This window comes from Nelumbo lutea, chromosome 8 (genome assembly GCF_056320005.1).
Source record: "Nelumbo lutea isolate HS-2025 chromosome 8, American lotus-T2T, whole genome shotgun sequence".
Lineage (NCBI taxonomy): Eukaryota > Viridiplantae > Streptophyta > Magnoliopsida > Proteales > Nelumbonaceae > Nelumbo > Nelumbo lutea.
This window is the reverse complement of record NC_142691.1, coordinates 50,050,815-50,194,993: the sequence shown is the minus strand read 5'-3', so window position 1 is coordinate 50,194,993 and position 144,179 is coordinate 50,050,815. Positions and strand designations below refer to the sequence as shown.

Sequence of the window (144,179 nt, the reverse complement as noted above, 5' to 3'; positions counted from 1 at the left end):
GATGAGATAATCGAGTCATATTCATGTCACTGAGATCAACTAGTGTTTTTGAGAAGGTTTTTGCAATTTTTTCGAGTTGTGGATATCAGAGTTTGGTGTTCTAGGCATTGGAGTTTGCTGTTTAGCATTTTCTTGTGTTGGTGTGATTGGGTTTTTGGTGGATTTACTGGAAAACATATCAAAATTATTTTCTGCATTATGGCATTGTTGAGAAGTTTTCTAGACTCCCTCTATTTGGTGATTTGAAGAGGGACTGTTTGTAGATGTTACGGGTTAGTTTCTTGTATTCTTGATTTTTCTAGTGGATAATCACGCTTGGGTGTTGTGGTCTGATGAGATAATCGAGTCATATTCATGTCACTGAGATCAACTAGTGTTTTTGAGAAGGTTTTTGCAATTTTTTCGAGTTGTGGATATCAGAGTTTGGTGTTCTAGGCATTGGAGTTTGCTGTTTAGCATTTTCTTGTGTTGGTGTGATTGGGTTTTTGGTGGATTTACTGGAAAACATATCAAAATTATTTTCTGCATTATGGCATTGTTGAGAAGAGAAGTTGGTCTAGTGTGGTGATACAACCAGATTTTATGGCTGTCTAGATGACCTCAATTAAGCTTAATGGTGCGAATTACATAATTTGGGCAAAACCTGTAAATCTGACTACCAGGGGTAAATTGAAATGCACTTAGCCAGTCCTAATCAACACGCTCTTCACTTTTCCTGCTTCGATTGTACCTTGGATTTGGTTTATCTAGACTGGTAGGATAGGAGACAAGTCTCAGTGCCCATGCGTAAGCCTTCTCAGAACTCTTTATCTCCTTTGAAATAGTCTTCACTGGCTGCGACTTAAATGCTCTTAAATTTAATCATACTTGGGATCCCAGTCCTCTCCTTCTTGGGAAGAAGGCAGTAGGTTGTTAGTGGGTTTACATAGTGATGGTAGTGTGGAAAGGTATAAGGCATGGTTGGTAGCAAATGGATATACCCAAACATATGACATTGATTAAATTGATACTTTCTCTTCCTTCACTAAATTGGGGTATGTGTTATTATTTCTTTCGTTGCCCACTTTGATTGCCCTTTGTTTTACCTAAATGTGAAGAATGTCTTCTTCCATGGTGATATTTAGGAGGAAGTGTATATGGAGCAGCCTCTTGAGTATGTTGCTTGTAGAGAACATTGATGTGGGCCCCACAGCTGTGGTCCCACTCTGTCCATAGGGTAGAATGTATCTAGTCACAGCTGTGGTCGATTTATGATTCTGTTATTCTAGTTGTTATTTACTTTTCAGTTTTATATTGTTATGTGTTATGATGTAAACACCAAGGGCAGATGTGTCCTTTCATGTAACTAGCATAACATATAAATATTAAATTAAAGTGGCGGTGGCAAAATATTGAGATTCTGTTCTTCTCCTCAAAACCGTGTTCTATTGCTCTCTCACCACTCTTTCTCCTTCTTCTTCTTCTTCACTTTCTCTTCTCTTCGAACCTGAAGTTTCTTAGTGATCAAGACTGATAGCAGTCTTGAACAACTACATGGTATCAAAGCCAAGTTAGGGTTTCTCATGTGAGTCTAATACCAGTCGACTACATGAGAATCTCCTAGGACTAGGAGCTGAAAAGGAGGAGTTCGCAGACTGATTCTTGGAGATCGCCAGAAGTGCTAGCAGCTGTTGGAAACTTGTTAGGGTTGCGGAGTGTTGATGGTCAGGAAGGATCAGAGAAGACTAGGGTTCGGGTAACCCTAGAAGGCAGCGAACAAATTTTCCTTGTAAGTTATTTACTTTCTAAGAGAAGTTAGATAAGAGAAGATAGATTGGACCTATCTAGAGGGGAAGGCCGAACCATCCTAGGGTTTTCTCTCTGCGATTCACTAGGGTTTTACGGCAAACCCTAGGCCGAACTATCTCAACTGTGTTTCTCTCTACTCTAGGGTTTGAAAGTAATCTTGCGGCAAGCCCTAGTGTTTGACTGAACCTTGAGATTTATATATACAGATTCTAGGCTTTCTTATTAACCCTACTGCAAGTCTATATATACAGTACTGAGTGGATTGTGCAATTGAATTGTTCACTTTAAAGACTGATTAAAACCCTAACTCTCCCAAGCATATCAGACCTCTTTTAAGCTGTTTTTCAGAGTCCTAAGGGGTTAGAGCTCTACGGATAGCTATTGTTGTGTTGGCTAGTTGGTTTCAGATCAGAATTATCCCAGTTTTGTGCACAATCACTGTGAAGACAGATCAGGCCCATACTGTTTTTTTTATTGTGATTGATAGTCCAAGTGCTGTTTTGAGACTCGACAGAAATGGTGTTTAAAAATCAGGTAGAAAGCAGCCTTGGGAACATCAGTTATGGTAATGTTTATGAGATGGGTGGTCAGATTACGACTGTAAAGTTTGATGGATCAAATTATTTGGAATGGGCCCAATCAGCCATGATGGCTATTGGTGGAAGAGGTAAATTAGGGTACCTCTTGGGAGATATGAAGGAACCTCCCAAGGGAGACCCGACATATACCAAGTGGATTCAAGAAAACTACTTGGTTATGACATGGTTGTGTAATTCTATGCAGCCTCATATTAGCCGGAATTATTTGTGGGCAAAGATAGCTAAGGAGATATGGGATGTTGTGAAAGAAACTTATTCCCAACCCCTTAATGTTGCCAGAGCATATGAATTGAAATGTGAAGTGAAGTATCTTAAACAATGAGAGAGACCGGTTTCAGTATATTTCTCTACCTTGCAATCCCTGTGGCATGGGATTGATCACTTAGAGACTCTTGAGTGGGAGAGTCCCAAAGATGCACATATATATAGAAAGCAGGTTGAGACAAACTGGGTATTTGAGTTTCTGGCGGGCCTAAATTCAGAGTATGATATTGTACGGCAACAGATTTTGACTAGAGACAGTGTGACTCTCTCTCAGGCATACTCGTTTGTACATAGTGAAGAGACCAGAAGGAAGGTTATGATGCAACCTCAGTCCCCCACACCAGCCTTTGTAGCGGTCACACCCAAATCAGGGGGTGATTCAGAGAAGGACAGGAGGAAGGAAGATAAGAAGGATGTGGTATGTGAACATTGTAAGAAGCCCAAACATACAAAAGAGACATGCTGGAAACTGCACCCTCACTTGGTTCCTGCGAAGTTGAGAAGCAAGAAGGGCACTGCTCATGTAGCCGTGAACACTGATTCAACATCCTCATCTGGCACAAAAGGAACATCTTTAGAGACCTTAGCAACAGTTCGGGCAGCCCTAATACAGTTAGAAAAAGAAGTTGGAAATTCAGCTCAGCCACCGCAGTCTTCATTAGCACCTGCCACATCTGCCTTCGCACATTCAGGTACTCGAGCTTCAACCTATCATGCCTCAGCTCCAGGTACTACTGAACTTTGTTGGGTAATAGACTCAGGTACATCTGATCACATGACTAGCTTGCCTTCACTGTTTACTACTTACCATTTGTCTTCTGGTAGGGATAAAGTATCTATTGCTGATGGATCCCTAGTTCCTATTTCTAGAAAGGGTGACATCAAGTTATCAGATACTATCTCCCTGTCATCTGTCTTGCATGTTCCTAAGATTGATACTAATCTTCTTTCAATCAGTAGTATTACCAAGCATATGAATTGCCCAGTAACCTTCTTTTCTGACTGATGTGTTTTTCAGGACTCGGAGACGAAAAAGGTGATTGGGACTGGCCGTGAGATGAATGGGATCTATATGCTCGGGGAGAGATTCCATCAGGGAGAGTCGGTTGAGAAGATGTCTTTTTTTTCTCAGAGTGTGAGTTCGGTTATGCTGTGGCATAACCGATTAGGTCATTTGTCTTTTCGGTCTTTACAGAGTCTGTTTCCTGCTTTATTTGAGTCTATCGAGTTGTCTCAGTTACAGTGTGAAAGTTGTGAGTTTGCTAAGCATTGTAGAAAGCCTTATTTATTGAGTAATAAAAGGAGTGATAATTCTTTTGATATTGTGCATACTGACGTTTGGGGGCCTTATCATATCCCTTCCATGGATGGGTACAGATATTTCTTGTTATTTGTTGATGATCATACCCATTTTTCTTGGGTTTATCTCATGCGTTCATGAGATGAGGACCCTGACCCAAAATTTTCACCAAATGATCCTAACCCAGTTCGATGCCAAGATCAAAGTTCTCAGATCTAATAACACAAATGAATACTTTGCTAAATCGTTGACATCTTATCTTCATCATCATGGGGTTATCCACCAGAGCTCTTGCCCTCATACACCTCAGCAGAACGGAGTTGCCGAAAGGAAGAATAGGCACATTTTGGAAGTGGCTAGAAGTCTCATGTTTACTTCCAATGTTCCTATCCGTTTTTGAGGTGATGCTATCCTCACGGCGGTATACCTTATTAATCGGGTTCCTTCTAGGGTCCTTGATATGAGATCTTCTTTTTCCCTTCTACACCCACATGAGGACTTGTTTTCTATTCCCCTTAAGACATTCGGTTGTACATGCTTTGTTCAGCTTCTCGGACCCCATCATTCCAAGTTCGAACCCAAAGCCTCCAAATGCATCTTCCTTGGTTATGCACAAACTCAAAAGGGTTATTGCTGTTATGATCCTGTTTCAGGGAGGAAGTTTGTCTCCATGGATGTCACTTTCTTTGAGGGGACACCCTATTATCCTCGGGTTTCCCCTCAGGGGGAGAGCAATGAGAGTGGTTTGAGTCATTGTCTTCAGGGGGAGAGCAGTGAGAGTGGGGCAGTTCCTTTACCTATTCCATTGGGTGATGAGAGCTGCAATGGTGAGGGTAGTCAGAGGGATCAGGAGTTGAGGGAGAGCTGCAATGGTGAGGGTGGTCAGAGGGATCAGGAGTTGAGGGTCTATCACAGGCGGTGCAGGCAAGTTGATTCTGATCATCAGCAGTCCAGGCCAGCTCCAATCTCACCTCCAGCTCCAGGTCTAGATACTACAGTCCCAGCCATTTCACCTCCTACAGATGATCTTAACCTTCCGATTGTAGTCCGTAAAGGGAAACGACATTGTACCACATCTACAACCCACTGTATTACCCATTTTTTATCCTATGATTGCCTATCTCCTACCTATAGGTCCTACCTTAGTTCCATTTCCAATGTCCCTATTCCAAGAACAGTGCAAGAAGCCCTATCCGTCTCGGAATGGAAAGATGCAATGCAAGCTAAGATGGATGCCCTGTTGAAAAACAACACTTGTGAGGTAGTTGATCTGCCCAAAGGAAAGAAACCAGTTGGATGCAGATGGGTATTTACGGTGAAGCATAATGCAGATTGATCTATTGAGAGGTATAAAGCTCGGTTAGTTGCAAGAGGGTTTACACAAACTTGTGGCATAGATTACTTGGAGACCTTTGCACCGGTAGCCAAAATGACCACTATTCGAGTGCTATTATCCCTTGCATCAAGTCACACTTGGCCTTTATACCAAATGGACGTGAAAAATGCCTTTCTGAATGGAGATCTGTAGGATGAAATTTACATGCGTTTGCCTCCTGGATTCCATGATGCAGAGATAGGTAAGAAGGTCTGCCGGCTCAACAAGGCTTTGTATGGTTTGAAACAGTCACCTAGGGCTTGGTTCGATATATTCATACTAGCCCTTGTGAAGTTTGGTTATGTACAGGCCCAGTCAGATCATACCCTATTCATCAAGAGGGTGGAGTCCTCCTTGACACTACTGGCAGTATATGTTGATGATATTGTGGTCACAGGGAATGATAGCCATGAGATTGAATCCCTTAAACAACTCCTTCATCAAGAATTTGAGGTGAAAGACCTTGGTACACTCTGGTATTTTTTGGTTATTGAGGTTGTTAGATCCAAACAGGGGATCTTTATCTCTCAGAGGAAATATGTCCTAGACTTGTTGGCAGAAACTAGAAAGTTAGGTGTCAAGCCTGCAGATACACCAATTGAACAGAACCACAAGATTAGTGCCGAGAGTGGGGAGCTTCTTGAAGACAAAAGTTATGTTCCAGTAATTGGTAGGAAAGCTCCTATATCTCTGTCTCACTCGGCCAGATATTACTTATGTGTTAGTGTTGTCAGCCAGTACATGCATTCTCCTAGAACCACACATCTTCTTGTAGCAGAAAGAATCTTAGCCTACTTGAAGAGATGCCTGGGTAGGGGTATACTGTTCAAGAACAACAACCACATGAAGGTGGAGGTCTATACAGATGCTGATTGAGCTGGGAGTGTTGATGACAGAAAGTCTACCTTAGGATATTGTGCCCTTGTGGGAGGAAACCTTGTTTCTTGGAGAAGTAAGAAACGAAGTGTTGTCTCCCGGTCAAGTGCTGAAGCAGAATACAGGTCCATGGCCAACGGAGTGGCTGAAATCCTATGGCTAAAATCTCTACTTGAGGAGTTGGGCATTGAGTATGAGAAGCCCTTGATGCTATATTGTGATAATCAAGCAACCATTAATATAGCACATAATCCAGTGCAGCATGACAGAACTAAACACATTGAAGTTGACCGGCATTTTGTACGAGAGAGGGTCTCATCTCAAGAAGTATGTCTCCCTTACATCACATCCAGTATACAACTAGCGGACATCCTCACTAAAGTCGTATCAAGAAAGAAGCTAGAAGTAGATCTATCCAAGTTGGGAATGATAAACATCTACTCCCAACTTGAGGGGGAGTGTAGGGAACATTGATGTGGGCCCCACAACTGTGGTCCCACTCTGTCCGTAGGGTAGAATGTATCTAGTCACAGTTGTGGTCGATTTATGATTCTGTTATTCTAGTTGTTATTTACTTTTCAGTTTTATATTGTTATGTGTTATGATGTAAACACCAAGGGCATATATGTCCTTTCATGTAACTAGCATAACATATAAATATTAAATTAAAGTGGCGGCGGCAGAATATTGAGATTCTGTTATTCTCCTCAAAACTGTGTTCTACTGCTCTCTCACCACCCTTTCTCCTTCTTCACTTTCTCTTCTCTTCAAACCTGAAGTTTCTTAGTGATCAAGACTGATAGCAGTCTTGAACAACTACATTGCTCAAGGGAAGGTAGGGAAGCAATGCAAGTAAAAGACAGTGGTAGAGAAAATGAATCTTGTGCTCCCAAAGGAGATTGGTATGACCTCAGAGGATGAGAGGATGGTACCATGAGAGAGATCTACATAAATTCGAGCAAAGGTGCTTTAGAGAAGGTGCACTGGTTAGAGAAGTGCTTGGTAGGGTGATTTGTTAATGTTGAACCCGATGAAGGGGAAGTCTTGAGATGGGTCAAATCGGAGTGGAGTTCAAAAGGAGACATCCAGGTGAGAAAGTTAAATGTAGGTTTCTTTCTCTTCTTCTTCCGTAGCAAGGAGGCATATGAGCTTTTGAGTAGAGAAACATCAAAGTTCAGGTCACCAGAGCTTAGGTTGGGTAGATGGAATCCGCTAGTGGGGGCAATTAGAGAAGTGGGTAGCAAGATTCTTATCTGGATTAATGTCCTAGGGATTCCGCTCCATAGAACATACATCTTATCCCCCTGAGTATGGCGTTAAACTTTAATGGAGAGTGGTACGATTTGAGGTTGGTTATTGAAGGTTGCATCTAGTTTCATTGGATTCAAGAGGATTCAATGGCCTTGCCTGATTGAATCCAGGAGTTAGATTACCCTGCAAAGGATATTAGGATGCTGGTTGAACTTGAGAACGCAAGTTGGGAGGAGGAAGACAATGGAAAGAAAAAGGTTGGGGAGTTGGAAGGACAAGAGGAAGAGAGAGGGGAGATGCCGGAAAAGCGGGGGTGGTAAAAGGTAGTTTTGCAGTTGGGAACTGAAGGGTCCTTTTTTGCAAAGGAACACACAGTGGGAGTCTTTGAACAGGGGGTCATTTCCGAGAAAGCTTTTAGCTCCTCAAGAAAGGACCTTGGAGGAGATGCACCCTCCACGTAGAGTTTTTCTCGGAAAAGGGACACTTGGAGGTTGATGGGCTCGAATTAGTAGGAAGAGATTGTTTTAAAAGGGGGTGGGGGCGATTAGAAGGGGAACGGAATTGTCACCAGCCGGTGGCAGGAGCGAGGCGTAAAAAGAGTTTATCGCTGAAATAGGATAGCGGTAAACTTTAAAAGAGGGGTGAGAATCAAGAGAAGGGCTAACAAGAGGGGTAAAATCGAAAGAACATTCTCTTTGAAGAAAACCAGTTCGACTGCTTGAATTCTAGGAAACAAGTATGCAGGGGGGATAAGGAAGGAGTAAAAAGAAATTGGATTTGGGTGGTGACAAAATATAAGAATGGAAGAAAGATTAAGATCTTGGGAGGAGAGAAAGACAAAAGAATAGTGATAAGCTCGACAACGGAAGGAGATTTGCATAGAACTGACATAGAAGAGAAGATCTTGGATGGAGAGAGAAATAAAGAAGCAGAAGCCTGGAAAATTCGAAAAAGATAGTTCCAACAAGCTGAAAGAAGGGGATTCTAACTCTAACTCGAAGACAAAAAGCAATAAAGATGAATTCTCTCAAGAAGCCGACGAAGAAGAGTTGGGCTCTTGGGGGAGGTTGTATGTTCAGAAAGGAAACAAGTCTTTGGTCAACCAAGTTTTAAGCTCTACAAAGAATATAGTAGAGGCAAAGAAGGAAGAAAAGAAAGAATATTTGCGCGATCTGATCCAAGCAACATGGTGTCTTCACACGAACTTGAGGAGGCGAGTTGGTCTGGCTCACAGAGCATTCTGATGCTGGAAACTCCAAACAATGGTGTAGGGGAAGAAGGAAAAGGTATAGAAGAAGAGATAGGAGAGAAAATAACATAAAAGGGAAGACTAAGAGAGGAGGGAGGGGGTGGAGTATGGAATAGGGTTTCCAATAGAAAAAGAAGGCTTATAGGCACTACTCAACATAGTTTTCAAGGCGCCAAGGTGAGGCTAGGCGACAAGGGGGTGCGCTGTCGCCTAGTCGCCTAGACGGGCGTCTAGGCGTCGCCTAGGCGATGGATTTTTTCAAGTAAAAATATGTATCCTAGGGTAGTTCCCTAGGTTCCATAATAATTTTCATGAGAAAAGTATAAACTTCATGTTAAAGTATAGAAAATCAACATATTCCAACATTTTCATGAGAGAAAAAAAGAAGAAAGAAAAGAAATTTCAAAAAATATAAGGGCTGAACCCCTATTTCTGTTATAGGAAAAGAAGAAAAGAAAAGGTGGAAGAAGAAAATTGGCATATAGTATAGACACACAAAATTAGTAAAGAAAAAGAAGTAAATGTGTTGGTTAGACAACATTTTAAATTCTTCCTTACTTATTGGTTCAGGTTTTGAAGTCTTTCAATGTTCAATACAGCATTTAGCAATGTTCGTGTTGATTAAACCTTAACAAATAAGAAAATAATAAAAAGAAATTAGTATATAAACACACAAAATGAATATTTTAGTTTAAAATGTCTATTTTAAAATTATAACCTCAAAAATTAAGAATATAAAAGTTTTGTATAATACACTATAGAAAACTGTTTGGCGATTAGGCAAGGTGAGCGTTCAAGGCACCTTGTTGCCTAGGCGTTGCCTTGACAACTATGCTACTCAGAATTCAGAAGAAGAGAAACAAGGGGAAGGAGGGAGAAGGTTCAGAGACTGGGAATAGGGATAGAGAGAGAGAGGGAGGGAGGGAGGCAGCAGAACATACACAAAAAGACCAAGAAGTCAAGGAAATAGTTCAAAATGGGGAAATAAATATTAATAAATTGGTGGAGAGGGAGGTGGAGGTTGGAAAGTCTCTTGGCCTAGTTTTTTGGGGAGAGGAAGGTTTTGCGAAAATAGCATTTGAGAAGTTTTAAAATAAGAAAAGAGAAGAGAAAAAGAAGAGGGAAGAGTACTTGGGAAAAGTAAAGGGGTGGGATGAGGAGGGGCTGGATGAGATTGAGTGATTTGGGGGGAGGGGGAAGGCAGGGAATGGGGGAGGAAGATGAGGATTCTTAGTTGAACTGTAAGGGGTATAAGGAATGGAAGGAGGAAGTTAGTGAAGAAATTGCTTTGAAGTATCAAACCAGAGGTGGTTCTTCTCCAAGAAATTAATTCTTGTAATTTCTGTTTTGAAGTTGGTTTGTCAACTAGGCAAAACCAGCATTTTGAGATGTACTGCGTATTTTCAGTTTAATTAAACTTCCTTTTATCCTTCAAAAAAAAAAAAATTATGGGCTGAGACAATGTCACGAGCCCAGTTTGGTATCACTCTGTTTTTAGTAGAGATCTATTTTTTGGTAAGAATGTCCTAGCTGTGTATGCTGATGATATTATTATTACGTGTGATACATAGGGAATCAAGGAGTTGAAATCATTCTTGCAACTGTAGTTTCAGACCAAGGACTTGGGGCACTTGATGTATTTTCTAGGTATTGAGGTAGCAAGGTTGTAGTGGGGAATCTCGCTATGATAGAGGAAATGTGTGCTTGATTTATTAGAGACAAGACAACTAGTGATGTGGACAGAAAAATAAAGTACATGCAGTACTTCAAGTATACATCAATAAGCACAAGAAATACCAAAGTGAGAACAACAAAACGAGTTGTATGTTCAGGGATTTCAGACTTGAAACCGAAGTAAAACTCTTCCGGAACAGTTCCGCTATAGTAACAATGGAAGCAAGCTCTAAAGCAAAAAAAAACGATGGCAGCATGCTGGCCTCCCATGCGGACATGTAGTGATAAAGGGATTGGAAGGTGTCAAAATGGGTCGACTCCTCAAAACCCAAGTTCCCAATACTTGAAAACCCTAGCTGGGGCTGAGCTACAGCTCAAACAAGAGAGAAAAAAACAAAAAGACCCCTACAGAAACAGCCCCCTTCTCTTTTATATGACCCAATGGCTTGTTGGAGAAGCCAATTAAAATTATTTACAAATGAGCTCCTGGAATGTTTCCCTTTCATAAACAACTCCTTAAGAACAAAACAAACCCCCAAAAGATAACTTTTGTTACAGAAAGACCCAAGAGATCCAAACCCAACAGCTATGCACCCAACTGCCCCTGACCAGATTTTGAATTATATAATAACGAAAATACCCCTGGTCCCAAACTGTCAACAAAACTACCCAAAAACAACAATTTGGGGTCCTACTACAATGACATGCAAAATGGAATACATTCACTTTTTTTCCTTTTTTTTCTTTCTTTTGGCCTCATCAACTAGAAGCAAAACCAATGGACATTATTGGTTCAAATATCAAGATTTTTGATAGTGAGGGGGAGTTCCTGGATGATCCTAGGAGATATAGAAGACTGGTGGGAAAACTCGTCTATCTCACCATCATGAGGCCATATATTTCTTTTAGTGTGGGAGCATTGATCTAGTTTATGTAGAATCCAAGCACAGATCATTGGAAATGGTATTATTAGGGTTTTTCGCTACTTGAAGTGTGCTCTAGATCAAGAGCTGTCTAAGGGAAAGGGGGAAAACTATCTTTGGAAGGGTATACAGATGTAGACTGGGCAGGATTGGTGACTAGCAGAAAGTCCACAATTGGATGTTACACCTTTCTTGGAGGAAACTTAATTACTTGGAAAAGCAAAAGGTAGTGTGTGGTTGCAAGTAGTGCTGAAGCTGAATATATAGGGCCATGGCAAATACAACATGTGAGTTGGTTTCGCAAAAGTTGAATATAGGGTCACTCCTATTAGATTGTTTTGTGACAACCAAGCAGCAATCCACATTTCCTCTAATCCAATGTTTCATGAAACAACCAGTGGATTGCCACTTTGTAAGGGAGAAGGTCACAAGTGGAGAAATTGTTATAGTATATGTGAAGTCAGAAGATCAACTAGCTGATTTCTTCACCAAAGACTTAAGTTGTGCACGGATGGATCACATTTGTAACAAGTTGGAGCTTTATGACATTTGTTACCTAAGAAGGGCTAATATTGAAAATTTACTTTTTATTATAATCTTAGTAAATGAGTGTGACAGTTGAGATAAATTGAATTTGATCTCTCTGCTCTTCAGCCATAGTTTCTTCTCTCCTATTCCAGCTTAGTTTGAACTATTTTACTTTATTTTCCTCATTGTCTAATATTGTTTTTAGGTATGATCACAGGCTTTATTAAGACCTATGTATAAAGCCTGTGATCACAGGCTTTATTTTCCTCATTGCCCTATTCTTTTATCTCTAGATTGTTTTGTTTTGTTTTGTTTTTTTTTGAGAAAAGGTAATGTAAATTTTATTCATGATGAAGATAATCATACAAGAAAGGGGGGAAGACCAAGAATCATTCACCCCCTAAGGATCTGATCATAGATCCCAAAGATTGACAGAATTAAGCATCACAAACAAGTTCTGATTACAAAACACAAGGATGGTAGAAAGCCAAGAGGCAAGTCTCGCTACAATGCACTGGATCAGCACCTCTGGCTCTTTCTTCTCTTTTCTAAATATTCTGTCATTTCTCTCAGACCATATAGTGCCGATTAACTGCATCTGGAATGGCACTCCAAATGTACTATCCTTTCTTTGATAAGCTCGGCAGGTACCAGCACTTAAGCAGATTCTTCACTGTACCCGGCATAACCCAACTAATACCAACAGTATTAAGGAAGGGAGACCAGATTCTCCGAGCAATTTTGCAATGCATGCACAGAGGTGGTCAATGGATTCCTCTTCAAGACCACGGATTGCACAGCTAAGATCATCTAAACTAAGACCACTTTTTGCCAGATTGCTTTTTGTTAATTTCCCTAGTGCAGAAGCGCACAGCAAGAATTTGATTTTGGACGGAGGTTGAGGGTTCCAGATTTGTTTATATGGGAAGCCAGTTGCCCTTCTAACAGTCATACTCTCAGCAAAAGATCTGACTGTGAACTTTCCATCATCTGTCCAAATCCAGATCCACTTGTCAGCTGAAAGAGGCTGAAAGGAAAATGCATCAAGGCAGCTCAGCAGATTTACAACATCCTCCACTTCCCAGTCATGGAAATCTCTAGATTGTTTTGTCGGTGACCTAACTTCCTTCATATTTGAGAACATGCAGCTCACTTACACAAAACTTTATTAGGATGGTAAAATCTTGGTGGGGAGGAGGATGCAAATGGGGCTTGATGAAGGGTTTTGGCTTTTGAGAAGAGAGAACAAAGGTTGTCTTTTGAGAAGAGAGAACAAAGGTTGAAATTGATGAATAATTTGCATTTACTGATTTAATACATTGAAGGAAGAAATCGATAGAGACAAAAATTGATAAGCAGATGAATCAAGGAAGGTGATAGAAAAATTAAATATAAATAATTTCACTCCCTAGCTGACAGTAGGAAATGGAAGAATTTTGTCCCCAAACTAGAAATTGATGGGAAACCCATCCTGAAGCAAAGCAACTACTTATCAAAGGATTAGTGGCCAACCTCGGATGGGTGCCAGCTGTTGAGTTGGAGAGGTCATACTTTTGCCTAGGCAATACCTATGTTACAAGGCACACCCTTGGAAGGTTACCTTGTTTAAGCACTTAGCTGTTCTGTACATGGTGCTATGAAATATTTTATTATTTTTTGTGATTACAATAAAATAGACATTATTAAACTAAATTATTCATTTTTGGGGTTTATGTATTAGTTTATTATTATTTTCTTAATTGTTAGGTTTCGATCAACACACTTGTTGGTGCATGCTGTCTTGAAACCCTTGAAGACTTCAAAACCTGAACCGATAAAAAAGGAAGAACTTGGAATTTTGTCCTTCCAACCTTTCTTTATATTTCCTTTTTGGGACAAAAACAGGCTTGGCCCCTACATTACTAGTGAATTTTCTGTTCTTTCTTCTTCTCATGAATATGTTGATTTTCTATGTTTTAATATGAAGCTTATACTTTTAAACAAGATCTATAGATGGTTACTAGTAAAATATGGTTGCTTATTACTATGGAACTGTTAGAGAATATCAACCTACTCAAGGACCTTACCTAACAGCTGAAGCTTTTAGGTTGAATGGTTCCTTTAGATGGTACCAGAGCCATTTTGATCAAGTGGTCTAGTGTTCGATCCTCGTTACCCCCATTATAATTAAATAAGTTTCAACACAAGGTATGGGTGGGCCTGTGCTTGTTCACGCTTCAAGCCCAATGGACTTTTGTGTGAGGGGGCATGTTAGAGAATATCAACCTATTCAAGGACCTTAACTAACAGCTTAAGCTTTTAGGTTGAATGGTTCTTTAAGAGGAACATAGGGAATTGCCAAGGATTCATGATTTTTATTTATAAAAAAATAGGAACTTGCTTAAGGGTAAAGGCACCTCTTGTTGCTAGCCTCGCCTTTGTGCCTTGAAAGCTATGAGATCCTTTGACGAGGAAATGGGGAAGTAGTGTTTTTAATGGAGCAATCTAAAACCTCAGGACTAGATGGATTTCTATGGCTTTTTTTCAATAATATCGGTATCTTGAAATAAGATTTGATGGAGATATTTAGAGATCCTCATGAGAGGAATAGTAAACCTAGGGGCTAATGCTACCTTCCATTTCCTTAATCCCCAAAAATTTTGAGGATAAGCACTTTAGTGGCTTTAAGCTTACTAGTTTAATAGGTAGCTTGTACAAAATAATTGTGAAGGTGCTATTTTTAAGACTCAGGGAAATGCTACCTGCTCTAATTTCAAAACAGTAAAGAGCCTTTGTTTAGGGAAGACAAATAGTAGACAAATATCTAATTTCCAATGAATGCCTTGAATTGAAAATGTTAGATTAAACAGGATGAGTATGAAAATTGGAGTTAGAGAAAGCCTATGATATGGTGGATTGGTCTTTTATAGGAGAAACAAGTGTAGAGAACTGGGAAATTAGCCGCATGGCTATTTTTGTACTTTTCTTGTAGTGAAGTCCTTCCCTTTTGGTTTTGTTGCCAGGAAGACAGTATCAATGTTGGATTCCTTTCTTCCTGTTAGAATGCTCGAGTCAGGGGTGTTTTGGTCATTCTGGTGTATCTTATTGAAAGTGAAATGTCTATTGTATCTGAGTTTAAGTTGTGTCCCATCTTCTATGAGGGACAAAATTGTCTTTCTTGTAACTCAAGTTTTTCATGAATAAAAGTTAAGTGGGTCGTCTAGGAGAGGTACTTTTGTACATCCTGTTTTCTAGTCTGGTCGAACACTCTTCTCCTCTCCTTCTTCTTCTTCTTTCTCTTTTCTTTCTTCTTTCGTCTTCTCTACTTTGACCTAGAAACAACTAGGGTTTATTCACATGGTATCAGAGCATTAAGGTCTGGTGTTCGTTTTCTTGCTGCTGTCTTCTTCCTGGGTTCGCCGCCAGCTTCACAGTAGGTTTCATCATCCTACAACTGATCTGATTGAAGACTCGATAAAGGGATGAAAAGGAGTTGTCGTTTTGAGGGCCTGGAGGTGAGAATGCCTCTGACCGGTGCTGTGGTGGTCGTTGAAGTGGTATACTAGACCCTCTATTCAGTGTACGAAGAGGGCTGGTCGTATACAGGTATGGACACTGCTGTCGTGTGTTCAGAAATGGACTGTGAATGCTGATTTTTTTTTTGTGTGCTTCGAAAGTTAGTTGTTGTGGTGCTAGGTGAAACTGATACACATATCAGTCGTTTTTTTTTGTGTGTTTTCTTGCTCACATGTGTGTTGAAAGAAGAGTGGTAGACTGTTGATGTCCACGACAGCAGTGGTGTGGTGTTGATTGTGTTGTGGTGGCTGACATATCTATGTTTTTAAATGCTGAAAAGTGAACCCCTAGACCTTGTGTGTAATCAGTTTTGCAAAGTGTTCGATGAAATGACTGAGTAATTTCAGTAGTGGTGTGTGTAGTCCAAGTGTTTGATGTGTTGACTAAATGATTTCAGCTTTAGAGTGTAGTGTGTAATGTGCAGTTGAAGAAAGTGGGTTGGTGGTATTGTAAGTGAGATAAGTCTTGTGACAAGAGTGAGATTGTGGTGTATATTCAGAGGAGACATAATTGAGATGGCTTCAACTATAGTTGGGAATGACAACAAAACAGGCATCATGCTCTCCTCAGATTATCTAAGTGTTCAAATGACATCCATCAAGTTGAATGGGGAGGACTATGTACCATGGGCAAAATCTGTGGAGGTGTTCTTCAAGGCCAAGAGGAAAGTAAAACATGTGAGGGAGGAGAAACCTTCCTCTGATTCTCCTGGGTTCAGTGATTGGGAACAAGATGATGTACAGATAATGACATGGCTTTGGAATAGCATGGAACCAAAGATTAGTGTGAACTTCATGTTCCTAGATACAGCCAAAGAGATCTAGGATCATGCTAAAAAGTTGTACTCTAGACAAGACAATACAACTAGGGTATATCAGTTATACCAAGAGTACTTCAATTTGAAGCAAGGAAGTCAAAGCTTAGAAGTGTATTATGCAAGTTTGAGAAACATCCGCAATGAGCTAAATGTGTATCACCCTCTCACATCAGATGTCTAGATCCAACAACAGCAACATGAACAGCTTGATGTGACTAGGTTTCTTGTGGGCTTGAAGGCTGAGTATGAGCATGTCAGAGCACAGATATTGGGGGGGTCAGCTCTCCCCTCACTTGAAGAAGTTTTTGCCCGTCTTAAGAGGACATCCATTGAGCCAGTGGAACATTCTTCCTTCTCTGATAGATCTGGTTTGGTAGTGACTAAAGGGAGTAGTCGTGGAAGTAGAAGTGGTGGTGGCAGCAGTGACCCTCAAAGCAACCATGGTGGGCACATGTTTAACCGGGCCAATGGCTGGACTGGAGGCCGGAGTCAGGGGGAGGCCGTGGAAAAGGAAGGGGTAATGCTTAGAGAAAATGTACACATTGTGGCTTAGAGGGGCACACAGTTAATTTCTGCTATGATTTGCATGGTCCACCCAACACTTGGGCTAACCATGTTACATCTAAGAGTAGTAGCACAATTACCGAAAGCCAACAAATTGCACCAACCCCCTCCACACCCACTTGTGCTTCCAAGCAAGAAATGGTGAGTGTACCACTGGAAATATATGAGCAGCTCCTTCAAACAACTCAGCAGAACACAGCTACACTTGCCCATTCAAGTATGACTTGTTTAGCTTCCAAAGCTTCACCCTGGATCATTGATTCTGGCACCTCGGACCATATGTCTGGGACTCCAGATGTATTTTCTTCCCTTTCTTGCACCTCCACATCTCAGACAGTTACACATGCTAATGGTTCTACATCTCCTATTTGTGGTGTTGGTGATGTTGATCTCTCCTCATTGTCTTTAGCATCTGTTTTATATGTTCCTAAGTTCCCTTTTAACCTTATGTCTGTTAGTAGATTAACCAAGTCCCTTAATTGTTCTGTAACCTTCTATCCTTCTTCTTGTGTGTTTCAAGATCTCAAGACGGGGACAAAGATTGGTGGAGGGCATGAAGCCAGTGGTTTGTATTACCTTGATGGTGGTGGCCCTCCAGTGGCTTTTCAGTCATCTCTTACTCCTCTCCAATGGCACTGCAAACTTGGTCATCCCTCTCTCAAGGCTTTGAAGCTGCTAGTTCCTTCCTTGAGTCATCTTTCATCATTAGATTGTGAGTCATGTCAGTTGGGAAAACATCATCGAGTCTCATTTAGTCCAAGAACTGATAGTCGTGTCTCAAGTCCTTTTGTTTTAGTTCATTCTGATGTATAGGGTCCAGTTAAAGTGGTGTCATACAATGGGTTTAAGTATTTTGTAATCTTTGTTGATGACTTTTCAAGGATGACATGGATCTATCTTATGAAAGACCATAGTGAATTGTTCTCTATTTTTCAGAAATTTCATGCTGAAATACACACTCAGTTTGGTGTTCATATGAAAATACTTCGCTCCGATAATGCCAAAGAATACATCTCCTCATCATTTCAGCAATACCTAGAACATCATGGAATAATTCATCAAACTTCTTGTGCCTACACCCCACAACAAAACGGTGTAGCTGAACGGAAAAATAGACATCTTCTTGAAACTGCTTGGTCCTTGATGATCAATATGCATGTCCCAAGGCATTTTTGGAGTGATGCTGTTCTTACATCCTATTTTTTGATAAATCAGATGCCCATATCATTCCTTGGAAGTCAATCCCCTTTCTCCATGTTGTTCCCCACTTTGTCTCCCTTTCCTCTCACCCCAAGAGTCTTTGGCTGTGTTTGTTTTGTTCAGCACTTGGGGCCTGGAGTAGACAAGCTAGATGCTTGGGCTACAAAGTGTATTTTTCTTGGCTACTCAAGGACTCAGAAAGGGTACAAGTGTTATAACCCTAAGTTTCATAAATCGTTTGTGTGCCCTGATGTCACCTTCAGTTCCCTTTTTCTCTAATGCCGGGGTCTCTTCTTCCCCCTCTGTGGTTCCTCTTCCTGTTCCAGTTGTGGACCCCCTTCCCGTAGTTCCCACTCCTACTATAGATGCACATCATATGCTGGTTACTACAGAGAGGCCACCAATTACTCAAGTGTATACTCGCAGAAGTGCTTCGGCTCCTCCTCCACTTCAGCACCCGTCCACAGATCCTGCTACTGCCCCTTCTCCCTTAGATCTTCATTTCCCTATTGCTTTGTGGAAAGGTAAACGTACTTGTAGTTCTCATCCCATTTCGGACTATGTTTCCACTGCTCACCTTTCTGCTTCCCATTGCAAGTTTATATCATTACTCTCATCGGTTCCCATTCCCAAGACTGTACAGGAAGCCCTTGTCTCTCCAGGGTAGCGGCAAGCCATGGAAGAAGAACTCTCTGTAATCATACGTGGGAACTCACCACCCTTCCTCCTGGTAAGCACACTGTTGGGTGTAAATGGGTCTATACAGTGAAGCATCTTCCTGATGGTAGTGTGGAACGATTGAAGGCACGGTTAATGGCCAAGGGCTATTCTCAGTTATATGGTGTGGACTATATGGAGACATTCTCTCCTGTGGCTAAAATTGGTTCAGTTCGGGTGTTGATCTCATTGGCTACTATGTATGATTGGCCTCTCCTACAACTTGACATAAAAAATGCCTTCCTACATGGTGATCTTGTTGAGGAGGTGTATATGGAGCAACCACCAGGGTTTGTTGCTCAGGGGGAGGCTGGTAAGGTGTGCAAACTCAAAAAGGCAATCTATGGACTGAAACAATCTCCTCGTGCATGCTTCGGCAGGTTCAGTGAAGTGGTGAAGGCCTTTGGGATGAAACAGTGTCAGGTTGATCATTCCGTGTTTAGCTATAACTCAGAAGATGGAAACATCTTGCTAGTTGTGTATGTGGATGATATTGTCATAACTGGAGGTGACAACAATTGAATTGACAGGCTAAAAAAAATTCTTACAGGACCACTTCAATACGAAAGATCTGGGAAAGCTAAAGTATTTCTTAGGAATAGAAGTTGCGAGGTCAAAACAGGGGATCAACCTATGTCAGAGGAAATATGTTCTTGATCTACTTGAAGAAACATGGTTGTTAGGTGCTAAACCAGCAGAGACTCCTATGGAACTCAATGCCAAGTTAAGTGTGGATGTAGGTGAAGAGTTTGATGATCCTTGAAGATATAGAAGGTTGGTGGGAAAGTTGAATTACCTAACCATTACCCGACCAGAAATATCATTTGCTGTGAGTGTGGTGAGTCAGTTTATGCAACATCCCCGGGTTCCTCACTGGGAAGTTGTTCTGAGAATTGTTAGGTACCTAAAGGGTGCTCCAGGTCATGGTTTGTTATACCGAAAAGGAGGACCTCTTGAGATAGTAGGGTACACAGATGCTAATTGGACTGGCTCTATATCAGACAAGAGGTCAACCACAGGGTATTGTACCTTCCTGGGTGGCAATCTTGTAACTTGGAAGTGCAAAAAGCAAACAGTGGTGGCAAGAAGTAGTGCGGAAGCAGAGTACAAGGCTATGGCCCATACCACATGTGAACTAGTATGGCTAAAGAACCTACTACAGGAGATGGGTTTCTCAATTGACAAACCCATGAAACTATACTGTGATAACCAAGCTGCTGTTCACATCTCATCCAATCCTGTCTTCCATGAAAGAACTAAACATATTGAGGTGGATTGTCACTTTGTGAGAGAGAAAGTGATAAGTCGGGTAATAACTACATCTCATGTGAGCTCAGGAAATCAGTGGGCAGATATCTTCACAAAAGGATTGTCTCGGGGAAGAATAGATTACATTTGTAACAAGCTGGGACTATATGATATATACTCTCCAGCTTGAGGGGGAGTGTTAGAATGCTCGAGTCAGGGGTATTTTGGTCATTCTGGTGTATCTTATTGAAAGTGAAATGTCTATTGTATCTGAGTTTAAGTTATGTGTCCCATCTTCTATGAGGGACAAAATTGTCTTTCTTGTAACTCAAGTTTTTCATGAATAAAAGTTAAGTGGGTCGGCTAGGAGAGGTACTTTTGTACATCCTCTCTTCTAGTCTGGCCGAATACTCTTCTCCTCTCCTTCTTCTTTCTCTTTTCTTTCTTCTTTCGTCTTCTCTACTTTGACCTAGAAACAACTAGGGTTTATTCACACTTCCATCCAGAGTAGTCTGTGTGGCAAATCTGGTTTCGACCCTCAGAATTTCCCCAAGAATAGTATCCAAGTGAGGAAGTGTTCCTTGACTTAGGATATTAGATCTAACAACTTCAAATTCAGGTCTGAGATTTATTAGGAAGTGCATAGTCTTTCTTCTATCAAAACGTTCCTTCATATACTTCAGCAACATTCTGAAGGATCATTTCCCATGTGAACAAGCTCATATTCGGTCCAAAGGTTAATAAACCCAGCATAGTACTTTGGACCTTTCTTTCTCCTTGATAATAGGAGAAGATGCCAACCTCTATACCCAAGCGTACTGGTATTGGTCCCTTCTGAATTTTTGATAAGTAGTACTTGTATTCTCCTTTTATGTATTATTTTTGTTACTTGTAGAGCATACATGAATGATAGTAGAAAGAGATGCTATAAAATGAGTTAATCTAAATAGAAATAAGAACAAGTATGCTTAATATAGTGGGTATGTGCTGCTCAATAGTCCAGCTTTCTTAAAAGAGATTATGTGTAATGTTAATTCATGTAGTTATATTTTGTGGTTAAACTTGATGGTCTAATTATTGATTGTGCTGTATAAAGAGATGGATCCCATATTTTCAAGAGCAATGTGTGTCATTTGCAACCTATATGGAACCACATATTCAGTTGATAAGCTCAAAAACTGTTGAGGTTTATGAGACATCTAGAAAGGCTGTGAAACCACACATTGTCAAAGTGCAAGAATTCACAGATCCTTACTTTCAGGTATATTTTATGATGGTAAAGTTCTTTATTTTTACCCTTATTATGATACCAATTGAATGTTTTGATTGTTGACAGGAAGTGAAGAAGTTTTCCAAGCCTTATGTCAATCAGGTTGCAACTGTAGCAAAACCTCATGTTGATAAAGCACGGGTTGCTCTGAAACCTTATACAAATAAAGCAGTTCATGCTTATGGAAAATTTCTTAAATCTGCAACAGTGTATCATGATCAGGTAAACTTTCTTGAGTTTCTGGTTCACTTGTAGCCTCTTATTTATGATTTCTTCTTCCTTTTGATTTATTAACATCCATGTTTCTTTTTCATGGTCACTGTCTTTATGGGGCATATTTTGGGAGATGGTTGGTTGATTCTTAGTTCTTAAAAGTGTCAATGTAAATGATCTATTATGTTTTGAACATCTTTAATTTTTAGTATTTCAAAGAAATTAATGGTAAAAGATGCCTAATGCAACTGTTTACTCTGGAGGAGAAGACTATCAATTTCTGCTACTTTGCTGATCAAGGATGCCTTCAAAAGTTGTAGGCATATCAAAGAAAATACAAAAGAATTGAATCCATAAGCCCAATGGTAGGAGCATTGTCTAAAAAACCAATAGTCTCTTAATATTTTCTTATATGATATTTCCATCTTTGTGGTTACTAGTACTAATAGTATGAAATATAACTTTGATATTTCCATCTTTGTTTTATTTGTACTCTTTATCTAAATTCATCAGGCTGTGTTTGGTTGTTTGCACTAGTACAAATGCATGGGAGTGCAAATGAAAAAAATGCAAATTCTCATTTAATTTTGTTTTGGGTTTTATTTTATTCTGCTTCATGTCTTAATTTACTTCATTTGTACTGCAATCAAACATAATAAGCTAAAATTTGAAACAAAAATATGTCAGAATTTACACTCGAATCATTTGTACCACCATAAATCTGCATTGCAACCAAACACAGCCTCAATGAAAAATACCGTTTCCTATATATTTCCTAAAGAACTCTCTAGTATCAATGTTGACCAAAACCTTCAAAGCTTAACTCTTTTCTGATTGACTCCCATCCTCTCTTTCAAATAACAATATGTTAAATACCAAAACCCATTTTCCAAATTGTAATGGATTTTATGCAGACATAAAATCCAGGGATGCAAACGAGTATAATCAAGACAAGAACAAGACCTGGAGACTTGTCTGCTCAATGTGATTGGAGACAGAAGGGATATTATGTAGTGTGTTTCTAGGGTGAGAGTGTTGGATGGTTTATGGTTCATAAGTGTGAATAAGACTTAGAGTCTAAGCCTTCTACCTAGGGGTAATCATTTAAGCCTGGACAACATGTGTTTAAATATATGTTTTTATAGTATGGCACTTATAATTATCGTTGGATCGAGTGGTTAAGTGTTGGTGAGCTTATTTATCTTTTATGTTCCAGTTCTATAGTCTGTTATGGGCCTAAACTTGTTTTATTTTATTCTGTCTAGGTGTCCCATCACTAATCAGGGGCATTCTAGTCTATTCCTGTAATATCTTACTGTTAATATATATAATAGCTTCTAGGGCTGGCTGAGAATACATTTTTCTGCCCATTAACAAGCTTCTTCTTCTTCTTCTACTGCTGTACTTCAGCAAACATGGTATCATAGGACCAATCGGCCTCATTGATTACATCTAGTTTCTTACCTTTTTCCTTATTCTGTCTTCTATTCTTTATCTTCTCTTATCTCTGCTGCTGTGAAGAAGCCCTAGGACTGATCGAAGACTACAGAAAGGTCTTTGTCTAGGGTTTCTCTTTGGGTGTAGGGACCAAGGAGTGGTTTTCCCAGCCGTTTATGCCCTACTAGTGGTTCTGCAGCAGTTAGTAGCCATTTGGCTACTAGAGAGGTCTGTGTATAACAGATCTAGGAAGGACTGAGTGGACAGTCCTAGTTGCTATCTGGGAGTTAGAACAGATCACAAGGGGTGGTCACAGCGCAGGTTTGACATCCAGAAATGGTGGTTTTGGCCATAGAAGCTGCTCTCAGCTTAGAACTGGTTATAGAGAGTGTTTTCAGTCCATTTAAAGAAGTTTTTTTTTTTTTTTTTTTTTTTTCCGAGATTTGCGTTCAGAGGTCTTAGGAACTATAGGAAGTTAATCTCAGCCTAGTAACAGCTCCGGTAAGTCTGAAATCTTGTCCCTCTTGTTGAGATTACAGCTGTAGGTTGCTGTCAGAGGTAGAATATGTCTTCAATATCAGGAGAAGTGTCCTCTAAGGACAATAGGACTGGTGGGAGGTCTTCAAACCTGGAAAACCCAAATCTGCATAGCTTGCAAATCACCAGTGTGTTGTTAGATGAATACAACTTCAGATGATGGTCTGTTTCAGGCAAGCTTTTCATTACTTCCCGGGAACTTATGGGTTATATAGATGGACATAAGAAGGAACCTAAAGAGGATGATGTTGATTACTCAATCTGGCGCAAGTAGAATGCTAATGTTATGTCTTGGCTGCTTGCCTCAATGACTCCAAGAGTAGCAAGGACTATTCAGCACTTCCCTACAACCTCTAAGATTTGGGAGTAGGTGTCTAAAACCTACGAACAATGGAAGAACAATGCAAGAATTTATAGACTAACCCAAGATATTGTTGCATTGAGACAAAGGGATATGTCTGTTGCAACTTACTTTGTAACTTTAGAAGGACTATGGGAAGAATTAGACCACCACCTTGTACTTGACTGGGAAAATACAAGAGATAAGGAGAGGCATGATGAACAAATTGAAGAAGGTTGAGCTTTTAAGTTCTTGGCTGGCCTAGACCCGATGTATGAAAGCATAAGATCCCAAATTTTGGGAGGGATGAGCTTCCAGATGTACATCATGTTTACTATCTTGTAAGGAATGAAGAGGTTAGAAGGAAAGAGATGCAATTAGACATCCAAGTGCAACCTGATGAGCATTCATCCTTGATTTCCTCAACCCAAAAGGGAGGCAAGCATTTAGAAAAGAGGCATCTCAAGTGCTCTCATTGTGGAGGAGATAGACATTTGAAAGAAACTTGTTGGATTCTTTATCCTCACCTGAAACCAGCTGCATTAAGGAAAGAGAAGAAGCTAAGGAAGGGTCAAACAACAAGTGGAAATGTTGTCATAAGTACTAGTGGTGAAAGCCTTAACACACTTATAGTTGCACCTCCTCCAATGGGACAAACCACTAATTCGCACACATGAGGTCCTACTTTGATTTCACAACTGATGAGTTAGAAATCCTTGGCTCGGCTAAGAACAATTCCCTTGTATCGATCTCTCATGCCAAATCAGGTATTGTCTTTGCTCATAGTGTGACTGGTCCTATAATGTCTAATTCTTGGATTATTGATTCTAGTGCTATTGACCACATGAAACATGTGTCTTCTTTATTTTCTTCTTATCATTTGATGTTTGGTCAAGATAAGATGAAAGTTGTTGATGGTTCCCTCTCCACCATCTTTGGAAAAGGGGAAGTTGACCTAAGTAAGGATCTCTCTCTTAAATTAGTTTTGCATGTTCCCAATCTTGCTTCCAACCTCTTATCTGTTTCTAAGCTTACCAAAATTTTAAACTGTAGCATAACATTCTTTCCTACTCATTGTGTCTTTCAGGACAAATTGATGAAGAGAACGATTGGGAGTGGTCATGAGTCTAGAGGTCTCTATTATTTTGGTGCAGACATCAATTCAGCCTTACAATTATTTGCTTTTAGTAGTCGAGATAATGAGGAGTCAGTAGATAGGTTACATTTGCGGTAGGCTAGACTAGGTCATTTACCTTTTACTTTAATGCAAGGATTGTTTCCTCAATTGTTCAAGTGTGTTTTGAGTCAGAGTTTGGTTTGTGAAGTGTGTCAATTGTCAAAACAATGTAGAACTCTTTATCCAATTTTTAGTAATGAAATTCAAGCTCCTTTTGATTTAGTTCATCTTGATGTATGGGGCCCTTCACCTCTTGTTTCTATAGATGGCTTTTGTTACTTTATCAGCTTTATTGATCACTATTCACAATGCACATAGATCTACTTGTTAAAAGGGTGTGATGAAGTACCATGGATAACCATGGCATTTTGTAAAATGATTGAAACCTAGTTCGGCAAGAAGATTAAGCAGTTTCGTTTAGATAATGCTGTTGAGTATTTTGGAAGCTCCTTGAATCTGTTCATGGGGGATGCAGGTATATTACATCAATCATCTTGTGCTAGTACCCCTCAACAGAATGGGATTGCTGAGCGCAAAAGTAGACATTTATTGGAGACAACTCGAGCCTTACTGTTTCAGCACAAGGTTCCCAAGCACTATTGGTCTCAAGTAGTCCTTTCAACATCTTATCTGATAAATAGAATGCCATTTAGGGTGTTGGGTATGAGAACTCCTTTCTTTGTCCTTTGTCCTAACCTTTCCAGATTTCCCTCTTCCTCTAGAGTCTTTGGCTGTGAGTGTTTTGTTAATTTCAAGGATCCTAAGAAGACTAAGTTGGATCCTAGGGCTATAAAGGGAGTCTTCCTAGGGTATTCTCCCACACAAAAATGTTATAATTGTTATGATCCAGTTACCAAGAAAAAATATGTCACCAAGGATGTGTGTTTTTCGAGTCTTAGTCCTATTTTCAGTCTTCCAGGAATCCTCTTCAGGGGGAGACTAGTAGGATGGAAGAGGATTCTTCCTCTCCTTCCTTCTTTGTGCCTCTTTCAGGCTTAGGTCTTCCATCTTCTCCTCCTAATCCTCCCAGTTTTAGCTGCCCAGGTGAATCTAGTGAGACTTCCACTAAACCTATTTCTATTCTTGGTGTTGAGGATGTGACTGATGACATTAATAGACAACAAATAGATATGCAATTGCCTATAGAAGAAGAAAAAAAGATTCTCTAACTTGTGGCAACAACCAATCAGACTTAGATCAATTTGTCTTAATGGTTCCAGGTAATCCTATCACTCTTATTTCTGATTTGGATATTCCCATTGCTCTTCGTAAGCCTACCCGTTCTTGTACTACTCGACATCCCATTGCTAAATATGTTTCTTATTCATGTTTATCTCCTCGTATTATTCCTTTGTGTATGCTCTTTCTTCTATTCATGTTCCTGCTAGGAACTCAGAGGTAGTGTCTGACCCAAGATGGAGAGAGGCAATGAATGAGGAAATGAAACCCTTAATGAAGGTAAGGACTTGGGACTTTGTGGATCTACCAAAAGGGAAGAGCACTGTGGGATGTAAGTGGGTGTTTACTACAAAGCACAAGGAGGATGGTTCCATTGAAAGATATAATAAGGCCAGACTAGTGGCAAAAGGGTTTACTCAGAAGGAAGGGATTGACTACAAGGAGACTTTTGCTCCAATTGCAAAGCTTAATACAATCTGGGTTCTATTGTCATTAGATGCAAATTTTTCATGGGAGCTACATTAGTTAGACATGAAGAACGCTTTCCTGAACAATGATCTACATGAGGAGGGATTCTTGAATCCTTTATCTAGTTATGATTTTCATAGGAAGGTATGTAGGCTAAGGAAATCATTATATGGGATACACTTAAGCAATCTCCTCGAGCTTGGTTTGAAAGGCTCTATGTTGCCATGAAGAAAGTGGGATACACTTAGAGTGGTGTAGATCATACATTGTTCATAAGAAAACAGGGTAGTAGTCTTATAGCACTCATAGTCTATGTGGATGATATGGTGATTACAGGGAATGATTCGGAAGAGATAAAAAGATTGAAGGAATTCTTGACATCTAAGTTTGAGATCAAAGATTTAGGCCATCTGAGATATTTCCTTGGAATTGAAGTTGCAAGGCCACAAGAAGGCATTTATATATGTCAAAGGAAATATGTTCTTGATCTTCTAGAGGAGACAAGTATGATGGGGAGTAGATCAGTAGATACTCCAATAGAGCAGAATCATTTTCTCCAGGAATCGGTTGGAGAGGACTACCTTGATAAAGAAAGATACCAAAATCTGGTGGGAAAATTGATATATCTATCTCTTACCCGACCTGATATAGCTTATGTAGTGCATGTTGTCAGCCAGTTCATGCACTCTCCCAAGATTCCTCATATGAAAGTAGTTGAAAGGATCCTTAGGTATTTGAAGACATGTCCAGGGAAGGAAATTTTGTTCAAAAAGCACAATAAAATTGAAATTGAGGCATATATTGATGCAGATTGGGTTGGACCAATTGGAGATAGGAAGTCTACTTCAGGATATTGCACATTTGTTGGAGGGAGTTTGGTTACTTGGAGAAGTAAAAAAGCAAAATGTGGTTGTAAGATCAAGTGTAAAAGCTAAATATCGGGCTATGGCACATAGTGTTGCAGAACTATTATAGCTTAGGACCTCCTTTGTGAGCTTGGGATGAAGGTTGATGGTCCTCTCAAGCTGTATTGTGACAACAAAGCTGCCATCAACATTGCAAATAACCCAATACAACATGATAGGACTAAGCATATTGAGATTGACTGACACTTTGTAAGAGAGAGAATGGTGTCGCAGAACAAAGTTGCCATCAACTTTACATTCCTTATACACCCTCTAAGATGCAGATTGCTGATGTTTTGACAAAAGGACTGTCTTTAGTGAAGTTCCTAGGCTTATTTGGCAAGCTAAACATGACTGACATCCATGCTTAGCTTGAGGGGGAGTGTTGGATCGAGTGGTTTAGTGTTGGTGGGCTTATTTATCTTTTATGTTCCAGTTCTATAGTCTGTTATGGGCCTTTAGTTATTGGGCCTAAACTTGTTTTATTTTATTATGTCTAGGTGTTCCATCACTAATCAGGGGCATTCTAGTCTATTCCTGTAATATCTTATCGTTAATATATATGTAATATTTTATGCTATTATATATTATAATATTATTGTAATGTATACATATGTATAATATTTGTGTTAAGGCTTAAGGGATATCATTATAACTTTATTTATTTATTTCAAATTGCAGCCTCTGACATTGTTTACTTTGATTTTGTTAAGGTCCAAGCTTCTACACATGAATATTTAAAAAAGCATGAGCTGACAAGACCTCTTGCAACTAAAGAGTTGGTTTGGTTTGTGGTATGTAATGCATATTTCACATGCATTGACGTATTTAGTTTCCCATTTACATCTTTGCTTGATATGTATATTATTCTTACATATCTTTCTGTAATTTATGTAGGCCTCTGCCATATTGGCTTTTCCAATATTAGTGCTATTTAAACTGTGGTCATGCATGTTCTGGTTAGTTATTTTTCTATTTATCGGTCCTGCAATTATAATCATTGCAATCGTTCTGTTCATTTTTACAGGAAAATGTCTATCTAGGCTTTTTCCTCCTCTTATTCTGGTTCTACTTTTGAATATCTTTTTATACTCAGAGGTTAATTTTCAATATTTATTTTTCTTCCCTTTACAGTAAGGAGAAAAAAGCTATTCGAAATGGCAATACAAATCAAACTCGTCGTAGGGCCAAGCGGGGACATCCTGATAAGTAAAATGCTATGACTAGTTCAATCTAGGTTTTTCAGCACATTCTCTAGGTATGCTTTATTGTCTTGTTATTTTAAGAACCTATAGCAGTGTCAGATAATTTCTGTATTCTTGCAACTCTATTTGAATTCTCTGAAAAGTGTCATGGAAGCACTCAGGTTTTTTCTCTTAAACAAGTAGCTTTACTAGACAAAATTAAAGGGTGCGATTGCTAGACATGCCATACTTGTTAATTTGCAAGCTTGCAAGTAGATAACCAAAATTCATAGGCCATTATAGTCACTAGAATAAGATAAGAATACACATTACAGCTAGGGTAAAGAAGAAAGAAAATAGAAAAGAAGAGATAGAACCAGCATCATGATCAATTATTGGTTCAGTCATTGTTCTTTGTGTGTGTATGTTTTGAGAAAAGATAAGGTATTGTATTAATAAAACCACAAAAAAGCATACAAGATGTATACCAAGAAAGGGAAAGGAACTGAAGCTAAAGATCAAAGATCCACAAAAAGCCTAGATCCAGTCCTAAAAGGACACCAGATCCCAGCCCCTAAAAAACACAAACCTTGGAACAACCTAACCAGAAAAACAAATGAAGATGCACCCAAGAGGCACAATGCCAGAAACAGACACGGACCAAAAGCAGCTGAAGGTGCTAACCACACAGCTTCCCACTACTTCTCCTTCACCTTCTCCTCCTTCCTCTTTTGCTATGAGGCCCCTAACAGGTGACTTGACCACAGCCACATCGTAGATCTTAGGAATGCCTTTAGTCCTTGTACAGCCAGGAAGGTAACCTAGACTGTCCACAAAGCAGCAAGAAACTGCACCATCTGAGTCTACCTCGTCCTCAGAGCTGGGACTAAAAAAAGAACACAGATTCCGAACTGAACAACATTTGCTCTCAACCAGTCTCGAACCTGACCTTCTCTTCAGCAAAAGAGACTCCATGAAGTTGCCAAAATCCAACAACCTGTCTGCATGATGCTACAACTCACTAGGATGTGAAGAGAAGCATGCTTCTGGAGAATTGCTAACCTCATGAACCATGGTCTCAGTTTGAACACAAGAGACCACAGTAGGTTGCTGGTTATGAGGTGAACCACCTTCACAAACCTATTTCTCAACTTCAATTAACTGCCGAAGATGGATGGACCCATAAAAGGACAAAAAGTAGAGATAGGCAGAAAGCACATCATCATTGTTCATTTTCAAGATCATGATTTCTCCTTGAGGGCAGTTCCAAATACAATTAACTGCTAGTTGCCATGCATGTCCACATGGCAAGGGTGGAAGAGCTCATTATTTTCATCAAACTTTAGGTACGAGGCCATATTGCAATGGAGTAAGGACTGGATTGCCTGCCTGAAGGGAATAGTTGATTTGCCTGCCTGAAGGGAAGGAGATCTGCGGATGGAAGATGGCTACAGAGATTTTACAAGTCTACCTGGTTTATATCAAGAAGGGGCATGTGGAAGAGGAACTGTAAGAAGATTCAACAGAAGGTGAGGGGTCCCACAAAAGAGACGAGAACACAGCCCCCATTAGTTGGAAAAGAAAAGAAGCTTGTGTTAGTCACTAGCTCACAAACAACACTAAAAGTTTTGATGGAAGTGGAGAAAGGAAACTGGGATAACAGGTATGTAATGACAGCAAAAGGGAAGGTAAGCGATTGGGAATCAATTCTTGACTCAGTGATAAAAGAGCTTAAGATTAAAAATACAGCAACTTTATTCCCATTCTGCGAGACAGCTTCTAGAGAGATGAAATTCGTTGTTTACTATAATAGAGATAACTGATATGCAAACAGTTGTGAAGGTGATGGGGCTGCTGTTTAACCTCTGGAAAGCAAGGTTTAAAATGTTGATGTCGGTGGATATGTCGGCCATCCGAATATAAGAAACATATTGGAAATGTTGGAAATATCATATGGAAATATTGTAAAACTAATAGACATGGTAGAAACATTGTAAAATATGCAAAATATGGAATGATATTTTATGAAATGATAAAAGAAGCATAGGTGTAGAGAACTGGGAAATTAGCCAAAGGGCTATTTTTGTACTTTTTGTTGCAGTGAGAAATAACATGCCCGAACTCCTTACATTCATAGCACTGTATTTTAGAGAAGCCCTTCTTCCCTTTCGGCTTTGTTGCCAAGAAGACAATATCAATTTTGGACTCCTTTCTTCCATCCAGAATAGTCTGTGTGGAAAATATGGTTTCGGCCCTCAGAACTTTCCCAAGAATAGTATCCAAGTCAGGAAGTGTTCCTCGAATCAAGATATTAAATCTAACAACTTCAAATTCAGGTCTGAGATGCATTAGGAAGTGCATGGTCTTTTTTCTATCAAAATGTTCATATACTTCACGCAACATTCTGAAGGATCATTTCCCATGTGAACAAGCTCATATTCGGTCCAAAAGTCAATAAACCCAGCATAGTACTCTTGGACCTTTCTTTCTCCTTGATAATAGGAGAAGATGTCAACCTCTATCTAGTACTGTCATGAGGTGTTTGATTGATGATATACTTTCTCGAGATACTCATACATCTCATAGGCAGTCCTGTATCCTCTCATAGGAATTGCAATGTCAGTTTCAACGGATCCTAAGATCCATGATGCAATTTTTGCATTATCAATTCTCCACTGATTAACCCTTGATGTCCCAATCATCAGGTTTAATTACTGATCCATCCAGATATCCTTAGAGACCTTTCGCCTCCACATGAAATTGGAAATTGAATTTTCAAAGTGCATAGTTCGTACCGTTAAACATAATGGGAAGAATTTCCATCATTTCTGATGCCATTGAATCACAAGAGCAAGAAAAACCACAGGAAGAAATGTTCAAAACAGTAGAACAAAGAAGTACCTCTCAATTGATGTCCAGAAAAGGAAACTATATGGGTCTGTCGAACTCTGAAGTGGCTCAAAACCCTTCTAAATCAAATCCGATCCAAATCAAACCAATTAGAATCAGTAGATCTGCTTTGGGCAACACTAGATCTAAAGTTTAAGCATGATCCTATGCTTCTAGAGAGAGATCCAACACAAAAGAGAAATCTGATGGCGCGGCAGTCCAGGAACAGAGTCTGTCAAGGGCACTCGAGAACCTCCCAAATACTTTTAGGGAGTGATCTAGATGACAGATAAGGAAGGGGTGAAAAAGAAGTTACTTGCAGATCAGATCCTAACCTGGCGCTGATACCATGTCAGAGTCAGACCGAAAATCAGAGAAAGAGAAAGAGAGAGAGTGAACACAACCGAATGGTGGGTGTGACACCTTGTGTCAGTCGACACCCTAGAAGTTATATTTATATTAAAAGTTAAAAGGATAAATCTGCCCTTAATGTACAAAAGAAAGAGAACAAAGAATAGCTATACAACAAGGGAAAAGAAAAAGTACAAAAATAGCCCTGCAGCTAATTTCCCAGTTCTCTACAATAGGCACACCTTTTTAAATTATTATCTTGTTCCTAGTCATTAAACAAAACTAAGAAACTAAGGTTATAGATAAAAGAATATGTTCTGAAACTAACCTGTAAACCTTAAGGTTTAGAGCTTCATGATAGAATGAGTTAAGCAAAATTTTAATTCAAAGAAATGTAAATGGTGATAATCATGTTAGTTAAGTGGACAATAACATTGTTACTTCACATATTTACAATATTGTTACCAACTTATGTTATAATACTATCTCCTGGACTTCACATAGTACTAGTAGTGTTCACCAGGGAATATGTTGATTCCAGTAAAATTTCATGCTGCTACCCATAGAAGTGGAAATGGAAATATGTCATGAAAATTGCCTCTTGTACTCCACATAGTGCTGGTAGTGTTCATTAGGGAAATGCCAATTCCAGTAAAATTTTGTCTTGATACACATGAAAATGGAAATATGTTGTGGAAATGTTGGGGAAATTAGGGACATTTTAAACCATGTTGGAAAGAAGTTATACTGGAGAAAATCATGGTAGCTTTGGGAGGAACCTTAGAAGATTACAGTTTTGCAGATCTGTTCATTGTGAAGATTAAGATGGGTAACGTGAAACCAGAACTGATTCCTCATTCCTACGACCTGTTGGTAGAAGGAAAGTGGAGAAAGTTGTGGATTGCAATGGGAGTCGAAGTGTCACTATGGAATGGTTGATGGGAGCTTGAAGACGATGATAAGTTGGCTAACTGGTTCTCACGTCGCAACAAGAGAATGGGGACAGAGGAGAGGAGAAAAGAAAAAACAAAAGTAGAAGGGAAATAGTCGCGTGCAGTTGACCTAGATTTGGGGGTAACAGATAAAGGAAGTTTTGCAAATAATTTTACTAAATTTATCATGGAAAAGAAAGAAAATTCAGAAGTTTTTTTGATAGGGGAAAAATATTCGAGGAACAATCTTTTGCTAATATTTTACAACTGGGTACCATGCCAGAAAAAGTTGGTTAGGTAACAAGGGCAAACCAGGTGGAACTCAAGGGAAGTCTAGCAACTTGTCGATTAATTCCGACGAGTTTGCAATTACAACCTTTCATTGAGTTTCGACTGGCTCCCAACTTAAAACTTTTAAAAACTTTTCGATGGTAGATCGGTCCTTTGGTCTATCATCATCTCAAGCCATCAGTGCTGGTAGGATTCAGATGAACCGTGGGTGGAAATCAGATCTGCAATGGATTCCTAGACAAGAGGGATTGCAGGGGAGTGCGACACAAGTGATGAACGAACAACCTAATCCAAGATATACAAGAAGGAAATCTGAAGATGAGGATATAATAGATAGTGGATAGGACTGTGACTACACAGAGGACAGATTTGATGATTCAGAGTTGGAGGAAGTTTCTCTGGAAGGATCTGTAGTTGGTGATAAGGGCATGTTGGAAGAGATGGAGGATTCGTTATGGACAAACATCCTATTTATAAATGAAGAAAAAAGTTAAAATGAAACCTTTTCTTTAGATTCAGTGGCAGATGGTGGGAGTGATATTATGGTGGAGTACAATGGAGACACAGAGGTGGGGCGTCAAAGCCCAGCAAAGAGGGGACTCGAACCAAATTCGCTTCTAAAGCAGGGTGTCTATAAGGGATTAGACGAGGATCATCAAAAACTTAGTAGGGGAAGTCTAGGAAAGGATAGGTGAGAGAGTCTGTGTGGTAAACAGAGAAGTATTTCCTTGAAAGATGATTTTCCAGCTAAAACCCCTACCAAGGAAGTTGCTGAACTCCAACCTTGTGTTCGGGAAAAAATTAACAAGTTGATTAGTGTGCCTATGCCTCTCACTCACCAAGTTGCAAGTATTGGTGTCAATTCAATTTTAAACACTAATTTGTGCTCTTTGCCTATGTTTGATGTTCCAGATCCCAAGTTTTGCAATTTTCCACAAGAAGATAGTAGGGTTGGGGAAGAAGTTTTCGATAATAAGGTAAGGAGGTAAGGGAGGAAGAGGCAAGGGGTAGGAAAATATGGGAGATGATTGAGGACGTCTTCATGGAGTTGAAGAGAAAGGAGTGCATGAAGGGGATTATTGTGAGATAGAAGAAGATATGAATGACGATAAGAAACAAAGGACCAATTCAAGAGATGAGTATGAAATGGGGGGGGGGAGACAAAAGTTGACGAGAATGGGCAGGGTGATCTAATGACGGAGTTTGTGGAAAAGTTGGGGTGCAAAGTACATGAGCCTAATGACACGAGGGTGTATTTAAGGAAAAATGAGGAGGGAGGTTAGAAAAAGAAAATTGAGTAAAGTGGATAGATTGAAAAAAGATGTAGAAGGGAATAAGGAGTGTATGGAAGAAAGAATGAAGATTGTAAGCTGGAATGTTAGAGCTTTAGGGAGAGCAAGGAAAAGAGAAATAATAGAAGAGATGTTTAGAAAGGAGAAGCCAGATATCATTTTAATCCAAGAATCTAAGGTGATCAATTTTGACAAAAAATGGGCTAGGAGTACCTAGAAAGCTAGGGGATGGAGCTAAGTTGTGCATGTTGTGTGGGGAGCCTCGGGTGGTACCGTGACATTGTGAAATAATGAGATTGTGAGGGAAATGAGGAGTTGATTGGGAATTTTTTAATTTTGATTAAGTTTAAATAGGTCTCAGAAGGATTCGAGTGGGTGTTGACACCAAATGGGTATAGGGAAAGAGATGTGATTCAAACCAATAAAATTAGCAGGATAATTTAGATTAAAGCAAAAGAAAGGAAGATTGGAAAAGAAAGGAGAAAGAAAGGAGTTTGATAGTCTCCTCTTTCCCCCACTAATATTTTAATAAACTTACTTAAGTTACATAATTTACAAGATTGCCCTTAAGTAGACATCCACATCAGCACTATACTTGGAGAACATAAACAAGAGCTAAAGGCCCATAGAGAAAAGGCCCAATGAGAAAACATAACAAAAAAGAACTAATAAGAAAGACACTAATGGGCTAGAGTCCATTCGGCCCAGTCTCTCTACACTCCCCCTCAAGTTGAGCATAGATATCCATCATGCCCAGCTTGCTTATACAGTGAACCACTTTCCTTTAGGAACACCTTTTGTCAAAACATCAGGCAATTGTTCTTTAGAAGCAACAAATGGTAGACAAACTTCTCCTGAGGCAACTCTCTCTCATATAAAATGCCTGTCAACTTCAATGTGCTTAGTTCTGTCATGTTGAACAGGATTATATGCAATGTTGATAACAGTCTGGTTGTCACAATATAACATCATTGGCTTTTCTCAGTCTATACCCAATTCATCTAAAAGTGATCTCAACCACAAAAGTTCAAAAACTCCATGTGCCATTTCCTTGTACTCCACTTCAGCTGAGGATCTTGCCACTACAAGCTACTTCTTACTCCTCCATGATACAATGTTCCCTGCTTACCATAACACAATAACCTGAAAGTGGACCTCATATCATTAATACATCCGACCCAGTCAGCATCAGCGTATGCTTCCAGCTTCATGTGTCCATGCTTAATAAACAAGGTACCTTTCCCTGGAGTCCCTTATAGATAGCACAAAACTCTCTTAATAGTTGCTAAATGTGTATCTCTGGGAGAATGCATAAACTGACTGATTACACTAACTGCATAGGAAATATTTGGCCGAGTCATACAAAGGTATAATAACTTCCTGACCAATCTCTGGAACACTCCCTTATCAGGCAACATTTCACCTTCAGTAGCTAACAAGTTATGATTTAGGTCTATAGGAGTAGAAGCAGGTCGAGCACCCAGTTTGCCAGTCTCTACAAGGAGATCAAGGACATACTTCCATTGAGAAATGAAGATACCATCCTTAGATCTGACAACATCAATTCCCAAGAAATATCTGAGTTCTCCCAAGTCTTTAATTTCAAACCCAGTGTTAAGAAAACTTTTGAGATGAACAACTTCCCGAGTATCATTACTAGTAACCACAATATCATCAACATAAACAATCAGAATAGTCACTAAGGAATCTCTCCTCTTAACAAACCAAGCTTTAGGAGATTGCTTAAGGCCATAAAGAGACTTCTTTAGTTTACAGACCTTTCCTTGTCTCTTTCCCATGTAGGTCCCCATTAAAAAAAAACATTCTTTACATCAAGCTGATGAAGAGGCCAATCAAAAGCAGTAGCTAAAGATAACAAAACCCGACCTGAAGTCATCTTGGCTACTGGGGCAAACGGGACTTATATCTCTCAAACGGGACTTATATCTTGGCTGCTTTTGAAGAGGCCAATCAAAAGCAGTAGCTAAAGATAACAATCAAAAGCAATACCATACATCTGAGTATATCCTTTAGCAACCAAACGGGACTTATATCTCTCAACAGTACCATCAAAATGATACTTAATAGTGAACACCCACTTACAACCAATTGGTTCTTTTCCCTCAAGCAAATCCACAATTTCCTAGGTATTGTTCATATTGCAAAGCATCTAGTTCAATCATCATAGCATCCCTCCATTCTGGTTTGGACAAGGCATCTGGGACAGATCTGGGAGTCACATGTGTGGAAACAGAGGCAAGGAAGGAATAGTAGGAAGGGGAGAGAAGGCTATAGGACAGGTGTTTGGAAATGCAATGAGTTGTACATTTCCGTTTGCCTTTGTGAAGGGCAATAGGGAGATCAAGGTCAAGGAAGGTATCCGAAGTGGTAGAAGAGGGCTGGCCTATTACCTCAATAGTGATGGGAGGAGAAAGAGGCACATCTAAAGGCATGGAAACAAATTGCATGTCTCTGAGTCTTTGTCTCTGGTACCACCTTTGGATAATAGGATGGGAAGGAAAAGTAGGGGGATGAGCAGGAGGAGGAAGGGGAGCAAGAACATGAGATGAAGAGCCAATAGAGGACTCGAGTAGAGAAGACTTTATAAAAGATTTAGTGGGAATTGGATGAGGAACAGATGGGGACAATGCAAACAACTCCTCTGAATGCTCCCCCTCAAGAGAAGTACCAAAGAAAGGAACAGACTTTGCAAATGTGACATCTCTAGAAACAAAGCGAGTTCCACGAACTGGATCAAAACAGCAATACCCTTTCTATGTGGAGGCATATCCCAAAAAGATACACTTGTGTGCTTTAGGCTCAAATTTATATCTATGATGACTGTGAACATGAACATAGCAAGTGCACCCAAACACCCTGAGAGGAAGAGAGAAGAGACCCTCATTTGGGAAAAGCAAGCTAAAGGGAGTTTTAAACCCCAAAACCCGAGAAGGCATTCGGCTTATCAAGTATGTAGCTGTAAGGACAGCATCACCTCAAAACTTAAAAGGAACATGGGAAGCAAAAAGGAGGTTCCTCACAACCTCAACATGTCTGTTCTTCATTTCCGCCACTCCATTTTGTTGAGTGTAGGAACAGGAACTTTGATGAATAACTCTAAAGGTATCAAAGTAGGAGGAAAGACGTTTCTCAAAATATCCCTTTGCATTATCAGGTCATAATATTTTGATCTAAGTGTTAAACTAGGTAAGTATAAGTTCATGAAATTTTTGTACAATATTTGGTACTTTATCCCGGGATTTCATAAAATTTAACTTTGTTACCTGAATTGAGATCAAACCTGACATGATTGAGGAGCAATGGGAGGATTTTGTGAGTCACTTTCCACGGTGAAGCACTAGAAACCCTGTTAGACACTCCGGTATCCCAACCATTCATAGAGAGCCCATGAATATGTTATGGGCCCGGGAATAGGATCGCATCACAGGTCGGTCCACAAGGAAAAGCTCCTGTTTTCCCTTGTTCCTCCCCTTCCTAGCTGAACCTATCTTGGTGTCCTAGAGGGTGATTTGTCCAAGAGATCACCGAACTCTCCTTTTGCTCTCTTTCTTGACTGGAAATTTGATATCTTTATTCAATAATTTCAGCACCTTAAATAGGAGATTACAAGAGTTAAGAGTCCTCCTTGTAGGAAGACTCCTTGATAACTAAACTACTTACAGATAAGACTCCTAGATAAGACTAACTGAACTGCTTAAAGATAAGATAGATAAGAGTCCTAGATAAGACTCCCTGCTCAAGAAGGATAAAAACTCCCTAAGATAAATCAGACTCTATACTAACCCTTATTGGAACAGATAAGATAAGAGTAGGAAAGCAGATAAGATAAAGATAAGGTAAGATGAACTGTGGCTAGCTAGATAATCTGATGAGGGTCCCACGTTACTGCTGTTGCCGGCGGCGGTACTTCTTCCCCACGAATGCATCCATAACATTACTCCCCTCCTGGACTACGAGCTTGTCCTCAAGCTCGAAATCTGGATATGTGTCTTGGAGTTCAGTCAAGGGAATCCAGGATAGGTGGAATGATTTAGCCCTCCTGGATCGGGTTCCAATGAAGGGGGTTCATCCTCATCGTCCTCTTGTTCCACTAGGAGGCAAAAAAGTCTCTTGCACTTGTGCCCTGCTAAGTAGAGTTCATCACAATTAAAACACTGTCCCCTCGCCTTGCGTTCCGCCATCTCAGCCCTAGACAAGTGCTTAATAAGGGGTGCAACAACGCTGCTCTCCTCACTGGATGCTGATATGGAATTGTGGCTCGTATGTGGTTTCCATTCTTGGCTGGCTGCTGAAGATGGAGCCATTCCGAGTGGTTCTGGGGATGCCCATGCGGTTGGAGGCCACCCCATACTGAAGGTTCCGCGGCTAAGCTGCATCTTTCGTTCGAATGCGCGATCTAGATTCATGGCTGTAACTAGGTTGGGGGTTGTTGCATCTCCACATCCACCCTCAAGGGTTCTGCTAACCCTGCGGTGAACATGTCTACCTGCTAGTCCGGTCGTACCGAAGCTGCTCTGGCAAGGAGGGTCTAGAATTGGCGCTGGTATTCAGCCACCATTCCCGTCTGTTTGAGGTTGATCAGTTCACCCAACGGGTTGCTCGTCAATGGGGGCCCAAACTTGAGGAGGCAGTAGGATTTGAATTGGGTCCAACTAAGCTTGGGTTCCTCCTGCTCCAATTTATAAAACCAGAGCTGCGCCTCCTCCGTCATGTGGAATGCGGCCAAGCTTACCTTGTCGCTGTCCCCTATCCGTTGGTTGCGGAAGAATTGCTCGCATCTGTACAGCCATCCCAAAGGATCTCTGGCGCCGCTGTATGAAGGGAACTCCAGCCTGCTGTACTTGGGAACGACCGCGGCTACCGGGGGGACGACCTGCTGTTCGCCGGACGACTCCGTCAAGTCTAGTCGGCGGCTATTTGTGGTTACAGCCCCTTCTGGATTCCTCTCCTTGTTAGAGAAATACGATTCCAGCAAGCGTCACAGCTCCCGGACATCGTCTTTGACCTCACGAACCTCCACGCTAGTTTCCACGAGCCTATGCTCCAGTTTGTGGACCCTGGATGATAGCTGCTCCAGATCTCCCATGACGGTAGGCTCTGATACCAAATTGTTATGGGCCTAGGAATAGGATTGCGTCACGGGTCGGTCCACAGGGAAAAGCTCCTGTTTTCCCTTGTTCCTCCCCTTCCTAGCTGAACCTATCTTGGCGTCCTAGAGGGTGATTTGTCCAAGAGATCACCGAACTCTTCTTTTACTCTCTTTCTTGACTGGAAATTTGATATCTTTATTCAATAATTTCAGCTCCTTAAATAGGAGATTACAAGAGGTAAGAGTCCTCCTTGTAGGAAGACTCCTTGATAACTAAACTGCTTACAGATTAGATAGATAAGACTAACTAAACTGCTTACAGATAAGATAGATAAGACTCCCTACTCAAGAAGGATAAAAACTCCCTAAGATAAATCAGACTCTATACTAATCCTTATTGGAACAGATAAGATAAGAGTAAGAAAGCAGATAAGATAAAGATAAGGTAAAATGAATTGTGGCTAGCTAGATAATCTGATGAGGATCCCATGTTACTGCTGCTGCCGGCGGCGGTACTTCTTCCCCACGAATGCGTCCATAACAGAATACTAGTCACAATCTTGTGCCACAACCCGTTTGTTTCTTGTGGGTATCTCCATAACCACTTTCCTAATAGAGCCACGTTCCTTTCCTTCAACCTTCCTAATCCCAATCCTCCAAACTCTCTCCTCCTAGACACTAGATCCCACCTTACTAAATGATCTTTCTTCTTCTCGCCTGGTTCTCACAAAAGGTCCCTCATTATCTTCTCTAGTCTCTTTCCCACAGCTTGAGGCATGCTAAACACTGAGAGGTAGCAAACTGGAAGATTTGCTAGGGTAGATTTAATGAGAGTAATCCTCCCCCTAGAGAGATGTAATTCCTCTTCCACACAGTTAGTTTCTTTTCAAATCCTTCCACAACTAGATTTCAAGAATTTAAACTTCTAGGATTTGTACCAAGGGAGAGGCCTAAATACTTGAGTGGCCAATCACTTCTTAAACATCCTAGTTCCCCAGCCCACAATTTAACATCTTCTTGTGCTAAATTCATCCCCACCACTTGACTCTTATTAAGATTCACCCTCAGATTTGTCACTTTTTCAAATAGTTTAACCAACACCCTAAGGTTTCTTGCTCCTAATTCATCTCTAGTCTCACAAAAGATAATGATGTCATCCGCAAATTGTAGATGAGTTAACACCACCCTCTCCCTCCCTATTTTCCAGCCCTTTAACAACCCTCTCTCCTCTGCCTTCGAGATCAATCTGCTAAAGACCTCAGCTAATATGGTGAAAAGGAAAGGGGATAAAGGGTCCCCTTGTCTCACTCCTCTTAGGACTCCAAAGAAATCCTTGACTGCACAATTTATCAATACTGAGAAGTGAGAAGATTGTAGGCACCCTTTGATCCATTTACACCATCTTGCTCCAAAACCACACTTCCTTAGTGCTTCAACTAGAAGCTCCCAGTTCACCAAGTCATAGGCTTTCTCAAGATCCAACCTCCATACAATGCCCTTCCTTCCAATTTTCTTGAAATCCTCCACACATTCATTGGCAATGAGTATTTGATATGAAATTTGTCTATCTTGAATAAAGGCCCCTTGGAAATGAGATATGATTGATGGGAGGGCCTTTTTTAACCAAAGGGAGAGGACTTTTGCAGGTATTTTGACTTGTCACCGAACTGATTGGCCTGAAGTCTTTGGAGTGGCAAGCACCAGATTTCTTGGCAACCAACAAAATAAAAGTAGCATTTACCCCTCTACTGACAATCCCTCTATTATAAAACTCCTCAAAGACACGCATTAGATCATCCTTTAACCATGCCCAATAGTCTTGGTAGAAAGCCATAGTGAATCCATCAGGCCTGGAGCTTTAGAGCGATCCATAGAAAGGATTGCTGCCTTCACCTCATCTACCTCATTTTTTTTTCCAAGCTTCTGCTCACAACATCTTCTAGGGTTGGCCAATCTAAACCTTCCATCTCCCATCTTCTTGAAGGAGGCCTTCTAAAAATTGATTTAAAATGATCCACCAAGGCCTCAACAATCTCATCATGATTAGTTATTATGCGATCCTCCAATTCTAACATAGAAATCAGATTCTTCCTTTTTCTTCCATTTGAATCATGTGAAAGTATTTTGTGTTCCCATCCCCTTCTTTGATCCATTGCACTCTTGATTTCTGCCTACAAGTCATTTCTTCTCTAAGGAGTGTGGATTCCAACTCTTTTCTTAAGTTGAGCCTTGCATCTCTTTCCCCTGCAACCAATAAGCCAGATTCCTCCTTATTTAATTCTTCAATTCCATTTATCAAATTCACCTTCTTCTCTTCTATCCTCCTGAATTTACTACAATTCCAATCCTTGCGTTTTTCCTTTTAAGTTCCAAAGCTTCCTGTGGAATCTAACCCCTTCCCAAACAGCATGGGGGTCATATTATTTCCACCACTCCTCAATCTTTTGCACAAATTCTGGGACCGTCAACCACATGTTCTCAAACCTAAAGGGCATCGGCCCTTCCCTACCTACCCCTTGTCCGATACATATCGACCAATGATCTGAGGTGACCCTGGGTAGTGTCCTGCCCACCATGTTACTCCAATGTTCTTCCCAATCCTAAGAAACAAGAAACTTATCCAGCTTTGAGCACATCGAATTCTCCTAAAAATTAGTCCAAGTATATCTATGTTGCCTAGTCTCAATTTCCTTTATTTAAAATGTGTCTATAAAACTATTAAATATTTTCATTCTGGTGGTTACCCTTTGTCTTGGATTATTCGATTCAGTAGTATATCTGATCACATTAAAATCCCTCCCCTAAGCACCACGGGCCTTGCCATAAGCCTCTACATCTGCCAATTCTTCCCACATCTCATTACCCTATATGAATTAGGCCCATAAAACATTTGTTAAGACCCAATTAAACTTATCATTTAGATTCTGCAGTTTTATTGACACTGAGAATCTACCTATCAATTCCTCCACACATTTCACTGTATTCTCGTTTCACATAATGACTATCCTTCCTGAGGCCCCACAAGACGGAGCAATGGCCAATCCAATGTCTCTACCTCCCCAGACACTCCTTACCCACCTTCCATCGATTTCTTGTGCCTTCGACTCTTGGAACAGCACCACATCTGGCTTTTCTCTCCTTAACACTTCCTTTATGAGACTTCTTAGCTACCCTCCCCAGTCCTCTGACATTCCATCTTATAATCTTCATTTCACCATCACTTCACTTAGCCCTACCTTGTCTGTTAATTTCAGTCTTTCCTTCCACCTTTCCTACCTTCCTTCACCCTCTTGTCCCCCCTCCCTCCTCTCTGTTTTTTCAGCTCCCTTACCTTCCTCTTGCCTGCTTTTCCCCCCTCCAAGCATCTCCTACTTCTGAGTCCTGTCCGAACCTACCTTAGAGATCTTCAGCCCCATTTTCTTAGCCCACTTCCTTAGCAAGATTTCCTCATCAGAGTCACCCTCTCCAAGGACCTCAGCTTCCTTCCCTCTACCTTCTACCACCCTTGTTTTCCTTACAAGAGCTTCTCTACTTTCCCCTACTACCTCTACTGCTACTACCCCCCTCCCCACCACATCACTTGCTACCACCCCTTCATTCTGGGCACCTTCAAAGTTCTGGAACTCTTTGTGAGCTTGGTTCTCGGTTGTCGTGTCTTCAGTGATAGCACAAATACCATTAGTAACCAAAAACGAATTCACACAGTTACCTTGGATACCTGGTAATCCTGGGGTGGTAGTAGGAAGGCTCAGAGAGGGCGAAAGGATGGCATCCCCTGTCCCCGAGTTAGTAGATGTTGCTAATTGGTCATTGTCTTTCTGAATCATGTGGCCTTGGCCTGGGTCTAGCACCTTGACCCTATTTGGTGAGTCAGTGTTTATCTCCTGGTTCACTTCACTCATCCCTGTACCCGTCCCTTGACACTGGCTTTGGCTTTGGCTTTGGGCCGGTTCCTTCTCCTTTGACAGCATGTCTTCTACTGTGTCCGACATCCTTACGTCTATCGTTAGCTTCAAGTTGGACTGAGACTGAAAAGAATGAGCATCAAGGTTGAGGTTTAAGAAGGCTTCCAGGTTTATGTCACCCATCTCCAGACCATGGTCGCTTCCGGCTATGGAGTTTTCATCCGAGCTAGAGACCTCAGAGTCTTCCTCCGAGTCGCACCAGTATGACTCGCTTTCTTCCTGTATCTCGTTTCTCCTTCTAGAAAATCTTGGATTAGGGCGGTCGGCCACCCTCTTTTGCCGTGGATTCCAACTCAGGCCGCACCCATTCTGTGAGCTATCCAATTTCAGCGAAGTTGAAGATGATGATAGACCCTGGATCCTGTCTATCAGAGGTCGAATAGGAAGCCTCACGTGATGACTTAACAAGTCATGTGCTGCTTCACTAACCAATCGGTGGGCCGGATTATTTGTGTTAGATCCGATTCGAACCACCAGTTCATTTAAGTTCGGGCATTCATTTGTTTTACTCCCTTGTGGGCCCGCTTCAGTGGCATATTCTCCCTACATCAAGCCTTGTATTCAGGTTGTTCCTTCATTGGTTCAACAATCCAGCCATTAATATATCCCTCCATTCCTCTACTGATTATGGCAAGTCTAGCTAAAATAGACAACTCTACATAGTTGTACTCATCCAACTTGATGTTGATAATCTGTAGGGTAGGGTTTTCAAGATTGGGAAGGCCCTTCCCTGACTTGGTTTCCTTAGAAGAGACCTCACTGGTGGAAGGCATCCTTGTAATGGAAGTATAACTTCAACTCAGAAACACCAGCAGCTCAAAACAGCACCCCCAAGATGACTACCTACCTTAAGAAAGCAAGAAATAGTCCCTACAACAAGTCTGACTGTGACTGTAATCAGTCCAGAGGTCTAGAACAACTAATGACAGTCCAGAAATCTCCAAAGAACAACTGTAAATAGCCTAGGAATCAGTTTGTACGAATTCTGGATGCAAAGAAAATCAGAAAATAGAGTTTCTCCGCCTCCTAGTAGATTTCCTGGAGTAGAATTTCGCTGTCCAGCATCAGCCAATGCCTCTCCTGCTTCACAGAGCTAGACCTGCAACTCAGGCCTCTCTAGCAGTCCACAGACTAATCTCTTTCTTCTTACCCTAATAGGGCATAACCAAAGCTGCTTAGGGTTCCCTTGGTCTCTTCTCCAAGGAAGAAAACCGGGTAACTCATCCCCAACCCATGACCACTCCCACAACCCTGGTGAAGGTAAGATTTGGCCCCAAGTCTTTGCTACAAGCAGCTACAGACCTTATTTAACTGAGCCAGTTGGCACCTTGAAAAATGAAACACACATTTATAAGAATCCAAATTAACTGCACTTGATGGCTATATTAGAGTAATTTGGATTAGTGGAACACAGTGGATGTAGAACTAACGGTAATATTCCACACTAGTCAAAAAATACATGGAGCCCATAGTGAGAGAGGTTGAATAACTTGAAGCCCTTTATATTTTATGACTGAGCCTACTCAACAGCTATCAAGTTGGACCACCAAGTGCTTATGCCCCACGAATTTTGATTTTATCCTCATAAAGTGCACCTCACACCAACCTCACAGCTTTATCGCACTGCGTATTAGGAACATCTCCTAATAAGAAGGCTCTGTAGTTACTCACAAGCAGGTTAGGATTTCAGTAGAATGAAGTTCCATATAGAGAGAAGATAAAAAAAAGGAAAAGAAGATTTGAATCTTAAAGAAAAACTCCTATTGCAATGATACCATTAAGTATTTTGAGCAAGACAAGAAGAGAAAAATGAGAGAAGATAAGAAGAGAAGAGAGTAACAGAAGGGGGCGGCTATTCTCTCTGTCCAGCCCAACTAAAAGAGACTTAAAACAAGGGAAAGTACAAGATTGCCCTTCATTAGGTGGGCTGTACATAAACAGTCAATAAGAGAGAAATAACTTAAGCCCAGTAGGCCCAAAATGAAATAAGTTAGTAAGAAATAAGCAGGTTAGGATTTCAGTAGAATGAAGTTCCATATAGAGAGAAGATAAAAAAAAGGAAAAGAAGATTTGAATCTTAAAGAAAAGCTCCTATTGCAATGATACCATTAAGTATTTTGAGCAAGACAAGAAGAGAAAAATGAGAGAAGATAAGAAGAGAAGAGAGTAACAGAAGGGGGCGGCTATTCTCTCTGTCCAGCCCAACTAAAAGAGACTTAAAACAAGGGAAAGTACAAGATTGCCCTTCATTAGGCGGGCTGTACATAAACAGTCAATAAGAGAGAAATAACTTAAGCCCAGTAGGCCCAAAATGAAATAAGTTAGTAAGAAATATCCCAGCCCATAAAACATTGGGTAAAAGACTTGAACCTTATTCATCAAAAAAAAAAGAAAAAGACTTAAACCTCCCTTAAGTTTTCTTCTAAATACTGAAACATCCCTTATTTTGTTTAAATTAGACTAGAGCCTCCCCTATTGTATGATGTCATCAGACAACCTCCCTTCTGTTAATAATCTCTTTACATCCATTTACACGCGACTTCATGTTTAGGTTAAATTTTTTAAAAACCCAATCTTTCCTTTCATCATCCCTTTATTTGCCATCTTTTTCCTTTATTTGCCTCCCATCTATTTGATTCTTTGAAAGTCAGAAGAACGGATTCATCTTATTCCTATTTCAACAAGTTAACTTTCAGTTGTCTTAATAAAATAATAGAAAAATCTTAACTTTCTTTCTGGATTTGAAACAACACTTCTTCTGGGTTTGAAAAAATCTTATCCTTCTTATGGGGTTCTTTCTAGAGATGAAATGTTGGCTTGTGCTCCAAATTACATTTTGCGGCCATGATTTTGACAAACACCGTCCCTTGTGTTCCTGGAGTTCATGAGCTTTGTACCAGCCCATATATGAGGGTTGGCTGGTTGCATCTTATACGAAGCTATAGAGATTTATTAAACTAAACCATCATAATGGGTGGCTGTGTATCAACATCAAGCAAAAGAATTAGACCTGGAAGCATTGCCACAGATCTAACAAATGCTGCGGAAAGATTTCCCCTTCTTGTGTTGAGTTTTGCGTTATCACGTGCTTGTTCTCATGTTTCTCATGTCTTTCATTCACTTAGAATTTTGTATGCTTTCAACTGTCTCTGCTTTGCTATTATGTGACTTTCCTGATACAGATGCTTCTTCAAGGCTGGGATTTGTTAGCATTGGAGCTATGTTAACAAATCTTACCCTTCTAGGATTTGAAACAGGAAAAAAAAAAATCTTACCTCTCCACTAATGGCATTGCTAAGGGTAAAAATTTCTTCATTTTCCACCTCTGTAAATAGCAGCAAACTCAGGGCATGTTGCAGTTGCATCAGAACTCATTTATGCATTGGATTTGCATCTTGTGATCTTATCTAAAAAGTTCTATTTACATGAAAAATAGTAAAACAGAGACAACTTTCTTTTATTACAAAATACAGATTAAGTGAACATCTAGAACAGGAACTGATTTACATAATAGACTACTGCTGTGGACTCAATCCTGATCATGTAAATGCTATTGCATGAAAGAATCCTTTGTTTGCAGATAATAAGAATCCCATTCATCCACAGAACCATCCCATCCAAGGTTCAAAATATCGATACGCCCGATACGCCTGTAGTGGTGTATCGGGTGGTATCGATACTTTTTTTTTTTAATTTTTTCGAAACTGGTTCAGGGGGGCGCGGTTTAAGGCTCCTCCACCCCATGAACTGGTCAGAACCCAGATACACCCTTTGTAGGGGCGTATCGGGGAGCTCCTGGAACGATACGTATCGGCCAATACGGGCCGATACGTATCGATACTTTGAACCTTGATCCCATCCTTTTTTCTTTCCTTAGGTTATAGTCAATTGGGTTGCATTAAAAATTTAAACAATGACAAAGGGCAAAAAAGTATTTTTATTGGTTCTGTTAAACATAACAGTATCTTGTTTTAAGATGGGAGGTTTAAGTCCTCTCAGAAATTAGAGGGGAGGTATAAGTATTTAACATAAAACTCAGGGGAGGTTTCAGTCTTTTACCCTAAAACATTAAGACTTGTAACAATTACCACAAGGTGTTTCACTGGGTTAAGTCTTTGGACATCTTTAAAGATGTTCCTGGAATTGAGGTGTTGAGAAAGTGGAGAGAGGTTGTTGATTCTGCTCCTGGTAAGGAGATGATGAGGCCTGTTTGGTCCCCACCCCCTTGTGGCTTCATTAAGCTCAACTTTGATGGTAGCAGTGAAGACAATCCAGGTCCATCTGGCATAGGAGTTTTCAGAAGTGAGGAGGAAAATATCATTGCTCTCTACTCAGGTCCAATTGGAGCTGGGGACTCATTAAGAGCTGAAATTATGGCAATTATGGAAGGGGATTCAAAAGGCTAAAGAGCTGAATGTCAGGAAGTTGTTAATTGAAAGTGACTCAAAGCTTGTAATTAGCTGACTCCAAAAAGAGGAGGACGATGGAAGGTAGTGCTACACTTAAGAGAAGTGGAAAGCTGTTAAATTGTTAGATGGGATAGAAGATGATTTGTAATTGGGCAAAAGAGATGCAAATGCCTTTGCCAATACACTTGATAATTAATGGGTGGAAAGGAATAACTTACTTTGGGCTGTTTTGTAATGCTTTTGTTGGGGAAGGCTAAGAGAGTTTATCCCTCCCCTTTCTTCTTGTACTAAAATTCCTCTCTTTTTAATGAAATTGATTCTGTTATTGATCAAAAAATAAATAAATAAAGATCATGAAGTAAAACAAAAAAGTAGATTGAAAATACCCTACCCAATAACAAATTCCCGCGCTAAGTTTCTAAGACAATTATCTTCTAGTGAATACTCAAAAAGAGATGGCATTAAAGGTATATGCACAATGACTCAAGTATCCCCCATTTTGCATATAGGCTGAATCTGAACCTATATTTTCAAACACGAAGAAAATCCTTATTTGTAGATTTTAACATACGAGTAGTGTGCTAAATTCAACTTTAGGTCTAAACTGTCTAATTGATGTTTTTTAAGTGCCTAAGATTAACTCTTGATGTAGACAATTTACACTGAAAGAAACATATATGTATATATTGTTCTAGACTTAAATATAGTATCAACATCTAGTTCAGTAACTCTCTAACACATCTAACCTTTTATGTATATCCATTTAGGTGGCACAACTAACTCCAAACATCCAAATTGCATGCAAGATATGATTATCGATCTGGACCTTTAAGATAATATCCCAAGATCAATTATCATCCTAAGCTAAGTAGATGCAACAATGTCAAACCCTCAATCTAGGTCATCAATTTGGTGGAAAGTGCGTTGTTTAGTGGATCAATCAAATCATCAGTAGAGTTTGATCTCCATTCTTGAGAAATGGAGGTGGTTAGTGTAATTGGTTTTACCATATTTGACATCTTGTTGATGCACTAAGATTGAATGCTTAATATGTGCCTTGTCAAGTGGCTTGCCACTATCTGACATACGGAAATGATTTTTTCTTCCAATGTTCGAGGTTTATTGATAGGCCCCCAATTAATTTTACATACATCAAGAAGGGGAAAGGTCAGCTGGCGGCCAAGGGGGGGAAATAATTGAACATGGGGGAATTTATGGCTGGAGGGAATAAGGAGAGTTTTTGTGGCATTTATAGCTTGCCAGTTGAGAATAGGAAGAGTATAGGGCATTTAGCATTTATAGCTTGTTAGTTGGGAATAAGAAGAGTGGGGCATTTATATTTCGGCCAGCTGGGCATTTATTATGGAAGGCAGTTATGCAGTAAGATGTGTATAAGAAGGGGCTTTGGGGGATGGAGAAGGCAGACTTTTGCTAAGTACAGAATTCTGAGAGTGCTTGGGAGAGCCAGCAGTCTCTTGAAGAACCGACCTACTGTAAGTGATCTTCTTTTCTTCTGAATGAATATCAGTTTTCTGTTGAAGTACTAGTGGTTTGGATTCTGCTGTGAGTCTGTGAACTGCATGTCAAATTTCGGGAACATATCAGTGGTATCAGAGCACGTCTTTCCTTGGCCATGGTGACAGCTAAGGAAGTGGCATCGCAGGTGGAGGGTTTCGAAGAACACTTGACTTCTCTGCATTCTGAAGTGGATGGCTTGCGTGATGAGGTAACAGCTGGACTGTCGAAGATCACATCCCTGGAAGGAGGCGTTCAAGACTTGGTAAGGCGTTTTGATCTGTTGCTGCAGCAACAGTCCTTGTCAGCTCCTTTGTCTACAATTGTCAATGTTCCTCCTGTATCCGCATCAAGTCGTGCGGCTGACAAAGGGAAGGGTGCAGCCTTCCCAACATCCCCTTCAATGACAGTCCCGGAACATACTTCTGATTCACTTCCTCGGAAGTTGGAACTGCCTATTTTTGATGGGGAAAACCCAGACGGCTGGCTTTTTCGCGTAGAGCGCTATTTTGAGATTAATGGCTTGCTTCCGGCGGAACGTCTACGGGCGGCAGTGGTCTGTTTAGAGGGTGATGCATTGGCGTGGTGTTATTGGGAGGATTGTCGGCGACCCTTTTGTAGCTGGGCAGAATTCAAGGAACTCCTTGAACGTTTCCGATCAACTCAGGAGGGAAACTTGCAGGAGCAGCTTCTATCATTACGTCAATCCACTACTGTCAAGGAATATCGTCGCCATTTCGAGGTGCTTTCTGCTCCCTTACGTGACCTACCAGAATCAGTCCTTGAAGCAGCCTTTGTGAATGGGTTGCGCCCAGATACCCAGGCCGAACTCCGACAGATGGAACCCGTTGGGCTGATTAGAAAAATGGTTGCAGCCTAGAAAATTGAGGAAAAGAATCAGGCCTTATGGGCCTATCAATCCAGTTCATATCCTTGTGGGCCTGCAACGTCCCTCTCTGGATCCCACTTTAACTCACGGGTTTCGCAAGTGACTACTTCTGCTATCACCCGACCTACACGAGCCGCAATCCCTCCTCCTGCATCAGTCCCTATTATTAAGGCCCCACCTCCTGCTTTCAAGAAGATGACCGACAAAGAGATGCAGCAGAAACGAGCGAAGGGTCTATGCTTCCATTGCGACGAGAAATACAACCGGGGACATCATTGTGCTCAGAAATCACTTCAGGTTTTATGGGTTCAAGATGACGTGGAGGAACTTGATTCTGATGCGCCTAATTGGCACTGCCGGGGACACTGAAATTGCTCTGGCTCTAGAATCAGCCGCACTTTGTGTCTCGTCTCTTGTTGGGTTGTGTGCGGCAAGGTGTGTGGACGCATTTTGTCATGTGAGGTGGTCATATTGGTAGACTCGGGTTCATCCCACAACTTTATCTCCGCAACTTTAGTGGAAGAATTGAAATTACCCCGCACCCCTACACACGAATTTGGAGTTCAGATGGGAAATGGTGATGAGGTGAGAACATCCGGAGTTTGCCTCAGGTTTGCTTCAACTTACTCGAATTGGATGTCATTGCTGATTTCTTTTCCCTTAAAGTTGGGTTCTACGGATGTCATTATTGGTTTTCCTTGGTAAGCATCCCTCGGGGACTCAGTGATGAATTGGGACAACATGTCTATGAAGCTCAATTTGGGAGGTGTCCGAGTAAAGTTGTAGGGCAACCCTTCTCTCTGTTCCTCTCAGGTATCTTCGCATGCCATGATGCGCAACTTACAACATGAGGGACAAGGGGTTTTGATAGAATTAAAACAATTGCAGATAGTGGATCCTCCGCTGAACTCTGTCTTGCCTACATCACCGCCAATCTCCGCCTTACTAGATGAGTTCAAAGATATTTTTGACATGCCTACGGGCTTACCCCGTACACGGGCTATGGAACATGCTATTGTCTTACAGGAAGGCACTTCTCCTATCTCTGTTCGTCCTTACAGATATCCTCAAGTCCAGAAAGATGAGATTGAATATCTTGTCTCTGAGATGCTGGTTGCAGGTATTATTCAGCCAAGTACAAGCCCCTACTCGAGCCCGGTCCTTTTAGTCAAAAAGAAAGACGGAAGTTGGCGTTTTTGTGTGGATTACAGAGTCGTTAACCGTGCTACAGTTTCGGATAAGTTCCCCATTTCGGTCATCAAAGAACTTCTCGATGAGCTCCATGGTGCTTCTATTTTCAGCAAAATTGATCTTAAATCGGGCTACCACCAGATTCGGGTCCGCAATGAGGACATACCCAAGACTGCATTTTGCACCCATGAGGGCTATTACGAATTCCTTGTCATGCCCTTCGGTCTCACCAATGTGCCCTCGACCTTCCAGTCATTAATGAATATTGTATTCCATGATTTCCTCCGTCGCTTTGTGCTAGTATTTTTTTATGATATTCTGGTTTACAGTGCTTTCGAAACTGCCCATATGGATCACCTTCGATAGGTCTTCTCTGTGTTGCGCACCCACCTTCTCTTTGCCAACTCAAAGAAATGTGTCTTTGCTCAGCCTAGCATTAAGTACCTGGGTCATATTATTAGCGTGGCTAGTGTTTCTACCAATCTTTCTAAAATCCAGGCCATGGTTGACTGGCCTCAACCATCTTCACTTAAAGCTCTTCGTGGTTTTCTGGGACTTACAGGCTATTATCGTCGTTTTGTGCGTAACTATAGTAAAATAGCATGGCCATTGATGCAGCAGCTTAAAAAGGATGCTTTCTCATGGAATGCGGAGGCTGAGAATGCATTTCAGGAGTTGAAACGGGCTATGACGACCGTACCAGTGTTGGCCCTTCCAGATTTTTCCCAGCCCTTCTTAATCGAGACAGATGCATCTGGGGTAGATCTCAGGGCGGTATTAATGCAGAATAATCGGCCTATAACTTTTTATAGCCACAAGCTTAGCCCGTTGGCACAGTCAAAATCTGTCTACGAGAGGGAAATAATGGCCATTGTCTTTGCTATTAAAAAATGGCGCCCCTATCTTCTTGGAGAACACCTATATTATCATGGTAAATTGGTTCTACCGGCTTCTTCCCCATTTATCCCCCTCTTACTTAAGGAGTTTCATTCGGGAGTTGTGGGAGGACACGCGGGTATCCGCCGGACATATAGGTGCATAGCAGCTGAATTTTACTGGCGGGGGATAAGGCGTTCTATCCAGGAGTTTGTGCAGGCCTGCGACGTGTGTCAACACAGTAAATATGAAGCCATGTCCCCTGCTGGCCTTTTACAACCTTTACCTGTACCTGAACAGATCTGGGAAGATATTGCTATGGACTTTATTGAGGCTCTTCCTAAATCAAAGGGGTTTGATACAATTATAGTGGTGGTCGATTGTCTCTCCAAGTATGCCCATTTTATCCCTCTCAGTCATCCCTTCTCAGCTCTCACGGTTGCTCAGGCCTTCTTGCACAACACAGTCTATTTACATGGCATTCCCCACTCGATTGTATTTGATCGTGATAAGGTCTTTATGAGCTTCTTCTGGCACGAGCTTTTTAACCTGCAGGGTTCAGAATTGCATCGTAGTTCAGCTTACCATCCTCAGACAGATGGACAGTCGGAGGTGGTTAATCGATGTTTGGAGACTTATTTGAGGTGCTTTGCGACTTATTCCCCCTCCCGCTGGTCTTCTTGGATATCGTGGGCAGAATACAGCTATAATACCTCTTTTCACATTGTTGCTGGCATGACACCTTTCAAGGTGGTTTATGGGTGTGATCCTCATCCATTAATCCGCTATGAGCTTGGCTCTACGGCTAATGCTGATGTTGAAACTGTTCTCCTTCAGTGAGATGCTATATACTCAGGGAGCTGCATGCCCATCTACACCGGGCACAACAAAAGATGAAAGACTCGGCTGATGTGAACCGCCGTGATGTTAATTTTGAGGTTGGGGATTCGGTGTATGTACAAGTGCGACCTTATCGCCAATAGTCTCTAGCTCGTCGAGCCAATGAAAAGCTTGCCCCTCGATTTTATGGACCATTTGCTATTGTGGAAAGAATTGGTGTTGTCACTTATAAACTTCAACTTCCTCTAGAGGCAAGGATTCACCCTGTTTTTCATGTCTCGCAACTCAAGAAGGCAATTGGCAATCATATCTCTTCTCCCGTGATTCCTTCCACTCTGTCAGCTGATATGGAAATGCTGGTGGAACCTGTGGCCGTTCGGGGGGTGCGTCCATCCACTATGCCTGGAGTTACTGGTTCGGAAGTGCTTATCCATTGGCAGGACCTGCCTGATTTTGAAGATTCATGGGAGCCTTTTGACTTACTTCGCAACCAATTTCCTCATTTCAACCTTGAGGACAAGGTTAGACTTTGGGTGGCGGGTAATGATAGGTCCCCAATTAATTTTACATACACCAGGAAGGGGAAAGGTCAGTTGGCGGCCAAGGGGGGGAAATAATTGAACATGGGGGAATTTATGGCTGGAGTGAATAAGGAGAGTTTTTGTGGCATTTATAGCTTGTCAGTTGAGAATAGGAAGAGTATAGGGCATTTAGCATTTATAGCTTATTAGTTGGGAATAAGAAGAGTGGGGCATTTATATTTCAGCCAGCTGGGCATTTATTGTGGAAGGCAGTTATGTTGTAAGATGTGTATAAGAAGGGGCTTTGGGGGATGGAGAAGACAGACTTTTGCTGAGTACAGAATTCTGAGAGTGCTTGGGAGAGCTGGCGGTCTCTTGAAGAACCAACCTACTGTAAGTGATCTTCTTTTCTTCTGAATGAATATCAGTTTTCTATTGAAGTACTAGTGGTTTGGATTCTGATGTGAGTCTGTGAACTGCGTGTCAAATTTCGGGGACATATCATTTATCCTTATAAGTTTAATTGTCAACTAGTGGTTGGTTAAGCACCAAGGACAGTCTGATCCAAAAAGGTATTCAGTGTTTTGCCTAATGGGCACGGTTAAATTATCATCACTAAGTCTTGATATATCACCTGACCACATGTATTATTTATCCTTATAAGTTTAATTGTCAACTAGTGGTTGGTTAAGCACCAAGGACAGTCTGATCCAAAAAGGTATTCAGTGTTTTGCCTAATGGGCAGGGTTAAATTATCATCACTAAGTCTTGATATATCACCTGACCACATGTATCATTTATCCTTATAAGTTTAATTGTCAACTAGTGGTTGGTTAAGCACCAAGGACAGTCTGATCCAAAAAGGTATTCAGTGTTTTGCCTAATGGGCAGGGTTAAATAATCATCACTAAGTCTTGATATATCACCTGACCACATGTATCTATTTTTTATTTTTTATTTTTTCTTTTATGGAAATACAGAGGAAGGTATGCATGTGGCAAATAGCCTGGGTTTGGTGCAGAGTAATTTCAGAAGCTTGGGTGGATGATATCTGTTACTATTGGAAACTTCAGGCTATATGTAATTTACCAAACAAAAATTATGTCAAACATGAATAGGGTCAATCTTAATTGACCCCATATAGAGTACAAATTGGCTCAATTTGGTGATGGGAGATGGCACTTATAGGTGGCAATCTGCCGTGCACCTAATTAATTTGAAGAAAGAACATGTTGAACAACGGAACTGATGGTCGTTAAATAACAACTTTAGAAACATGAATCACAGACTTTAGATACAAAACTTTATCAAATGGCTTTACCAAATTTTTTTTTTTCATCCCAAGATTCAGAAACGCCGTATTCTTGTATATTCTGACTTGCTCTATTCCCATTTTATACAGCGGAGATTAAGAAATTTCTCAACAAGACCACATGTACTTTTCGGGCGATGTCATTTCATCATCTGTGAGATTGTTAACGTTAGGTTTGACATTGAAGCCCATTTTCTGAATGAAGAAAGAAAATGCTTGAACTTCTCCCAAAGGAAACAAAATATAAAAGGGAGAGAACTATACCAAAGTGAGTTGAAATTCTAGGGAGTGGTGTTCATTTTGGATCCCACTTTTCTTCGTTTTGGTAGAACATGTTCTTATGATGATAGTAAATTTATATATTTATTTGCATTTGACAGCAATTTGATTCTCATTTATGTTCTAGTTTGGTTTAATCAGTGACACTCAGCTGATAGTAAATTTATATATTTATTTGCATTTGACAGCAATTTGATTCTCATTTATGTTCTAGTTTGGTTTAATCAGCGACTCTCAGCTATCTTTTCTTTCCATTCCTTTTGGTTCATTACTCTCCTACCCAGTTGGTGAAAACCCACTTTCAAGCAGACAGCTAACTGAAATCGTTTGGCAAGTTGACGCATTTTACTTTCAAGCTGTGGACTCTGGAAATGCTCATGCTAAGCCTATATACCGCTCTTTTCTTTTGATGTCAATCTGGCTTGTTTCCATTTTCAAATTTGCCAAGTGGATGAAAAGATAATTTTTAAATGGACTCTATATTTCACTGAGTTTATGGGTGGGGCATGCCAAGGGTCTGGATCACCTTTCTGATTATCAATTTTGATGGTGAAGAATAAAGTTACAGTTATGTTCTTAAATATAATGAAAAAACAAAACCAGGTGGCAAAGATCACTGCTTAATTTCTGTATGGCCAAGTAACCTCTCAAGTCATACTGGTTCCTTGACAGTCTGATCCCGTGAACATCAGACTCTATGGCTGGACGTCCATTGACGCTCTTTCATAGAAAAAATTTGGATAGAATAATTATTACCTTAGAAATGGTAATGAAAATGTCAACAAAGAGTTGACCTAAATCTAATGGATACTGGTTGAAAACAAAATAATTCCAGTATGCTCTGTTCTCATCTTAGTTTGGTTGGATTAGGTTATATGTAGTCTAAGGCTCTAAGCCCAAATATAAAACTAAAATCCCGTCTGCGGTAGACTGGGCTGGCGTCTTTCTGCTACAGACACGAATCAGTGGGGGTTGATGTACGTAATATGACCCAAATGTCTAAAGTTCAATAACCTCTTTCTAGATTTGTTTGATCTAGATCTACTAATGAGCTATAAATAGATACTGTTTGCCTGATTTGAATTAAAAATTTGATCTAATTAAGCTGCTCCAAATTTCCAAATTCAATCTGTATATAGATAGATAGATAGATAGATAATATATATGTGTATAAAATATTATATGTCATTTATTATGTATAGTATAATATGATATATATATATATATATATTTGTAGAATATGTTAAAAACATTAAAAAAAAAAACAAAATTCCAAAGAATTGAACTAGTAAAAAAGTAAAACTGATTAATCAGTTAACCAGTAGTACCGGTTCAATTACAGTTTGTGGATTTGCAAATATTGACAATACTAGTTCGATTTCAAAAAGTAGCCCACGGTTTGGTTAACTGAACCATGAGCACCCTTACTTGTGATGGAATTACTCTGACTTAACCCAACTCGAAATGGCATAAAATTCCTAGTTCAATTCTTACACAAAGCCATGGGTCCTAACTAGGATTGCAAAAACCTTGCCCCATTTAGGACTGGGCATGACCTTGATTTTATGGGGAAATTTCCATCCATATGCGAGTGGATGGATGTAATGATGGGAATATATCACATTTTTTAATTTGACCAACCCCCCCCCCCCTCTTCCAAATGAAATTTCAGTGGTTACCAAAAAAATGACACAGTACATGCATAGAAAAAATAAATAAACATGCAAAATATGAAGATTTATGCAAATAGAAAAAAGGAAACATTTTTTATTAAAAATAGTGTTGCACTTATTTCTTTTTGGATTTAGATCCCATTGATTATCTAAATGTACAATTGCATAGCCATATCAAGATATGAAGATATGTCTCACCTTGTATTGATATTATCTCAAGTAACTATTCAACTTTAACCTAAAAGCTTCATTGAATAGGTTTTTATTCTCTATAACATGCCCCCCCCCCCCGCTCATGTTAAAGCACATGCAATGTGAATCTTAGGCAAGTACAGACCCATTCATACCATGTGCTGAAATTTGATTAATTAAAATGGGACAATAAGGATCAAACACTAAAGCGCTTGGTCAAATAGGCTCTGACACCATTTCAAGGAACTGGTCAACCTAAAATATAAAGCTTAAGCTGTTAGGTGAGGTCTTGAAATAGGTTTCTATTCTAATATATTATCTCAACTATTATATGGGAGCATATTTGCTTGTTAGGTCCTTCAATGAGCTTCCTAATTAAATGTTGAGGAGGTCTTACACCTAGCAAATTAATTTGGAGTGTCCAAAAGGAATCTCTGAATTCCTTTCCCACCTTGTATTTTTTAAGAAATTTAAGTGTGTTCTTAAATTTCATCTCCAATGGTAATCATGGGGAAAAATTTTATCCCAAAGTACATTGAAACATATGCAAAATATGCTTGCTTTTAATGGAAATTTTTATATCAAAACTTTGAGTTACTCATATTAATTGCTAAATATCCTTTAAAAGGTGAGTTACCAGACCCGATAAAAGCTTCTAAAGGGGATCAATTGTATAGGTATTGAGGTATTACCTAAGCTTTAATTATAAAGTTATCCATATATAAAATCCATTTTCCCCTAATTATAGAACGTGAGATGATATTTGTCACTAAAAAAGGCTTTACTAGAGTGAAAGTCTTAGGGGCAGAACTAAGGCTCCATTTGGTTTGTGAGAGGATTTAGGTGAGATGGGAATGGATGGGATGGTATGAGAAAGTGTGAAATTTTCACTTTTTTCGTTTGGTTACACAAGGGAAAATAGTGGGAATATTCCTTTTTCCAAGTTTGGTTTGTGGCAAAATAGTTGAGAGAAAATATGTTAGAACAAGGTATAGAAAAGAATGTTTCAAATGAGCCTGTATATATTTTGATCTCAAAAGAACAATCCTATTCAACCGCTATTTGTTCAGCATTTTAACTAAAAGATTACATTTGCAATATAATATCCAACTTCCTATAACTAACTACAAAAACTTATGCACCACAAAAAAAGAAAAAAAAAATCTCAAAAAAGGTTCATAAGTAACATAATTTGTTAAACTGTTATACTCAACTATAATTTGTGCACCACAAAAAAGAATAAAACAAAAAAGAAGTGCACAAGTAACTTTAACAACCCATTTGTTCATAATTAACAATTAATTCCTAGGATCTAAATCCTAAAAGAAATAAAAAATAACTATCCTTGTCCAACCATTTAGAAGTCTTCAAAGCTACTACCCTTCTAAGTCCTAGGGGTGTCCACGGTTCGGTTAACCAAACCATGGCCCCTTTTTGTAAACCGAACGGTGGTACCGATTTTTTCATTTCCCCAACCAAAACCGAACCAGTACCACCAGTTAACCGGTCTATAGATTTTGGTTTTTGATCGGTTTGGTTCTTTGATTTTTTAGTTTTTATATTTATAATATATATTATATAAATATATGTATAGTATTATATTTTAAATAATATATTATATATATTTTAAAAATATATAATATATTTGTAAATAGATCATTATAAATATAATATAAGTATATATTTATATATAATGAATATATATTTATATAAAATAAATAGAAAATATGTAACATATTCTAAAAATATATATATAAAATATACATATAAATATATATACCAAATGGTTCAGTTAACCATCAGTTTTTTATAGGTTAACCGAAAACTGAATCGGTCCTTCAGTTTTTCAAAAATTCTGAACCGATACCAAATCGACCAGTTTGGTTAACCGCATTTTGTAGTTTAGTTTTCTTGGTTCGGTTTGATATTTTGATTTTTCGGTTTTTCATGGACACCCCTACTAAGTCCTTCACTCCTAGTACTTAATAAAAGGTCATGGCCTAATTTCACCTTTGGAGAGGATATTATAAGGATCCTTCTTTATATCATAATCTTGTTGGTAGTTTGATTTATTTCACAATGACTTATTTGGATATTACTCATGTTGTTTAAGTGGTTATCTAGTTTGTCTCTACTCCTCGTTAGCTTCATTTATTTGTTATTCATTAGATTATTTTATCTTTATGGCATGGCTAATAGGGGCTTATTCTTCTCTCATTCGTTGACATCTCTCCTTTGTGCATACTTTGATGTAGATTAGGCTGGTTGTCTAGATACTCATCATTCTACCACTAGGTGGTGTGTTTTCTGGGTTATTCTCTTATCTCCTAGAAGTGCAAAAAAGAAACCCATTGTCTTCAAATCCTCTGCAAAAGTTTAGTATCATGCAATATCTTCTACTTGTGGTCAAATTGTCTGCTTATAGAACTTACTTCAAGAGTTTCATTTCCCTCTCTTTATAGGGGTGCTCACAGTTTGGTTAGTCGGATCATGACCACTATTTTGAAACCAAACTGAACCAGTCGATTTTTTAAAAACTCAAATTAAAACTGAATTGAAGTAATTGGTTAACCAATTATCCAGATAATTGTTTAACCATTTAACTGCCTATCAATTTTTAGTTTTATTAGAGCGTAATTTTTATTCAAATAAAAAGGTCTATTATAACCAAAAACTTATAATCACAGAATCTAAATACTTTTTAATAGACCATTTGGTATTCAGTTTTAGATTAACATAATTAACTAATTACGTTATTGGAAAATTGTTTTAAGAGATTTATTAGATATGTAAACACTAAAAAATAACTATTATCTTCATATAAAGAAAAATAAAAAGAGAAAGGGAAAATATAGATACAAATACAATAAAATAATAGATGTCAAAAATAAAAAGACAAGTACGTTGTCAGATCCAGTCACTATTCAGGGCCTCCATAGAAATGACAAGTACATTGTATCGAGCTTTGTTTCAAAGGCCACTTCTATTATTATTCAAAAGGGCTAGTTGTCATCTGTCGACATTCCTCCGATGGTTATAGGAACGTCATTGAACACCATCACGGCCATGATGAACTGCATCATGGACCAATCCATAGAGGAACTGTCATGGTCTGCATTCGCAAAATGGTTAAGGACTTATGAGTCCTTCACTGTGTTGGGTTTTTGAATGGACCAGATTGAGGAGCGAGCTGTGCTAATAGCTCACAAGTTCTGGAAGTCTGGTCTCAAAGGGTCACAATCGCTTTCTACTCGATCTTTGAAGGATGCCCATCTGTGCCTCAAAGTGGTTGAAGGAAACCTCTCAAAGGTGATCAAGAAGTTAAATGCTCTACTTGATGAATGCAGTTGTCAACAAAAGATAGTGTCGCAATATGAGGCAGAACAGAAGGAGTTGTTAGATTTTGAATAGCAGAAGTAGAATCTAGTGGAGATAAGCAAGATGAGGAAGGAGTGGTATGCAACGTGAAGTGTGCACCTATTTGATGTAAATCGCCCAAATTGTGTAATGAGAAAAAAAAGCATTTTGTTAAACTTTTATGTAGTCTATCTCAGATATGTTGTTAATTGTAATTTCATCAACCATAGGAGTTTAGGTTCATTTGACTGAGCGCAGTGCCAGTAGGGCCTTGATGGGTTGGTCATGGTTCCAGTCATGCCATTCAGACCCTGTATGAATTTTGGAAGCCTTGTTCAAGGTCCCTCATCATGTTTGAGATCTCAACACAGCTATTGCATGCGGATATCTATATACCCAAAATGAATAACTAGACACGAAAAGGGCTAATCCTCATCGCAGGCAATGGCTTTAGTGCAATCCCTTTCTTGAGAATGTTTAACTTATGATGCTTTTGAAAAGGTTAAGCGTTGCCCACAAAGGGCAGACTACACCTTAGTAATTTTTTTTAGGCTTTACTGCACATACGAAAATACAGTAAAGAGTTGTTGTTCATAAGGTTTTGAACAGATGCAAAGAATGCAAATACTATCTCATAAGAAAAGTTGTGTTAGTGTCATTGCACGTGTTGAAGTTAAGTACTTATTAAGAAAAACAAAGTTCATTGTAAACACCACGTTAAATATATTTTTGTAAGATAAGACAAATGTTATCACAAATGCTGAGGTTAAGTGCTTTTGTAAATCAAGAAAAATGTTATTGCAAATGCCCAAATTAAGTTCTTAGGCCAACAAAGAACAATTATGTAAAATGTAAAGCTTGTCATAACGAAAGTGTTAAGTATCATCATCCAAGCACCTAAGTGTCATCAAGTGTGAGAGAGTCATCGCAATAATTTAAAGAAAAGGAGTTATCTGCATACGCCTTAGCTAGTCCTTATCTCGTACTAAGATTTCATCACATTGTTGCGATGACTGGTTTATCAACCAAACTTTGTTGCTATGTGAAAGTTTCTTATCGTGTGAAAGGAAAGTAGATCTTCCTCACTTTCTGAGGAAATAAAAACCTGTTATGCATAAAAGAACTGAATATCATCACGTTCTAAGAAAACAAAAGATTCATTGCAATTAAGCTAGTTAAGTTCCAATGTAGTTGGGAAAGTTAGACCCCTCTGCATTAGCAGAAATATGATAATATTGTGTTTGGTCCCCCTAAAATGTCTTTGCATATGTATGATCACTCATATAAGTTTCACAATGCAGAGTATAGATCAAGTCGTTCCTTGGTTTTCTAGGGTACTCTATTGCACATAAGAAAGTTCTATTGTCGAAATGCCTTATCATGTTCAATGCGGTTAGATTTCCATGTTTCCAGAGTACTCATACATATTCACAAGGGTGAAATACTAAGAATTTATCATCATACCTATGTCCAACATGCTTTTCTTGGGATTGTCAGGGTGACTCATCACAAGCTGTAATGTACCTCTCTTGTTTCTCCATTGCTCCTGGGATTACCAAGGCCTTCACATGGAGCATGCGGTATCGTGGAACCAGCCACAACATCCTAGAACTGGCTAGGGTAAATATATGTGTGCCTAGGGTTGCCAAGGCCTTCGCGTGGAGCATGTGGCATCATGGAACCAGTAATGGCATCCTAAAACCATCTAGGGTATGTATGAGTGCGCCTGGGGTTGCCAAGACCTTCGCATGGAGCATACGGCATCATGAAAATGATCACGACATCCTAGAACAGGTCAAGGTATGTATGAGTGCGCCTAGGGTTGCCAAGGCCTTCGCATGGAGCATGCAGCATTGTGAAAATGGTCACAACATCCTAGAACTAGCCAGGGTATGTATGAGTGCGTGTGGGGTTGCTAAGGCCTTCGCATGGAGCATGCGGCATAGTGGAACTAGCCAGGGTATGTATATATAGTAAGCACAATCAAGATTCATCACGCAAATTGGAGTCAACAATACATTCATTCATAATAAATCATAATTTCATCGCACAATCCATAATACATCATAGTGTATCATATTTTCATCGCAAAATCTAGAATCAGTAACATATATTTGGAATTCATCACATTTTTATTTTAGACTGGGTATGCATACAAAGAATCCAAAATGCACGGTGTTATGAATATAACACATCTTTCCTATAAAAGACATGACAATTACTTTTTCAAGAATATGTAAAATGTTTACAACATGCTTATTTTCAACACCAGTATACATGTCATACCTTTCTTTACAACATTACTCATAATATGGTTTCAACCAATGGCCATTCATAGTCTCATCTTCCTCTCTTGTGTCTGTAGTTTTGAGTAAAATGTATCCCGATGGGTGAGCTTCCTGGACTATGTATGGCCCGACCCAATTAGGTGCAAATTTTTTGACAAACTTAACTTGTTTGATGTGGAGTGACGTATTAAGAACCATGTTGCCCTCTTAAAATTTTTTAGGCTTTACTAATTTGTTAAAGTTAGTGTAGTTGAGGTGGTGGTCAAGCTAGGGGATGGTCTCCTTGAAGGACAGAGAAGACTAGGGATAAGGAATCAACTGGGAGGCTAGGGAAAGGAGAGTGGTGAGACGGCTGAGCAAAGAGTTCAATGCTGTGGGTCAATCAATGGTTGAATGAATAACATTATTTATGAGAAGGATGTCTATTTATGGGAAAGATCTTGAGATCCTGAAAGGAAGGAATTAAATGTGTTTGTTTTCAACTAAGAAAGGGAATATTAGATTCGTTGTCGGTCATTAAGGAGCACTACTAGGGTTTCGCCACGTGTTCCCATGGGAATCTCTTCTAGGATTGACTTTCCTTTCACTCGAACATCCTCATAACCCATGTGTAATACTACCTTTTGCACTTTACTCAACCGATGTTGCACCAGTGACGTCACCACTTGGCAGATAACATCTTATTAGACCCATGTGGCGCTTTGTCATGCTCATCAGTTTGAAATTACAATTGCTACTAATATTTGAGCCCAGTTCTTAACGAACAGGGGTCTCATGGCGATCCAGGGTTTATCGCGAGGCCAAATGTATGTAAAACCTCATCGCAAGTTCAATTAGAGTCTATTTTTGGATTGCGTTAAGCATAGGTGCATCACAGGCATGTGGTGAACCATGGGTTCATCACAAACATATGATGTAATACGAGTTCATTGTAGGGAAAAATGAGCTGCAGGCTGATCATAAGCTTTCATGTGGCATCAATCTAGTGTTTTTTGTGCTTTGAGGGACTGAGTGAGCACTATGTACCTATAGTTATAAGCAATGGTTTGTTTATACTTGATTTGTTTCTATAACAACTTCTCCCTTCCCCCATCAATGTACTCTAGTATGTCGTTGAGTAACTGATCAATGTCCTTTGTTTGGAATTATTTTCTCATCAAAAAGGCTATACGGGCAAAACTGTCTATATCTCTACTGGTAGCATTGTTTTCTAATCGCCATGTGATAAGCCTAGAGAGTTTTAGACAATTTTTCTGACCAGTCCTTCTGATTATCTGCAACCATTTTTCTCAGCATTTTCAACAAGGTTTTGTTTATGGCCTCTACTTGTCTATTTCCTTGTGGGTAATAGGTCGTAGATGTACCCAGTCTCGTCCGGTGTTGTCTCAATAAGTCTTGGACTTCCTGATTCTTTATAGATAAGCCATTATTTGTTAAAATTCTCATTGAGACCCTGAACCAATGGATATGTTGCCTGAGAAAATTCGTGATGTTTTTTGCACAAATCCTTCATAAGGGGATGGCCTCTACCCACTTTGTGAAATAGTCAATGGCCACAATAACAAAATAGTACCTCTAGGAAGGTGGATGTATTTTTCCTATTTGATCTACACCCTAGGTATGGAAAGGCCAAGGTGTAATGACGGGATGGAGGTCATTGGTCGGTCGATGTATCCTCTTGGCATGCACTTGGCATTTATGGCACCTTTGTACATGCTTCTAGGCATCCTCTAACATGGTAGGCCAGTAAAATTATAAGTGCAAAATGTGGTTATGTAAGGCCATTTGTCCTTGGTGTGGGGCTAGTTCAGAGTTGTGGGCTGCATCTAGGGCTTCTTCTATCTCTTCGCCAGCTAGGCATCGCAAAGGTCTTCCAATATAGGACTTTTTGAAGAGCACTCCATCATGAAGGTAGAATTTTTGGGATTTAACTAGGAGTTTTCTTCTCATGACTAGGTCAGCCAGTATGGTTTTGTTTTCTATATAGTCGATATACATGTTTCTCTAATCTACTTCATGCACTGTGAGACCCTCATTTCTATCCGCCTCCGGGATACACTTTTTACTCGTTTTGCACCTTGGTTGTGTCTGACTTCATAGATGGCTAGTAATACCCCAACCTTTGCAATCTTCTGTATAGAGTGCCAGTTATATGGTACAGTACTCCATCCCTGGCTAAGGTGTTAGTACTACTTCCGTCAAAGGATAGTGTCCACTCTCCCATCTTCAACCACTATGATAATGGGCAATACTCCAAGTACTTCTTTAGAAATAGGGAAACTATTGTCGGTGGGAAAAGCAACTAAAAGGTTTGCCACTGCTTGACATTTGATGGCTCAGGGTTGGGTATACTCGATTGTGTATTCACTAAGCTGAATCATCAATTTGTCCAATCTTCCAGAGAGAGGAGGTCTATCTATGAAGAACTTGATGGGGTCACTTCGTGTGATCAACTTCACCTTCTGCCCTAGCATATGTCTAAACTTCTATGCTGCAAACACCAATTTCAGGCACAACTGCTCCATATGGGAATAATTTCTGTCACTTGGTTCCAGAGTCCTATTGGCATAGTAAATCGGGCACTCAACTCCCTCATCATTGTCCTAGGCCAACAAACATCCTACATCCTAAGAGTTTGATGAGATGTACACCTTGAACTCTCATTCGCTTTTGGGTGGTGACATGGTTGGGGCTTTAGCCAAGGTTCCTTTCAGCTGATCAAAGGCATCCTAATGTTCTGCTATCCACTTAAACTCTATAAACTTCTTGGTCAGCTTCAACAGCGGTATCGCCACATGTGCAAGGCTAGGGATGAACCTTCTGAGATATGACACTTTTCCTAGGAAAGTTTTCAATTGGGACTCATTGATCGGAGATGGTAGGTCTAGGGTTGCCTTTGCTTTTTCTTTGTCTGGGTGGGTCCCAGTTGGATCTACTCTGTACCCCAAAAATTTCCCGAACTATACTCCAAATGCACACTTTAGAGGGTTAAGTCTCAGGTTGAAAGTTCTACACCAGTCAAACACTCTCCTCAGTACTTCAGAGTGATCCTCCTTTTCCACTTTGATTACTATCCATATAACACTCGATCTCCTTGTGCATCATATCATGGAAGACATTGTAGGCATCTAAGAAGGCGAATAGTTGGTTCCCTAGCGTCGAGTCTATCAGAATATCCATGTTTGGTAGAGGGAATTCATCTTTGGGGATAGCTCTATTCAAGTCTCTAAAGTCGATGCAACACCTATGCAAGGAAGGAGTTAATTCATAGTATTATTTTGAGAGCCTAGCTAGGTAACTAGAGTGTGGATACTAACCTAAGTTGCCCATTCTTCTTTTTGACTGGAACTATGTTGGCCAGCCACTGTGGGTGCGTTACGGGTTTGATCAGTCCTACTTTTATAAGTTGTTCGACCTCCTCCTTGATTTTTAGGGCTATTTCTGGCTTGAAGACTCTCTAAGGTTGCTTCACTGGTTTGAACTTTGGATCTATGCACAAAGAGTGTCTGGTAAGGGCCAAATCTAGGCCCGACATCTGGTCAGTTTACTTCTAAATGAGTCTTGGCATTTTTCATTGAAGAAAGGTTTTTACCTTTTAGTGGTTCGATTAACTTTTCTCTATCTTCAAGTCCCAACTTGGTCGATATGTACAATGGCCTCTTCTTTGTACTTTCCATCCATGTTGATTTCTTTCAACGGTTCTTCCCCCGTATCAATGGAATCCCGTATATGTTTAGGAGGTATTTGAGTCTCATCGCAATATTCTATAGTCACCTCTTTTTGTTCTTGTTATCACAAGTGAATTTTAGTATTTTTAATTTCGTTACTAATTAGGTGCTGATATTTTTAGCATTGTACCTTAGATACTGGTGATATTTGTTCGGGTTGTAAAATGTCCTATGATGAAATCATCGCGATGTCCCTTGTGAAGATTGTCCGATGAAATAGTTTTGGTTGAAACATTATGCATGGACATGTTTTATTGATAAAAAATGCAATAATCATTCCATTCAAGGTACATGATTTTGCTAGCAAGCTTTTTGGTGGTAACAATCATTATGTATATTAATGTAGAGGTATACAACACAATTATCAGAGACTATATTATAACTTGCAATTAAGCATAAAGTCATACCTCTGGCGCTGGGATGGCTTTTTTGGTTTTTGGCAACTCACTATCCTTGTAATCTGCAACAATGGCATAGTAGCTTTTCCCACCATCACTAGTCACTCGCACGCATCTAGTCCTTTTCTTCTTCTCCGACACAGTTGGGGGGTTCGCTTGAAAGGTTCGGCAACTGTACTCCCACCACCTTGGCTCTATTCGTCTCACCTTCATCATCCATCTCGATATAGTAAATCACATCCTGTAGGAGAGCCTCTAACTTGTCCAAGGGAATTCTAGTCGTCGGAATCCTTACCACGCGTCCCTTGTGTTTGGCTTTGATGCACTGTGGTATGTCGATGGGACTAAGGCCAAGCCATGTATCAGGGGTCATCCCAACAGCGTGTGGTACACGATTCTCCCTGAGATTACTTGAAACTCTTGCATAATCGAGAACGGCCCTATCACACCTAGCAACTCAATAGACCCCTTTGTGATGGATGCATTTTCGTTGAAGCCTGTTACCTCCATGGATAGCCCCTTTACCATCTCTCTTTGGATATTCATTAGCGTATGGATGGATATCATATTCACAGAACTCCCAAGGTCGACTATGGATCTTCTCATCTTGAAGCCCCCCACTTTCGTTGTGACATACTCGGGGAGATTGTGCTGGGGTCAGTGGCCAGCATACCATCTTGTATGAATTCCATGCTTATCTTGTCGAACCGATGGGGTTTTATTGGTCTTCTGAACATCTTCTTCAGTGCCCTGATAAGCCTCCTCATCGAGGCACTGGCTCCTTACTTGCTAAATAATTGTTGGAGCTTTGGGATTTGCTCGAACATCTGTATCAGCATATCTGGGTGGTCGTGGCCAATGCTCCAACTACATTGATTCTCCTCCTTGTGTGTGTGTATGAGGAGGGGACTCATCTCTACCTACGTAGGATTTCTTTTAACAATTTCATTTAACTTCACATTTTGTACAAACAAGCTCCTTAAAGAAAAATAATCCATAAGATCGTGGTGTGGCGGCTTATAGAAATTGCACCACATTCCTCCGTGTCTCTCTTTTCCCGAGTCAACTCCAAGTAGCAGTAGTGGAAAGTTGATTACTTTGTCTTCTACAAGTTTAGTCATTCTCATCACTACCACCTCCTTAGTGCAGGGGAAAGGAGTGATCAGTAGGTTGTTCCTTTTGCCTTGGGGATTGTTGTTGTAGTAGGGCCCCTGCCTAGGTCCCCATTGTTGCGAGGCTTCCTATCAACAACATAAGCTTCATTCCTTCCGTACTATCCTGGGGCAGTGTAGACTGGGACGTGATGTTCTTAATTGTGCACGTTGTCCTCTCTATGCACTTCCATAGCTGGCTGAAGGTTTCAATCTCTACATTCTTGATGCCTATCCTATAAGTGGGCTACATGCCTTGTACACACTGCTCGACAAAACTCCTCTTAGTGACGTGCTCATCGAAAACAAAATGATCAAGTCAGCTTTTGGAACCTCACGACATAGGCCAAAAGGTCCTCCCTAGCACATTGCTCTGTGTTGCACAAGTTGGCCATTGTCAATCTTTGTTCTAAGGTGAACCACTTTGACAAGAATCGCTTTTCTAGTTCCGCCCATGAGTCGATGCTGCCCACATTTAAGTTGAAAAACCATGTATATGAGGGCCTATTAGACATCTTCGAATTTGTTTACGTGATCTTGTGGGCTTCCTTTCAGCCCGCCGTACTGAGGCCATTGCTAGGGAGGAACATAGCCAACAGGATCGGGTTTATAGAGGATCCAATCATAATAAGGTTTTTGTAGGACAAGCGAGGCTTGGGCTTGGTTCTGGTTTTCCACCATCAGTCCTTGGAAATATTCTTTTAACTCATCGCGATTTAGTGATGCTTCTACCACTAGGTCCATCTGAGGAGTGTTCTGATACTGTCCAACGGAGGGTTGACCAGTCTACACATATTTAGGGTTGAACCTAGCAGGTTGCTTAGGTATGGTAGGATTCGGATTGGTAGAATGATGGCTAGCGAGAATGGACGTAGGAGGAGCAGCCAAGGTAAAGGAAGAATACTCAGTCCTGGTGGCCTTCATCTTGGCCTACATCTATTATGGGTAGTCAAAGTGGGATTTGAACTTATACACTTTGTTCAAAAGTATTTCGATCTTGACCTATTTAGTCAATTCCATCCAAACTGGTCTCCAACCTCTGCATTGGCATTCTCCTATGTGGGGTCGTGTTCTTCAGGGATAGGAGAAAGGTTGATCCTGTGTGTGACCATCCTCTATAATCAAGGAAAGAACCAGAGATTCTAATGTAAGTATGGTGGCGAGGCTACATGCGGGGGTCTTCTTGGAAAGACAAAGGAAGATAGGATGCAGGAGGTAAGCCGAAAGCTAAGGAAAATTTGAATGATAAGGTGATCCTCTCATTACGAGATGGACCCCTATTTATAGAGATAGATCCCAACTATTCTTGATCCACCGCGTTGGGTATTACTTTGAAGGTTCCTTCGATTAAGTGGGGAGAACCTGCAGTTCTCTTCTCAAAGGTAGATATCAAAAAATCTCTCTCCCCTCTTTAGTTTGCCTTGGTTGGAAAATGCTCTTATGGGCATCCTTCTCTTGCTAAAATCAGGGAATTTATTGTAGGTATGTTCAGGCTTCAAGGGGCTCTTGTCATCGCTGCCCTAGATCCTAGACATGTGCTTCTCAAGTTTGAAAGTGAAGAGGAACACCTTAGGGTTTGGTCGCGAGAGGTGGTTTTTGTCAAAGAGTACCTGCTCAGATTTTTGAAATGGACACCAGGTTTGGAGTTAGGGTGGGAACCTTCAGTTGTTCTTTTTTGGATCTCTCTACCGAAGTTTCCGATCAATCTATACAATGATAGGTATTTGCGCTCAATTGCGCAGGTAATAGGAAGAGTTCTAAAGGTTGATCCGTCCACTACTCAATTAACTAGAACTATGGTGGCTAGGGTTTGTGTAGAGGTAGATTTGTTGAAGGAGAACCCTAGTCGTGTTTGGGTGGGGTTCGAGAAAGAGGGGTTCTAGTAGAAAATAATTTATGAGAACCTACCTAAGTATTGCACTTTCCGCTTTAAACATGGCCAAGGTGAAGGGGATTGTAAATTGAAAACTAAAAGATTTTCAAAATCATAGGGAAAAGTCGCTAAGACGAATGCTACTTCAGTTTCAAATCCAATGGAACAAGCACCAACACCGAGAAGGAAACAGATTGTGAAGCAGGTCTACCAAGAAGTGCAAAGAGCACATGCAGTTACCATAGAGAAGGTTTTGATAGAAACTCAAAATTCAAAGGTATAGGTTCCACAACTTGAGGTTACTAAGATGGTGGAGATCCCTTCTGATGGGGTGCAAAAATCTTTTGCTTCCAAAGGTGATATTAGTGTGAAGCCTGTTCGGCCATACCTACTAGAGACCACTAGTCCTCTCTCTTCTAGGAAGCCATAAAGGCTCTAGAGTTTGGAGGATATGAGGAATTCCAAATTGGAATTGGATGAAAGATTTAACCGTTGGGGTCACAACAATGCCAACAAATTTGATGCTGAGTTGCTCGACAAAATGACTAAACGAATGGAAGGTCCTTCTTGTGCTCTTTCTTAGGATGAAGTTGGCGTGGATGTGGAGGTGAACTAGGCACATGTGGTTCAAAAGAAAAGGCCTAGGAAAAAATATGTGCAAAGAGAAAACAAGCCAATAACTAGATTGTAGACATGCCAAGGTAAGGCTACTTCTAGTTGTTTCTAATGAATAGTCTTTTTTAGAACATTCGAGGGATTGCTAATGATCCCACCATTATTTGCTTAAAAAAACTTTGCAAATTACATAAATTGGGAGTGGTGGCTATGGATACGCCCATGATTGGGGATGATAGACTCTCCTTGATTACTAGGAGACTTAATATAACTGGTTACATTATTAATATTAGTAGCAAAATTGTTTTGTTTTGGAATAATTTTTTCTCTATACAGATAATAGAAGATTGTGATCAGATTTTAACTATGAGAATTACTACTTTTCTCAATGAGGCTTTTATTCTCTATGTGGTTTATGCGAAATGTGAGCGGTTGGAAAGAACAATTCTATGGGAAAGAATCTAGAACTTAGCTTCTTGGGTTTTGGAACCTTGTTTGGTTGCTGGTGATTTTAATGTGGTTATGTGTAGAGAGGAGAAGGTTGGAGGGAGAAGTCCTGATGTTTCCACAATAGAGGATTTTGTGGATTTGATTAATATAGTGGGTTTCACTAGAAGCAGATTCACATGGTGCAATAATAGGGAAGGATTGGACTGTGTTTGGGCTCAACTTGATTGGGTTCTGGTAAACTCTTTCTAGGCTCAATCTTTTCCCTTGAAACCGGTAAGCCATCTCAATCGAACTTGTTCAGATCATTGTCCTTTGGTTTTCTTAGTTGAAGAGGAAAGGCAGTCGAGTCCTAAACCATTCAAATTTCAGTACATGTGGTTGTCTCATCAATCTTTTCATAATGTAGTTAGGGATTACTAGAGTGAGAATATTCATGCAAATATGTTGATGAGTTTATTTCTCAAATTACATAAATTAAGAGGCAAACTCAAACAATGGAATTGGGAGGTTTTTGAGGACATTCATCAAGCTGTGGAAGAGGCGGGGGATAGAGTGCAAGGTGCAGAAGTGAATCATTTATAGGTGAATTCAGTAGCCAGTCTCAATGAACTTAGGGAAGAATGGAAGAAACTTCATGAAATCCATAGATTGGAGAAAATTTGTTGGCGACAAAAATCTAGAATCAAATGGTTGAAAGAATGGGATAAAAACTCCAATTTTTCCACCTCTCTATAAAAATGAATAGAATGAGAAGCAGAATTTGCAAAATCAAAGACTTGATCGGAAATTGGATTATTGATCCAAAGGAAATAAAATTGAATGCGATGAACTACTTTTGCAATGTTCTATCAGAGGAAGGGGCGGATTGCAATGATTTGCTAGAGGTTATCCCATGTGTGGTTAATCAGGAAGACCGTGATGTTTTATTGGTTGTTCCTTCAGAGGCTAAAATCCATGAGGTGGTCCACGTCATGGATAGAGATAGTGCTCCTGGACCAAACGATTTTATAGGTCATTTATTTGTTTCTTGTTGGGACATCGTTGGCACTGACTTGATTAACCAGTAAGTGCAAAGAGCACATGCAGTTACCATAGAGAGGATTTTGATAGAAACTCAAAATTTGGAGGTATAGGTTCTACAACTTGAGGTTACTAAGATGGTGGAGATCCCTTCTGATGGGGTGTGAAAATCTTTTGCTTCCAAAGGTGATATTAGTGTGAAGCCTGTTCAGCCATACCTACTAGAGACTACTAGTCCTCTCTCTTTTGGGAAGCCATAAAGGCTCTAGAGTTTGGAGGATATGAGGAATTCCAAATTGGAATTGGATGAAAAATTTAATCGTTGGGGTCACAACAATGCCAACAAACCTGATGCTGAGTTGCTCGACAAAATGACTAAATGAATGGAAGGTCCTTCTTGTGCTCTTTCTTAGGATGAAGCTGGCGTGGATGTGGAGGTGAACTAGGCACATGTGGTTCGAAAGAAAAGGCCTAGGAAAAAATATGTACAAAGAGAAAACAAGCCAGTAACTAGATTGTAGGCATGCCAAGGTAAGGCTACTTCTAGTTGTTTCTAATGAACGGTCTTTTTTAGAACATTCGAGGGATTGCTAATGATCCCACCATTATTTACTTAAAAAAACTTTGCAAATTACATAAATTGGGAGTGGTGTCTATAGCTACGCCCATGATTGGGGATGATAGACTCTCCTTGATTACTATGAGACTTAATATGACTAGTTACATTATTAATATTAGTAGCAAAATTGTTTTGTTTTGGAATAATTTTTTTCTCTATACAGGTAATAGAAGATTGTGATCAGATTTTAACTATGAGAATTACTACTTTTGTCAATGATGCTTTTATTCTCTCTGTGGTTTATGCAAAATGTGAGCGGTTGGAAAGAACAGTTCTATGGGAAAGAATCTAGAACTTAGCTTCTTGGGTTTTGGAACCTTGTTTGATTGCTGGTGATTTTAATGTGGTTATGTGTAGAGAGGAGAAGGTTGGAGGGAGAAGTCCTGATGTTTCCACAATGGAGGATTTTGTGGATTTGATTAATGTAGTGGGTTTCACTGGAAGTAGATTCACATGGTGCAATAATAGGGAAGGATTGAACTGTGTTTGGGCTCAACTTGATCGGGTTCTGGTAAACTCTTTCTAGGCTCAATCTTTTCCCTTGAAACCGGTAAGCCATCTCAATCGAACTTGTTCAGATCATTGTCCTTTGGTTTTCTTAGTTGAAGAGGAAAGGCAGGCGGGTCCTAAACCATTCAGATTTTAGTACATGTGGTTGTCTCATCAATCTTTTCATAATGTAGTTAGGAACTACTAGAGTGAGAATGTTCATGCAAACCCGTTGATGAGTTTATTTCTCAAATTACATAAATTAAGAGGCAAACTCAAACAATGGAATTGGGAGGTTTTTGAGGACATTCATCAAGCTGTGGAAGAGGCAGAGGATAGAGTGCAAGGTGCGGAAATGATTCATTTACAGGTGAATTCAGTAGCCAGTCTCAATGAACTTAGGGAAGAATGGAAGAAACTTCATGAAATCCATAGATTGGAGAAAATTTGTTGGCGACAAAAATCTAGAATCAAATGGTTGAAAGAATGGGATAAAAACTCCAAATTTTTCATCTCTCTATAAAAATGAATAGAATGAGAAGCAGAATTTGCAAAATCAAAGACTTGATCGGAAATTGGATTATTGATCCAAAGGAAATGAAATTGAATGCGATGAACTACTTTTGCAATGTTCTATCAGAGGAAGGGGCGGATTGCAATGATTTGCTAGAGGTTATCCCGTGTGTGGTTAATCAGGAAGACCATGATGTTTTATTGGTTGTTCCTTCAGAGGCTAAAATCCAAGAGGTGGTCCACGCCATAGATAGAGATAGTGCTCCGGGACCAAACGATTTTATAGGTCATTTATTTTTTTCTTATTGGGACATTGTTGGCACTGATGTGGTAAGGGATGTTCAACATATTTTTAATGGTAGCTAGCTCCCAGTGAGTTAAACTTTCTCTTTTATTACTCCCGTTCCAAAATGCAAAGTTCCTGAAAGTTTTGTAGATTTTCACCCCATAAGTCTAGGTAATTTTTGCTACAAAATTATTGCAAAGGTAGTTACTAAGAGACTATGAAATATCTTACCTAGACCGATTTCAGTAGGGGGAATGTGGTGTTGAAACTAGGCATGGCAAAAGCCTATGATTGGCTAAGCTGGTCCTTTCTCTTTGTTGTTTTGAGAAGGTTAGACTTTAACAAAATCTGGATTGATTTGGTAAAAAAATGGTAAACTATTGGTTTTCAGTTCTGTGGAATGGAAGAGTCGTAGGATACTTTTAATCCACAAGAGCGTTACATTAAGGGAACCCTCTGTCTCCATATCTGTTTATCATCGCAAAGGAAGTCCAAAGTGGAAATTTGTCTAAATTGGGTAAGGATTATCCTACATGTATTTATGCTACTCACAGGAGCTGTTTGGTAATCACTCATAGTCTTTATGTCGATGACACCATTATCTTCACTCGAGGCTCCAAGCAAGTGCTAGAGAAAGTCATGGAAGTCATCCGAAGGTATGAGAAGTGTTCGGGTCGGTTGGTGAATAAGACAAAGAGCTACTCCTTCATTTCAGCAAAAGCATCTCATAGCAAGATCTAGATTATTCGTTCAGTCACAGGTTATATGCATAAGAAATTACCTTCCATTTGTCTTGGTATTCCAATCGGTAAGGGTAGGGTGAAAGCATAAGCCTTTGAAGGTGTAGTGCAGAAAGTGGTTACCGAAATTTTTGGTTGGAAAGGGAAATTGATATAAGCAGGAAGGAAGATTGTTTTACTCAGACATGTCTTAAACAATATTACTCTATTTGATGTCAGCAGTGGTAACGCCAAAAAGTGTTATTAGGCGTCTAGAACAGTTGATGAAAAGCTTTTTATGGACCAAATCCGACTCAATCTATTAGCATCATTGGGTTGCCTGGGAAAAAATTATGAGACCTTTCTCTAAAAGGGGCCACCAAATTAAGAATCTATATGATGTTCATAAGGCTCTTCTGTTGAAGGCTCTGTGGCGGGTGCTTTTCCACAACTCTTTATGGGCTGATTTCTTTATAGCCAAGGTGCTGAAACATGATCATTTTTATACATCTATACCTCATTGCTACACTTCTCGTACTTGGTAGGTAAAAATGGAACTAAGAGGTGATTTAGTTCATCTATCGAAATGGATGGTGGGTAGGGGAGAAATCAAATTTTGGTTTGATAAGTGGACTATGAATGGCTCCTTGATTGATAAAGTCCTTTAGCATGAAGGGTTGAATTTGTAGCTGAGGGTTTGTGATGTCCTAGATGAAGAAGGGATTTGGCACCTATATCAGGTTTGCAGTTTTCTAGAGAAGAATGTCTTAAATAGCATCCAGGGATCTGGTGTAAGCCCTTCCAACTGATATGACAAAATTGTTTGGCTAGTGGAGGCATAGGGAGAATTTATTGTAAAATCAACTTGGTCTTTTTATAGGACTGCTCATCCTTTTGTGGCATGGTCCAAGGTGGTGTGGAATGCTCTAATGCCAACCAAGATAAGTTTCTTTATCTAGAAACTTATGGTTGGGAAGATTGATGTGGGTGTTGATTTTAAAGAGCTGGGAATTCCTCTGGCTTCCAAATGTGTGTGTTGTCGTGACCCTTTAGAAGAAGACATCAATCATGTGTTGGTGTGTGGCTGTTTAGCTCGAAAAGTGTGGCTCTTCTTCAGCTGAATGTTAGGGTTTTCTTTCAGGGGAATGAGAGTATTAAGGGGCTTCACTCTTGTTGGTTTTTAGCGGCATCGGCTAGAAATCAATGGGATGTTGTGGTGGGGCTGATTGCTTGCTTTGTTGTTTGGGAAATTTGGAAACAAAGAAATAGGCACAAGATGGAAAATAAATTGAAATGTTCAAAGCTGGTGATTTGGGTGGTCGTGCGGTGGCTTTATGAGGTGTCTTCTTCATTATCTCTGACCCATAAGGTGAACTACAATCAACCACTATTCTTGTAAGGTTTGAGGTTACAAATCCATCCGATCAGAGGAAATACCATTAAAGTGGTTCACTTGATGGCGGTTCTGAAGGGTTTTCTGAAACTCAATGTTGACGGTGCTTCCAGAGAAAATCTAGGCCCCTGTGGTAGAGGGGTATCATTAGAAATGGAAGGAATGGGTATGTTTGTGCCTTCTCCAACACTTATGGCACTGATATTAATTTAGTTGCAGAGTCAATGGCCTTGTTATATTGATTAAACCTTGTCGTTGCTTTAGGTTTTACATAAGATCATGGTTGAATCAATTTCCAAAATATTGATTGATATTCTTAATGGAGTTTGTACAGCCCCTTGGAAGCTTTGGTTTTGGTTGTCTCAAGTACAGGAGCTTAGGAGTATACTGGAATTATTTTGTGTACATATTTATAGAGAGGTTAATCAACCAAAGGATGCTCTCACAAAGCTTGGTTGTTTAACTTCTCAAAAAATTGTTTATGACTGCATAGAAACTTCTTCCTTCCCTTGTCCAAAACTTGGTGACTGCAAATGGTCTAGGTCTTTCTTTTTTGTGAATTCATTGATCTTAGGTTTCTCGGACACCTGATGTTTACATGAGACAGGTTTCCTTTGTATGGTTTTGAGGGGTAAGGCCTCACGTCCCCATCCTCCCCCCCCCCCCAAGGTTTTTTATTACATATGAATAAATTTGCAGTGGCTACCCCTCCATCAGGAGTAAACTTTTGGGTTTAAAAAAAATAAACATGTGGCAAAAAAGGTAAAAGTAGAAATAATGATTAATAAGATAATTCTAGAAGGATATTTAGCCACATGTTTTAATATGTATAAAAAACATTCTAGAGTATATGGGTAAAATAGGAAAAACATAAACTTAAAAAGCTTCTAGAATGTGCACCCAAAAACTATAAATAAGGACCTTGAAACCTTCTTGCCCCATCACCATTGTTTTCAACCTACTTTTGACCCAGTCGGTTGAACCATTCGAATAGTCACCTGGCCAAGATTCTAGGTCTAGTTTAGTCAAGACTCGCTAGATGGTAACAAACCATTGACTCAGTCAAGAAACATTCGACCTGGCCAGTTCGGCCGTTGACCCATTCAACCCAGTGACTGGGTCGCGGGTTGCACACTCAATGCATGCAAATTTTCAAATGCCGTAACTTTGCACACCAATGTCCGCTTGGGGTGGTTTTTTTTATTTTGGGTAACTTTTCGAGATCTATGCATCCCAATGAACCATAGGCGCCCTGCCCTATTATTTTCATGAAAAAAAAAGTTTTTTGGCCTCAAATTGTAGTATTGTATATTTTTATAAATAAAAAAAATTAAAAACTAAATTAAATACAAAAGTACATATAACACATCTAAAAAAGATTTCTGCATTATTTATTGGTAATATATATATATATATATATATATATATATATATATATATATATATATATATATAAGTGGGGAGGTAAAAACGGTTCAGCCTTTGGGTCATATTTTAAAAGATTGCCCATCACTTTGATGTCATCCCTTTCCTTTTCTCTCATTTAGCCTTTTCTCCATTTCAGCCATCATTTTCACCCTTCTATCTCATCGGAATTCTAGTCCCAGTGTGAACTACAACGACTTGATTGATCCTTCACCAAAGGGTATGCAGACAACCCCTTCTTTGGGGTCCAACCACTTGTTTTATCTCCCTTTTTCTACCTTTTTGATTCAACCAATTCCTTAGACCTCAGAGTATAGATCACCTCACATCCTTGGCTTTACACCTAAAAAGTCAAATAAAAAAGAATAGGGTAGCTGGTTACTAGTTGCCTAATTGCTAGCTTTTCTTGGTAGATGTGTAGTTGCAAAGGAGTAGGTAAATTAAATCATTTTTATATTATAAGTTATAATTACTATATATTAATGATGTTGTATTATTATATATAAATAGAAAATATTATATATATACCAGCTCAGTTGTGATGTTCTATTATATATAAATAGAAAATACTAAATAGAAATTATATATAAATAGAAAATACTATATAAATAGAAAATACTATATATTAATGATCTATTATATATAAATAGAAAACACAAAGCACATTGAAATGGATTGTCACTTCATTTGTGATGATTTTCTTGCTGAGACCATCTCTACTCATTATCAACACAACTTTTCTTGTGAACCAACTGATGCTGTCACCATATCAATTTGAGAGGGAGTGTAGAAATTTGATATATTATTGGATGCATTTTATTTCTTTTCCTTCTTTCGTTGTTTGTAATTATAGAATGCCTTAGGGGCAATGTAGGAACTTGGAATAATGGTGTTGAGCCCAATCCTTGATACAGTGGGAACTTGGAATTGCACGGATCGAGACCACATCCAACAACTACGTGGAAGTTTGAACTCATTAGTAATGGCGAAAAAGGGCTAAAATTAAAAGAGATCCATCTTTCTACTCTAATGACATGGAGCAATTGAGATAAAGAAAAGAATAGAAATACAGAAAAATAACGGCACCCTAATGTCCAATTGAAGGAACAAACTAGGAGAAATTTTAGCTTGCTAAAGATCCTTCAATTGAACATCAAACAAATCAGACTACTTAGCTTGATGCCGCATCAGAGACAGATCGAGCCACAATGAAACAAAAGATGGATAGAATAACCTCTTTAATTAGAAAAAATTTCCATTTGGACATAGCACGTACTTCAATTGTAAACCATGTTCCCTCCTTTTGCGTGTCTACGCTTGTGATTAATCCCACCTTCGAAGACCAAAAGGAAAAAAAAAATGGAAATACAAAAGAGGAACATGTATACAAAACAAGGAGTTGTGCAATTCTTGGATTTTTTCTGTCAAATAGAGACAAGGTGGAACCCATGAAAAGGGATGTCCAGCTTTGTCTTGTAGCTAGTAAATCATTTTATTTCACGGTTTCTACGAAGTCTAGAGAAATTTCCAAGAGTCGCATAAACTAGCCGTAGCAGTAATAAAACAATAATTAATTAATTAATTATGTGTATATGAGCGTTGTCGGTATAATAAAAATTTAAGACAAAACTCTTTGGAACACCAAAAACTTCAACCTAGCTAGAAGTTGCACCATGTCGTCCAACCCTAATCCTTTGTAGCACTCCAAAGAAAAACTTTCAAGCTCAAATACTTCAGGCTAGAGCCTCTAAAGTCTCAACCGATAAGATAGTTTTTCTACGTTACTGACAGACCAATCCAAGATGGTCTTTCTAAAATTCTAATTACTTGTTACCCCATTAATAAGATAATTTGTTCCCTTCATTGAGGTTTTGCAAAATTAGACTTTTTGAGTTGTCAATTACCCAAAACTGAAAATTTTCTGAACTAAATTGTATAATTACTTAACTATAATGTATACTGTGTGTGCTTGGATTTGCTAAAGTAATATTGTTTTTAAGGTGTTTATAATTACTTAACTATCATATATGGAAAAATCTATGATGCTGGGGAAAGATATGGTATCAAAAGAGTTTTGATCAATCAAAACCCACCCATGAATTTTGATAAATAACACCTGATTGGCTATCACACTTATGATATCAGTTGATTGGACAAAATTTGTTTAGATATCATATCTTTTTCATATCATAGTTGAACCCATCATATATATACTGTATGCATGTATGTATGTATAACCCATATAATTGAAATACCAAAAATATTACTAGAAGCATGCATTTCGTTACCCTCTTAAAATGGGGAAATGAAAACAACATACAAAAGCTTTCTCATCAAACTATACTTAGAGGAGAGGGAAAAAAGTGAGAGAGAGAGAGAGAGAGATAAAAGCTTCTTTGTTTGCATCATCAAGCTGTACTATAGCTTGGGAGTTGTCTCATTTATCTAGTCTAAGGCCCTTGTCCTTAGTAGGGAGGCCAGCAGTTCTCAAGTTCCACGCATGGGTCCATATGTTGGAACCTATTATTAGCAGCTGCATTCATGTCTATGTTATATCCAGCGTCAGATGGAAGCATGCAGTTAGTCAACATGGATGAAGATGCATCCATGGCTACAGACTGCTGGTTCAAGACCGGCGGCATGGCCCGCCACACTGGCTGGGTTGAACCTCCAAGGTTCAAATTTAATCCCGAGATTGTGAAGGCTCCTGGGTAGTTTAGCTGAGATTGGACCTGTATGTTGCCGTTTGGTGCCCCTCGTAGGACCCTTGAGATCTCTTCTATATCAGCATTGCCCACATAGTTTCTTCCCACCGGAAAGTGATAAGTGTCTGCCGACACTACCGGCGCCATGCCACCTTGCCCAATTTCGAGGTTGTATGGGTTGGCTCTTGGTTGGTTGGAGGGGTACTTCTTCCCTCCGGCACTCTTTTGAAAAACTCGGCAAACCACCCATTCATCCTGCCACACACAAGAACAACATTCTTAGGTTTAATCCTGTCAACATCTGTCTATCTGCTTCAGCTGTATTCACATAGAACGAGACCAATTAATTTTCCTATTGCATATATTGGGTCCATGTGCCTACACCCATAATGTGGAACAACAGTCCAAAATCCAAACTGTAAGCATCTAGGTCTAGCTAGGGTTGAAACAAGGGAGAAACACCAATCTAGACAATTCAGTCGATTAATTAACTGACCTTTGAGTCTTTATGCCACAAAAATCTGCATTAATCTTACTCAGAACCGGTATTCTTCTCAGGCTGCTAGGGTACATATAAAGCTGAAGGCAACCTATAGGCAAAGTCAACAATATTGCCAGGGTGGTCCAAATACTTTTGTCTGTCTGATTGCAAACATGGTAGTGCTTGAGAATAGATGTGGATCCCATGTGTGGGCATTACAGTGAGTCGCGTCGATCGATCAGGTACAAATTTCTCAACCAGAAACCCTGCAATCTAAATTGCTTTACAGGTTCAGGTTTAGAGAACCCAGATAATCAGGTTCTCCACATACATCGACCAGAAATGTTTCTGTTGGGTTGGAACATAGAATGATATTAGACCCGACCCTACCATTGTACAGGCTCAGTTACATCAACCCCCCAAATGTACGTGGGAGAACCTTACAGCTTGTTGTCTGTTAGGTGAAGGATTGACACAGTAACTAAGAATTAGATAATTCTAGCTCAGTGGCTGATCCTCAAGTTTATCCATGCAACAGAAGTTTATATATAGACGTAAAATTGAGTGAGCAGTAAAACTATCTTCCCTTCACTCAAATGTAACAACCCTAGTTAATACAGGACACTACTAATAGCTAGCTAGGGTTATTACAAGGAGAAAAGAACAGCAAAAGACCAGTTGGGTTTAAATACTTTAATACCAGGCCTCAGGTCTGGTCTTATCCAAATTGCCACTAAAAGCACTATCACCATAATGCAACTTAACTATTCATTTACAGGCAATTTTCTGTAAATAGGGTGAATGGACTAGTAGTAACTTAAGTAGATTACCTTGGCAGTTCTGAAGATTGTTTTTGAATGGAGACGGTATTCGTGCATGACCCAGTTGGTTTTCTCTCCTCTAGGAGCTCTCCCTCTGTAGAAAACTAATGTCTTCTTCATCCCGACTAACTCTGAACTAGCACTGTTGAAGATCTCCTTGTCTTTTCCAGTTGTCTTCCAGTAACCAGCATTTGTGGCACGATTGGTCCGTACTCCAGTTGGGTATTTTCGATCTCGAAGACTGAAGAAGTACCACTCTTTTTCTCCCATCTTCGCCTTCCCTACAAGAGAGATAGATAGAGTGTGTTTCTGATATTGTTGCGTCAGAAGAAATTATGTTACAGCTCAATTGGTTGGCGTGCTGCCCCTCAATTAAGGCCTAAGTCAAGCTTTCCTTCGCCCAAAGAAAGAAACAGCACTTGACCAAGTAATTAATCAGATTATTGCAAAACTACACTTTCAACAAGGTTGTTGAGGAAATTTTGAGGGTTGGTAATAAGAAATTTGAGGGACATTTTATTGAAAAACGGGAAAAATTAGCTAGGATTCACAGCAATTATTCCTGTTAGAATTCAATGAAGTTGGGTGCAAGTAAAGAATCCCCTCTATATATTGATCTCTGTAGAATAATATAGCAAAATTGTATGTTCACCAACCAAAGTTGCACCAAGAGTGTAACAACATACAAGTCACTGTTCACCCACTCTGGAAATTAGCAATTATGTTGGTATATATATTCTCTATTTAATGAAAATATGTACACAATGTTCACCAATCTAGCACTAGCTAGGAGGGGGGAAAAAAGCTCTCGTGCTTGAGATAATTTTCATGGAAAAACAAAGTTAGGTTTGATAAATGTTAATATCTTCTGACTTGAAGAAACTATTGATTCTTCCTCCAACTGGGCTTATTGTTAAATTAGTAGTTAACTGAAAATTACGATCTAATTGCAAACTTAAGAGATTAATTAAACACTTAATACGATAATTCAAAGATATTGGCTAGCTAATAAAATGATGATTCGAGATACGGAAACACGTAAATTAGAAACTTGATCATGGTGCCTAATAGATAATTATAAGAACATCAATTAATGGATCAAAGGCTTGAGATTACTACCTGGGAGCTCCCATGGTTCACACTTGTTGAGATCAACATCTGTTATTGCTCTTCCAGTGAAATTCGCATCAGATATCTTGTGGGTGAGATAGTAAGTGATGAGTTCTTCGTCGGTAGGATGAAACCTAAACCCTGGAGGCAGTGACTCCTCCTTGGCTACACCATCCATCTCTTCTTTTGCTTTCTGTTTACAAAGGCTTCAGCTTCTCTATATTACTGACTTTTGGTATTCAGAAATTTCCAACACTATTTGTAATGTTCAGATTCTAGCCCACTTCAGCACACGTCGAACTGAGCTTACTCAAGCCAGCTGGCTACTACTGCATAGAGATATATCGAGCATATATATGCATGTTACATCTACGATATCCAACCGTCTAATTCACTCTGCTAGCTAGCAATAAGATCTTCAATTTCTGTCGAAACCCTTCTATTCTCCGATCTTGTCGTACTAATATCTTCTGCAGACTGAGAAAAATCCTTCAAAAATTCAAATACAACCTCTAAACAAAAGCTAGAAATCTACAAACAATCATATATCAGAGGAAACAAACATGAAAATCAGCTTCAAACGTCCCTTGAATTGCTCAGATAATCTCAGGAGCAGCCTCTCTGATCCGCAGAGACCATCTCGATCGTTTCTGTAAATTCAATGAACGAGAAACATCTCCACACGATTAAAACGATCACCAAATTCGAGAACTGCGGGGACACCAGAGAGCTGATACCTCCTTGGCCTGCTGTGGAGGTCTGATCAGAAGTCATCAATGAGTACGTACATGTCAGAATCCGATGTCCCCGTCTACTTTACCGGCGAATATCCGACAACAAGATTGATGGGATGAGAATGAGTGAATGACAGTATGAAGCTTCCCTTCATTGGTAGGCAAGGAGGTTTGATATTTAAGCTTTTCTGTGTGGGGAGAGTGTGTTTGTGAAGCTTTTACCAACTATAATGGTCGTGACATACAAGGTACTTTGGCCACGTCTGGCAATGAATAGGAAATCTATTAAAGAACTCTTCCATGTCTTGAATTTACAATTCTACCCCTTATGGTGGCAACAGCTATCCTCAGATTAGTGTTGTCAAATGACCAAAACGACTCCTCTTAGAAAACATCTATATAGATGTCTGATGGAAACCCAATACCACTTTGTCCCCAGCTCAGGAACACTTGGTACGTATTAATTTCTTATTTTAATAATTAGTCAGTATTTTAATTTTAAATGCCTTTTTTAATTTCAATTGTGCAGTCTTATAATACCCAAAAAAAGAAAAAAATCTAAGGAAATTCTATATCAGTCTTCATTGAATATATAATGTAACTTCGTTCATATGGGTCCTGCAATAAGCTTGCAACAACAGTACATATAGATTTTGGGTCACTTGACAAAAACTAAAGAGTATTTGGTTTTTTCTTTTACTTTAAGAATAAAACAGGAAATTTCATGCATGGTTAATTTATGTAGGAAGCTCAAAATGGAAGAAATTAAAGAACCACGCTCTCTGGTTGGCCCTGGACCAAGATCATCCAAATTAATTAAGCTGTGTGTAGGGTATGACCCACAAGACAAGGATCCAGTAGCTAGATGAGAGGGTCACTTGGCTCCAAATTTAAAGGATAATATAATTATTGCAAGCTCTCCATTTTAAGGTTAACAGACCTTAGTTGCACCCTACTCTCTTCCCCACCACCCTATAATGTGTAATATATGTGAAAGAAGGGTATGTATGACCCACGAGAACTGTTGTTGTTGTTTGGGCTGTTTTTAACTTGCCACGTGTATATCCTGATGCGTAGGATTAATTGAGACAACCCTTTAATCCTTCTACCTGACTTCTGGCCATCTGATGATGTATCATGCATGTATACTTAAAGAGTTCTAATGCATTAATTCCCTGTCTGCATGCATCCAGCAAAAGCTGATGATGTAATTGATCACAATAATTTCAGTCTTTCTTGGCCCATTTAATCTCCATGCATGGTGGGATCCAGTGGGCTGCGGGTCTTCTGCTGTTATTGGACAGGTGGCAAGTTAATTAAGGGTGAATCTTTGGCCAATGATAAGGATTATATCATACAAAACGTCTATGAATAATACCCTGACTGTTCAGTAATGAAATTGAAGGGTGAATCAGTCATTATGGGAGAATGATTGATGAAGCATAGCATAATTTGAATTGAAAGGGCTGCACATTTCCGTAATTATACAAAGATGCCATGTCCATTTACGGTAGTCCAAGCACGTAAATAAGACAAAATCGCGCAGGAACGCCATGTCTGACTGGTTCACGACTTCACGTAATCCCATCGCAGGAGCCTCTCTCGCTTAGATTCAGACCAAACACCGCGGGGCCAGCAAACACGACACGTGATGGTGGGACCCATATCCCACGCTACAAGGGAAGCAGGTGGACGGCCAATGGGCAGGGTCCACGTCATCCGACCTCAAGAATCAAGTGGGGCCCGGCTGACGTAGGCCCTACTTTGACCCTCCCGGAGGCAAGACGGTCACAGAAGGAGGAACGGGGTTCCCCGATGTACAAACCAACTAATAAAATAGACATTGTTTTAAGGTGAATAGCTTCCCGCCACCTAACCGTTAGCAGGTTTTGCTTTCCTATTTGTTGCTTGCTTTGGCCGTTTGGCGGGTTGGATTTTACTTTTTAGAATAGAGAAAACCTGGTAAAAATTAGGGTTTCATGCTTTCAATATCGTGTCATTCAGCCGTTGTGATTTGTGTGTGGGAGAGGTAAAAGTAAAAAGGACATGAATAAGTCAAATTGCAATATATATTTAAATATTCAGGTGCGAATGGATTTATATATCACGTGCATGGTTTTTCTTTTCTAGATGCCACCATCTATTAGCACGTGTCATGCACGTGGATGAAATTGAAGCTACTTCTTTTCAGATCTAATTTGGTGGGATGGGGGTTGGGCAAGTCTTGTGATACCCAGTCTGGACCGGATCGGATAGGGAACCGTTCTGAGGACAGATTCTCAGGTCAAACAGTCCGAATGGGCAGCTTACTCTAATAAAAAAAAAAAAAACCGTTTGTCCATGTTAATGGTTTGATAGTTCGATCGCCCAGATCAATGGTTTGCTGACCAAATCATTGATTTTGATCAAAAAGCGGTTTTTGAGTGAAACGGAACCAATAGGATGGCAATTTCTCCTATAAAAATGGGGCCCCGCCCCGCCTGAATGGGGTGGGTTTTCCCTAGCCCTAAATAAGAACGGGGCGGGGATGGGGAAAATATTTTTTTCCCAAACCGGGGACAGATTTTGTATATAATTCCCAGATCCTGCCCTAAACCTGAAAATAAATTAGTAACATATCTTTAGGTTTAATATTGATATTTAAAATATCTCTAAGTTTTCCCTAAATTCCTAAAATCTTAAGATCCCATAATTCTATTTTTGAATTACCCCTAAAGTATTATAACTCAATTCCTAAAATACCCCCAAATTCCTATATCTTATGTGTAAATTGTCCATAAAATAAATAAATTTTAAGTAATTGCCTTAGAGCAGGGAAAATTCAGAGATTCCTTGTTCCCGATGGGGAGTGGATGCCCCACCCTACCACCGGGGACGGGGCAAAATATCTTGACTATGGGGCAGGGACGGGGAGGGGATACCCCACCCCAAACCCACCCTGTTGCCATTCCTAGGAACTGGTCAGGTTATCAATTCCTGATTTTTTTTATCCGATCTGGTTTTGAAAACACCAATAATATTTATTTCTGTTTAGCTTATCTATCTTTTTATATGTTTTGATCAGCATAGTTTACATTTTTTAATTTTCTATTCAAGTGATAGCCAGGCGGTTGGACCGTTCAGTGATATATGACTAGCTAGGTATGGTTTGTTAAATTTTTATTTTAGTAATATAAAATAAATATTACATCTTTTAATTTTATAAAACAGATAGAAATTCTGGATAGAAAATGATATATATGCATGGCTGCGTGTGTATGAAAGAGACGGCATGTTTTTTCAAACGAGTTGCAGTACGGTTATATATATCTATATAGAAGAGAAGAACATGTCATTTCAATTTGATGTCTTTTCCTTCTTGAATTGTGTTTATTTATTTGGTTAATTAAGGCAGTGGTTTCGAAGGTGTTTAGTCCACATTGTAATAATAAATGTCTTCATCTTATTGGTTTATTGTGTCACTTCCTCTTTGGTTCTTGGGAATTAAATTCTAGTGTTTCTCTATGATTTGGTAACTTTAGTATACTCATATAGATTAGGGTTTCCATGCTGTTGTTTCATATATATGTATATATATATATATATATATATATGTTTGTCATCCTCTTTCCACACAATTCTGGATACATGAAAATTGCTTATATTTGCATTTCATTGATCATCAGTCATCAGTTAATTTCCATGTGGCAAGTTTTAGTTTAAAACCTAATCCCAAAATACCCAAAAATGAAGATAAAGTGATTTTTACACCTTTATATTCATATTTAAAATTCAAAAGCAAAATAAAAACAACGGCTATTATATTAGGAAGAAGAAACTCATGAAGTGCAACAGATAGTATGCAAGGGTTTCAATATAGAGAAAGACACCAAGTACATGAATTATCTAAAGGATCCTTCACTGAATGAACACTACCCTCGGTTTTGCCACATCACACCTTACAAGATACATGGTAGATTTCCACTTCTACAGATGCTTGCTCCAAAGTGGCCAGCACAGAACTAAATAGATTTCACATTTCAGACTGTCTTTTGATGGGTTTGGTTTTGTTTATTTTTTTAATACATTCTCATTATTATTTCTTGGCAAAATCACTGGTTTGGAATTTAAATGCATTGAGTCGTAGTCAAGATGCATGGGAAATTGTTTAATTTTATCTTTTTCTTTCTATAATTAGTTTTTGTGTGGCTTCTAGAAACTCAACCGTTTCCACTACTAACTTGTCTTCTGGTCAAGGTATTAGAATAGTTTTGTTTCAGAAAACATAATTCTTGAAGCCAGACATTTTCATACAAGATTTCATTAATTTATCATTATTACATGCAAAAGAGAGAGATAAAAGTTGAACTTCCCTAGAAATAAATAAAGGTAATTTAAGTTTAATTGTAAAGGTTTCCTAATTCAACTTTCTGATAATTTTGTTTTAATTTCAGCTTAGAAATTAAACAACAGAGAAAGGAGATAGATATGTTGCTATTGACAATTTGGCTCCAGTGCTTCAACAGCCATGTTGACATCTCTCTCCTTGGAAGAGGAGACCCAGGTTTCAAAACTGAGAAGGAATAGTAGGTTAACTGTTTCTTGGTATTGCTAGCAGACCTCATGTGAATCCCTTCCCGCCGGCATAGCTGACTCCTTCTGCTCTCTTATCAGCAAGCCTGCTGAGAGTGCCTACAGAGACCATTTCATCAAGTGTGGGACCTACCAAGGAAATTTGTAAAAGTTAATAATATATGTCATACACATCAATAATGCGTATATATATATATATATATATATATATATATATATATATATATATATATATATATATATATATATATATATATATATATATATATATATATATATACACATGGATCAACCTATGCACGCATGTATGTACAATACAACTGGGTCGTTTATAATAAGTTCAAGATTCCAAGTTCCAACCTTCCAATCAATTAAAGCTTTTCATTTCTTGTTCTGGGTATATTAATTTAGACTAGCATATCTTTTCCCTTTTTTTTCAGTTTTGTTAACCAGAATAATTAATATCGCCTTGTGCAAATCTTTTTTTCATAGTTTTCTTCAACAAGAAAATCAAAAGCTTTTGGATAATAGCATGAGATGTTGGTAGTTATGACTTTAAACTATTGTGAGCTGGATATGTGGAGGATGTGGTGAGTAGGCCATCCACGAGTCTGTGCTTCTTATATTGTGTCTACCTTAAAGCAATATTATATATGTCAGCTTCATTTACAAGTGTTATTACTATGACCTAAGGCCTTTTTTTAAGTGTCAGTTGTTGCAAATATTTGCAATGGTATTATTATATATAACTCACTCTTTTCTTTTAGTGGTATCCTTTGATGGGTTTCTCATCAGTCATGATCTTGGGAAGATTTCATGGATTAGAACACCCTCTAGTAAGCATCAAGATTCCAGGGAAGTGTATCAATGACTAAACTAGCCAGCCGTCCTAATCTGTTGATTACTTATCAAACACTTCAAATATGAAATTTTAAATTAGTCTTGATCATGTCTACCTGTTTACTCAAAGCTACCTAACCTCTTAACCCCATTATGCTGTGAAAACTAATTCTCCATTATCTTTTATCTGATGTTAGACTTATGTTAGTTAAAATTATTAGGATTTTAATACAGAAAATTGGTCCATAAGTATTTGATTAGGGTTGATTGATGGAGACTGTTGATGGGTGCATCACGAAAACTATGATCAAACCACCACTCGGCACACAATATGGCCAGCCAGTTTGTAAATCTTGACACCCTTATTTAGTTATAGAGAAAATATATATTAGATCTTCTTCATTGTGACTTTCATTGTGTTATAACTACATAGAAAATGATCTTCACAAAATTGTCTGATAAAATTGTGAGAAAATAAAAAACTAATTAACAGAATCTGTTCTTTCCATTGTACACCATAGTTTGCAATAAATTAAAGCTTTTGTGTTTGCCAATTGACAAGTTGTTCAAATAATTAACATTTTCAGATTGCGTAAAAGATTTTACAGCACGGAGCGTGACTAACGTCTTCTATGACAAGTCATTTTGATGATAATTATTTTATGATGACCTTCATCTTGTCAACATTCACAGAGAAGCAGTTGTAAAGCATGCTAAAATAAGTCTCTCTAAACAATGGATGACTGAAATAACAAACCATTCCAAGTTTGTTAGCTAGGTTACTTGTCAAGCACTTCGAATTATAAAATTATGCCGGTGTTCATCGCATTCTTACATTGTCTATGGCATGAGGAGTGCTTACCCTAAAATAACTATTGTGATTCCACCAATATAAAATGCAAGTGGTCCAATCGGAGATGCAAGACAAGAATCAAAAGAAGATCCATATAGGTCAGAATTTGAAGATTAATGGAACTATTTTATAATTTGATATGTGTGTGCATGTGTATAGATAGATAGATAGATATAGGCACACAACAAGTTTGTTAATATGAATGATAGTCTGGTTATGGGTTATTGTCTAGGTAGTTTGCCTTCAAGAGATTCATGTGTGTTGGTCATATATTTCTTGTTAGAAAAACTTGAACGCAGTAGTCACTCCTAAATATGATTTCATAGGTTATATATTTTAATTAAGTAACCAATTCAAGGAAGAAGCTCATATATATTCAGTACTGTATATTGGCTATTGGTCTCTTTCCTAAGTAACAAGATGAGCTGCTATCCTGCTTCAGTCCAAAATTTTTAATTCAACGATGTGCAGGGAAGAGTGGTCTTCCTTATGTCATTTGTCCTGGACGCTAGTTGAACTTTGTCACATAAGGGTTTAGGGGGGAGACATGTTTTTTTTCCACAACCTAAGGTTCCTTATATGTGATTTCCTTAAGTCTATGCTTCATGAGTTCTCCAGATACATTACAAATCCCCTTATGTGTTGGCTAATCATGGATAATAGGGCCTCATCAGCATCCTCACCTCTTTAATTATATCCCCAATTAGTGGAAGCTATCAATCTATGTAGTTCATAATATAACAACTCTCTTCTATATAACTTGTTATGCAATCAACCACACAAGAAAATATAGGGAAATTTTCATTGAAACTATTTTTATTTAATTTTGGTGTGATTGGAGAAGAAGAAATTTGCAAACTTAATTCATGGTTTAATTATATCATGTAGATGAGTGGAATGCCTTTTTATTATATTTGAATATTAGATAGGTATATACTTGCTGCATTTACTGCTAGGCTTTGCTATTTGATCACTCCTTGGGCATTATTTAATCTTTTGATTGGAGTATGTATTGTGATGAAGGTGATGATCATATATATATACTCAATGCATGTTTATGGCCTTCTTCTTCTTATCCCCATATTTTTAGTTATATTTTTACCCTACTAATCTTCTTAGTTAATTGATCTTGTACATTGCATAATAAGCTTTGAGCTATGAAAATTATAAAAGCTTCTCTTTTTCTTTCTTATTGATCTGTACAGCTCTAACAAAATTATAATTTAGTTTCAAAAACATTTTTAAGAAAACTACAATGTAGCCATATTGTATGTAATAGAACAAAATTGTCCAAAGCTTAGGGTATTAAATAAGCTGAGCTTTTCAAAGTCTATTGGGCTCAAAAATTATTAGATGCTCAAGCTCTGAAAAGCTCCATTCTGGGTCATGACAAGCCTAAGGTGGTAAGCTTAAGCTCCACTTGCCTAGCATATGCTAACCTTGGCCTCAACTTATCAATTCAATTTTATTATTACCCATTCAAGCACATATACACATACTGAATGCAGTCTCAACCCTACAAGTAACATTAATTAAAAGAAGAAAAATAATAATAAATTGTTATATAAAGTATGTAACTTAGTATCTAAAAGTTCCAAGCTAAATGATATCTTGAATATATATACTGGGATTGGATTAAGATCATAACCTGAAAAATGAGCTCAAGCTTGACTAAGACCAGCCAAATTTAATAACGGGCTGTGTTCTCTCAGTTCATTAATTAGAACCCTATACCCAGAATTACTCAGTCGTACTTTTCTAAAATAATTGGCATTGAAACTTCATCAGTCAAATTAGGAATAGGAAAAAACAGTTGAAACCATGTAAATATCATTAAGCTGGACTGAATATAATTTCACTAAGTAGAATTTAATCAAGGTAAAGCAAGTCATCAATTATGACTCTCTCTCATTAAGTTAAAAAGTACAATGCAGATTTAGCTAGAGTGCAACTTGTCCGAGCTAGGCCCTCAGCTTGATGAGAAGGCCGAGCCCAACTAACCTGAACTCTAACCCAACTTAGGGCTAGTAGGCTCATGGGCTTAGCCAGTTTGGCAGGCTTGATCAGAACTAATGGTCATACATTGTTTTTTGGTCTGAAGAACAAGAGAAAGCATGGCGTAAGTAGTAGATTTCTCATACAGAAGAAATTTTAATATAAACATGTAATTAGGTATGGAAATTGAATGGGCTAAAAGGTAAGCCCAGTTTGTCCCCGCCTTATCAGAGGAAGTCCTTCAATATACCTTAAAATTGAATTAAGGGAGATTTCGATTTCCAAAAGTAAGAGTATGATAGTTTAGGATGTTGGCTTCAGTTAATTTTGGGCCCTAATTGAGTCAAACTAGGGTTAGGCCCCTAACCTTTCTGGTCCAGCTAAGAGGCTTGAAAATAAAAATACTTAATATCTCCCCTAGGGGATGTGGTTATAAGTCAAATACTAACACCTTCCCTCAAGTTTACTTATAAATTTACTTACCCCTTGTAGTTTGGGGTGGTCTGTCTTTATTTAACCCATCAATTAGCGGTGGTTATTTCAATCCTTGCCCAGTCCAGTCCATCCAGAAAACTTCAAGGCTTGGGTCAAGATTATCTGCCATATGATACCTAAAATGACTATTATATATAATATTTAATTATATTAAATATTATATTTGATATCTTATTTTTAGAGTCATGGCCCAAAAGCTAGCCCAGCTTGGGCCCGTGTAAGGTCAAGACTGAGGTTACATTTCAGTCCCAGGCTATGCCCATGTGCTAACTAGCTTGGCCCATGATCACCGATTCACCCCTACTATCAATTAATTTGCTGTTATTTCCTTTTTTTTTCTATTTATTTCTATCATCAATATTAGAAAGAGGAAAGAGGGGAGGTGACGTGAGGGGTCCTCTCACCAGAAAGCTCACATGGACCTCCTCCTCCCCTCATTTCTTACACATGTGTTATTTATTTTTAAATTAAATTATTAAAAATGCAATAAGTCAAAATTAAATCACTCATAATTTTAATTGTCTCCACTAAAATTCATCATTACTCTCTCTAATAAAGTAAGAGTTAACATTCAATAGGTTGGGTTCAGTTAAGGGCCAAACCAAGACCAAACCTAAATATGGACCCTATCCATGTTAAAACCCAAAATTGCCAATCCAAATATGACTGCAACATTGGCTGGCTTGGGTTGGGAGTTTGATAAATTTTCAATGAACCTGAACCCTGATCCAAGCCTAATATAGTTGAAATTTTTCAAATTGGGAAACCCTGACTTGTGGCCCAAATATGACTGCAACTTAGGTTGGTTTGGGTTGTGGCCCAAATAGTTGAAATTTTGTATGTCAAAATTTACCCCTCTATATTTAAATTTATTGATAAAAAATGAAGGCATATAGGGTAATTGGTTATTGATATTAAATGAGTTGAAAATAGGTAATTCTAAGATATTCAATGCATTCAATTCTCTCGCATTAAATCCAACATTAGGTATTAATTTGCATTCACCTTCATTGAATCATATATTTAAGGCTTTGTTGTTTCTTCTCATCATTAAATTCTATAATTAAATCCATACATAACAAATTAATAATTTCAATAACCTAAAAACTTATAATTTTAAAATCTACCTAGAAAAAATAGTGTTTTCATCTAGGTGATGGTAAGAACGTAAGCCATTTGGGCCAAATGATTCAAACCATGTTGTCACAATTAAATAAGAAAATTCAAAAATATATAAAATGCAAAAAATATAGAAATTAAAAAATTTGGGAATGTTTTTAACATCATATATTTGACATATTAAAAAATAATAAGTATGATATACAATGTTTTAAAAACCGACCCCGGAGGCCGACCTGTTTTTTGGGTCATAGGTCACTGGTTCGGCTATTAAGGTCAAATGAGTCAAACCACTCTATGTCAACACTATGTGTGTGTGTGTAAGAACTCATATTTTATCAATAATTAGTATATATTATGTTACATTTATTTATGTTTTTTAATTCAGTTTTTAATTTTTTATTTATAAAAAATATTAAAAATTGCAATTTGGGGCCAAAAAAGGGATTTGTTCACAAAAATAGCAAGGTGAGGTGCCTAAGGCCCTTGGGACGTATAGATCTTGAAAAGTTACTCAAAATTAAAAAAAAAAAGGATAATCCAAATCGAGCATCGAAGTGCAAAGTTATGGCTTCAAAAAGTTTGCACATAATTAAGTGTGCAACCTATGGCCTACTTACTAGGTTGAATAGGTCAATGGTTGAACCACCCAGGTTAGTTGACTTTAACTGAAACATGGAGCTTCAACAGAACCAAACCTAAAATTAAGGCCGAGTGACAATTTGAACGGTTCAATCAGCCAAGTCAACACTAGGTTAAAAACATTGATGATAAATAAATAATGTTTTTATTAATGTTGTAAATAAAATGTAAAACTTAAGACCAATTGGAATTTGGAAGTAAAACTATTTTCCTATTATCTCTCTCATTCATTCTCATATCTAAGGTATATTCTCTTATTAAATCCTATATTTAAGATATATTTTTCTCATCATGAAATTCTACTAATTAAACCCACAACATTAATTTTAATAATACAAAAATATTTTTTTTTTTGAAAAATAATTTGAAAACAACACCATTTTCTTCCCTCTTAGTGGTGGGTAAGCAATTCAACCATTTGGGTCTAATGCGCCAATAAATAATGTCATAATTAAATAATAAAAAATTAAAAGAAATAAAATATATAATACAAAAAATTAAAAAGAATTGGGCACATCACTAATATTGTATATTCATTATACTAAACAAAAATAAGTATGAAATGTAAGAAGTATTTTTATAAATGATGCAAATGGAATGCCAAAGATAAAATCAATCTAGAAATGATAATAAAATTTTTAAAAATAGAAAATATAATGAATCACAAAAATAAATATTATACATAAGATATAATGTAATCAAAAGAATATATAAAAATTATATATTAATTATGTTAAACAAAAATTAAGTGTGATAAGTAAAAGTTATTTATATAATGTTGATGAAATATATAATTTAAAACTGATCTAAAAACAAAGGTATTTTGTTATCTAAATAGTGGGTCAATGATCCAACTTTTCAAAGAAATTCATGATGTCATAATTAAACAATAAATATTTAAAAAATATATATAGAACACAAAAATAAAAAAGTACAGAGTTTTGTCAAAGACATTTCAGAACATTTCTAATGTTATATAGTCATCGTATTAAATAAAAATAATTGTTAAAATAAAAAATATTTTATTTAAGACATAAATGGAATACAAAATTTAGTAGTAGTAGTAGTAGTAGTAGTAATAATAATAATAATAATAATAATAATAATAATAATAATAATAAATAATAAAAATTTAGTAGTAATAATAATAATAATAATTGTTATTATAATTTAATTTTTTTGTAGGTGCACATTTAGTACAAGTATTTAAGTTCATTTTTAATCATATTGTTACTTTTGTTAATTTTCAATTTCTATCTTAACTATGATATATCTAAAATTCAATTAATTAATATGAAAAAAAATCATACATGCAACGCTCATGCTTAATTACTAGTAGAAATAAAAGACTCATAGTCTACAATGGTAAGCTCAATTGGAGAACTCCAAGTTGATCATATAGATCCTACAATTCCCTTTGATCCCGGGGCTTAAAAAATAGACTATGAGGGGAGTGATAATGACTTTCAACTTGTCTTTAACTTTTACCACACTAAGTCCAACACAAGCACATTATTAAAGAGGGACCTATGATGATAGAATTTAGTCTATAATGCAAAAAAAAATTGAACATAAATTAGAAGAATAACTTACCATATTATCTTGAACTCCAAAAAAAATAGAAAACAACTTTCTTCTTCTTTCTTTTTTTTTTCACATACAAAACCGAAAACATCTTAAGAGATTAAAAAATTTAGACCTATATTACCAGTCTACGACTTATATTAAACACAGATCTAAAAATGCCTTGAGAAATCTAAATTTAGAACTAGATGGAGTTGTTTCTTTCTTTTATATAAGTGATTAATTATTATTATTATTATTATTATTATTATTATTATTATTATTTAATTAAAAGATTCAAATCAATACAAACAACCCTTAGAGAGGTGCAAGGTGCAATCTCTCTCAAACAGCAGTGAAATTATAAACTAAAGAAAAAAATACTTTACAACTGAACTCATTACAACATATCCTTATTTGCCCCTTGTTTGGCTAAATAGTCAGCCATGACATTTGCTTATCTCCCCATCCATTGTATCCTCAAGTTTATGTTCCTTGTTAGCCATTTGAATTTCTCGATTTCATCCCTATAGCATCAAATGTCTAACTCCAAATCCTTCCAACACCCCACTACCACCTTAGGATTTTCTTCAATTATTAAATTCTCCAAGCATATCTAATTTGCTATTTTGATTCCTTGTAAGTAGACCTGTTCATGGGCCGAGCCGGGCTGGGCTTTTACTCATCACTAATGGAAATACACTAGGCCCGAGCCCTAGCCCAGCCCGACCAACGGGCCTATAACTTGGGCCCGAGCCCGGCCCTAATAAAAAGCCCGACCTAATAAAAAAATTACAATTTTCCCTATTCAAATTAGAATTAAAAATTCATATGGTTTTTTTCCTATTTAAATGAACAATGGGACTACAAGATGGTTTTTTTCCTTTTCTTTTATGTTTTAAAACACAGTTTTACATTCTTAAATCAAAAAATTTATTCAAATGGACATAATCACATAACTCATTTTAAGTCTAATTTTAGGTCGGGTCGGGCCGAGCTATTTTGACAAAACCCAAACTCGGCTCGAATTTATTGTGGGTTGGGCTTTTTGGCCCGAGTTTAGGCCCGTGGGCCTATAAACATGTTCAAGCCCATTCGGGGGCCGAGCCGGGCCGATGCATCGGGCCACCTGGCCCATGAACAGGTCTACTTGTAAGGCAGTGAATTATTCAAAATTATATTCTTTCTTAAATTACAGATATGAAACATCCCAATTCAGACATGAACATAAGCCTACAAATTGTATCTATTTCTTTCTTTTTCCCTCTCTCCTTTTTTGAATATTAAAACATGAAAATATTATTAGAAACTAAAAAGACAAACATATACACATGCCTGTGATTGTACGTAGAAATAAAGAACTCATAGTCTACAATGGGAAGCCCAATTGGGGAACTCCAAACTATATAGATCCTACAATTCCCTTTGATCCAAGGGCTTAAAAACATAGGCTAAGAGGGGAGTGATAATGACTTGCAACTTGTCTTTAATTTTTACCTAACTCCAACACAAGCACATTACTAAAGAGTGACCTTGGACGGTAGAATTTAGTCTATAATGCAAAAAAAAAACTGAACACAAATTAGAAGAGTAGCTTATCATATTACCTTGAACTCTAAAAAAGATTAGAAAACAACTTTCTTCTTTTTCTTCTTTTTTTTTTCACACACAAAACCGAAAACATCGTAAGATATTAAAAATTTTAGACCTATAATACCAGTCTATGACTTATATTAAAACATAGATCTAAAAATGCCTTAAGAAATCTAAATTTAGAACTAGATGGAGTTGTTTCTTTCTTTTTATAAGTGATTTATTATTATTATTATTATTATTATTATTATTATTATTATTATTATTATTATTATTATCAAAAGATTCAAATAAGTACAAACAATCTTAGAGAGGCACAAGGTGCAACCTCTCTCAAATAGTAGTGAAATTATAAACAAATAAAGAAAAAAAAAACACATTATAATTGAGCCCATTACAACATATCCCTATTTGCCCCTTGTTTGGCTAAATAGTTAGCCATGACATTTGCTTATCTCCCCATCCATTGCATCCTCAAGTTTGTGTCTCTTGTTAGCCATTTGAATTTCTTGATTTCATCCCTATAGCATCAAATGTCCAACTTCAAATCCTTCAAACACCCCACTACCACCATAGGATTTTCTTCAACTATTAAATTCTCCAATCATAGCTAATTTGTTATTTTGATTGTAAGTGAACTATTCAAAACTATATTCTTTCTTAAATTACATATCTGAAACATCCCAATTCAAATCTAAACATAGGCCTACAAATTGTATCCACTTCTCTCTTTTTCCCTTTCTCCTGTTTTGAATCTTAAAATAAGAAAATATTATTAGAAAGTAAAAAGCAAATTTATACACATGTCTGTGATTGTATCACCTTTTTTTTTTTTTTTTTTTGCCTTAGAATTCAAATCCTAGGGGAACAAAAAATTGGACCCGAATTTAGGTCTGAAATTTGTTTGAAAATAATATTTTAAGGTTAAATGTCTTTCCACAAAAATAAAAATTTAGAAACATAAGCTAGAAATAGATACTAGATGCTTGTAATGAGAAATTGGAAACATTGACAAATATTTCAAGGTTAAGACATTAATCTTATTACTTCACTATCTACTAACCAAAGTACCAAGAAATAGAGTACTTAAAAAATAATCAAAAAATATAAAATAGAAGAGACAACCAAGATCCAAAACATTACCTCTAAAGTAGTGTGAAGGAATAGGTAAATGTGCATACTAGTGGAGCATCTACGGAAACACAAGATAAAGGGATACCTGCAAAACAACCAAAAGAGATAAAACTGAAGAGAAATCCAGAGTACTAAGAACAAGAGATAAAAACACAAGAGAGAAAGAGACCTAAGATCAGTAAGTGGTCCCTATATCTTTCATTCAACAATGCCGAGAGAAAGAGTTTCAGTAGGGAAGTTTGGGAGAGAAAGAGAATGAACATGCACAGAGAGAGAAATAGTGGTAGTGTGTTTTTTGTAAATGTATTTTATATTTTCTAAATAAAATACATAATGTAATGATGCCCCTATGGTGGCAATATATTAACTAAAACTAATGCAACAAGACAAATATCATATATTGTGACAATTCTCAACAACCACTACTAAAAACGGTTATATTGTGGTGGTTATGTAAATCCCCACTATAAAAAAACACTACTATAAATGTATTTTCTTTTTTTTTATTGATTGATCAACAAAAAGAAAAGAATTCATTCATTAAAAATTAAAAGAGTTACAACATGAGGTTGAAAGCAATAAAAAGAACATAGACACTACACTCTTACCCCTTGTTTAGCCAAACAATTTGTAGATCTTCATACATGTCTTTTAAAATCATTTGAACCATCTTGAAATTACACATCACATACTTTTCCTTTAACTATCCAATTACCACCTTTGAATCACCTTCTATTAGTAACCTCTCCACTCCCATTTCTTTAACATTCCACACATCATCCTCATTAAAGTCTGAGAATAGCTCCAAAGTCTTCACCCAATGTCATTCTTAAAGTGCTGGTTTCAATTATTGCCTCCCTACTTCTCTCTTTCTCCTAAAAAATCTTGCATTTCTTAATTCCAAATTGCCCAAGTTAAATGGGGGGGTGGGGGGTTCCCCTATGTCAAAAAAAAAAAAAAGAGCAAAAAACAATTTCCAAATGAAACAAACAAATGGACAGGAGATTAAGAGGTTGGTACATAGTCTCACCATTCAATACACACATGCTACACTAGCTAAAAGACAAAAACCAATACAACTTTTTCTTTGTAGCATGTCACAAGGGTTTAATGCTTTCATAAAAAACTTTCTAACAAAAAACACCAACTTTTTGGGGATTAGAAACACACCACACTTCTTACACAGGAAAGGATGTAGAAGAGGAATTAGCCACTATGGAACTAAAGAAGGATTTACAAGAGAACCTACCATCAAAATTAGGAAACCACAAACAACCATCCCCTACAAAATCATCAAGGATCACTCCATACAACAAGTTCAAAAGGTTAGACATAGGGAGATTTCAGAATTTCTAAGATTCCTCCTCAAGCCCAAGTTCCAATTCACCCTAAAGGATGAATAAAATTGAACATAGATTTCTCTTTGAGGTTGGACAAAGCATATAGTGAAGAGAACAAGTCTTTCATGGGAGACTCCTCAATCCGAATGTCTTGCCAGAATTTAATCTTATTACCAAAGGACAAGTCATACTTGAAATGATTGAGAAACAAGCAGACAATACCATGCAAGAGTAGTTCTATGCAACAAACTAGCATACCAACCATTCTTTGAGAGCCCATGAATGCTAGTTATGACCTTATGCCAAAGCATTTTGTTATCAATGGGAACCTCCACAACCACTTACTAAAAAGAGATATATTTTTCTTAGTTGCATTACCTATTCCTAGGCCTCTCTACTCCTTCCCTCTACTTACTATTTCCCGCTTAACCAAATGGTCTTTATTCCCCCTAGTTCCCAAAGAAAATCCCTCATCATCTTCTCAATTCTTCTCACAATCACTTGAGGCATCCTAGACACAAACATATATACACAACGAGATTTGCAAAGGTGGACTTATCACAAGTAACCTACCCCCAACGGAAATGTAATTTCTCTTCCAAATAATTAATCACCTCCCTATCGCTTCTACCACTGGAGCCCATAAGGAAGTAGTTTTAGGGTTGGCACCTCAAGGCAAGGTTGTATACTTCAAAGGTTAGTCACCACACTCACAAATAAAAATAAAATTTATTAGGAAACAAAAAAGAAATATACAGGGAAGGTGACCAAAAGTCACCTGTGAGAGAGAGAGAGAGAGAGAGAGAGAGAGAGAGAGAGAGAGGTCCCTCACCCAGTCACACCTTCGAGTCATCGACCAATCCAATAAGAGAAAAAAAAACCCAGAAACCAAGCCCTCCACCCAAATAAAGAAAGCCAACAAATAGCCACAACTAAAATCAAACCCTCTCAAATAAAAGGCCCAAAATAAACCTAATCCTTCTTAAGAAGCAAAGAAAACAAAAGACCCAAAAATTCAGCAATTCAACAGCCCAAGCACAATCAAAACAGGACCTCTTTACTTCTTTAAGACTTTTTTTGTGACTTCATCACCTTCTTGTTTGGTTCAATCTCTAATAGACTTCCTTATAATCCTGCAAAAACATACATTTGACACCAAAACATCTGATTTTTTTTTTTTTCTTTTGCTTCTGAATTTTTTAACTGCAATAGCCCTCCTAATCTCCATCTAAAACTTAGATTCCTCGTAACCAAAACCCACCATCACTCCTCATAACCAACCATCACTCCTTGGCCCAACCAAGCCCACCTAATCTTAAGTCCTGTCCAAGTTGTGTTAAGTTAAAGCTCAGGTTGGGCCTGGGTTGGTAAACTAAGGCTTGAACTTGGGTTTGACCCCAGCCTGAACCTGAGGTCTAAGTTTTAGGGTTGGACCAGGGTTGACCCTCAACCCGGCCCAACCCACCCAAGTTGCAACCCTTTATTTTTGGTTTCCTGTGTTGTTGTCATGGAGTCCTTCATGTTCTGGTTTTTCTGTTGTAGCTTGTACACAAGTTGCACACCTAGACATATCTTTTGTCTCAATAGAAATAGTCCAAAAATATATGAATAGGATTTTAAGGGAAAAAATGTTACATAACAAAATCACTCTTTTGCCTTTTAATAAAAAGATATGGATTCCATCTCTCACCTCAATCCAGCTCTGGCCTGGAACCTTCCTTACACCATTTCTTTTCATCGATTTCCTCACTTTGGCAACATCATCCCACATGCCTGCAGAAGCATAAATGTTGCATAGTAACACATGAGCTGCAGAGTTTGAGGGATCCAATTTCATGATATTCTCTGCAGCCCAATTTCCAATTTCTACATTCCCATAGGTCCTACATGCTGCAAGCATAGTCTTCCATACCACAATATCGGGATCAAAAGACATTTGTTTGATAAATTCCTCTGCTTCCATTAGGTGTCCAGAACGGGCAAGCAAGTCAACCATGCACGAACAATGCTCCCTTGTTGGTAAGATGCCATGATCAGTTTCCATGGTGTGGTAATAATAGCACCCTTCCTCTACCAATCCAACACGACTACAAGCAGAAAGGACCCCAACAAAAGTGACATGGTTTGGCTTAACACCTAGACTTCTCATATTTCTAAAGAGATTAAGAGCTTCCTCCCCATAACCAAATTGAGCATACCCCACAATCAAACTACTCCATGAGACAACATCAGGATTACTCATCGAATTAAACAATCTTTGAGCATTGCCAAGTGCTCCACACTTTGCATACATGTCAATCAATCCATTAATGGATGAAGCATAAAACACTAAACCAGTTTTCACAGCATATACATGAATTTGTTTCCCCAATTCTAGATAAGCTAAGCCTGCACAGGCACCCAAAACATTGGTCAAAGTGACTTCGTCAGGCCTGTTTGGAGAATCATGCATCAGTTTTAATAATTGGAAAACATCATCTACCTGGTTGTGCTGCATACATGCTGTAAGCATTGCATTCCAAGATACTAAATCTACACCACTTTGCATCTCCTCAAATATGGTGAATGCATAAGAAAGATCTGAACATTTTGCATACATGGTAAGGAGGGTGTTACACACAGAAATATCCAGGTTGAAACCCATTTTCATTATGTATGAATGAACTTGTTGGCCTTGAAACAAAGCAGAAGTGTTTCTGCAAGAGCAAAGCAAACAAATAACTGTGGTCTTATCTGGGACTAGTCCTGAATGCCTCATCTGACAAAAGAATGACATTGCTTCATTGGCATCTTCAATGTAAGCAAATCCATCAATGATTGCATTCCATGAAACTAGGTCAGGCCTTTCTATCTGATAGAATGCAGTTCTTGCATAATCTATCCTTCCACATTTTGCATACATATTACTAAGAGAACAACCAGCAAAAGCATCTTTCCCTAGGCCAAATTTTGTACTCATCCCATGTATCTGTCTACCATACTCAGAATTTAAAAGACCGTGGCATGCACTGAAAACACTCCCAAATATAAATTCATTGGGATGGTATACACCCAAAGACAGCATTTCCTTGAAAAGGTGCAGAGCTTTTAATTCATAAGCATGCTGAGCAAACCCAGTAATCATTGAACTCCATGAAATTAAATCCTTGGTTGCAATATGATCAAAGACGGTGGATGCATCATCAATATAATCCAACTTTGTGTACATTGCAACAAGAGCATTCTGGGCAATAAGGTGGGAACCGAATTCAGACTTTATGACATGGCTATGCAATTGTCGCCCTAACTTAATATCTGATAAACGAGAGCATGCCTTTAATATACTTCCAAAGGTAAACTGATCAGGCATAAGACCTGATTGCCGCATCTTAAAATACAGTTCTATGGCATCTTCCCCCCAAGAATTTTGAGAATACCCAGCAATCATTGAAGTCCAAGAAACCTCATTTCGCTCTGGCATATCGTCAAAAACCTTTCGAGCATCTTTTAGTGATCCACATCTGCCATACATATTAAGAATATGGTTCAGAAGAATAATGTCTGGTTGCACATTAGATTTCAAAAGATGATCGTGGACCTTCCTACCCTGCTGCAGGCATTTCAAAGAGGAACATGCACAGATCAAACGGGCATAAGTGCTAAGGCTTACCCTGAAGTGGGTCTCACTTCTAAGGAAATCAAAAGCTTGGAGAGCTTCTCTGAATAGGTTTTGCTTACACAAGGAGTTAATATAGTCATTGCTCGATTGTTCAGTCTTGAAGTTGGACCATAAAGCTGGCTGGTCATTGCGGCGACAGTTACTGATAACAAGCCGTTGAGGCTTCAAGCTTTTAATCATTGTTGCATGTGTAGAAAAAAATTCTCCGTCTTGGAATAGTCTAGCATGTTGTAGGTATTGCAGCCTATGTGTCCCCTGCCTTGTTACTCTTTGTTTCCTTCTTACCTCATCGTTGAAACTGATATAACCATTAAAATCTTTCCCAAGCTCTTCCTTGCCCTGTGAACAGAGTATCGATCTCTCCTTATTCTGAATGTTTGTTAGTTGTTACCTGATTCACCTTCTTACTTCTACCGTTCAAACTGATAGAATGTCTGTTACATGGCTCGCTTTCTCATGGCTTCTTGACCAGCTTCCCAAGCTCTGCTCTGTGAACAGAGTACTCGGTTTTGGTGTAAGGCGGACCTGTAATCAATCATGGCCGGGCGATGGATTGAACGGTCCGACCGGACGAGTCAAAACGAGTTAAAAAACACTTGCTTCAGACATGAGATAAAGCCGGTTTGGCTTATGTCGCTTGGTTTCTAGCTTTCTGTGCAATGGAGCTCCAGTTCCCTGACGTTTCTCAACTACGCTTCTCGTCGTCATGCTCCTTCCTCACGTTCTTTGTCTCCTCTGATACACCCCGTAGACCAGCAAAGAAAGCAAAACCTCCATTTTTATTGGTAAATTCGGAAAAAAGGAGTTCTGATGCTTTGAAAGGACTTCAGAAGGAAGCAAATAAAGATCTCTCTCGGATACTGAGGACCGAGGCTGCTGTTAAGGGCATTGAAAAGAAGGCGAATTCGAAGACGGCGAGGAACCTGTGGCCAAAAGCGGTTTTAGAGGCTTTGGACGATGCAATACGCAACAATCAGTGGGAATCTGCTCTCAAGGTTGGTGTTGTCCTTTCTCTTCACCCATTCGCTTTCAAAATTGCAGATTCTTTTATTCCTTATGGTGTTTCGGAGTTCATTTTATGTAATATTGTGATCCGTGAGATATGGGTTGACTTTTTTTCCTCAAATATTTGAACAACCTGCTGTTTTTCCATGGTATTTTACATGACTATATTCTGGTGATGGTGTAATTCTACGCTATTGTGGTTTCACACTTCACTTGGTGAAGTACGGGTACCTTTTGTAGAATTAAGTCATTACCTACATCGTACTGTAAAGAAGTGTAATCCGTGGCCGATGGTGATAGAGGAATTGAAACACACATGTGTTGGTCTTCACCACTGTAACATCTAAGTGTGAACTACCAGTATTGAGACTTGGTTCCCAGTTTCTATAAGTTGTGAGAATCAAACCCTCCTCCTGTGTATCATCAACATAGGCAGTGGAAACATTATTAGTACAAGAGTAGGGTAAAGTTTTATTGTTAAAAACCATATATTGATTGCAGCAAAAAAAAAAAAAAACCACATATTGAGAAGTATAGACATGTCTCGTTTCTGGTACAAGCACTTATTACTCTTTTTGTTTTTTAACTGTAAGGTAAAGTATTTTATTAAAATCAGAAGGCCAAAATACAATAAAGCCCCTGTACAATGAGAGATTGAACAGAGGATGGAGAGTAGTGTAACCCAAGAATACACAAGGTAAAGACCTTGGAGAGAACATATTATAATTCTGATCTTGTACATAAGAGCAGCATCTCCACCTTAACATATGCATTGATGAACAATGTGGATCTTTACCTTTAATAGTTTGAGTGGCTTTTACATTTTCAGCACTGGAGATAGAAATCCATTAACTGAAAGTACTTCTGTTTAGGTGAAGTATGATTCCATTATACTGTTGAGCGTGAACCGCTGTTGAATAGCATGGCCAATCCCAACTCTGCTATGTTTATCAGGAAAAAGAAATGCTATAATGTTTCATTTCCCCTATATCATTTGTTTCTTGTTTCTTGAGTCAGAAGACAAGACAATTGTTGTATGATTCCATTATCATCCAATATTGTAAGAATTCAGTTTTCTTAACACATACTTCCATTACATTGGAATATTTTGATATTTGCTTTATATTAAGTGTCAATAGCTCTTTTGAATATTTAATGAAAATATCAAATAATTTTGATTTCTCTTTCATTTTTTAATAGTCATTTTGCTTTCTTTTTCATAGGACAGATCTAAGTGAAGTGACTAAAGTCATCAACAAAAGAGACACAATGTTTTCAAATTTTGCACTAACAAATGGGAGTAGGGCCCCAAAGATCACAATAGACTTTATAAAATGGAATGTTTAACTGAAATACTGAATACTTTCAAAAATAAAAGGCAATGACTTTCCTAATTGATAACTAGAACACACTGTTTGTTTCTTGTTCCAAGAAAACTAAAGCAGTCCAACCACTCAAAAAACCATCTTCTGATGAGGACGACCAAGCTGCTGATGCCATAAATCCTATGTAGTCTTTCTAGATTGGTTTGAAAATAAAGCTTGAAAAGAGTAAATGCTTCTGTCTCCAGTGTATGTGTGCAGAATGCCCCCAATTTCTGCTCCTTACAATAATGCCATGAAAAGAAAACACAAATATGCAAACCTTATCCCCTGTTAATTATCCAAAAGACAATAAATTCTTTTGCAAGTTAGGTACTAATAAAACATTAATAAATCAATGTCTCCAGCTTTATTTTTTTTAAGCATCTCCCATTGAGTAATATCCAAAGTACCACTATCACTAATCATGATTTTGTCACTACCATTATAAGGCTGAAGGCAATGAAAACTATCTGCAATGTTAGCCATCTGAATAGTATTACAATGATGAAATTAGATTGATAAAAATGGGGTTAGGTAACAGAATCTAGATGGACAAGAAGGAATCTTAGCATGCTGTTGTATATAGCTCATTCTTTATTTCACAATTAATAATGAGGTTGACAGTTGAAAAACAATAACATATCTACTAAAACAAGAGAAATCTTCTCCCTTTTTGGAAGTGTGTTTAATGCAACTATAGAAATCAAGAGCAATATGTCCCTTCTTCTTATGTATTTGACAAACACCCCTTAAATTTCTAGTCCCTGTTAGGCCCTATCCTTGTTCTGTTTACATAGTCCCATCTTGGGCGGTTAGGCCTCAACTGAGCTGGCTCCTGGTTTCTCCTTGCTTAGCTAGCCTATGCCAAGCTGTTGGTTGATCTTGGAGTCCATCTATAAACTATACTCCTCTCTTCTACCAGCTTTCAACCTCCCTCAGTATGAGTTTGTACTTCCATGAACCTGTTTCATTTCTTATGATTTTAATTCCATTGCTCTGTTGTCATGATCGACTTTGTCAATTTTCATTTTGCATTTGCTGCCACTGACAAATTTGGTTACTCATTGTTTGATTGCATTTGTCCTACTTGTAGAAAACCACAACCTTGAGAGGAGAAATTCTGGTTTCTACCAACTTTAAACTGAGAATTTTGATTCTGACCTGATTGATAGACCAATTCATAATTTTTTTTTCCCTTGTCACCAGCCAACAAAAGCTTGTTCATTACTAACCTGTTCTGTCGATCTAACAGAACTTTGAAAACAAAGTATCTGAATGAAGGAGGTAATGACATTTAAAGAATAAAGGAACCAATTAGTAGTAAGAGAAGGATCAAATTGAGAAAAGACTTCGCAATGTGTTGAAAAGTGTAGAGAACACTGAAGTGGGCCCCACAGCTACGGTCCCACTGTGTTCGTAGGGTAGAAGATATTCTAGTCTGCCTAGGGTTAGCTATTGGTCATTTAGTTGTTTCAGTTGTTATTTATTTCAGTCTTTGTTTTACTCTATTTGTTATGTAAAGACTAAGGGCAGATCTGTCCTTTCCATGTAATGAGCATAACCTATAAATATTAATTAAAGTGGCGGCGGCAGAACATGAAGCTTCTGCTCCTCCTTTCAACCCTTGTGTTCTACTGCTTCTTCTCTCTCTTTCTCTTCTCTCCTCTTTCTTTCTGCTTATCTTCGATCCTGAGATTCATTAGGGTTCAAGACTGATAACAGTCCTGAACTTCTAGTTGGTATCAGAGCTAAGTTCTCTCATGTGAGTCTAGTCTAGTCTAGCCAACCACATGAGAACCATCTAAGGCTGGAAGACTGAGAAAGCAGAGTTCATTGACTGGTTCTTGGAGATCTCCAGAGGATTAGCAGCTGTTTGAAGAAGTATCACAGTTGTAGCAAGTTGGTGATCAGGAAGAATCAGAGAAGGCTAGGGTTCGGGTAACCTTGGTAGGCAGCGAACTGCATTCTACTGTAAGTTTTTTACTTTTTGAGAGAAGTAACATCAGAAAAGATAGGTTGGACCTATCCAGTAAGGGTGGCCGAACTACTCTAGGGTTTTATCTCTCTATTCTCTAGGGTTTCTCTAGGGTTTTGTCCTATCCCTACGGCAAACCCTAGTATTAGGCCGAAACTTGTGATCTTATTCCTGTGACAAACCCTAGAATTCTCCTCAACATTGATAAGTTTTAGGGTTTCATATTAACCCTAATACAAACCTTATCCGTAAGGCTCTTAGGACTGATTAAAACCTCGAATTGGCTTCAGCATATCAGATTGCCCTTCAAACTGTGTTTCAGTCTTCTTTTGGGGTTTCAAACACTTTTGAAGGGGTGAAAACAGTTCGGACTGTTGCTGTTGTGTGTGGTTATTGATTTCAGATCAGTCTTATATATATTTCATGCACATCTATCGTGAGTATAGATTGGTTCTCTACTGATTTTGTGACTGTTGTTGGGACTTCTAGTGCTGGTTTTGACTGTAGTAACCATAATCTTTGATACTTCTGGTTCTTGACTGAAATGGAGCTTAAGAATCAGGCAGAAGGCAGTTTTGGGAATAACAGTTATGTGTGGTTCTGAGATAGGTTTTCAGATTACAACCGTAAAGTTTGATGGATCAAACTACTTGGAATGGGCCCAATCAGCCATGATGGCTATTGGGGGAAGGGGCAAAGTAGGGTATCTCTTGGGAGATGTAGCAGAACCTTCCAAGGGAGACCCTACGTATACCAAGTGGGTCCAAGAAAACTACTTGGTTATGACATGGCTCTGTAATTCAATGCAGCCCCATATCAGCCGAAATTACTTATGGGCAAAGACAGCCAAGGAGATATGGAATGTGATGAAAGAGACTTACTCTCAACCCCTTAATGTTGCCAGAGCATATGAGTTGAAATGTGAGGTGAATGCCCTTAAACAAGGAGAGAAACCGGTGTCAGTCTATTTCTCTAACTTGCAGTCCCTGTGGCATGAGATTGATCACTTAGAGACTCTTGAGTGGGAGAGTCCCAAAGATGCTCAAATACATAGAAAGCACATTGAGACAAACAGAGTGTTTGAGTTTCTAGCAGGACTGAATTCAGAATATGATATTGTGAGGCATCAGATCTTGACCAGAGATAGTGTGACCCTCTCTCAGGCATACTCCTTAGTGCACAGTGAAGAGACCAGGAGGAAAGTCATGATGCAACCTTAGCTGCTTACACCTGCCTTGGTACCTGTCAAACCCAAAACAGAGGGTGATTCAGAGAGGGACAAAAAGAAGGAAGATAAAAGGGATGTGGTGTGTGAGCATTGCAAGAAACCTAAACACACAAAAGAAACATGTTGGAAGCTGCATCCACATTTGGTCCCGGCAAAGTTGAGAAATAAAAGGAGTAATGCTCATGTGGCTACGACTACTGATTCAGCATCCTCATCTGGCACGAGAGGCACACCATTAGAGACCTTAGCTGCAGTTCGGGCAGCTCTAATACAATTGGAGGAGGAAGTTGGCAGTTCAGCTCAGTTACCGCAGTCATCATCAGCTCCAGCTACATCGGCCTTTGCACACTCAGGTACTCGAGCCTCAACCTACCATGCCTCCGCTCCAGGTACTACGGAACCGTGTTGGGTAATAGATTCAGGTGCATCTGACCATATGACCAGCTTGCCCTCTCTGTTTACTACTTATCACTTATCTTCTGGTAGGGATAAAGTATCTATAGCTGATGGCTCTCTTGTCCCTATTTCTGGCAAGGGTGACATCAAACTGTCAGATACTATATCCTTGTCCTCTGTCTTGCATGTTCCTAAACTGGATACTAACCTCCTTTCCGTCAGTAGCATTACCAAACATTTGAACTGCTCAGTAACTTTCTTTCCTGACCGATGTGTTTTTCAGGACATGGAGACGAAGAAGGTGATTGGGACTGGCTGTGAGACGAATGGGATCTATCTGCTCGGGGAGAGTTCTCGTCGGGAAGAGTCAGTGGATAAGAAGTTACTTGTTTCTCAAGTTGTGAGTCCGGTTATGTTGTGGCATAACCGATTGGGTCATTTATCTTTTCGGTCCTTGAAGAGTCTGTTTCCTACTTTGTTTGAGTCTGTTGAGTTATCTCAATTGAAGTGTGAAAGTTGTGAGTTGGCTAAACATTGTAGAAACTCTTATTCATTGAGTAATAAAAGGAGTAATAGTTCTTTTGATATTGTGCATACTGATGTTTGGGGGCCATATCACATTCCTTCTATGGGGGGTACATGTATTTTTTGCTATTTGTTGATGACGACACCCGTTTTTCATGGGTTTATCTTATGTGATCACGAGATGAGGTGCCTGTCCTGACCCAAAACTTCCACCAAATGATCCTAACACAATTTGATGCCAGGATAAAAGTACTTAGATCTGATAATGCAAAGGAATACTTTGCTAAGCCATTGGCATCGTACCTCCTTAATCATGGGGTTATCCACCAGAGCACGTGTCCTCATACACCTCAGCAGAATGGGGTTGTAGAGAGGAAGAATAGGCACATCTTGGAGGTGGCTAGAAGTATTATGTTTACCTCCAATGTCCCTATTCGCTTCTGGGGTGATGCTATCCTTACGGCGGTATATCTTATTAATCGGATTCCTTCTCGGGTTCTTGATATGAAACCTCATTTTTCCCTTCTATACCCCAATGAGGAGTTGTTCACTATTCCCCTCAAGACATTTGGTTGTACCTGTTTTGTTCAGCTTCTTGGTCCCAATCACCCTAAGTTTCAACCCAAGGCCTCCAAATGCATCTTTCTTGGTTATGCACAAACTCAAAAGGGTTATTGTTGTTATGATCCTGTCTCAGGAAAGAAGTTTGTATCCATGGATGTCACTTTCTTTGAGGAGACACCCTACTATTTTCGGGTCTCTCCTCAAGGGGAGAGTAGTGAGCGTGGAGATTTGGGTCTTTTTCTTCACGGGGAGGAGTGCAGTGAGGACAGGGTTAATACCTTTGGGGCTGTTCCCTTACCTATTCCAGTTGATGATGAGGGCTGTAGTAGCGAGGGTGGTCAAAGGGATCGGGAGTTGAGAGTCTATCATAGGCGATGCAGGCAGATTGATCCTGGTCATCAGCAGTCCCAGCCAGCTACAATCTCTGTGGCTCCAAGTCCAGATATTACAGTCCCAGGGCCCACAGAGACTCCTTCCATTGTTGCTACCTCACCCTCTACAAATGACCTTGACCTTCCCATTGCCCTCCGTAAAGGAAAACGGCATTGCACCACATCTAAAGCCCATTGCATCTCCCAGTTTTTGTCCTATGATTGCATATCTCCCTCCTACAGGTCCTATCTCACCTCTGTTGCTAATGTCCCTATTCCGAGAACAGTGCAAGAAGCCCTATCAGTCCCGGAGTGGAGAGGTGCAATGCAAGTTGAAATGGATGCCCTGTTGAAAAATAATACCTTGGAGCTAGTTGACTTGCCCAAAGGAAAGAAACCAGTTGGATGTAGGTGGGTATTTACTGTGAAGCATAATGCGGATGGTTCCATTGAGAGGTACAAAGCTCGGCTAGTTGCAAAGGGGTTCACTCAAACTTATGGTATAGATTACTTGGAGACATTTGCCCCGGTAGCCAAGATGACCACCATTCGGGTTCTATTATCTCTTGCAGCAAGCTACACTTGGCCTTTGTACCAAATGGATGTTAAGAATGCTTTCCTGAACGGGGACTTGCAGGAAGAGGTCTACATGCAGTTGCCTCATGGATTCTATGATACAGAGGCAGGTAAGAAAGTTTGTCAGCTCAATAAGGCTTTGCATGGTTTGAAGCAGTCACCTAGAGCTTGGTTCGACAGATTCAGACTAGCCCTTGGGAAGTTTGGTTATGTACAGGCCCAGTCAGATCATACATTATTCATCAAGAGGGTGGAGTCGTCACTGACACTACTTGCAGTTTATGTTGATGATATTGTGGTCACAGGTAACGACAACCATGAGATTGAGTCCCTCAAACAACTTCTTCATCAAGAGTTTGAGGTGAAAGATCTGGGTACACTACGGTATTTTTTGGGTATTGAGGTTGCTAGATCTAAGCAGGGGATCTTTGTCTCTCAGAGGAAATATGTGTTAGATCTCTTGGCTGAAATTGGAAAGCTAGGTGTCAAACCTGCAGATACACCTATTGAACAGAACCACAGGATTAATGCAAAGAGTGGGGAGTTGCTTGAAGACAAAGTTATGTTCCAGCGGTTAGTGGGAAAGCTCCTATATCTATGCCTTACCCGACTAGACATCAGTTATGCCGTTAGTGTTATCAGTCAGTACATGCATTCTCCTAGAACCACACACCTTCTAGCAGCAGAAAGAATACTAGCATATTTGAAGAGATGCCCGGGTAGAGGTATACTGTTCAAGAACAATGACCACATGAAGGTGGAAGTCTATACAGATGCTGATTGGGCTGGGAGTGTTGATGACAGAAGGTCTACCTCTGGATATTGTGCTCTTGTGGGAGGTAACCCGGTTTCTTGGCGGAGTAAGAAACAAAGTGTTGTCTCTCGATCCAGTGCTGAAGCTGAGTATAGGTCAATGGCTAATGGAGTGGCTGAAATTCTTTGGCTGAGATCACTACTTGAGGAGTTGGTTGTTGAGTATGAGAAGCCCCTGATGTTGTATTGTGATAATCAAGCGGCTATTAATATAGCACACAACCCAGTGCAGCATGACAGGACTAAACATATTGAAGTTGATCGACACTTTGTACGAGAGAGGGTCTCATCACAAGAAGTATGTCTCCCATACATCACCTCCAATATGCAACTGGAAGATATCCTCACTAAAGCTGTATCACGGAAGAAGCTAGAGGCAGATCTATCCAAGTTGGGAATGATAAACATTTATTCCTAACTTGAGGGGAAGTGTAGAGAACACTGAAGTGGGCCCCACAGCTACGGTCCCACTGTGTTCGTAGATTTGAAGATATTCTAGTCTGCCTAGGGTTAGCTATTGGTCATTTAGTTGTTTCAGTTGTTATATATTTCAGTCTTTGTTTTACTCTATTTGTTATGTAAAGACTAAGGGCAGATCTGTCCTTTCCATGTAATGAGCATAACCTATAAATATTAATTAAAGTGGCGGCGGCAGAACATGAAGCTTCTGCTCCTCCTTTCAACCCTTGTGTTCTACTGCTTCTTCTCCCTCTTTCTCTTCTCTCCTCTTTCTTTCTGCTTATCTTCGATCCTGAGATTCATTAGGGTTCAAGACTGATAACAGTCCTGAACTTCTAGTAAAAGCTCTGATACCATAAAAACTTTAGAGATCTAATACACAAATTGGTTCTTACTCTTGCAAAACTGTAAGTGTTTGTATGTCAACATCATCATCTAAGCCTTATCCCAACTATATGGAGTTGACTGCATGAGTCCTGTTTTGCCATTCTGTTCTGTCCAGTGTCATATCCATCGTTAATTTAGATAATTTCTTATTACTTCCACCCAAGTCCTTTTCAGTCTGCTCCTAGATCGTCTAGTCCCTTCAACTTGTAACAGATCACTTTTCCTAGCAGGTGCTGTAAATGGTCTCCTATGCATGTGACAAAACCATCTCAATCTACTTTCATTATCACCTACTGGAGCTTTTCCTTCATATGACTTCATTTCTAACCCCATCATCATAATCATTTTTTATCTATGTCATCGTCATTATCATCATCCAAGTCTTACCCTAACCACATGAGGTCAGCAACACGAATCCTGTTTTGCCATTCCATTCTCTTTAATGCCATATCCATTGTTAACCTGTGGGCACTTGAATCAATTTTAACTACTTCAATCCAAGTCCTTTCTGGTCTACCCCTAGCCCCTTCAACTTGCAACAGATTGTTTCTAACCCTGTCCTTTCTAGTTTTACCACTCATCCATCTGGAATTTGCATTTCTGCCAGACTCATCTTTTGGCCATGCTGTTTCATAACTGTCCAACACTCTGCTCCATACAACATAAGATTAAATTTATTTGTATGATTATTTTGGACAGTTGTTTTCTAATTACAATAGGCAAACAAGTAAAGATAAAGAGGAAAGGAATAAGAAGTTTACATTTCTGTTAACACTTGCTTGAGGCCAACATTTCTTTAGGGTCCAATGTTTTTCTAGAGTGTTTTGTTTGACTAATTTCTTTGAATCGGCAAGAATACCAGATTCATTGGATTCAGTTCCTTACAACTGTCTTGTTATTCTGAAGTCCGAATTCAATGTCTCTGTTAATTCACATGCCCAACCATGTTACACACACGCTTGGAAACAACCTTGGTGAATGGATAGGTTGCTCTGATTGCGACATGGGTGATCAGAGTTCAAATCTTAGAAAGAGCCTCTCTGTGTATCTACAGGGGTAAGGCTGCATGCATCGATGTTCTTACACCAGAATTCAAATCCTGCCACATTGGCAGGAGCCTTGTGCACTGGGTTGCCTTCTTTTTAACCATGTTAAACACAATCTTATCTTTCCTGAATATGTTCCTATAGCAATTTGCTTTCTTCTTCCTTTTTTTCCTTTTTTTTTTTTTTTTTTTGAGAAAAAGCATATTATATTGATTTTGTAAACTGAGATGCAGTACACGGGGTGAAGCTTCCCCATGAAAGATCTGTGCAAGGATAATTACTAAAGAAAATGCATCAGTTGAAAGATTTCATGTTTTTTCCAAAGAGTAAACTTTTTCTAACATGTTTTTGTATTACTTCATTTATTTGAGAGGATTTGCCATAAAAAACTCTACTACTCCGCCCCATCCAAATAGACCAAAAAACATCTGTGAACATACTCCAAATGAATTTTCCATTACTAGAGAGGCCATCTGTGCAGCATCCGCCAAGGAAACTCACTGGGAAAAACCCAGCTTGGATGCAAGCTAACCAAGAGATGATTCTAAATATGCCTGCTCACTAGGCAGTGCAAGAAAAGTGGTCTGCATCTTCCAGTGTAGCATTGCATGAAGAGCAGCTAAGGGTGGAGATTGGAATACCTCTCTTTGTTAACTTATCTTTGGTGAGGCATTTCCTATGGGCTGCTGTCTAGACTAGGAAAGCAACTTTAAAAGGCACTTTCCATGCCTAAACTACCTTGTGAGGGAAGGTGGGTCTGCCCATACTTGGGTGCTGCATCATAGATTTGACCAATGAATACATTCCTTTTCTGTCCATGGCTGAATCCAATTTGCTTACTTTTTCTACTTCTTTCTTTCCTTTATTGACTTTCTTGTTTGCATACTAAAATAGAATGGTTTTTATGCAGAATTGTTAACAGATTATTGGTGACCTTTACTATTATATAATTCAAATATTCAATTATAAAAGGATTCTTATTTTATAGAAGTTTAAGAATGTAACTGGAGTAATGTCTGTTTGAATTTGAGTTTTGTTGTATATGTTTCTATTGAGTTGTCATTTATGAATTGTAAAGCTAATTTTTCAGTAGCATAATGCTAGAAAATTTGTTTATTGTCCTGGCTTATATATTAATTTTGTCAGTTCTTAAAGGAACCCTTCATGTTTCCTGTTATCTCTGAAATTAAATATTTTTGATACACACAGATTTTTGGGCTTCTTCGTAAGCAACATTGGTACCAACCAAGATGCCAAACTTACACAAAGCTATTAATGATGCTTGGGAAATGCAGACAACCAAAGCAGGCAAGCTTGCTGTTTGAGTTCATGCTGTCTGAAGGGCTCAAACCCACTGTTGACGTTTACACTTCACTTGTGAGTGCCTATGGCCTCAGCGGTCTCCTAGATGAGGCATTTTGTACTTTAGATGATATGAAGTCTGTCTCTGATTGCAAACCAGATGTGTACACATATTCAATCCTCATCAAGTGTTGCACTAAACTTCGTCGTTTTGATCTAATAGATCATATTCTCACTGAGATGTCATATTTGGGAATTAGGTGTTGCACTGTTACCTATAATACCATAATTGATGGATATGGTAAGGCCGAGATGTTTGAACTGATGGAGAGCTCACTGATGCACATGATTGAGAATAGTGAATGCCTGCCTGATATTTACACTCTAAACTCTTTCATCTGGGCATATGGAAATGCTGGACAGATTGAGAAGATGGAGGAGTGGTATGATGAGTTCCAACATATGGGGATTACACCAGACATAAAGACATTTAATATCCTAATCAGATCATATGGAAAAGCAGGCATGTATGAGAAAATGGGGATGGTTTTGGAGTTTATGAGGAAAAGATTCTTTTCTCCTACTATTGTTACTTTCAACATAGTTATTGAGATGTTTGGAAAAGGGGGAAATATCGAACAGATGGAGCATTTCTTTCAAGTAATGAAGCACCAAGGTTTGAAGCCTAATTCTATTACTTACTGTTCTCTTATTAGTGGGTATACTAAAGCTGGTCTTATAAAGAGGGTTGATTCAATCATGAGGCAAGTAGAAAATTCTGATGTAGTTCTGGATACTCCATTCTTTAACTGTGCCATCAATGCCTATGGCCAGTCTGGGGATGTAAAGAAGATGGAGGAAATCTTCTTGACAATGAAGGAGAGGAAATGCAAACCTGATAGCATTACTTTCGCTACCATGATTGAAGTGTACAATGCCCATGGCAAGGCTGAGGCCTCTCAAAAGTTGGAGATGCAATTATATGATAGGAATAAAAATTCAGGTATATCATTTGTTTGCTTTCACCCATTTTTGTGCAAGATTACAAAGATCTCTCTGACAACTTATGTGTATTAGGTCTAATTAGGTTAAATTTCTTACTTTCGTCCATGTGTCTACTGTTGGATCAGGTATAGTATTTTCAATACTCTATGAGGTAATTACGTTTATATAGGAACTGTCTCTTTTTAGATTAATAACGAAAGATATTCAAAAAAGGGGGTACCAAAATAAAGAATGAAAACAACATGGCCATGAAGTCTGCTACAATAAGATACCAAAGATCAAAAAGTTTTCAAGAATAATTTGGAGAAAACATAGAAAAGATGATTTACAAGATGTAAGACAACCAAGTAACACAACTGAAAAGTAGCTTAGGATGCAATATGACTTGTAATCTAGTGCAAGTAGTTTTATATTTACTATTATAAGAATAACAACTTTATGCAATTCTGCATCACCCTTTAGTTTTTTTGTTCTTCATATTTGTTGGGTTTTATCCCTTTAACAACATACTTTGTTGAATGGACTGAAACGTAATTGTTTCATGGCTGAACCAGCTAGGGTTGATGGCCGAATTTCAAACAAAAAAAAAAAAACAGCCCAAATCCGAGAACCATTTCTCAGAACTCGAAAATCAAATTTCCTTAGGATCGATATAACACTGTATTGGGCCAGATTTGAACACCAAAAATAATTTGAGTGTACCTGATATGGAGTCCACAATTTGCAGCTCCCAGGGTGGTAGTTCCATGCCCAAAACTCAGACCTAGATCGGCCTCCCAACTGAAGATGGCGCAGCTAGAACTTAAGGTCAATCCTACAACAATCCTTCAACTGATTTTGATCTCCAACGAGTTAGGATTAATCGAGCTGTGAGAACCACTTCAAATCTGATGTTTTTCTTCAAAAACACAGCAGAGAATGATGGAAGAACTGTCTCTTCCTTGGTTGGTTCAAACTAGGGTTTATGGGAAGCAAGAGAGAAGTGAGAGAGTGTAAAAGTGTCTAAAATAGTATAGGTTGACCTCTCCCTCTTGTCTCTATATATGGCCCTCTTTTCTAATGTAATCAGGACTGATCTAAATCAGATTTGAGTTAGGTCTCTAATTACACTAATAATATGGAGGTCCAAACCTATATACATACCCATATTCAATCAACATCACATGACAACTTAGTTGTGATGTGACTAGTTTAATTAGTCTTACTATTGCAAGGCTCATAGGCCTGAATAATGTATGGTATGGGACCCACAAAGGTCTCATATCAATCCATATTGGTTCAGCCCATGTCTAGAAACACATAGGCCAAATTTCACTGCACAAAGGTAGTGAACCCCTAAGCCAATCAAATTGGGCTTAATATGGGCTTAGGGGTGGATTCGAGCCAAGCCGAGCAGAATAGTATGAGGCTCGAGCTAGGCTCACCAAGGTTGTATAAGGTTCGAGCTCGAGCTCGGTTCGAGCTAGAACATTGAGCTCGATCTCAGCTTGAGTGAAAAACTCATAAGATCGAGCTCGACTCAGCGTGAGCTCAATTTGAGGAAAAATATTTTATAAAAATAAAAAATTGTATATAAAAATATTTTGTTATTTGATATTTAAAAAAATAAGAATTATAATATTTTTATTATATATATTATTTTCTATAATTTTATTTTATATATATACATTCGAGCTCGGCTCGTTTACTAATCGAGTGTGTATATATATATATATATATTCAACCTTAGCTCGTCTATTAATCAAGCCTGTAAATTGGGCTCGAGCTCGACTCGAAGCTCAGTTAAAACCAAGTCGAGCCGAGCTGGAGCAGCTTGTTAAAAGCTCGACTCGGTGCCACCCCTATATGGGCCCAAAACTTAAGTGACCCTTGGTTTCAACCACCTTATGAAGCCCAAGTATAATGGATTGATATAAGATTAAGCCCATCAAGTTTCAGCACTGTAATGGTCTCTTGCCCTTAACCTCTCAACCCTAAATAATCAAAATACTACTCACAGAGAAGGACTTCTTCCCTGACTGCAAAATGCGTTGTCACACTCTTTACTCAAATGGATTCCGAGATTAAAACCTTTTGCAAACATTTTTCATAAAATAAAATAATATAAATATAAATACATTTTGCAAAGAGATTTCAAAACAGTTGAAATTCATTGTTGATAGCTTTAGGTTTCCATCAAAGAGAGTGTAAACCCTAATATTCACTTTATCTGAAAAAGGGGTTGATCCTATCACAATGATCACCTACTCAGGTAATATCTTAAACTGCTCCAACATTCCCTAGTCCAAGACCTAGTGCAATGCCATGACCAAGCTTGGGGTTAAGTGCAATCATCTATCTCTAAGGTCCAAGGCATAATTGAAAATTGGTCTATGTTCAGTGTTTCTTATAAACACCCACTGACTATACTTGGGGCTTAACCCCAATAGCTGAGACAAGCTGCTCCACCATTTTGATAGTACATCAGTGTCAACCGTGTCAATTTATCCAATGGCTGAGAACATTGTAAACAAAGACAAGTCTCATAGGTGTCCAATTTAAGGGGTAATTCACAAAAAACATATCAATCTGAACATAAAATAATTATGAACTGATTTTATTATTACATAAAACTCAGTGTACATTAATTTGATTGGAGCTAAGGGCATACACTATCTAACATACTTGTGTTATATCCATATTGTTCAACATTGGCATGGTGGTAATTGGACATTGGATTGAAATCGATGGAATTTGGTAAACCTTTTATTTGGTGAGCTTGACTAAGCCTCTATAGCATCAGTTAATCACCAATCTGGTTTTGGCTATTTAAGCTAATTAGAATTTATTTCCTAGATATATTGGTCAATTGTATTTCCACTAGCAACTTCGACCCCTTCTCAGGTAAACTTGTCTACTAACTTTGAGCAATTGTTCTTCATGATGGCATGGTTGGGTAAAATATTAGGAATTTTGGACAGCAGTAGATACCAACTTTGAAGATGTCCTGACAAAGATCAAGCCCAGAATTTTGCATTGACTTGGATAAGGTTTCAGCTTCAGTAAGATTGAATGGTGAATAGTGTTCTTATTTTCTGAACTGTGTGACTTGGGTTGAATCATATTCAGGAAATGCAGAATTGCCCAAGTAAAATCTCTCTAGGCCATTGGATGTCAACTAACTTCCTAAGCAAGAAACATAAAAGAGCAATTTGTACATGGTTTAGAGCTAGTGCAGCAGTTTTATTCTTTTTCTTTGCTTGGACAAAAGAAAACTATTAAAATCATAAGAGACAAGTTTATCCCACATTCATTTATAAAAAAAAAATAAAAAAAAATTTCTCCCACATTTTAGGAAGCAGAGTATTCTTATACATGATCCCAGCTTTCCACTAAATACTCTAGTTCCCCATGCTTTACAAGACCTTAAGTCCATAACCAGTTAACCACAAAAGCACAAACACATATTGAAAACTTGAGTGACAGAGCTTAAGACAATAGGTCCTCCAAGGCTTTGAAAATGTCGATGCAGGTGACCATGCCTGTCCAACATCCAAAAGGAAAAGTAAGTTGAGTCCAGTTCTAAATATGATCAAGATGGTCCTATGTTACTTGATACACTAATTACTGACACAAATAGATATTCAGAATCTCTCCTTTCTCAAAAGATAGAAACTCACCAATGACCTGCCCTTCCTGATTCACAATGGGGATCCTGTGGATCTTCTCCTTGAGCATTGAAGCTGCAGCATCTGCAGTTGTACCAAGAAACTTTTCTTTAGCCTCATCAACCAGAACTCAATCTCAAGTGATCATTATCAAATAAATGAGCATGGGAAAGAAATTTTTTAATTTGTACAAATATAAGAGAAGATTACCCAAAACTGTCTTTTCAGGTGACAGAGTGATGGCAGGAGATGACATGACTTCTTCCACCGTTGATTTTATCTGCAAGTACCCATTTTCATAAGTTAAAATCTTAAATTAGAAAATGAAGAAATAAGACTATTTACCAATATCAACAAGATCATTTCCCTCCTACCTATCACTAGGCATGTCCAACCAGTTTTTTTGGATAGCAAACTGGAAGAAAATTAAAGGTTGAACAATTGAAACCAATAAACTGTTAAGACTTCCAAGCTGACAAATCCCGGTAAAAAACTTTTAGAAAGTAAAGAGAAATTCTAGTAAAAAACAAGCTAGTACAACTCTTGGATTTTTCTTCCAGCAGACAAGGTGGTTCCCATGAAAAGACATGTCCAAAACTTTGTCTTGTATTCATTGGTCCCACCTGTCTCTAGGGAAAAGTTTTCAATAGTTGCACAAACTTTTTTTTGTCATTGTTACTATCACTCCTTGATAAACTAAATAACTCCAATCAGTGTTAAACAGTTAGTCCCATGCTGACAATCTAAAAAGTATTTGTAAAGTTAAATAAGTCAAAACTGTTGTTAAGCCATCTAGAACTCAACTGCTCGGAACATAGAATAACTATATAGGTGTGGTCTTCATCCATTACAATGTTTAGGATAACAAACAATAATGGATGAGGTTTTTGTTGCAATTTTCCTAGAAAGGTAGAATGCATACTCATTTCAAATGAGAAATTAGAATACAGCATTCAGTGTTCATGCGGATTATTAGTAGAAAAAAAGAGAAGAAATAAAGAAGAAGAAGAGAAGAGAGAGAGAAGAGAGAAAGGAGAGAGAAGAGAAAGGTTTGGAGCATTCTAATCAGTCTAGCGGTGCCAGCTTATGTTATTATATAGGGCGATCATAAATAAAAGGGAAAAGACCCTTATGTCCCTTTTGTAGTCAAAGTACATAAACAAAGGAAAAAAGGCTATTTTGACCAGACCAAACAGGCCCTAACTAAGCAGAATACAATCATAAATATAAAGAAAAACATTCCAACACTCCCCCTCAAGTTGGGACATAGATGTCAATCATGCCCAACTTGTCACACAAATTACTATGCCGCACATGATGAAGGCCCATGGTGAAGATGTCTACAAGTTCTTCTTCTAAATTGGCATATGGAGTGCACACTTTTCCACTCACAAGTTTTTTTCTAATAAAATGCTTGCCCACTTCAATATGTTTTGTTCTATCATGAATGGCTGGGTAGTAGCAATGTTGATAGCAGCTTTATTGTCACAATAGAGTGACATAGGTTTGTTAACTGCAAAACCTAGTTCACCTAACAGGTTTTTTATCCACATGATTTCAGCAATTACATGAGACATAGCTCTATATTCCGCTTTAGCACTAGACCTAGCCACCACACTTTGCTTCCTACTTCTCCAGGTGACTAACTTTCCTCCCACAAAGGTATGTAGAGAAGGTTTATACTTTCTTACTGTTTATGTTCATTTCTGTAATGGGCCTTATTCTGGGCCCATCCTTTCTATGTTATGTTCTTTGCAATTTCTTGCCCAACTAAGGGCGTCCTTGTAATTATTCAAATTTAACTTAATAAAATAGTGTTAGAGTGTTAGAGAGAGAGTAAGGTTCAAAACTCTCATACTCTAAACCCTTATTGCCACCATCTCCTTCTTCACCTTCTACTCCATAGAAGAGGTATTTTCTACTGTTTTTTTCGATTTCTTTTGATTTCTGCATCTATTCTAAACAGTCCCACACTCTCAAAGACTGTTTTTCTTCTTGGTATCAGAGCAGGCCTAAACTTGGCTTGGGCTTTCATGTGGGTGTAGTGCAGCCGACTACATGAGAGTGTTCTAGGGCTGGAAGCTTCAGCTTGTGTCGCCTAATTCTTGGAGGTCATTGGAGGGTGCCCAAGACTCAAATCTCTTGGAGAGTGGTTCAGTGACCAAGAAGAATAAGAGAAAAAGAACAGTTCAGTTTCTGATTTGGAGCTTAAGTCAGAGATTGTAAGTTGTGCTCAGTTATTTCTGGGTTATTTTTCTGTTTTTTGACTGTTGAAGTGTCCGAAGTTCCTTTGAAAACCGTACAGCTATTCGGCTGTTTTTAATCTTGTTTAACCCAGAGATTTCTGGGTTGTTTTCATTCCTTTTCTGGACTGTCAAACTGCCGAAACATCTTTGGATTCAGTGCTGAGAGTTGTTGCTTCTATTTGGTTGTTTTTGCGCCCTGTACGGACTGTTCCTGAGGTGTTTCTCACCTTTGACAGTGGGGTCTTCTCTGTTGCCCACACTGTGTTTGTAAAAAGGCCTCTTCATCAATACGGACTGGTCTTTGCTCTTTTTGGGGTACTTTTTGGTGAGTACCTAGAATTTCTGATTAGAAAAGGAGCTTTGACTGGGTGCACAGTGCTTTGAGGTTTTCTGATTACTTCTTGAAGGCCGAACCAAGTTGTTTAGTGTCTCGTGTAGACAACAAGGTGATGCTTCAGACTTGGTTCTCACAGCTTCCGGGTGTGGTTTGGCTTTGTGTATTGCTGTTTTGAGGCTGGTTTAACACAGTCCTTGCTCCATCCTCATTCAGTACACTTGTAGAAGTCGGCTGAAATCCTATTTGAAGTGTTTACATCATGGACTCCTCAGAGATTGAAAACAAGAATGTTGCTGAATTTGGATAAGTTCAGGGGACTCTAGTTGATTCTTTATTGACTGTGACCATAGTCAAGCTAGATGGAACTAATCATCTGGCATGGTCACAATCGGTAAAGATTTATATATGTAGTAGAGGAAAGTGGGGCTTTATCTCTAGGAGCAAAAAGGCTCCCCCAGAGGATGATCCATCCTATGAGAAGTGAATGCAAGAGAATTACGCTGTTATCTGGTGGCTTGTGAACTCAATGCAGCTACAGATTAGCCAACACTATCTATGGATGAATTCAGCCAAGGAAATCTGGGATAGTGTTGCAGAAACTTATTCCCAAAAACCAAATGTGGCTAGAGCCTATAAATTGAGAAGTGATGTGAAGAATTTAAGACAGGGGGAGAAACCTTTAGCTGTATATTTCTCAACCCTGAAGTCTCTGTGGCAAGAAATAGACCTAATAGAAGTTGTAACTTGGGACACCACCAATGATGCAGAGACCTACAGGAAACTAGTTGAAAGAAACAGGGTGTTTGAGTTCTTAACCGGACTAAACCTAGAATATGATATCACAAAACAGAATATTTTATCCAAGGAGAGTGTCTCATTGTCACAAGCATATGCAATGTGAGCAGTGAAGAGAGCAGAAGGATTGTCCAGGTTCAAGGGGCTGGTATTAGTGATCACTTTTCGAATATGGGGGTTAAACCCAAAGGAGTTGCAGGGACTTCTAGTGGCTCTGGGAAGAAAGATGTTGTATGTGAGTACTGCAAGAAGCCAAAGCACACCAAAGACAAGTGTTGGAAATTACATCCTAATCTTGTTCCCATTTGGTTTCAGAAAAGGCATGATAGTAAAAGGATAGGGAGTGCAAATGTGGCTACTAGTCCAGATAGTGATAAGTACTATACTGAAGAGATGTTTGCTTGTGCACAGTTGGTAGCCATGAAAGCAGAATATGAATAGTTTGGTAAGATGATCAGTCATCTAGAGGGTGTGACTTCTTCTTCCAACCCTTCAGGAAATTCAGCTTCTTTTGCATTTGCTCATTCAGGTATAAGGGCTTCTGCCAATCATGCAACCACTTCAGGTAATCTTAAGATCTCGTGGATTATTGATTCAAGTGCTTCTGATCATATGACCAACCTTTCTACCTTGTTTGTTTCATATGATTTGCTTCTTGGACGTGATAAAATCACCTAAGCCGATGGTTCTCTTGCCCCCATTTCTGGCAAGGGAACCATCAAGGCTACAGATTCCTTGTTCCTACCTTCTGCCCTTCATGTACCTAGACTAAATACAAATTTTTTATCTGTAAGTAGTCTAATCTAGTCATTAAACTGTTGTGTAACATTCTTTCCTTCCTATTGTGTTTTTCAGGATATGGAGTCTCAGAAGGTGATTGGGAGTGGCCATGAGGCGAACGGAATATACCTGCTTGATACTCCGGTACAATGCCCTGATCATCCTGGGAATGTTGCTTTTGGGTCTGTTTCTTCAGAGTCTATTAGTCGAATTATGTTGTGTCATCTTCGTTTGGGTCATCTTTCTTTTTCTACTTTGAGTCATTTATTCCCTGAACTGTTCAAGGGAATTAGTTTGTCCAATCTTCATTGTGAATCTTGTGAATTGTCAAAGCATTATAGAAACAATTATCCTTTGAGCATTAAAAGATCTTTTCCTTTTAATATTGTGCACTCTGATGTGTGGGGGCCTTACCACTTACCCTCTATGGGTGGCTACAAATATTTTATCTTGTTTATTGATGACTTTTCTCAGTTCACTTGGATATTCCTAATAAAATCCCGTGATGAAGTTCCAAGACTTGTAAGACAATTCCATGAATTTGTTCTAACCTAGTTTGATACCATGATTAAAATTTTCAGATCTGACAATGCAAAAGAATATTTTGATAAGAACTTATCCTGCCATCTCTCTGACATGGGGGTTATTCATCAAAGTTCCTTTATTAGGACCCTAGAACAGAATGGAGTTGCTGAAAGAAAAAATAGGCATATTGTTGAAGTTGGAAAAAGTATTTTGTTTGCCTCACATGTTCCTACAAGATTTTGGGGTGATGTTCTCACTGCTACCTACCTTATAAACCGTATGCCATCCAGGGTTTTAGGGTTTAAGTCTCCCTTCAATCTCCTTCATCCAGACAATGACATTTTTCCTATTCCTCTTTGTGTCTTTGGCTGCACCTATTATTTACATGTTCCAAGTGTCCAAAGGCATAAATTTGAACCAAAAACAAGTGTATATTCCTTAGTTATTCCCCCACACATAAGGGTTACTGTTGTTTTGATCCAAAGACTGGCACTCGGTATGTCTCAATGGATGTCACCTTTGATGAGCTTTCTCCCTCTTATGGTTCCTCTCTGGAAGGACATTGTCCACAGGGGGAGGATTTGTCACAGGTGTTTGCTCTTCCTCTTCCTATCCCAGTTGAGTCTTTTGATGAGTCTACTTCTCCTTCAAATGAATCAAGGAAGGATCAGTCGTTCCATTCTCCCTGTCCCAGTGTTCTTCCTCCTTTACCTCCTTGTCCTATCCTCAATCCCAAGGTGTATCAAAGGCAAAAATCCAGAAATGAGCAGGTTGTTTCCCCTACAACACATGAGCCTCATGCACTTCCAGTCACAGATGAGACAATAGGTACTATTTCAGCCCCCTTGGAACCATCTTTCCCTGACCTTAATATTCCCATTGCTGTTAGGAAAGGAAAACGGAAGTGTACTGCACATTGCATTTCCAAACACCTTTCTTACAATCTACTTTCCCCTTCATACTTTGCCTATCTCTTTTCTATTGCCTCTAACCCTATTCCCAGGTCTGTGTCAGAAGCTCTTAATATTCTAGAATGGAGGGATGCTATGAGATCTGAAATTGATGCCCTATACAAGAATGACACTTGGGAAGTGGTTGATTTGCCTGAAGGGAAGGATCCAGTTGGTTGCAAGTAGGTCTTTACCATCAAATATCAGGCTGATGGCACCATTGAGAGGTACAAGACCAGGCTGGTTGCAAAAGGCTATACACAGATATATGGGATTGATTATCTGGAGACCTTTGCACCTGTTGCCAAGATGACATCTGTGAGGGTTCTTCTATCTCTAGCTGCTCATTCTGACTGGCCCCTTTATCAATTGGATGTAAAGAATGCATTTTTGAATAGTGAATTACATGAGGAGGTTTATATGTCTCTTCCTCCAGGGATGTATGGCAAATATGAAAGGAAATGTATGTAGGCTGAAAAAATCTCTTTATGGACTAAAATAATCCCTAGAGCATGGTTTGAGAGATTTAGAACAGACACAGTCTGATCATACTCTTTTTGTGAAGAGGAGTGGACCTCTGGCAGTATACCACATTGTGCATGTAGATGATATTGTTGTGACTGGTAATGATGTTTCAGGAATTCATGATCTCAAATCTTTCCTCCATACAGAGTTTGAGATTAAAGATTTGGGAGAATTGAGTACTTCCTTGGCATAGAAGTTGCTAGATCCAAGGATGGGATTCTTATCTCCCAAAGGAAGTATGTAGATGATATTGTTGTGACTGGTAATGATGTTTCAGGAATTCATGATCTCAAATCTTTCCTCCATATAGAGTTTGAGATTAAAGATTTGGGAGAATTGAGATACTTCCTTGGCATAGAAGTTGTTAGATCCAAGGATGGGATTCTTATCTCTCAAAGGAAGTATGTTATTGACTTGCTCTCGGAAACTGGGAAGATGGGTGCTAGACCAGTTGCTACTCCTATTGATATGAGTCATAAACTCTTTGCTTCAGATGGAACATTGTTAGAAGACAAAGGAGTCTTCTAGAGACTTCTTGGGAAACTTTTGTACCTATGCATGACTTGGTCAGATATTGCATATGCTGTCAGTTGCATTAGCCAATTCATGCATGCTCCCCAAGACACTCATATGGCAGCAGCAGAGCGAATCCTATGTTATTTGAAGGGCTCCCCAGGAAAGGGGATTCTGTTTGTCAAGCATGGTCATATGAAACTTGAAGCCTATACTGATGCTGACTAGGCTGGAAACATTGATGACAGAAGATCTACTTCTGGGTATTGCAGCTTGGTGGCTGGTAATGTCGTTTCTTGGAGAAGCAAGAAACAATCGGTTGTTGCTCAATCTTTAGCAAAAGCAGAATACAGGGCCATGGCACATGGAGTTTCTGAACTATTGTGGCTAAAATCATTGATGGAGGAACTAGGGGTTGAGCATGACAAGCCAATGATGTTGTACTGTGATAATCAGGCCGCCATCAGCATTGCACACAACCCAGTGCAACATGATAGAATTAAGCATATTGAAGTCGATAGACACTTTATTCGAGAAAGGGTCTCTTCGGGTGAAGTATGTCTTCCTTTCATCACATTTGAAGGACAGTTAGCAGATTTTCTCACCAAGGGCATTCCCAAGGCAAAACTTCAACATGATACTGGCAAGCTTGGCATGATTGACATCTATGCTCAGCTTGAGGGGGAGTGTAGAGAAGATGGGCCGAATGGCCCATAGGCTATTTATCCTTTCTTACTGTTTATGTTCCTTTCTGTAATGGGCCTTATTCTGGGCCCATCCTTTCTATGCTATGTTCTTTGTAATTTCTTGCCCAATAAATTACAATTTAGCCCAAAACATTGAATCCCTTTCTACCCCTTGTTTAGTTAATCCATCAGTTAAAGAGTTAACTGATCTTTGAACCCACCTCATCTTCACTTCCATCTCCCTCACTAGCCACTTAAATTTTTTCCTCTCATTCCATAGGCTACTATTATCTTTATTCAACCACCCTATCACCACCTCTGAGTCCCCTTGAATTATGAGTTTTCTGATATTCATCTCCTTAGATTTCTGGATTCCTTCCATAACTGCATAGATCTCAGCTCTAAGGGAGTCCCCCACTCCAATTGGGCCTAAGTACAAGGCAAAAATGACCCCATTCTCATCCCTGAAGACACCTCCAATCCCTGACTGTCTAGGGTTCCCCTACTACTCCCATCAAAGTTTAGTTTTAAGAGTCCAGCAGGTGGGGGTGGGCCAAGGCACACTCAATACTGATTTGATCAGTGAACAGTTTACAATTTCACCCCACTTCCTCAACATGTCATCCACTGTGTAATCTGTGAATAGCACTAAGGATTTCAGCCATTGTATAACCCTAATATGAATTATAGCCCTCAATTCTTCAGCCCCGCTCTCAACTTCTGAGAAAATCCTAGAATTTCTTTCTTCCCATAGTGACTAGCATACTGTAGTCCTCAATCCTCTCCACGTAGTCCTTCCTCTTTTCACACGCCACTTGAAAAAAGAAGGGGAGAAAAGACTCTACATGTTTGATGATTCCCAAACCCCCTTTATCCTTGGGCTTTCTAACTTGATCCCAATTAATCAGGTGAGTCTTCCTCTCCTCACCTAGGTCCCAAAAGAAATCTCTCACGTAATTTCTAGCCTCCTTGCTACTCTACAGGGTATTCTAAAGGTTGAGAGGAAGTAAATTGGGAGATTTGCCAACATGGCTCTAATCAATGTTATCCTTCCACCTAGAGAGATATAATTCCTCCTCCACAGAGCTAGATTCATAGCAAATCTTTCAATGATTGGCTTCCAAAAACCTTCTAACCTAGGGTTACCACCTAAAGGTAACCCCAAGTGGCTAATTGGCCAACTTCTAATCTCACATCCCAAAATCCCTGCAAATCTATTGAGTTTCCCTCCTCTAGATTGACCCCTACAATGCTTGTTTCGGTCCAATTTATCCTTAACCCTGTCACCCCCACAAAGTTATGCAATAGTAGCTTTAGGTTAACCACTCCTTCCTCGTTACCTCCCTCACAAAAGAAGATTGTTTCATCTGCAAATTGAAGGTGGGTAACAACCACTTGATTTCTACCTATCCTCCACCCTCTAAACAATCCTTGGAAATCGGCTTTCACCACCATTCTGCTTAACATCTCAGCCACTAAAGTGAAAAGAAAAGGGGGATAAGGGGTCTCCTTGCCTAATTCCTCTCTCAGCCAGAAAGAAATCCTTCGCTACTCCATTAATAAGAACCGAATAATGAACAAAACTTAAACATCCTCTAATCCAAGATCTCCATTTGGTTCCAAAACCCAACCTTTCTAACATTTGAAGTAGCACTTCCCAATTAACCATATCGTAGGCTTTCTCTAGGTCCACCTTACACACCAACCCTTTTCCTCTACCCTTTCTTTTTTCTGCAACACACCAACCCTAGGTGCCATTTTTGTGTAAGGCATTAATTTCTTCTTTCATTCCATCTGCCCATTCAGGTTTGGATAAAGCTTTTGCCACATTCTTAGGAACAGAAACACTGTCAACAGAGGAAAGGAACACGATATGAAGGTGAAATATGATCATAGGACACAAAGTGAGAGATAGGATGATTAGTAGTACAAGATCTAACACCCTTTCTCTTAGCAATAGGAACATCAAGATCATTAATAATAGGGGAATCGATATCAAGAGGTTCAGGCATATCAATGGGAACAAGTGTACCTAGTTGATGAGGAGGATTTGCCTCTAGAGAGTTTGATGATGTTGGTTGTATAGTTTCAGGTTCCACGACTCTTGAACTCTGTTGGCTCTTATGGCGGCCAAGGAAAACACGAAATGGAGGAGGATCAGGAAGATGAGGTAATTGAGTCTGAGTTTAGGTGTTTTTCTCATCCTCAACCCTACTCTCCCCCTAAGGAGAAACCGAGAAAAAAGGCTGACTCTTAAAGAATGATACATCCATGGAGACATAGTACTTGCGTGAGGCAAGGTCATAGCAACGGTAACCCTTTTGAGATAAAGGGTAACCAAGAAAAACACAAGGAATGGCACAAGGATCGAGCTTACCATGAGAAGGGGACAAGTCATGAACAAAGCATCGACACCCAAAGACATGCATTGGAATAGGGGACAAAGGAGCCGTAGGAAACAAAAGTTGATGTGGGGCCTTATACTCTAGTGACTGAGATGGCATACAATTGATGAGATATGCAACACACATGACAACATCCATCCAAAAGCGTTTCGGAGCATTCATATGAAGTAATAAACCACGAGCTACTTCGAGAAGATGACGATTTTTCCTTTCAACGACACCATTTTGCTAGGGTGTTCGAGCACAAGAGCTCCGATGAAGAGAACCACACGAAGCAAAGAACTCTGTGAGATCACTATGGAAGTACTTCTTTGCGTTGTCCAATTGGAAAATATGAATCTCAGTTTGAAATTGAGTAAAAATCATGTGTTGAAAATCTTTCACAATCTTTGGCAATTAATCTCTACATCGCATAGGATAAACCCATGTATATCTAGAGTAGTCATCAATCAAAGTAATGAAATACTTATGTCCAGTCTCAGAAGGTAGAGTAACAAGGCCCCAAATATCAAAATAAATAATACGAAACAAAAGTTTAGATCTTTTATTTCTTAAAGGAAACGAATTTCTACAATGTTTGCTCAGTTGATATGTCTGATACTATAACTTACTAACTGACAAAGACTTAAATAACTTAGGAAACATAAGCTTTAAAGACTCAAGTGAAAGATGACCAAGACGACTATGCCATAAGTAAGCATGACTCTCACTAGATGAACTTAAGGACTTTGTAGCCACAAGACCGGCTTTGTTCTCCAACACATAGAGACCATCCACCATGCTTCCTCTACCAATTGTCTTCTCCGAGGCCAAATCCTGAAACACACACCAAGTAGGAAAGGTCACTGAACAATTCAAGGAGTGAGTAATACCGCTAATGGAAAGTAAATTGATAGGTAATTTAGGAACATGCAACACATTAGAAGGGTAAGACCGAAAGGAAGGGAGATGGTTCCTTGACCGGCTATGGTGGAGAATGAGTCTCACCTTATCTCTCTCAGAGAGGAGGTTATATACTTGAAATAAAGTTGACTTACTAGTCATGTGGTTTGAAGCTCCAGAGTCAATTATCCAAGGGGAATCAAATGTATGAGATGACACATGGAAAGTAGTGGCAGTGTTACTTGATGTAGACGCAAAGGAGGTAGGAGTAGGGCCAAAATCCATTTGGCGAAGTGTCCTACCATATAATTCTAAGTAGCCACGAAAGGAGTTGATAATTTCTTCCTTGGAGTCAGAACTAGAGTATCACTCTTGGGGTACCATGGGACTCGTCTCTTGAGATGCCACATTTGCTAAGTTATATTTCTTATGACTTTGTTGGGTTGGCTTCTTACTCTAATCAGATGCTGATTTCTTACTCAATTCCTGAGCCCATTTAGGCTTGCCATGGAATTCCCAACGTGTCTCTAGTGTGCCTGGACTTCTGATAGTGGGCGCAACAAAGCTTGTCTTTTTCATCCACTCTCTTATGTGAATCACCCTTCTTAAAAGGGCCTTCGACATTTGAATTTGTACCTCCTCAGAATGCTAGTGCAACTAACTCCCCCTCTATACAATTCATCACACTTCTTCTACTCTCTTCAGATTGAACTAAGGCATAAACTTCTTGAACTGAAGGTAAGTTCTTACTTACTAAGATTTGTACCCTCATAGACTCATATGTAGGATTGAGCCCCAAAAGAAAAGCAAATACTCGTTGTTGGGAGACAAGTGACTTGTAGGCCTTTGCATCTTCATCATACTTCCAATTAACATTTTGATAATGATCCAATTACTTCCAGTTTGATGTCAGATTTGAGTAGTACACCGAGAGACTCCTCTCCCCTTGCTTGTAGGTGGAGGATTCAACTTGTAATTGGTATATCTTTGCATAGTGCCTCTATTATGAATAGGTAGACTTTGCTTGTTCCCATATTTCACAAGCTGTTTCAGCCCACATAAATGTCTTCCTTATTTGTGGCAGCATGTAAACCAAGAGCCATGACATCACCATACTATTTTCTTGATCCCACCTACATGTTCAGCACTTCCAAACTTTGGTTCCTTCACTGTACCATTGATATACCCTATTTTCCCCTTAGCAGTAATGTAAAGTTTAATTCCCCTAGACCATTCAAGGTAGTTTAGTCCATCAAAGGGAATTACAGCCATGGGGAAATTTATATCCATCCCCCCACTCATTCCGTTTTGACCTTCTGTAATCCCAGAAGTTGCAGAATTCTCAAAGGACATGATTCAAGAACACTTTTCAGTTTCAACACACACTTTAAGATCCTGGTTGTCGAGGCAACACCTAGGCGACAAGGCACCCTTTGAGGATCGCCTCGCCTAATCACCAAACAGTTTTGTATTATGTATTATAAAATACTTTTTTATTCTTTATTTTTTGACATTATAATTATAAAATAGGCACTATTGAACGAAAATATTCATTTTGTGTGTTTATATACTAATTTCTTTTTATTATTTTCTTATTTCTTAGGGTTTAATCAATATAAACATTGCTAAATGCTGTATTGAACCCCCAAAGACTTTAAAACCTGAACCAATTAGTAAGGATATGCTACCTTAAAACCTATATTGAACCCCCCAAAGACTTTTTATTAGAGAATGCTACACATTTTCTTTTCTTCTTTTCCTATAACAAAAATAAGGGTTCAGCCCCTATATTTTTTTAATTTTCTTTCCCTTCTTCTTTTTCTTCTTATAAATGTGTTGATTTTCTATACTTTAACATAAACTCTATACTTTTTTTATGAAAATTATGAATAATTCTCAAGGAAATATGGTTATGGTGCCTAGGGAACTACCCTAGGATCTATTTTTCTTACATAAAAAAATCCGTCGCCTAGGCGACTAGGCAACAAGGCGCCCCCGTCGCCTAGCCTCACCTTAGCACCTTGAAAACTATGCTTAAGATCTCTCCTAATACCCAAAAAGGTCCAAAAAACACACTAGAGATGCAGTCCACATGCACACACTCTGGTCTGGATACAATCTGAACACAGACCAGCTCCAGTTCTCTTTAAAAAAATTTCAGGTTGATTTCAGCACTGCACAAGTTTAACAGTCCCAATCCTCCAATTTTCCAAATCACCTAAACACACCAACTACTAGGAGAGATCACAAAGCAGTGAAGTCACACCAAAACTTGGTAAAAACAGATCATTCGTGACCTACAAGTAACCCATTCTCAGGTACAGGATCACACGATCCACAGAAAAGAGGTCTGAACCTCACAATTCCTTTGACTGCATTCAGCAGTCTTGTTTCATAGGGTTTTTCTTGGTACACAACCAAGAGAAAAGGAAAAAAAAAAGGTAAAGCAAACTTGTACCAGTCGTAGGTCAACTTCCTTGATCTCAGTTGAAGAAGACAGCAAGGTAAAGAAGAAAGAACTAGTTCGATCTGCTCTCAGACCCAGTAGAACCGCTCTGATACCATATTAGCAGAAGAAAAGAGAAGAAATAAGGAAGAAGAGAAGAGAGAGAGAATAGAGAAAGGAGAGAGAAGAGACAGGTTTGGAGAGTTCTAATCAGTCTGGCGGTGCTAGCTTATGTTATTATATATAGGGTGACCATAAATAAAAGGGAAAAGACCCTTATGCCCCTGTTGTAGTCAAAGTACATAAACAAAGGAAAAAAGGCTATTTTAACCAGACCAAACAGGCCCTAACTAGGCAGAATACAATCATAAATATAAAGAAAAACATTCCAACATGGATGCTGTAGAAGTGTATGTATAATACACACACATGCGTATATGGGAGTGTGGATTTGATGGTATTCTATAGCCCATTTGCTTTTAGTTTTTTGAACCATTCAAACCCAAAAGAGGGTTTCATGCTTGAATGGGTTTGGCTGTGGGCCAAGCAACTTGCCATCTGGGCATTATTATACAATATATTGAAAAAAATCTTGTTAGTACCATAAAGCAGGGGAGATAATTACAGGACCATGGGGTTTGTGGTCCTGGAATCACAGTAACCAATTATGTTCTGCAATTCCAGGTTTGTATTGGACATTTATATAACAGATGGCAGACAAGAGAAGGAAGAGTTCCATTTTGAGTTAGGATGTTCAATAGACAGGCAAAAGTTTGTTCAGTAAATAAGGATGTTGATTGAAATCTTTATTACTTGTATTATACTCTATTTTTGTGTTTCTTTCACATTTATTTGTAGAGTCCCAAGTTAATTGTTATAATATAACCTTGGGCCTGGAACTCAACAACTAAAGGGGAGAAAACTTACTCATTTCCGTATTCTTTTCAGTTTCCATGGGGTGTTTTGGTTCTGTTGGGTGTAGGGGCTAGTAAATCTATTCGGAAGAATTGTTCCCATTAACAAGTTGTTGAACTTTTGTCTTTAGGGTTCTCTCAATGTACAAGTTATGTTTGTAATTCTATGAAAATCACAACAAATTCCAGTCCAAAATAAATTGTAGAAGTGACACTTTGGTATTCACTATTCATGTGGGTCTTTGGCAATTTCTTTAATGATCTAAGATCCAACATTGTGTTAGGAAAATGAAACCATCCAACCAAAAAATCCGGCAACAATTATCTACAGCAGATGGCCATTTGATCTTGGATGTTGACTTGTAAATGGCATAATCTGGCGAGGCCTAACTCTGGTTCTTTATCACCAATTTATTTGTGCTTACTGAACTTGAGTCGGTTATGTGTATGAAGTGAAGTTTTTGTTTCCCTGAAGAAGTCCTTTGTTAGAGAAATACAAATTGTATATTTAAGTAGAAATAAGTCATGAATTTTTTTGTGATATTTGAATTCTCATCATGGAAACTGTTGACAGAACCACCTTAATGGTGGGTGGATGTATGTTTGCTGAAATGATGCATTACAGGTAACCACGATGAATGCATAGGTTATTGTATATATGTTTAGTGGTATCAGTGCTGTAGAAATGATGATCTAATGAATTCTTTTGTATTTGGTAGGTATGCGTCTTTAGTGTCACATGTCAGTCACAGTAGCTACTGATAACATTACAAATGCCACATCTTAAGCTTGTACTGTACTCACATGATCTTGTAATGCTTGTATGTCAATTGTAGATTTATTTTAAAATCATGTATGCCAGTACTGGGGCGATATGTCAATTCTCTCCCTAGGTGAATCAATTAGAGGAAAGGAGTAGACAATCCCAAGGGGACACTACAGCACCCAAAGTGTCACTAAGAAAAATGCTTTTGATATTCAGGAGTGTTCAACCCCAAAACTAAAGCCAGTGCTTTTACCTTTGGTCATAGGTAATACTTTTTCTGTGAGAGAGGGTTTCCTATGTTGGAATGGGTCTTTTTCTGTGAGAGAGATAATACATATTTATTATTTGTTTGTTATGTCTTAGATATGGAAGGACAAGAATCAAGAAGTCAGAAGCCTAACATGACTTGGACACTAGAAATGGACAACTATCTAATTGAGGCACTTGTTGGACAAGTGCATCTTGGGAACAAAATCGATAAGTTGAGGGTCCTGCTTAGTTGGAATGATCAAACACATACAATAGATGTTGAACCTGAAATCTGGAATTCCTATGTTGAGGTATGTGCTTTTATATAGTGCTTGGATTATGTTTCTTTTGTTATCATTGTCTAATGTGATGAATTGATTTCTTTTTTTCATAGTCTCATCTGAAGGCAAGACAATATCATAGGAAAAAAATTGATAACTACGATGATTTGACACTTATTTGTGGAAATGATCAAGTTACCAGATAACATTGATGATGATAGTCAGGCTCCCACACCCTCAGATGACATTGATGATGAAATTGGAGATTCTTCATTACGATCAGGAGCAATAGATCCACCATCATCATCAAAAGGGAAAAGGAAACTTGAAACTAAAGAAAAACTTGGAGAGGTTGCAAAAAACTTGCAAAGGCTATTGAGCATGAATATGGATTGTTTGTTAGAGATGCTCTCTTCCGATATGTTATGAGTTTGGAGGGAATATCTACATCATTCTTGTTGAAGGCATTTGATTTTTTATCGGATGACCGGTTTCATGCCTTGACATGTTATATGATTATGCCAGAATAGAAGAAATATTGGTTGGTCATAAAGTTAGGAGGCCCTTTTTTATGTTAGTATTCTATAATTGATATGGGTCTATGAGCTTACCAACCTTTTACCTTATAGGTTGACATGATAATTTTGGTAAACCTTTTTTTTAATGGTTTGAACTATGTTCTTTGATCTATTGGTTTGATTGATTAGGCATGACAATTTTAATATACTTCTATATAAATATTTATATACATTTTTTTGTCCTCTTAGAATGGAGATTAGTTAAAGAAATAGCTAAATATGAGCATATCTTTCATGTATAATTGTTGTGGGACCCTTGATATTCATTTTAGATGGGGCATGTGGGTCCCACATGTTTTGGCTATGCATTTTTCATTGAGTTTTTATATATGATTGTCTCATTATTTTTCATCTAAATTTGATTATTAATTTTCCATATGTTTTCCTTGCCTTACCAAACAAGGGAAGATTAATTTTCCTACCTTTTCCATTGGTTAACCAGACAATGAATTGGGAAATTTTTTCTTTTCCCTTCCCCTCCTTTCCTTCAAGCCAAACACAGCCTAAAAGAAACTTCAATGGGAAGCACTTTTTTTTTTCTTTTTTTGGTTCAAGGATTGAGAATTTGGGATTTTTGGATTTTTTTCGCTGTCCTGGTGCCATGGGAAAGTCCTCCCAAATGGGCACAAAGGCTTTCAAGGGTTTCTTGAAGGCCCATGAACATAGACCCATTCAAAAGCCCAGCTTGAAAGCATTATTTAAGCTAGCTGTCCAACTTATACTACTCTGTAAGTTATTAGAAATAATTTCTCTGATTCTACAAGTATTATTGAGTCTTGAATATTTGCTAAAATTTGGAAATTATTTTCTTTATCCTCAAAATTTTTCATGTGAAAGATTTGTTTCTTTAGGATGCTTTCAAGATGACAATTATCTGCTTAGTTGTAGTCATTGTGCTATCCAATGTTTAGGAAGATCAAAACTTGGTATTCCTTGAAGTAGATAAACTGTTTTCCCTATGAATACCCCATCTAATAACTTTTGGAAAGGAATGAAAGTTGAATTTCTTATTTCCAAAACCTAACAGCTGCATCCATGACATCCCTCCTTCCGGTTAGAAGGCTCTGGCCCTTTTTGGTTCCCTCTAAAGTTTCCTTCTTCATTTGGGAGGTAGTTCGTGCACATAGTACGTTTGATATCAAGGCCAGGTTTATGTGTCGCTCAATGTCTGCATTATGTATTTGGGGTGGATGGAGGGTCCATTGGTTATCTCTTACTTGACCTTATCCATAGTTGCAGCTTTCATTGGGTTTCCCCCAACACTGTTGCGGATCCCATCTTCCAATGACCCGTCTACAATATTTTTTTTTATTAGTAAATAAAAAATTTTATTAAATAGAAAAAAAAAGTTACAAATGAGGGTGATAAGTCATCATCCGAGTACAAGACCAACACCAACTTTCAGACTACAAAACAAGCTCCACATTACATACCTGTCTACAAGTTGGGGTCCAGAGGTAAATTTTTTGGTCTGATTACTCGTGCTGTTATGCGGTGCATCTGGGAGGAACATAACAGAAGGATCTTTAAGAATAGGATCAACCACTGGAAGGTCTTAGGGGAAGAGCGATGATGCTGACTTGTAATCAACTCAATGGAATTAATTACAGTAATTTGGATAGAAACATTATTGAAGTTCTGCACACCTCTAGTTTTGATCCCTTTCTCAGACCTGCTCTTAAACCTAGGCCTTATGCAGAATTTATCTTAAAGTTTGATGGCAGCTTTGGAAGCATCTTGGGACATTTGGGGGCTGCTGGGATCAGGGGCTTACACTGACCCCCAATATCTCCCTTTTTCAATCACCACCACCTTTCATAGGCCACTCTTTGAGAAGCCAATTGTAGGAACTCCAGCGCAGCCAAGATAGCACCTTCCCCGGATGTTGGCATGGTTGCCTCCACAAAACTTGAGTGACTGATCCTGATTCCTGATGTTCCCATTGCCCCCTATGTTGAGAGCTGAGGAAATATCTAGCTCACCCCTAACTGGGGTTATCTTTTTCTTCAAGGAGGAATTTTCAACTTTTTGTCCATTAACAAATGGTTTACTATTCATCGCTTAAGAGATGAACCTCAGAAATCTGGTCATAGACGGAGACTCTGAAGAGGGTGGCTGAAAGAACCAGAGACAGCAGCTTATTAGCCTTTCAGGGGAGCGTTGAGAAGATTCAAATGGTCAACTTCTAATATAACAGTCAGAGTTCAGTGGGAGAGAAGATCGGCAAATGGGCTGGTAGACCTACTAGCTAAACAATGGGTGAATAGGGATCATTTATTATGGGCTACACTATAAGTTATATTGTTTTTGAGGCTGCGTCTCGCGGCTCTTGGGGAAACTAAATGCTGTATCAGTTGTAAACCCATAAAAAAAAAAAATTAATGAAATGTTTTGTTATTCATCAAAAAAAGACAAATGGTTTACTATTGAGTCCAAGGAGAGATCTGTTTGTGGATAAAATCTGCATATTGTTCCAACACAGAGTAGGGACTTCACCAAAGTATCATCTGGCCAACCAATTCTCTCCAACATCATTTCAACTTCAATTTAAAGACAGTAGAAATCATTGATTGCAATTCTAGATGAATCCCTTGTGAAGAGAAAGAAGAAGAAGGTGAAGAGTTTTAGCAGTAGAGAAGAAAGGAGGAGAAGAAAAAGACTAGGATGTCAACTAGAATTGAATTAGTTCTGGCCGCCAACCCCTCATTATATTATATACTTAAAAGAATAAGAGATTACAAGAATGCTCTTAGTAGGGTGGCTACTAAAGTAGTTGAAGTCACAACTTAAAAAACATAAACTAATGGACTTAAAACCCAACAACTTCCTAACCCAACAGTCACAACTTAAAATAAGAGATAATTAACTAATCCCAATAACTAAAAATCGGCCCAACTCAACAAAGACCATATGGAACATCCTGGTTCTGGTGTAGTTTCACCAAGTTCTTTGAAATCTGAATCCATTCATTTATTGCAGGTTGTACCAAGCATTGGAAATTTAACAAGAGAAGTATTTTCCTTTTTTACTTGCCTGCCTTTATCATGAAGTACAAAATATTGGGCATACCTTCATTCAAAACTGAGACATTCTATTTCTTCAAGTTAAAGAGAAACATCAAATAGTATTTGCTTGTGCATGTTCTTGAGTCCATTGGGAGATCTGTTTGTGGACACAATCTTACATATTCCAAAGCAGAGAAGGGATTTCACTGGTATCATTTGGCCTACAATTTCCTCCAACACCATTTCAGCTTCAATTTAAAGAATATGGAACACTATGGTTGTGATGTAATTTCATCAAGTTCTCTAAAATTTGAATCTGTTTGTTTATTGCAAGTTGTACCCAATGTTTTAAAATGCAGAGGCATGACGCGAGATGTTCCACTACCTAGAGGTGTGAAGTGTTGTTCAAAATGTAAGAGGTGTAAGCCTATTTAAGAGGAGGGAGGATGAGGAGGAAGAATGAGGAGGGAGAAGAGGAAGGAGGATCTCATTTTTCTTTATTTTTAATAAAAATCCTTTATATTAAAAAGAATGAAGATGCATAGCACTAGTTAAAAGGGGGACCTTGTCGAAGTGGACGCAATTAAGCCATTCCCCTTATATTTTCTTTTCTTTCTTTTTCTATTTTTTTTCTTCTCTTTCTTTCTTTTTCTATTTTTTTTTCTTCTCTTTCTTTCTTTTTCTTTCCCTTCCCTTTTTTTTTTCTTTCCTTCTCTTTTTTTTTTCTTTTTGTTTTTTTCTATCTTTTTACATAAGGTGTGCATCAAGCACATGAGACATACACCTCTAGCACGCCTCATGAAAAAGCATATGAGGCATACGCCTCAAAAGTGTCAACACCTCTAGCATATGCCTCAGGGTGTTTTGGAGGTGTCGCTTCCAGGCATATGCCTCCCATGCCTTGTAAAACACTGGTTGTATCAAGCATTGGAAGTTTAATAGTACAAAGTGTTTTACTTTTACCTGCCTACCCTTATCAAGAAGTGCCAATATATATCTTGCCTTTTACTCCTTGGCACTTGCCAAGAATCCAAGAAAGACTTAAAAATTAGAGATTGGAGTACTACAGGTTCCAAAAGCATGGTTATGATAAATGTTAATAGCAAGAAAAGATGGATTATAATGGTTGCTAAAAAGAACACATGAGGTAATGTGAGCAATTTTGATTTTTGTGTGTGTAAAACCTAAGGTCTGAGTTCAGTACATGAAGGATATTATTATTTCAATCATATGTTATGAATTTATGATCTCTTAGGACATATCTTCTAGAGTATTTGATGTTTCGACACCATGCTGTGTGTGTTGATTGGTTTTAGAAATGTTTTGTCGTTTGCTTTCTTTTTAATGGGCGGACCACATTTGATGTTTTCTTTTGTAATATATAGAAACAAAATGCCAGTATTACTTTCAAGGTTATTGGTATCCGTTGAGTTCATAGACTTAGGATGCATGTATATTAACAACTAACACGTAGACTCTCAATTAAAATCATATTCTAATCATCATACAAATTAATTTAATCTTATGTTATATGGAGCACCGTGTTGGGTAATTAAGAAATATGTCTGAAAAACTAGTGTGGTAGAAATGCAAATGATTGGATGGATGAATAGTAAAACTAGTAATGACAGTTAGAAATAAGGTCATATGAAGGAACCTAGGAGTCAATAGCCAATAGGAGTTAGAACAAGTACATTGAGATAGTTTGGTCACATGCATAAAAGATGGGGGTGTTCATGGATCAGGTTAAGTAGGTTGTAGGTTTCTTGCTCAACCAAACCAAACTGGTTGGTTTTATGAACAAGTAATCTGAAACCGACTGGTCATAAGGGAAATCTACCCAAACATGAAGGGTTGGTTTGGTCAAGCCAGTTTGGGGATGGTCAATTAGTTATCCTGGGTCGTTTGGCTTTCTTTTTCCTTTTATTACAGTTCCACTATTCTCTTCCAAGTTTGTTTAATAAACAACAACAGTTCAGTTATAGACTTAATTATTTTTAAACAAAAACAAGAGCATCAAGTTCAAACTATATGGTTTATTTAAATTTATAGCTTCAACTTTCAAATGAACTGTAGAGATGTAGAGCAATAATGGTTGTTGTTAATGAAATTAGTTTTGTTAGTTATTTTTGTTTATGTAAGCAATAGGGGCATTAGTGTAATTGCAATGCTATTTATGTTGCTAATATAAATAACTGAGCGGGGCTGCAACTTCTTATTAACCCCACACTCTTTCTCTCATCTCTCTCCTTTGTTTCTCTCTTCTCTTCTCCTTCTATATTCTGTTATCTTTCTTACTGAATTTTCAAAAACTGAACTGATTACAGTCCTTATCATACAACTTGGTACGAGAGCCAACCTAAGGTCTCTCATGTGTGTTTGATCCAGTTGAGCGTGAGAACTTCCAAGGGCTGAAAGTTTAACAAGATTAATCCATCGGCTAATTCTTGGAGGTTACTAGAAGGGTTCATCAGATATACAAGGGCTTGTAGAGCCTTGGAGAGTGTTTGGTAATCAGGGAGAATCATATAAGAACAAGAAAGTTCAAGATTAGGGTTCAATCTAGGATTGGAAGTGGTGATCAGCTTTTTCTAAGTAAGTCTTCCTTTTCCCTTGAGATTGACACTATTTAGAGATAGATTAGATCTATCTGGAAGGAGCAACTAAGAGTTTTTTATTTCTCAGAGTTTTTTTCTAGGGTTTTTGGTAAACCTACAATTAGTTTTCTATTCTCAATCTTAGTTTTCTGACTATTAATAGTTTTCTAGGTAAATTCTAGACTAGTTTCAGCATTCTAAATTGACTGTTAGTTTTTTTTCTGGGGGAACACAACTTCTGGGTGATTACCAAATCTGTTCCAACATAAGTTTTTTTTTTAGGTTTCTTGCAAAGAACGGGTTTCTTCTGATTAACCTCTTATAGAAATGGTAGGAACTAAGTTAAAGGCTCAAGGGGAAGGTGTTTTGGGGGCTAGAAACATGATTGAAAGCACTTTTCATATCACCACTGTCAAAATTGATGGTTCTAATTACTCGGAAAGGGATCAGTCAGCTATATGGCTATTGGGGACAAAGGGAAACTAGGCTATGTGAATGGGGATGTAAGGAAACCATCCAAGGAAGACTCATCATATGCCAAATGGGTTCAGGATAACTATTTCGTCATGATTTGGTTGTGTAACTCTATGCAACCTCACATTATCCGAAAATACTTGTGGGAAAAAACTGCTAAGGAGATTTGGAAAGTCATGAAGGAAACCTACTCTTAGACACATAATGTTGCTAGGGTCTATGAACTGAAATGTAAAATAAATAATCTCAAACCAATCTCAGTTTACTTCTCTACCATGAAATCCTTATAGCAAGAAATTGGTCGCCTAGAAACCATTGAGTGGGAAAATTAGAAAGATGCAAAAACCTATAGAAAACAAGTTGAGACCAATAGAGCTTTTGAATTCTTAGCTAGTCTAAATTTAGAATACGATATTGTGAGACAACATCTCACCCAGAGAGAGTGTGACCTTGTCTTAGGCCTATTATTTAGTGCACAATGAAGAAAGTAAGAGAAATGTTATATTGCAGTTTCAACCTATGGAATCAGCTCTAGTAGCAGTGAAACCAAAGTTTAGGAGTGACAAGGAAAGGGACATAAAGATGGACGATAAGAGGGAGTTAGTTTGCGACCATTGCAAGAAGCCGAAGCATACCGGAGACACTCGTTGAAAATTATATCCTCATCTAATTCTAACAAAGCTCAAAAACAAAAAGGGGAATGCCAATGTGGTTATCACTACTGAAGGTGCACCCTTATCTAGCACAACAACCACATCCCTAGACACTTTAGTTATTGTTCGAGATGCTCTGACTCAGTTGGAAAGTGAAGTTAGCACTTCAGCACCCTCATCTCAACCACCAGTTATATTTGTTACTCTTACTTCAACATTTGTTCATCCAGGTACAAGGGCTTTAGCATATCATGTTTTATCCCCAAGTAACAATGCATCTTGTTGGGTTATAAATTTAGGTTCCTTTGACCATATGACAGGCTTATCTTCTTTGTTTACTACTTATTGCTTATCCTCTGGCAAAGACAAAATATCCATTGTTGATGACTCCCTTGTTCCCATCTCTGAGAAGGGAGACATTAGGCTATCTAATTCCATCTCATCCTCAGTTTTACATATTCCTAAACTTAGTACTAACATGCTTTCAATTAGTAGCATCATTAAAAATGAAAATTGTTCAATGGCTATTTCTTCCCGATCGGTGTATTTTTCAGGATCTGGAGACAATGAAGGTAATTGGGATTGGACGTGAGACGAATGGAATCTACCTATTTAGAGGGCATCCACATGGGGAAGTTAAAGAAGTTGGAATGTCATTTGTTTCTCAATTTGTGAGTCGGATTATGCTTTGGCATAATCGGTTAGGTCATTTGTATTTCAAGCTTTTAAGGAGTTTGTTTCTTAGTTTATTTGAGTTAGTCCAGATGTCTAATTTAAAACGTGAGAATTGTGAAATTGCAAAACATTGTAGAACAACCTATTGTTTATACAATAGAAGAAGTACTATTCCTTTTGAAATTGTGCACGTTGATGTTTGGGGGCCATATCACATCATTGCTATGGGGGGATAAAGATACTTTTTGTTATTTGTTGATGACTACACTCATTTCTCATGGATTTATATTATGTACTCTCGATATGAGGTTCCTATCATGATTTAATCTTTCCATCAAATGGTTTTGACCCAATTTAGAGTCAAAATCAAAATTTTCAGATTTGATAATGCCAAAGAGTATTTTGCAAAACCTTTGGCTTCATATTTCCTTAACCATGGGGTTATTCATCATAGTACCTACACTGTACACCTTAGTAAAATGAAGTTGCTGAGGAAGAATAATCATATGTTGGAGGTAGCTAGAAGTATTATGCTAGACTCCAATGTTCCTATGTGTTTCTATGGGATGCTATCCATATAGTTGTGTATCTCATCAACCAATTTCCTTCACAGGTCTAAACATGAAAATTCCATTTAACTTATTATATCTCAATAAGGACATATTTACTATTCCCCTTAAGAGCTTTGGATGTACTTTCTTTGTTAAGATTTTTAGACCTCATCATTCCAATTTTGATCCTAAAGCTTCCAAATATAATGTTCTTGAGTATTGACAAAATCAAATGGGATATTGCTATTATGAATCTATTTCTAGGAAACTGTTTATTTCTTTGGATGCCGCATTCTATGTGGATGTACTCTACTATCATAGAGTTTCTTCTCAGGGGGAGAGTGGTGAGATGGGTTCTCTTATATTAGAAATCCCATTACCTGTCCCAAGCACTGAAGGAGAGTGTAGAGAGGAAGGTTATCAAAAGTTAGGGATTTGAGGGTGTTCCACATGCAGTATAGGTAGGTTGATTTCAATACTCAACAGTCTAGGCCAACTCCAGTTTTTTCTACGACTCTAGATCCAGGTACCACAACTTC

At 38.6% G+C, this 144,179-nt stretch overlaps 3 protein-coding genes across 17 annotated transcripts; 1 reads left to right on the top strand and 2 right to left on the bottom strand.

Moving 5' to 3' along the window:
- Positions 1-79,735: 79,735 nt before the first annotated feature.
- Positions 79,736-83,528, bottom strand: LOC148844118 (NAC domain-containing protein 100-like). The gene is made up of 4 exons (XM_088959991.1): positions 83,170-83,528; positions 82,616-83,083; positions 81,506-81,777; positions 79,736-80,449 (listed from the first exon to the last, which is right to left on the bottom strand). Exons 2-4 carry the CDS (start codon positions 82,782-82,784, stop codon positions 79,955-79,957), a joined length of 936 nt encoding a protein of 311 aa, XP_088816117.1. The 5' UTR covers positions 82,785-83,083; positions 83,170-83,528; the 3' UTR covers positions 79,736-79,954.
- Positions 83,529-87,940: 4,412 nt separating this feature from the next.
- LOC148844117 (Tetratricopeptide repeat (TPR)-like superfamily protein) lies at positions 87,941-103,643 on the bottom strand. The gene is made up of 2 exons (XM_088959503.1): positions 101,143-103,643; positions 87,941-88,041 (listed from the first exon to the last, which is right to left on the bottom strand). Exons 1-2 carry the CDS (start codon positions 103,322-103,324, stop codon positions 87,941-87,943), a joined length of 2,283 nt encoding a protein of 760 aa, XP_088815629.1. The 5' UTR covers positions 103,325-103,643.
- LOC148844116 (LOW protein: PPR containing protein) lies at positions 103,075-143,354 on the top strand. Of its 15 annotated transcripts, none has more exons than XR_016103603.1 (6): positions 103,742-104,139; positions 115,063-116,158; positions 124,041-124,109; positions 134,648-134,842; positions 134,941-135,137; positions 135,221-135,871. XR_016103603.1 is itself a non-coding variant. In XM_088959095.1 (4 exons), exons 1-4 carry the CDS (start codon positions 103,804-103,806, stop codon positions 143,323-143,325), a joined length of 1,986 nt encoding a protein of 661 aa, XP_088815221.1. In that variant the 5' UTR covers positions 103,735-103,803; the 3' UTR covers positions 143,326-143,354. The 15 variants fall into 15 exon arrangements, 6 of the variants coding, with proteins under 6 accessions (XP_088815221.1, XP_088815223.1, XP_088815222.1 ...); XR_016103604.1 differs by having other exon boundaries at positions 135,310-135,426; XR_016103607.1 differs by lacking the exon at positions 124,041-124,109 and having other exon boundaries at positions 103,075-104,139; positions 135,221-135,903.
- The last annotated feature ends 825 nt before the right edge of the window (positions 143,355-144,179 follow it).

Coding starts and splice junctions, on each gene's coding strand:
- LOC148844117 (XM_088959503.1), bottom strand. CDS start 103,324: ATGATTAAAAGCTTGAAGCCTCAACGGCTTGTTATCAGTAACTGTCGC. Junction 88,042..101,142: donor CCATATCTTTTTATTAAAAG/GCAAAAGAGTGA, acceptor TTTCCTTGGTAG/GTCCCACACTTGATGAAATG.
- LOC148844116 (XM_088959095.1), top strand. CDS start 103,804: ATGGAGCTCCAGTTCCCTGACGTTTCTCAACTACGCTTCTCGTCGTCA. Junction 116,159..134,940: donor TGATAGGAATAAAAATTCAG/GTATATCATTTG, acceptor GTTATGTCTTAG/ATATGGAAGGACAAGAATCA. Junction 135,138..142,968: donor TCTGGAATTCCTATGTTGAG/GTATGTGCTTTT, acceptor TGTATTTTTCAG/GATCTGGAGACAATGAAGGT.
- LOC148844118 (XM_088959991.1), bottom strand. CDS start 82,784: ATGGATGGTGTAGCCAAGGAGGAGTCACTGCCTCCAGGGTTTAGGTTT. Junction 81,778..82,615: donor TGAACCATGGGAGCTCCCAG/GTAGTAATCTCA, acceptor TCTCTCTTGTAG/GGAAGGCGAAGATGGGAGAA. Junction 80,450..81,505: donor CAATCTTCAGAACTGCCAAG/GTAATCTACTTA, acceptor TGTGTGTGGCAG/GATGAATGGGTGGTTTGCCG.